This window comes from Rhododendron vialii, chromosome 1a (genome assembly GCF_030253575.1).
Source record: "Rhododendron vialii isolate Sample 1 chromosome 1a, ASM3025357v1".
Lineage (NCBI taxonomy): Eukaryota > Viridiplantae > Streptophyta > Magnoliopsida > Ericales > Ericaceae > Rhododendron > Rhododendron vialii.
This window is the reverse complement of record NC_080557.1, coordinates 8613469-8757647: the sequence shown is the minus strand read 5'-3', so window position 1 is coordinate 8757647 and position 144179 is coordinate 8613469. Positions and strand designations below refer to the sequence as shown.

The window sequence follows — 144179 nt, the reverse complement described above, 5'->3', positions numbered from 1 at the left end:
GTCCTATCCTTTTGTAAAAGCTCCATCATTCCATAAGCATCTTTATCAGTGGTAATTGGTACAAGCCCATTATCCAAATTGCATTTGGGCTCCTTACAGTAAAAGATCACAGGAGGGGCATACCCAAACTTCTAGGCCATGGCTTCCAATTCAAGCATGGAAATGTAATCTGGATCTAGTCCATATATTGTGTTTATTTTACACCCAATATACACTTTCATGGGCCCACAAGTAAAAGTACCACCATGATGCTCTTCAAGGACAAAGTCAGTTGGTCTTGCAAAACCACCTACAGTCAAAACAGAGAATAGGACCACACAAACCACCATTTATGTATAAGAAAACAAAAGAGAAAGCAACAATGCCCAGGGAAAAAAAAATACTTTGACCCTTTATCAAAACAAAGATTCTTTTATGCCCTAAAAAGTCCAACCAACCTATGACAAAACAATGCATGCATACGGGTATGTATACAAACATACATACATATATATATATATATATATGAGTGTGTGTGTGTGTGTAGGGACACAGATTTTCACGCACATTCATTTACTAAACCATTAATAGCCAAACCAACTACACTCAAGCCTGAAAACTTTTTGATTCAGGCCTCAAAATTTTTTGATTCAGACCAGATTCGTACCTCTTATTGCTGCATTTCACTCCTCAAGATCCATTGGAACTTCGATTGAAAGAGTCTCTTCCTCTCTGGTCCAATGGGGTTTTCTTTTTGCTTCTGATAGAGTACGAGGATGGTGGGCCAAAATATCTTTCCGCGCACGTGATAGGAGCTGGTGAAATACCATGGTTGCCCCTCAATTTGATGGAAAAGTGGAACGGTGTGAGGCCTGGGGACCTTTTAAACTCAAATTTCAAACGTTGAGGACTAAATCTGCGCAATTGATATTTGGGGGACGACAACGGAACCGATTAAATACTTTGGGACCAAAAATGTCAAAGCCTAGAAGAAACCTTATCTTTTCCAAAGGCCAATTCCAATAGGTCCACTATTATTGTTCTTGGGCTCACTTATAATTCTCTAATTTCCAGCAAATAATTGATTGGGCCACAATTAAGTAGGTTTTGATCCACGCCATATATATACCCACCAATTGCCGCTTCAAACTTCGATTAATTTGACGACTTTGTTTTGACACGAAATAAAATCCGACTTTGCGTTTTAGCTCCAAATGTTATCCATGTGCTCTGAGAGTTCTGAAACGCAATTAACAAGTGTCGTACCCCAATTAGCACGTTAAATGGACATAATAAGCCTTAAGTTAGGGGGCGTAAGTAGGTCTATGCACCCATTAGATACGATTTATACGTGTATCTTAATTCGATACATATCCGAGGTGGAGAACAAGCGGTCACCGGCATGTCTGGAAACAACGGCAACAAGGGCCATCCTTTTTATTGTACCCGTGCTTTTATCGTGCCAATGCTTTTTTCGTGCTTTTTTGTGTCTGTGCTTTTTTGTGCCCGTGCTTTTTCTGTGCCGTTGTCGTGCCCGTGACACGCTTTTCAAAATAACATATCAACCATACCCACCTGAAAGTGAACCCAAAAATTTCCCAAAAAGATAAATAAATAGTTTAGATTTACTTTGATGTGATTTGGGACATTTGGGGATTAACTTTTCGGGCTACCTAGCATTGCTCAGATTATTAATTAATAACCCACATCTCTCAGCTCCACCATTTCCACCAAACTAAAAATATTGTTTTTCCTCATTTTCTAGCCTTACCTTCTCTGACTGTCTGTAGAGACCTCAAAAGCTTAATGATCTCCGCACCATTCCCATCACCCACTCTCTTCACACCACCGGAGGCTCTTGGTTTACCACCGCCGTTGCCATTCCTGCCACCGGAGCTGGACATGCTGATCACCGCTATATTTATGAGAACATAGATGATGACAATTTTCTGAAGGAGGAACCTTATGGACTATGGAGTAACTCATGAAAGAGGTTAAACACAAATGGACTAAAAACACAAATCAACCACTATAACAAACTAAGATTAGCATATGATCATCAATTCTTTAACATCAACGAGTTCTAAACTGAGCAACTTTCATAATCCTCGAATACCAAAGAAGAAACAGAGCAACTAATAACTGCAAGTAATCAATACTATTAAATAAAGATACAGACTGAAAGAATAACAGCCCCTGCAGCACTATTGACCTCCCTCTTCAAACCGGCCAATATCGGTTGATCTCCAAAACCAGCCCCATCTGCCAAATAATATACAAGAAAATTACATTTTGTTTTCATAGTAATGGTGAATGATCATAGCCGATCGAGAAAAAAAAAAGTGTTGATGAAGAAGAATTCATTTTGAAACCCCCTAACACACATTGCAACAACATTATGAGCCCATCCCTAGAGTTGAACAAGAGTCAACATGCATACTGTATATTCCCCCTGGTGCTTGTCCATATTAATATTCCGATAGAGACACTAAATTCGGACATGGTTATATGTCGTTTTTTCAGTTGCTCAATAGAAAAAAAGGATTCATGTAGCCGATCCCAGGTGATTGGGACATAAAGCTCGGTGAGGTTTGTGGTTTGTTTGTATTGGTTCACAAGGTAAGTGAGTAATAAAGTGGAGTAGATAAATACAACAATTTTCTATGTCATAATTCTTTTCCTAGCAAAGTGAGACTTCACTTTCTTTCTTTTTTTTGGGAAAAAAGGAAAATATGTCTTCTTAATTTCCTAGCAAACTGTTGAAAGAAAATTTTATAAATAAGATCGTCGCTCTCCACAATTCAATATTGCAATCCAAATTTAAAAGTAAGTTTGGGGAAAATGACTAAACTCATATGTGCACAAATCACTTGAGATTTGACGGACTTAATTTATTGGCTAATGGTTTGGTTGTGGTTCTTTATCATTGTATTCGAATGGAAATCTCTGTAAGTGGTGGAATGACTTTTTATGAGTTCAAAATAAAATGATGACACCATTAAGAATATGTATGACCCCAATCCATGAGGCAAACACCACCTAATAATTTTTCCTCTAGAATGCATACACATTTCATCATTCGTGAACTCTCTCTCCACTTGGGATCTGCACAGGAGCACATGATACGTAAGAAGTAATAACTTTAAACAGGCTAGGTGCTGTTTGTGGATTACATTTGGAAAGAATCGACTGTAAATATCCTAATATGAGAAAACCATGATTTGGGGCAATATTTGTTTAGGATTGCATTCAATAAAAATCAAGGGTTTAGGGTGTCTAGTAGAATACATGGTTTGGAAACTACATGCTACTCATTCGTCTAATTGTTTGCTTCATACGAAAACTTGCTTCACTTAATTTGGGTGTTTTTGGTGCTGTTTGGTTTCTAGCTGTAGGTTTCAGGGTTTTTTGGTTCGGTTGGCTTCTTGCCTTCTTTTGACTTTGGTTCTCAGATGGCGTTTTGCCTGTGTGCCCGAGATACTTTTAATCTTTGTTCTTTAAAGAGTAATAAAATCTTTTTGCTTAGAAAAAAAAACTCGTGTCATTTTGATCTTGAAAAAAACGTTCTTTGAAAAATAATTTTGAACTTTTTGCAACATTTGTAAGAAATAGTCTTTTGCAAAAGAATTAGGGGTTCCAAGAACAACCAATTATTACACAAATCAAATTAAAACCAAGTGGAAACAAACCACGACAAAGAGATTGAGGATTGTATTTAGAAAGCCATAATTCTTACAAGATGATGAATTCAAACCTGTTGAATCCATAATTTTTACAAGGTGCCATGGCTTTAGGCTCTAAAAATGGCAGATTTTTAGGGCCCAAAATGTGTAGTAGTCCAAGTATCCACGTAAAAAAAAGCCCATCCAAAGATAAAATGAAGGTCCAACATGCATCCAATCCATCAACGCCCAAAAATACTCAATAGCATACTTGTAAATTAGAGAACTAAAGGGTTCAGTTTTATCAGAAAAATCATTTTACTAATTAGAAACAAGCTATCCACAATAAAGACAAATTGACCAACGAAGTTTAATTTTCGTGCCCTTGTCGTGCTTTTTCCGTGCTTTTTTTGTACTCATACTTCTTTTGTGCCCGTTGTAATGACTTGAATTTTTTTTTTTCCATTTATTTGTCAATTTCTATTTGTTTTAAAAAAAAGAAATAATAATAATAATAATATACACACACACACATGTTCACAAAAAAAGAAAGAAAGAAAATATTCATGCATCTATCTATCTATCTATCTATCTCTCTCTCTCTCTCTCTCTCTCTCTCTCTCTCTCTCTACCATGCTGCCACCTCTTGGTTCCCCTAACCTGCTCAGTCATCAACCTTTGCTCTCACCCAAAGGCCAAATTCATCCACCTCTTTGGAATATGAAATTCTCTTCCTACCTCCAACCCCCAAGCATCAACACCATCACGCCACCTCCTGCTTACCCTAATGACCCCTACCCTGGCCCCTACAACCCTAATCTGACCCTTGGAAAGCTTATAACAATACCACCATTAATACCACCTTATCACCTCCTCATCAAAATTCCCTATAAATACAAACCCCCACTCACCCTCGGACACACTCACCTCCTCTCCATCTCCCAACTCTACTGAACCTCGAAGGAAATCAGAAAAGAAAGCCTAAAATTCAATGAATATCTAGAGAGAGAAAGTGAGAGCATAAGAAGTGGGTTTCGTACCTACACTCGACCGAAACCCAAATTTATCATTCCAATTACTCCCTACAACCCCAAGGATCACCAAACAATCCACAATTCCAACCCAAGGTTCCCCAATCAATGAAACCGAAGTGATCTTCCTAAATTGTCAAAGTTTCGATTTGTACTCAATTCGACAAAATCAAGGTATGATAATCCTTCCCATCCATTCTCTAAGTATACTTATTCATTTTAGGCCTAACTATAGCTTTCCCAAGGTCCCATGCATCAAAAACCATGAGAAAAACAAAACAAAAAATTCAAAACTGTCTTACACCTGCGGGCCGCAAGAATCAGTTCAAGTTTGCGGCTAGATGATTCACCGCAAGGTTGACCCAGTCAAACCTTGTGGCCACACCCCCCACTGCAAACTCCTCTCGGTTTGATTAAAAATAGTTCGAAACGATTTTGCAACCTTCCAAACACCATTTTTGACACCCGGGCTATTTAGACTCCTCGTATCTCAAAAAATGATATCTTGTTAATATAAATATTTTTTTTATTACCTAATTGACTAATTATTTCACAAGGTTTTCAATAAAAAATAACTTTGCGACTTTATAACTTATGTTATTTTTACTGAATAATTTTTATTAGACTCTCTATCATCCTAAGATCAAATCTTTTTAAAATCAACATATATTATTTATTAGATTATTTATTGCCTAAATATTTTAGTATCAATAGTTTTTGATAATATCTTTATTTAGAATAATCCCGCGACCCTCTGGACCCACTTTTTGATAATCGAACATATTACATAGGACCGCTAGGGCTCTTGCTAAAGTCAAAATTTTCATTATAACAGTTTAATGTATTTGTTGTATTTTATTCAAATAAATTGTTTAATTATAGATCAAATCAAGTGTTACCATTAAATCATATAGATGCTTTACGTAAGTATTTCTCTAATTAAATTCTGATGCATAATTATCATTTCAATATTACAATCTGTTAGCTCAAAAATCTAGACATTAAGGGCAACGGCCCAGCTTCATAAAATGCTAGGCGATTGATATTATTTTATATTACCAAGCTTAATCTTCCGACGGAAGCATGCATGTTACTTGACAAACTCACTGTTCGTAACTATGTTATGTGTGGGGCTCCGTTTTGGGTGGTTCGTCCTTTTTGAATGGTGGTTCGGAGTTAGCTCCTGTCTCCTTTACTCAGTCCTGCAAAATGAAGCACGACTAAGAGACCACACCGGAGGTTCTCCGGGATGGCCCTCCGGTGTACGAGTCAGTTTGCTTGCAAGGAAAAGTTAGAGATTGGGAGCTAGGGTTTGGTTTGAGCGTACCTCTTCCAAGAAGGCATAATGGGATATTTATAGGAAACCCTTCGCTTGATCTCCAAGATTGCACCAACGCTTGACACGCGTCGGCTGATGTCACTGTTGCATCACGTTTAGGGTTTTGCAACCGTTTTTATGATGAGCTGGCACCTTCACGTGCCACCATCATTGTCCTCATAACCGTTCGGATGATGTCACGACCATCATCATAGCCATGGTTGCTGTTCTGATGCGGATGAGCTGGATCGTCGGCCAAGCCATGCTCGGCATCGAGCATGTTGTGAGACCTTCGGCAGCTATCCAAACGAATGTTTCCTCCACCCCGAGCAGGTATAGGGAATGGAGTATTAAAGGAGGTGTAATTAGAGGAAACCTCGGTGACAGGGGCCTTCGGCTACGGTTGCTGATCCGAACGTCTAAAGAGAGATGTCTTGGAGTTGAAAGTAATGCTAGATCACGCTCGGAATGGCCGAGCCATTTTGCTCGGCCTGCTACAATAGCCCCTCAACCCATGCCGAAGCTTTTCACTCGGTATGGGTTGATTTAAGATTTGGCCGAGCTTGAACCTTCGGCAGATTAATCCGAGCCCCACATAAGGTAACAGCTGTCGAGTATTCGAACGGGTGTGTCAGTTGAAAGGACATCTAGGCAAACGAGGAGACGGCTGGCATGGGCAAGGGCTTCAGTCGCCACGTGTCACGTAAAGGTTGGCGAGGGGTTCGGCGGTGAAATGTGGGCGGGAAATTCGAAAAGGCCCGCTTCGCTTATAAATAGTGGTGAGGGAGGAGAGAGAAAGTTCTTCTGCACTTTCTCTCTCTAGCGCTTGGAGCTTCTCTCTCTACATTTCCGTTCCAGAACTCAGCTTGAATCTAGATATTCAACTTCAAGCCCCAAATCAACTGAAATCTTCAGGTATGTCATCGATTCTTATCGATTTACTCTTTCTCTTGCTCTTCATGCTCATTTTTTGGGTTTTTGGGATGATTTTTGGGTTTTTTGTACTGTATGAACAGTAGATTTCTGGGGAGAACGATGATGTTCATCCCTGAACTCAACCTGTTCTTCCGAGCCCCCATAGGATGTCTGGGGCTTCGCCGAACAATTTATTTGTTGGGGGTAAATTACCGAACATTCCCCAACTCTCTTATTTTGCCGAACGTAGGTTATCTTTATAGAAGTACCGAGCCCACTATAGGTTAGCATGTGACTCGTGAGCCGATAAGATGAACCGAACTTCCAAACGATCTTCTTTGCCGACGCAGATTTCACTAGCTTAATACCCCTTTGTTCTTTTCCTAGGTCTGGCTCACGAGGTCATCGACGTGTCATCAGACTCTGATTGCTCGGAAACCGAATCCGATCGTCAATTCCTCAGCGAACTTATCGAGTGGCGTAGGTTGAGGAATAGCCGAGCGGTTGTATCTTCTTCAACAAGGATGTCGGCAACTTCTCCAGTGACAGACGACTCTAACGCCGAGCGCGACTTCGAGTATGCTGCAGACGGATTTATTACAGAGCCGGAGATTAGTTTTTCTTCTGACACCCCGTCTGAGACCGAGCCACGGGTGGGTCAAGAAGCCAAATCGAGGCTGATGTCAGGGGCCGAAGCTTCAACGTCAGCGCCGAGCGATGCTGATCTTTTCGATAAGGGACTGCTATGCCCTTATGCTCATTACTTTAGTGGCGACCCGGGAGAGTACGCAGCGTTCCGTACGAAGTACGACATTCCCGAGGATGTTCTGATTCATAGAGTCAAGAGCATCGATATTAAAGACCACAGGGATCACCGTCCCGAGCATATAACCGTGCCCCTAATGGCCATCTGCGAGGCCGGGCTTCGGTTCCCCCTTCATCCCTTCCTTAGGGAAATTCTTTGGAAGTTTAGTTTGGCACCTCATCAATTGGCGATCAACAGTTACCGAATCATCATGTCGGTAATTGCCCTGATAGAGAGCCAAAATCTGGACTTCAAGCCGACGGACCTCTTCTTCACATACACAATGTCTCGTCATGGTAAATCTGGCCGTCGGTACCTTTCAACCCGGCCTAAGAAGAGCCCTTTGATCCAGGGATTATCCGACACGGACAAATGGGCCGATTTTTACCTTGAAGTTCACGGAAACTACGAGTTTGGCGACGGTTTGCGTCGGTACGCAGTCCTTAAGGTTAAGGATACGAGAGGTATCATCGAACCGCTACTTTCTTATTTTAGTAGAATTTTGCTCGGCTTATTCTTTCGTTGCTTAACGCTTGCATTCTTGTTTTCTTTTGTTTGCAGAGCTCGGTCCTATATCGAAGGGACTCAATACGAATTCCCGAGAGAAAGCTTGCGATACGCTCCTTGCCCAAGTTTGCCGACACGCTCCAACCCTTCTCGACTACAAACCTTCATACAAGGGTGTGCTGAGAAGGAAAGAGAAGAGTAAAGAAGCCGAAGCCGAACCAGGGAAGAAAAAAGCAGGTGCCCCCAAGACAAACGGAGCATCTAAAAAGGGGGGTGCTTCAAACGTCGAAGGCGTTCGGGAGAAGCGGCTACAGGGAGTGCGATTGCCGAAGATCGGATATACCGCCAAGGAGTGGCTCACTCCGCTTGGATCCGATATTCTAACCGACCCCGCTGTCGAAGATATGTCGAGGAGGAATATCCCTAGGCCCGTCATCCCGACGAAGTCAGCTAACCCTGCTCGCAGTCGTGGCTCTTCCGACCAGCAGCAACAGCAGAAGGAAAAAAGACAGAAGACATCCGAGGATGTTTTGCCACTGAACGTTTCTCAGTCTGTCCCATCGAGCGTTGCCCGAGCCTCTCCTCCCAAGGAACAAAAGAATCTTTCCGAGCCTCACATCGACCTTACCGACCCTAAAACCGAGGCTGCTATCCGACGGCATTTCAGTCCTTCGTACACAATGTCTGACGGAAGGGTCTTGCAATTGAGTGATTCCGTTAAGGAAGAACCAAACCTTGCAGTGACGCTCCTCAGGGGTCTAGCTCTTCCAAGAGACTATGATCAAGTTCCGACCGACCTGATCCCAGGGCTCGGGGAAATGTGCTCGCATCTTGTGCAGGTATTACTTGTGCTTAGTTTTTGTACTTGTGATTTTTCCTTTGTACTTGCCTTGTGGTAATCTTTATCTCCTTGTTTTTGACAGGCTGGACAGGCTGCCCTGAAAGCCTATGACAAGGCCACCAAAGTGTCTGCCGAGCGCGAACGATACAGGTTTGACCGAGATTCCTACCGAACCAAGTGGAGGATCTCAGATCAGCAATCAAAGGATGCGGAAGCAGAGGTGGAGAGGCTGAGGAAGGAGCTTGCCGACGTTAAGGCTGCTGCCGAGGCCAATGTTGAAAGGATGAGGGCAGAAGAAAAAGAGAAGCTCAAAGCTGTTGACGCCAAGGGCTATGAGGCCGGAATAAACCGAGCTGCACTAGAGTATACCCAGATAGCACATAAGATGGTGAATGACGAGCTTGAGGCTCGGCTTCCAGATTTCTTTAGGCTAGGTTATACTGCTGGTGCCGAGGCTATGGCTGCGGTAATGGCAATTCAAGCCGATTCTGGCTACTTGAAGCAGCTTCCTGAGCCGACCGTGCCGGATCTTGAGCTTCCTTACTCCGAAGAGGAGTGCCAACCCCTTCCTCCTGAGGATGAAGATGAAGAAATGGCCGAAGCGCCTGTGGCCGATCAACAGGAAAAACCTGGAGATGATGAGAGCCATCCCGAGGCTCAAGACAAAGTTGCCGAAGATGCCCAAGTTTAGGATTCTCTTTAAGTTTTATTTTGTTTTGTTTCTGAATATTTTTGAACTTTGCTTTTGAATTGGATGGCTCCGAACGTTTAGGATTTGCCACGCCAGATGTAATAGTTATAAGGGGGTCGGCATCGAACGTTTTACCAAGCCGAGCCCTCTTGGTAGGAGATTCTGAATTTCAAGTTTGTGTTTAAATGACTTAGAAAAAATTCTCAACTTTGTTATTGTACTGAATATTTCTTCATGCCTTAGAAATATTTTCTGAGTTTGCTCGCCGAAGGTCAAGCAGCCTTGGCTTGTTTCCAGATTTATTTACTTGTAACAGCCCCTGCGTTGGTATAAGGCTCGGCTTCAAATGCTAGTCTTGTGCCAACGTAATATGTTAAGTAAATGTCTTAAGTGGCAATTTGTTCAAGTCAAAGTATGAACATAGCCGAACCAATATGTTTAATCGAGTTGTGGCTGGAAATCAAATTGTCCGAGCCATAACATGTTTGCACTAAAGAAATCCGAACACAGCTGTAATTGTCAGAATACCGAGCTTATAGCGATTGATGTTTGAATCATTGTAATCAAATATAGAGAACACTGATGCTTCAGAAGTAGGAAAGGCTTTTCATTAAATAAAAGATGGTCAAAATAAGTACAGCATTGTGGTAGGAGAAAAGTACTAGTCTTGAGGGCTTTTGTGATAGATTGAGACCAATGAGAGACTTCAAAGGTAGGCCTTCCTGAGGTTCAGAGCGTTCCAGGGGTTCTCAATTTCCCTTCCCTCTTTGTCTTCTAACTTGTACGAGCCGTTGCCAACCTCTTTAAGCACCCTATAGGGTCCTTCCCAATTCGGTTTGAATTTTGTCTTTTGGTTGGCTCGGACAACCTTCCGCCAAACCCAGTCGTCGGCTCTGAACTTCTTGAGCCTTACGCTTCTATTGTAGCCCTGAGCGACTTCCTGCTGATAGTTGGCTAACTTGAGCTGAGCATCGTCTCGCTTTTCTTCGGCTAAGATAAGCTCGGTTGCAACTGCATCATTGTTGGATTCTAGATCAAAAGTTTCGGTACGCAGGGTCGGGAACCTTGATTCCAGTGGGATGACGGCCTCCATGCCGAAGGCCATTGCAAAGGGAGTTTGGCCAGTGGAGCGTCTGGGAGTGGAGCGATAGGCTCAAAGGACCCTAGGCAGTTCCTCGGCCCATTTTCCTCGTTTTGAGTCAAGCCGACGTTTGATGCCAGCGCAAACAATCTTGTTTGTGGCTTCGGCCTGGCCGTTGCCCTGGGGGTAGGATGGGGTTGAATTGAAGAATCTAATTCCGAACTCAGCACAGAGTCCAGTTAACTCTTTTCCGACGAATTGGGAGCCATTATCAGACACAATTGCATAAGGCACCCCGAACCTTGTGACGATGTTCTTCCAAACGAATCGCCGAACATCTGTTTCAGTTGTTGTGACTAACGGCTCGGCTTCCACCCACTTTGAAAAGTAATCCGTTGCAGTGATCAAAAACTTGAAGCCCCCAGGGGCTGTTGGAAGTTTGCCTACTATATCCAAGCCCCACTGAGCAAAGGGCCATGGACTAGTGATAGGTTTGAGAGATTGAGCGGGTTGCCTTGGTATGGGGGAGAAAAGTTGGCAAGGCTTACACTTTTTGACCACTTCTTCACAATCTTTCTTCATTCCTTTCCAGAAGTATCCCTGGCTGGGAGCTCTTTGACATAGGGAACGGCCGCCAGAGTGACAACCGCAGCTGCCAGAGTGGAGCTCAGTTAAAATAATTGGGACCTCGGTTGGGTGAACGACTCGAAGATATGGCCCGGTGAAGCTTTTCCTGTATAGTTGGCCGAGCTCAGAGATCCAGTAGTAGGCTGCTTTGCTGCGTACACGGTGGGCCTCCTTTTTGTCAGAGGGAAGAGTATCATCTTTAAGGAACGAGATGATTTCATCCATCCAACTTGGGCCGAGGGAAATGTTGTATACTTCTTCCGATACTTCAAAGTTCGGCTGGTGAATCTTGCCGAGGCTGATGTGTCGGTATTCAGATGCTTTGCTCGCCGAGGCCAAACTTGCAAGAGCATCGGCATGAGCGTTGTTCTCTCTGTTGATCTGTTCGATTTGGAATCCTTTGAACCCTCGGATTAGCTCTAGAGCGGTAGCTTGATACTTAATCATTCTTGGGTCCCGAGCTTCATAATCACCTGTTATTTGATTGACGATCAGCTGAGAGTCGCAGAACACTTGTAGATCTTCAACTTGTAAACTTGCCACGGCTCGGAGGCCAGCAAGCAGAGCTTCATATTCGGCTTCGTTGTTTGTGGCTTGGAAGTTGATTGTGATAGCACTTTCATGAAGGACGCCACAAGGGTTTACAAGAACAACCCCTGCACCCGAGCCGTTGCTGTTTGATGCCCCGTCAACGTGCAATTTCCAAACGTCTCCGCTAAATAAGTTCCAAACTTTCCGAGCCTCTTGTTGTTCTAGCATCCCATAATTAGGCTTGACCAATGTTTCCTCGTCCGGGCTTCCAGGGGTGAACTCAGCAATAAAGTCTGCCAATACTTGTGCCTTGATTGCAGTTCGAGGCTCAAAGTGGATATCAAAGTTTGCTAATTCGACCGCCCACTGAGATACTCTGCTTGATAGATCAGCCTTCCTCAAGAGATTTTTAAGTGGAAACTCCGTGAGAACTATGATGGGGTGCTCTTGAAAATAAGGGAGCAATTTCCGAGCTGCTGTCACCAATGCTAGAAGAAGCTTCTCCAGTGGCAGATATCTAGTCTGTGTTGGGAGCAAGGTTCGGCTAGAAAAGTAGATTGGTTGGTCCTCAAGGCCTTCCCGTCGGACAAGCGCCGAGCTCACGGCGTGTGGAGAGACAGCTAGATAGAGATGAAGAGTTTCGAAAGCTACTGGTTTGACAAGAAGAGGGGCCGAACTGAGATAAGATTTCAGCTCGGCGAGGGCTGCATCACAATCTTCCGTCCACTTGAAACTTCGTCGGCTTTGTTTCTTAAGTGTTTGGAAGAAGATATGGCATTTATCCGATGAGCGGCTAATAAACCTGTTGAGAGCCGCTGCCATCCCAGTTAGCTTTTGAATTTCCCGAGGAGTGGATGGTGGTTTTAATTGCTGAATAGCTAAGATCTGGTTCGGATCTGCCTCGATTCCCCGCCGAGTAACCAAGTAACCGAGGAACTTCCCTGAGCTAACTCCGAAGGCGCACTTGTCGGCGTTAAGCCGTAGCTTGTGCTTTTTCAAGATTGCAAAGACTTCGGCAAGATGAGAGAGGTGATTCTCGGCCTTGAGACTTTTCACCACCATATCGTCGATATAAGCCTCCATGATTTCTCCAAGGAGAATTCCGAACAACAGGTATACCATTCTTTGGAATGTGGCACCAGCATTCTTAAGGCCGAACGGCATAACCAGGTAGCAGAAGAGGCCTCTGGGTGTGATGAATGCTGTCTTTTCCATATCGTCGGGATCCATTGCTATATGGTGATAGCCTCGGTAAGCATCCAAGAAACTCAGCCGAGCATGACCCGCCGTTGCATCTACCAATTGATCAATCTTTGGAAGGGGAAGACAGTCTTTCGGACAAGCATCATTCAAGTTGGTGTAGTCCACGCAAACTCTCCATTTTCCATTCTTCTTTTTCACCACCACAGGGTTTGCGAGCCAAGTGGGGTATTGTACTTCTTTGATGGCGCCAGCCTCGAGGAGTCTGCCAACTTCCTCATTAACTGCGTCGGCGTGAATGCTGGCTGACCGCCGAGGCTTCTGAATTACAGGCTTTGCTGATTTTGAAACTTTGAGGGAGTGCTGGATGAGCTTTGGGTCAATGCCTGGCATCTCATACGGCGTCCATGCAAAAACTTCGATGTTGCTTTTGAGGAACTGCAAGGTTTCTTCACTCTCGGCTTGGGATAAACCAGCGCCGAGCATGAAATAACGTGATGCATCCTCGTTAAGTGGGAATTTGATAAGATCCTCAATTGATTTCTCTTCAGGAAGAGATCCGACGTCTTCGAGAACTGGTTTGTCAGGGACTTCAACCCAATGTACTCTTTTGGTGCTTGATGACTTTCCGATGGCCGAGACGTAACACTGTCTGGCTTGTAACTGATCTCCAAATAGGTCTTCTTGTTTGCCGTTAGCGCCGATGTACCTGACCACTTGATGGTAGGTTGAGGCGACGACCTTGATTGAATGGAGCTAATTTCGTCCAAGGATTGCGTTGTATGGGCTCGGTGCATCTACAACGACGAATTCTTGATTAGAAGCAACCGAGCCCGTAACAACGGGGAGGGTAATCCTTCCGAGAGGCCAAACTGGAGTGCCACTGAAACCAATTAAAGGGACTTCTGCTGGTAATAGGCACGACTGTGGGATTTTGAGCTCGTTGAAGAGAGATAAATACATCACTTCTGCCGAGCTTCCTTGATCAATAAGCACCCTTTTGACCGAGTGAGTTGAGATTTGGAGTGTGACCACCAGAGCGTCGCAATGGGGGGTTTGGATGCGTTGAAGATCTTGCTCGGTGAAGGAGATTGACCAGGGACGCTCGAGCATTTTGACTCTTTTTGGAGCACGATCGATGGAAAAAACTTGGGTAACATTCTCAGCTTTGACAAGCTCTTGACGAAGCTGTTTTGCTGCCTCCTTTGTTGTTGACCCATGAATAACGTTGATTACTCCGACTGGACGCGGAATAAGGTTTTGTGCACCAACGTTCGGCTGTCTCCTCGGCGTCTTTGTCCAGTCGATATGATCATCGAGAAGTCCTTGTGCCGCTAAATTTTCCAAAAGTGCCTTATAGGGAGCGCAAGCCGTGGTGTAATGCCCGAGCTCATTATGGTACGAGCATCTCTTCCGATTGTTGTTATTGCCTTCTTCTGTGTTCAATTTGGGAGGGTTCGGCCAAACAAAGAACGGTTCCCTCTCTATCGTACGGAGGAGGAAATAAATTGGCTCTTTGAAAACTGTGGTTTCAGCTATATAGTCATGAGCTTTCGGCCCCTTTTTGTCTGCCACCTTGACTGTGTTGACCTGCTTCTTCGGCTGGACTGCGACCACAGGCTTCGGTGGTGCGATTTGGGGCGTAGGGACATGAAGGCTTTGAGGTACGATTGAGTTTTGTCCTCTTTGGAGTTCTCGCTCGGCGAGGAACTCTTCGTAGGAGCAGAACTGTTCTACCGTCCTCATTAGCTCGTTCATTCCATGTGGAGCCCTTATTGCCAGCTCATCCAGGATCTTGCTTCCTGTTTCCAACCCATTCTTGAAGTTTCTTGCTGCCCAGTATTGATCAACACCGGGTATCTCGTTAAACAGTTGCCAGTAACGTTCGGCATACTTCCGAAGCGTCTCGCCGAGCCTCTTTCTCATCTGTGCCAAGGCATCTTCTTCCTTGGCTTGCTTGTTGCTAGTGATGAACCGATAGTTAAAAGCTCTTTCAAGCTCTTTGAAACTATGGATCGATCCAGCCTCTAATTGATTGAACCAAAGCAAGCCGAGGCGCCCAAGACTTGAGGGGAATGCTTTGCACATGATGGCATCGTCGTCGGTGACGCAAGAGATGGTGCTTCTGTAACTGATGAGATGGGTGTACGCCTCGGTCGTACTGGGATCGAACTTCTGGAATTTGGGTAGATGTAGACCTAGCTTTGGCAACGTCGCTTGGATCTTGGCCGAGAAGGGTGATTCTGTCAGCTTTTTCAATTGGTACTCGTGGGTTGGCCGAGGGGGAAGACCTTCCCGAGCGTTTCGAGACTTCTTTGATGCTTGGAATTCTTGTTCCCTTTGTTTGCCTTCGTTCTCATCCTGCCGACGTTGAATTCCCCTCTCCTTCTTCTCTATGGGGACCTTTCTGTACTCTTCTTCCGGAAGATTTTCGGTATGGTAAACCCTTCGTTGGCTAGGGCGATCGTCTTGCCGAACGACGACACTTACACTTCTTTCACGGTTCAGCCTCCGAGCGCTTACCGAATTTCTTGCTCGTCCTTCGTAGGCTTTTTCCTGAGGGACTTCATCATTATCGATCCGATGGCTCTGAGGACCTTTCCCGTTTCTTCTCGGCGTTCGGCTTCTTTGCCGTTCGGTTTTGTACGGGATGAGAGCCTGATCGTTGTCTTGAAATTCCACGGTAACGTAGCTTTAGGAGCCCTGGGAGTATTCTTCTCCAGCCGATGAACTTGAGAAAAAAGTATACGGGCTCCCCTCTCGTCGTCCTTCTCTGCCTCTATGTCCCGCACCATTGCCGAGACGTTTATGAACTGGTGAGAGCTGCTGCCTAAGGCGAGCGCTGTCTCCAGTTAGATGGTCTGTCAATGGTGGGTCCAGGCGGTCATGGACTGAGATTCTTTTTGGCTGCGCATCAACACCCAAAGGAGGAGGGGGTGGCAGATTTCCTCTCCGGCGCCGACCCTGAGATCCGGAGTGGGATGCCGATGGAAATTCTTTGGCCTTAATTTTTTCGATTTCCATTCGTAGGAGGGCTACATCAGCGTTGGTCTGTTCTTGTTGCTGTTCTAGCATTTGTACATATGCTAGAGCATCTTCACTCAGGCCGACTGGACGTTGGATGGAAGAGCTCACGCCTGGAGGAGTAAATCCAGGAGGGTGAGATGGGGAGGCGGCGTTGATACCAGTTTCAGAGGTGATGTGCAAAGAGGAACTGAGGGGTTGAAAGAGAGGAGGTGGTGGTGGTGCTCCGCCCATTGTTCTTTGGAGGAGACTGGTGGAGATCTCGAGGGGTGAGGTTTTTTTTTTTTTTTAGGTACGAACGTGGCGGTCGAGGTGGAGGAGCCGCCGTGGATCTGAGAATCAATTTCACGTCGGGTTCACCAAATTGTGGGGCTCCGTTTTGGGTGGTTCGTCCTTTTTGAATGGTGGTTCGGAGTTAGCTCCTGTCTCCTTTACTCAGTCCTGCAAAATGAAGCACGACTAAGAGACCACACCGGAGGTTCTCCGGGATGGCCCTCCGGTGCAAGAGTCAGTTTGCTTGCAAGGAAAAGTTAGAGATTGGGAGCTAGGGTTTGGTTTGAGCGTACCTCTTCCAAGAAGGCATAATGGGATATTTATAGGAAACCCTTCGCTTGATCTCCAAGATTGCACCAACGCTTGACACGCGTCGGCTGATGTCACTGTTGCATCACGTTTAGGGTTTTGCAACCGTTTTTATGATGAGCTGGCACCTTCACGTGCCACCATCATTGTCCTCATAACCGTTCGGATGATGTCACGACCATCATCATAGCCATGGTTGCTGTTCTGATGCGGATGAGCTGGATCGTCGGCCAAGCCATGCTCGGCATCAAGCATGTTGTGAGACCTTCGGCAGCTATCCAAACGAATGTTTCCTCCACCCCGAGCAGGTATAGGGAATGGAGTATTAAAGGAGGTGTAATTAGAGGAAACCTCGGTGACAGGGGCCTTCGGCTACGGTTGCTGATCCGAACGTCTAAAGAGAGATGTCTTGGAGTTGAAAGTAATGCTAGATCACGCTCGGAATGGCCGAGCCATTTTGCTCGGCCTGCTACATTATGTTCGATTGAATGCTGGGGTTGGTTTTCCGAATAGAAATTATAGATTGTGACAGGTGAAGAACAAAAGAAATGATAAGTATGGGCTAAGGATCGGATGTGAGTTTTGGGCAAGCGGAGATTGCCCGGGTATAGGATGTTGGGAACGGTAAGATTCTCAGGATACAGTATAGTACCCAGTGTGTGGTTAGAGGTACGGTAAAGTACCTGGTAGTGAAAATGGGAGACGATAAAGGATCCCAGTTAAGTCGGACCCTAATGCTGAGTTGTCATGGTAAACTATTCCCTTATTATGATTATAAACGACACAGGCTAGATACGTAATTTAGTTATTTCATTTAGGATCCCGGTGCAGGACAAATAAAGAAATAGTTACTCCATGGGACGGTCAAAGTTAAAGGAAATGGGAAGAAAGGATCTTGTGGATAAAATCTTAGGGAAAATGTAAGATTAATGAATAGTAAGAAAAGACAAATGTATGATTTCTCTTGATTGTTTTGTTTCTAACTATTCTTGTTCTGTTTGTTATCTATTACCGCATCATGATATTATCTGTTTGTAATTATAAGTAAGGGGGTGGAAGGATATGATTATTCTACTGGGTGAATCTCATAACTCACGGTACAGAGTACCCGGCCTCGTGCTAGATTTTGCAGAAACTCAAGAGGAAACGCAGAACTCCAAAGGCGAGCAGTATTATTCAGAAGAGAATCCAGTTATGGAGACCGAGCCAGAGTTTGCTTGGGATCCATACCAAAACTAGAAGTTGACTCTGCGCTTTGTCAAATCAAGACTTGTTATTTTATTGACAGACTTAGTATTTAAATTTGGATTTGTAATAAATAAAACTCCTGATTGGATTTATCCGTTAAATCATATGTAATGAATAAAAGAGTTTATTTTCGATAAATAGTAATTAATGCCTCCAAAATTTCACTACAAACCCGTGCTTTTTTTGTGCATGTACTTTTTCCGTGAATTTGGTGAGAATCGACTATAAATATCCTAATTTCAGAAAACCATGATTTGGGGCGATAATATTTGTTTAGGATTGCATTCAATAAAAATCAATGATTTATGATGTCAAGTAAAATACATGGTTGGGAAACTACATGCTACTCATTTGTCTCATTTTGTTTGCTTCCAACCACTCGTGGAGCATATTTCAGAGATTCAATGGGAATGCTGACATGATCGCCATCCTTGTGGAGGGGAAGTTTGGGGGTGGCACAGATTGGGCATTCAAAGAGAGTTTTTGTGGGGTGAATCGCTTTGCACACTTTCAAGGGTAAGTAGTGTGTGCTTTCCTTGCAATACATGATAAATTTGTGGGTGCAGGATTTCCAGATTATTTTGTAGTAAGCAAATAATAGTGCGAAGAACAGGGAAAATACCAAGAAGTTGATCGGGGATGATCTATGGAAACAAACAAACACAACTTGTACACCAGAAGATGCAAACTGTGAAACTGCTTCCAAAAACCTTAGCAAGTCCAGAATGCCAATGTGTAGCTTCATCTTTTTCATCCATAGAAACTCTCCGACGGCAAATGCGATCGCTACCACAGCGCACCAGAACCCGCCCAAAATATACACCAGCCAATTCTCGGCCACTTGCTCTAATGCAGCACGTACGCATTCACAAATCACGTTGAGAATGGTAAACACCATATCGACCTTCAACCCTGTCAAAAAATTGATAACCCCAAGAAAAATACTGGTCGAAGTGTGATTGAAGAGTAGCACCATGGCTAGAGAGAGAGAGAGGTGGGTATGTGAATGAGGGTTATGAGAGGGAGAGAGAGGGGTGGGAACTTGAGAGTTAATAAATTGTTTTGCTTGCAACAAAGACGGTGTACTTGAGTGGTTAGGTAGAATTCCTAACAGTGGAAATGGAGTGTAAAACATGTTGTCCAAAAATTATTTTCCTAATTAGAATTAGAACTAGGCTTTCCACAATAAGGACAAATTGACCAGCGAGGTTTAATTTTCGTGCCCTTGTCGTGCTTTTCTGTGCTTTTTTTTTTTTTTGCTCGTACTTTTTTGGTGTCCGTACTTTTTCCATACCGGTACTTTTTCCGTGCATTTGGTGAGAATCAACTATAAATATCCTAATTTCAGAAAACCATGATTTGGGGCAATAATATTCGTTTAGGATTGCATTCAATAAAAATCAATGATTTATGGTGTCAAGTAAAATAATGGTTTGGAAACTACATGCTACTCATTTGTCTCATTTTGTTTGCTTCCAACCTCTCGTGGAGCATATTTCAGAGATTCAATGGGAATACTTGTTGAATTTAGGAGAGCGAAAATTGAGAAAATATTTATGTATTTCTTAAATGAATCCTTTACAAAGATACGAAGCTCTTTATATACATACAGAGAAGCTAAACTAGGAAAGAAGTTAAACTAAGAAAGAATAAATATACAATATTCCTATGCTACAATCAAGGATCTTTAGTCAATCAATTAGGCAACCAATCAACCGGATTTTCCTCTAACACTCCCCTCAAGTTGGAGAGTGAATATCATGAAGTCCCAACTTGCCACTTAAATATTAAAATTGTTCTTTTCCCAAAGGTCTGGTGAAGATGTCTGCAAGTTGAGATTTTGATTGAACATAGGATGGGGCAATTACTCCAACTTGCATTTTTTTTCGAACAATGTGGCAATCAATCTCTATATGTTTCGTGCGTTCGTGAAAAATGGGATTTTTGGCAATGTGGAGAGCTGTCTGGTTGTCACAAAATAAAGATACTGGCTGGCTTTGTGGAACTTTGAGATCTTCCAAAATGTGCCATATCCATGTAATTTCTAAACATGTTGCAGCCATGGCTTGATATTCGGCTTCAGCGGAAGAACGAGCCACATTGGTTTGCTTATTTGATTTCCAAGAAATCAAAGAATTTCCCAAAAATACACAGAATCCTGTAATTGAACGTCGAGTTGTCTCACAACCCGCCCAATCTGAATCATAATAAGCCTTTAACATAGGATCATTCAATGAAGGAAAGAATAATCCTTGACCAGGATTCCCTTTAATGAAACGTAAAACTAGTAGAGCAACTTCCCAATGTGGTTTCCGAGAATCTTGCATAAATTGACTTAGGATTTGCACAGAGTATACTAAGTCTGGCCTTGTTACTGTTAAGTAAATCAATCTCCAAACCAATCTTCTGTATTTGGTTGGATCATGTAATGGATCGCCATCATCAGGATTCAATTTCAAATATGCCTCCATTGGGAAAGAATTAGGACGAGATCATAATAATTCCACATCATTTAGAATATCCAATGCATATTTCCTTTGAAAAATGAAAATTCCCTTTTTGGAGCGGGAGACTTCAATATCAAGGAAATATTTGAGATTGCCAAGATCTTTGATGTGAAATTGTTGCAAGAGGAAGTCTTTGAGAGACTTGACTGCCTGATTATTGCCGGTGACAATAATGTCGTCCACATGAATAAGTACTGCAGTAAATGTGTTACTTTCAGACTTGGTAAATAGAGAATAGTCGACCTTTGATTGAGTGAAACCTGCCTTTTGAATAGCACAAGAAAATTTGGCAAATCAATTACGGGAAGCTTGCTTCAAACCATATAATGACTTATTGAGCCGACATACCATATTCTCCCCCTGTCAACGAAGACCAGAGTGAAGGTCCATATAGACAACCTCATTAAGATCGCCTTCCAAAAAGGCGTTATGAACATCCATTTGGTGGAGGATCCAATTGCGCTAAGAGACATCGCATAGTGGTCAGCTTTACAGTGGGAGAGAAAGTTTCTAAATAATCAACTCCTTCAATTTAAGTGTAACCTTTAGCAACGAGGCGGGCCTTGTAACGTTTCAATAAACCCATCTGAATTATACTTGATCTTGTTGACCCATTTGCAGCCAATGGGCTTATGACCAACAAGTAGAGGAACAAGAGACCAAGTATTATTGCGAGCATGGGCATCAAGTTCAGCTTGCATAGCATCCCTCCATTTTAGGTCAAAAATTGTCTGATCATAGTTAGTGTGCTCATGAAGACCAGAAATAGAAGCAAGAAAAGAATAATGGGAAGGAGAAATACGTGAATACGAGAGAGTTAGAAAAAGGGTGCCTTGTATCTCGAGTTGGACATGGCGATGGAATGGATGATTATGGGGAAGCAGTATGGGCAAAGGGCATTTGATAGTCGACATGCCATGCAGGTCGGGCGCGAGGTCGGTTGAGTGACGAGGAGCATTAGGTGATGTGGAAGTAACAATGGAAGGTAGTGGGTTTGGTAGAATCGATTGAGTGATTGGCGGTGGAATGTGGGTAGACTGATCAGTTGAGGAATTGGTTGGTGGATCGGTGGGGTTGGGTGGAGTAACTGGAGTAGTTGAATTGGTTGGTATATCGTGGGTAAGTGGGGTAGTAGAATTGGGTAAAGGTGTGGTGTAGTTGAGGTCGGGTGCAGGTGTAGGAACGGGGTGAAAATCAGGAGAAAATATCCCTTTATAGGGAAAGATACGCTCATGAAAACGGACATCCCTATTTACCAAAAATTTGTGGAAATTTAAATCTAACAATTTGTAACCTTTTTGGCCTTTAGGATAGCCCAAAAAAACACAACGCCTAGCACAATGACCAAATTTAGAAACAGGTTTGACAATAGTAGCATAACATAAACTTCCAAAAACACGAAGGTGGTCATAAGTGGGTGGATGACTGTACAAGCGCTCAAAAGTTGTACTATTATAAAGGAGTTAAGTAGGCAATCAATTGATTAAATAAGCAACGGTGGTAACACACTCACCCCAAAAACGAATGGGCATATTAGATTGAAAGGGGAGAGCACAAGCAACTCGCAATATATGACCATGCTTACATTTGACAACTCTATTTTGTTGTGGAGTGGACACACGAGGTCTGAAATTCAACACCTTTCGTTATAAAAAATGATTGTAGAGAAAGAAATTCACTCTCATTGTCACTTCGAAAGATTTTAATATGTGCGTTAAATTGGTTATGAACGAAAGTAAAAAAAGATTGAAGTAAGGAAGAAGTATCATATTTATGAGACATAAGAAACAAGCATGTACAATGAGTAAAGTCATCCACAATGGTTAAAAAATAACGAGCAGCAGAATAGGTTTGATGTCTATGTAGACCCCAAATATCACAATTGATTAATTGAAAAGGCAAGGTAGAAGAAATAAAACTCGACGAAAATGGTAATCTAGTTTGTTTGGCCAAACGACAAACATTACAAAAAATTTCAAAAGGAACAGTAATAGAAGAATTGGACTTAGAGATGAGGCATAGATAGACATGTGATGGGTGGCCAAGGCGCTGGTGTCAGGTAGCATTGGGATGGGTAGTATGGCAAGCAGTTGGTAAGGTTCAATCCAGTGACATGTAATAGAGGCCGCCACTTTGCTTACCCCATCCAATTATCTTTCCCATAGCCAAGTCCTACAAAACACAAAAATCAAGAAACAAAATCACACAACAGTTTAAGGATTGAGCAATCTTACTGGCAGACAAAAGATTTAATCGAAAGGAAGGCACATGGAGAACATCTTTTAAAATAACATCTTTGTTGAAGAGAAGTGTGCCAGTAGAGTTAATGGGTACGGTGGAACTAGTGCGTAAATTAACACAAGGTGTGTGGGGCGAATGAGAGTGAACGAATAAACAAGAATCAGAAGCAATATGGTCTGTGGCACCACTATCTAAAATCCAGCAATTCGGGAGATAGAATAAACAGAGGGATGATTACACAAACCTGTGACATTTGCAAAAACATCATTATTACCCGTCGAGAATTGTGGCGCATTTGCCATGGTAGTGGTCAATTATTGAAACTGCTCAGCAGAAAGTCCTAAGAGAGGCGGAGTGGCACCGTTGGGCGATGCGGCATGTGCAGCAGCAGGATTGGAGCGGGCACCATGTTGTTGATTTTGGTGTCCTAGACGGTAGCTTTATGGTTTAAAATTGGATCATGCCGTGGGTGCCCAAGTGAAAATCCATACAATTTATAGCAGTTTTCAATGGTATGTGTTTCCTTTTTGCAATATCTACAAAATAATCCTTCAGTATTGAAATTGGAAGGTGAAAAAGACGAGTTACCAAAGTACTTGTTTTGATTTGTTTTGATTGGAGCTTTTAGAAAACCGTACAGCCACTGCAACTGAGAAATTGTCTGCAGGTGAACTATTCCCAATTTCTTGTTGTTTCTCGTCCTGGGTCACCATATTGTAAGCTTCCCGAATATCGGGTACTGGCTTTAGAAGTAGTATTTGGCCTCATATTGAATTGTAAGTATCGTTAAGCCGCACGAGAAATTGCATGAGACGATCCTCATTATGATGTGCATGTCGCTTACTCCTTTCACCTCATTGACAACAATTGCATGTGGAAAGAGGGCGGTAAGAATCTAACTCATCCCAAAATCCACGCTGCTTCGTGTAATAGTTTGCTATTGACATAGCGCCCTGAATATGTGAACCAATGAAACTTTGGATTTGAAATATTTACGGCAAATTACCTTGAATGAAGCGGGCTTGAAAATCCTCCCAAACGTGTTGGGCTGTAGGAGCAAAAAGCACACTTGGAACTAGATTTGGTGAAACTGAATGAGAAAACTATGAGATCAACCTATGGTTGGCTCTTTCCCATAGGTCAAACTCATCGGGATCAATAGACTTGGAGGGTTTCTTGAACTTTCTAGTAACAAAACCTAATTTGTTCTTAACGGAAAGAGAAATTTCAACGGATCTATTCCATGTTGCCCAATTTTTGCCATTCAGTAGTTGTGAGCAAAGCTTGGTGGCGGAAGTATCTGAGTAATGGAAATAATAACGACTTGACGGGTCAAGCCCTAGTTTGAGACTAGAAGAAGTACTGTTATCTCCCATGATAGGTTGATAGAGAAAATGAAAGGCTTCAGAAAAATCAAAACTTGGATCCAGTTTTGATGGAGAAAAATAACTACAGTGGGGAGAGAAAAAGAAAAAGAAAATGCTAGGTATAGAATCCTAACTCTGATACCATGTTGAATTTAGGAAAGCGAAAATTGAGAGAATATTTTTGTATTTTTTGAATGAATCCTTTACAAAGATACAAAGCTCTTTATATACATACAGAGAAGCTAAACTAGGAAAGAAGTTAAGCTAGGAAATAATAAATATACAATATTCCTATGCTACAATCAAGGATCGTCAGTCAATCAATTAGGCAACCAATCAACTGGATTTTCCTCTAACAATACTCACTTGATCACCATCCTTGTGGAAGAAAAGTTTGGGGTTGGCACAGATTGGGCATTCAAAGAGAGTTTTTGTGGGGTGAATCTCCTTGCACACTTTCAAGGGTTAGTAGTGTGTGCTTTCTTTGCAATACGTGATAAATTTGTGGGTGGGGGATTTTCAGATTATTTTCTAGTAAGCAAATAATAGTGCGAAGATCAGGGAAAATACCTAGAAGTTGATCGGGGATGATCTATGGAAACAAACAAACACAACTTGTACCCCAGAAGATGCAAACTGTGAAACTGTTTCCAAAAACGTCAGCAAGTCTAGAATGCCAATGTGTAGCTTCATCTTCGTATAAACCAATCCAAAACTTGTTGTTTTAGTTCGATCTATGATGTTTCGTATTGCTACAATCGTGTTTATATCGCATATTACGTTTGGCCATTTTTGCTAGTGACGACCCTGCACACCGATGATCACATGCCTCCAGGACTCAAAGAGAAACAAACAATCCAAGATTGGCAAGATGCCAACCAAGATAAAAATACCCATAAAAAGCACCCTAAACTAACTCCTCAAACCAGAAAACAATAATCCGAAGCAAACATGGCTCTATAACGCTCCTCATCAATTTCCTCCATTTGAGCAATCCTTCTGATCACTTCCTCCTCCTCACCATAATAGTCAACGTACACCTAGTGTCTTCTCAAAGTCCCAAACTGCTCAAGCCTCATCGAGAGCCCAAACTACTTGAGCCTCATCAAGAATAATTCTATTCCTATTATTAATTCCATCACATGATAATGTAGCTGTTGCTACTGCCGACTTGAACAGAACACATTTTTGCTTCTTCATGCCGCCTCTTATCTTGGATTTTGGGATGCCCAACATATCTTCAACACCACCACATGGCGGTGCCTAGAAGCACTCGTGTCTAATTCATACTTTGTGTAGTGAGTTTGTTTGTATGGTTATTGATGAGATAGTGTACTAATTAGTCCATTGGTGGTAGTAATTACAAGTCACAACACTACAAGAAAAATGAAAATTAGTGACGAAAAAGTGGCGACGAAATTTAATTTTGTCACTAAATAAGTATATTTGGCGACGAAAAAATAAATTCGTCACTATTTTGATAACTTTCGTGACGAAATAATTTCGTCACCAATTATGCCTGTTTAGCGACGAAAAAAATATTTTCATCACTAAAGGTACCCATTTGGCGATAAAATACATTTTTCGTCGCCGAAAGCTTAAAAAAGGTGACAAAATTATTTTTTGTCGCCAAAGATAATCATTTGGTGACAAAAAATATATTTCGTCGCCAAATGTGAGCAATTTAGTAACGAAATATTTTTTTCGTCACCAAATGCTTAACTTTGGTGACGAAAAATAATTTCGTCACCATTTTAACGCTTTCAGCGACAAAAAATATATTTCGTTGTCAAATGGGTACCTTTCGTGACGAAATTTATGAATTGCGCTTTGTCACTAAATGTATTTCGGACATAACTCTTTACTAAAATCTCCGATTGAGATAATTCAAATTGGGTTTGAACAATAACTCAATTGCCTACAACTTTCATGTTTATCAAAATTGTTAATTTTAATGTTTAAAGGTCCAAAATTACATTTGAAATATATTTTCATGTTAAACATATGTGTTATATATTAGATATTTCAAATATTTATTGAAAAGTGTGTGTAGTGCAGTTGGTTGGAGCTTGCGCGAAAAACTCAAGTGACTCGGGTTCGAAACCCTCCCAGCAGGAGCAAGAAAGATGGATTTCTTTTCCCATATGAAAACATCTTTCGCAACGAAAAATTTCGTCACCGATTTCTTATATTAGTGACAAAAAATTTTGTCACCAATGTGACCCATCGGTGACGAATTTTTTCGTCGTCAAAAAGCACAATAAGTGAGGAAAAAAATTTCGTCACCAATTATTCACTTTTTGGTGATGAAATATTTCGTCATCAAAAGGCACTATAGGTGACGAAAAAAAGATTTCGTCACCAGGTATGAATCCTCGACAACCTTTAGTCGACAAATTTTTTTTCGTCACCTATATTATTTGTGACGAAAAACATGCAATTTGTGACGATTTTCATTCGTCACCCAATTGAATTTTTCTTGTAGTGCAAGAACAGATCTTTCAACATTGACATTGAAGAATCCCAAGAAGCAAAATTGAGTAATACTGCTCTAGGATCCAACGAGGATATATATGGCCAAAGCTTTCCACAATACATATAGCACCAAAGACGCAAAAGGAAACATAACCTCAGCGTATCTGATAAATCACTTAATTCCTTAATTGATTCTCATAATTTGGGAAAAATTAAAAAAGAGCTTTGCTATTCATACATATGTAAAATCTGCACCTTCAAGTACAGATTCGATTTGAGCCCATTTCACGTCCTAAAAAAATGACCCAAGCAGCTCAATTTATTTAAAATATTATGTTTAGGGTCCTCGTAAAAAATTAGCTCAATAGAATAATGGTAAAGGCGTTTACGAAACATCCAATTTTGTCATAGAATTCAAGTCTGAATTTTAAAGCAAAGTTGGATGTATCATAAACGCTCTTATCGATATTCAATTGAATTGATTTTTTACAAAAATCATAAACAAAATATTTTAAACAAAATAAGCAGTTCAGATCATTTTCTTAGGACCCGACATGGGCCCAAATCGAATCTGTACAAGCTGGTACAGATTTTCAATATGTGTGGATATCCTTGTTTATTAAAAAATACTACGTACCTAGAAGAAAAAAGGTGTTCTTGTTGGGTGGAGGAGTATTGATCACACACTTATAATGTATGAAACTCACAAGAGAATTGCACAAACACACTCACATATATTGAACTCATTCAATCTGAAAATAACATACAAAGAGGAGGAATTTCTCTCTCTGTAACTCTCTTATTCTCTTACTCCACTCACATTTTTTTCTCTCAATACAACCTGTATTTTATAGAGGAACTCATACAATTGTTCATAGCCATGCGAGGCTTCCAAGTCTTCAAGCGTGGGCTGCCAATTCCACGAATTCGGCTGAGCCAAGTCTTCAAGCGTGGGCTGCCAATTCCACGAATTCGGCTGAGCCTCATCCATTCCACAAAGTCCACAAAGGATGCCAATTCCACAAACCCAATCAAGCTTACTGTTTATTTCAACATCCCCCCTTAAGCTTGATTCTCAGAGATTCTTCATTCCAAGCATTGTCTTCATTTTGACGAAAGCTTCATGTTTGAGGGGCTTCGTAAAGATATCTGCTGCTTGATCATATGTCCTGCAAGAAACTAACTCCACTTCCTTTGCTTTTACATGCTCTCTGATGAAGTGGTAGCGGGTATCGATGTGCTTGCTTCTTTCATGATGAGTCGGGTTCTTTGCAAGCGCAACTGCAGAGCGGTTGTCGACATAAATCTCTGTGGGCAATTTTTGCAGAAAGCCCAAGTGCTTCAGCACATTCCTTAACCATATAGCATGACAGACAGCTGAGTTAGCGGCAACATACTCAGCTTCACAAGATGACAATGTCACAATCGCTTGCTTCTTGGATGTCCAAGTGAAGGCAGTATCTCCAATGAAGAAAACGAACCCTGTTGTGCTCTTCCTTTCATCCAAGTCTCTTCCCCAATCGCTATCTGAATAGCCGGAAAGATTCAGGTCACCGCCTGACTGATAGAATAGTCCGTCATTATGAGTTCCTTTGATGTAGCGGAGAATCCGCTTTGCTGCGAACAAGTGTAACTGATCTGGCGTCTCCATGTATCGACTGACTAGCCCAACACCATAGAGTATGTCTGGCCTAGTACAGGTTAGATATCGCAGACTTCCAACCAAGCTTTTGAAATAGGTTGGATCAACATTCCCAGTATCACTTTTCTTCAGTTCCAGTCCACTGTAGACTGGAGTCGTCACAGGATTGCATGTCTCCATCCCGTACTTCTTCAGTATCTCCATGGCATACCTGCTTTGGGAGATAAAAATTCCTTCGTCACTTTGCGTCACTTCAATGCCTAGGAAGTGAGCCATAAGTCCGATGTCCGTCATTTCGAACTCTTGAAACATTGTCTTCTTGAATGCTTCAAACATGGCTGGATTGTTGCCTGTAAAAATCAAGTCATCAACGTAGAGGCATACATACAGCTGGCTTCCATCAGTCTCCTTCTTCATATAGAGTGCATGTTCATAGGGGCACTTCTCGAATCCATTCTCCTGGAAGTACTTATCAATTCTGGTATTCCATGCACGAGGCGCTTGCTTCAGCCCGTATAGCGCCTTCGTCAATTTGTACACTTTGTCTTCATGACCTTTCTTCACATATCCAAATGGCTGCTCAATATAGATTTCTTCTTCTAGAAATCCATTCAGGAATGCTGTCTTGACATCCAACTGGTAGATCTTCCATCTTTTCTGAGCAGCTAATGAGATTATTAGCCTGATTGTCTCCATCCTGGCAACAGGGGCGAATACTTCGCCATAGTCGATGCCTTCTCTTTGCTTGTATCCTTTTGCTACAAGCCTTGCCTTGTATCTCTGAACCTCTCCTTGAGCGTTCTTCTTAGCTTTGTAGATCCACTTTACTCCAATTGCCTTGTGACCTTTTGGGAGGCAGGTTAGCTCCCAAGTCTTGTTCTTCTCTATGGACTGAATCTCTTCATCCATAGCCTTCCTCCATTTTCCTTCTTGGGTAGCTTCCTCGAAACTAACTGGATCACAACTGATTTGCAGACAGAACATGGTAAAATCTGCATCCATCTGATCTGTATTCTGATACAGATCATTCAAGTTCCGAATTCCTCTGGGCCTCATGTCTGAAATTTCTCGTTCAACTGGTGAGGATGGTTCACCTTGTTGTGGTGAAGAGAAACCACGGGAAGATGCTGGTTGATCTTCTGGTCTACCAGGTACATCTCTGGTTTGTACCTGTTCTTCATCTTCAAGTGTTAGCTCCATATTCTTGGTAGCTTCTATTTGACCCCAGCTCCAGGATTCATTTTCCTCGAAAATGACATCTCTGCTGAAAATCACTTTCTGAGTGATGGGATTATACAACCTGTATCCCATCGTTCTGTCACCATATCCAACAAGGATACACTTAACTCCTTTGTCTTCGAGTTTGGTTCTGTTAGCCTCCGGAACTTTAGCATAGGCAATACAACCAAACACTCTGAGATGACCCACACCTGGCTTGTGAGTGGACCATGCTTCTTGTGGTGTCTTCGACTGCACATTCTTCGTAGGACACCTGTTCAGTAGATAAACTGCACACTGAACTGCTTCGGCCCAAAATCTCTTGGGCATGTCTTTATCTTTCAACATGCTTCTAGCCATGTTGAGAATGGTGCGATTCTTCCTCTCAGCTACACCGTTTAGTTGAGGAGTATAGGCAGGTGTGCACTGGTGTCTGATTCCTTGTTGCCTAAGGAATCCCTCAAATTGATCTCCAGTGTACTCTCCTCCTTGGTCTGACCGCAATGTCTTAATGTGGTAGCCGCTTCCTTTCTCAACAAGAGCTTTGAACTCTTTAAACTTTTCAAATACTTCTGACTTCAATTTCAGAAAGTATACCCACGTCTTTCTGCTATAGTCGTCGATAAACGTGAGGAAGTATCTGTTCTGACCGTTTGAGATTGGCTTTAATGGACCACAAACATCTGTGTGTACTAGCTCGAGAGGCATAGATGCTTTCCAATCAACTTGCTTTCCAAAGTTATTGCGGTGTTGTTTGCCAAGAATGCAGCTTTCGCATACCTCATTTGGACGTTGAATATGAGGTAAGCCCTTAACCATCTTCCTATTCGCCAACAGCTTCAAGCTTTCAAAGTTGAGGTGCCCATATCTGAGATGCCATATCCAATCTTTGTCATTGATAATGGCATTGAGGCACTTTGGCGTGTCATGAAGAACAGTTAGCGGAAACATCCTGTTCTTCGCCATCATTACTCGAGTTATCAGCTTCCCTCGAGCATCCGCAACCGTCAGCTGCATATCCTTCAGGCTAATTTGATAGCCTTTCTCAAGGAATTGTCCAAGACTAAGAATATTAGTCTTCATGTCTGGAACATAGTAGACGTTAGAGATGAATGCATGATCTCCATTTTTCCTTTTGATTATAATATCACCTCTCCCTCGAACTGGTACTTTAGAGAGGTCACCAAAAGAAATATCTCCCTGAACCTTTTCATCAAGTTCAGTAAAAAGCTGCCTTGAGCCAGTCATATGATTACTGGCTCCAGAATCAAGAAACCATGTACCTTGATCCTGCTCGATTGGGTTGTGTGCCATGAGACTCATTGAATCTCCTCCTGATGGCTCCTTGTCTGCATAGTTGGCTATTTCGCCAACTTGATCTGATGCTGATCTTCCCCGGCACTCGTTGCTATAGTGGCCATACTTTTCGCAATTGTAACACTGAACGTTACTTTTGTCAACGTTCGAACGATTGTTGTAACTGCCTCTTCTGCCTTGTCCTCCTCCTCGTGGATTATGACCTTGTTGTCCTCGTCCACCTCCTCTTGGAGCATAATTTTGTTGTCCTCGACCACCTCCTCTTGGAGCATGATTTTGATTCCCTCCTCTGGAGAATCCTCTGCCACCTCTGCCTCTGGAATTTGAATTTCTAGAGCCTCTTCCATGGGAACCATAGCCTCGTCCCCTCTGAGATGTCCCCCCTTGCTCGTACCTTCCTTCGTTGAGGGATAACTTCATTTGTAGAGCTTGTTCCGGGGCTCTATCATCGTCTCTGTGCAACTTCTGTTCGTGGGCTTGCAGCGAACCCACGAGCTCTTCAATAGACATGGTTGAAACGTCTTTAAGTTCTTCTAACGTAACAACGATGAAGTCGAATCTGCGATCCAAAGATCGCAAGATCTTTTCTATAACTCTCGTGTCGGTGAGAGTTTCGCCATTTCTCCTCATTTGATTTGAAACCACCATAATTCGAGCATAATACTCAGAAATAGATTCTGAGGATTTCATTCGTAAAGACTCGAATTCACCTCGTAGTGTTTGAAGGCGAATCCTCTTTACTTTGTCAGCACCTCTGTAGGTCTTCTGCAGCTTCTCCCAAATTTCTTTGGAAGTTTTGGCGGAAGCGATGATCTCGAATGTGGCTTCGTCAAGTCCTTGATAGATGATGGACTTGGCTTTGCAATCCTTCTTTCGCTCGGCACGAAGTGTGGTCTTCTGTTCCTCCTTTAAAGCTGTTTCAGCTTCTTTTGAGGCGGGTTCATCGTAACCTTCTTCTACCATCTCCATAACATCTTGAGCACCCAGCAGTGCTCTCATTTGGATGGACCAATTATCATAATTGTCCTTGGTGAGCTTTGGAATAACAGCTTGGGATGTTCCATTAGCCATCGAAACTAGAAATGATGGAATCTAGTTTACTGGGGTCAAAGTGAAATCTTTGCAACTTTTGAACTTTGACTAGATAACTTCAAAAGTACAGGAGTTAGACTGCAATTGAACCTTCGGTGGACCAGCTTTTATGGAAAGTAGCTCGGTAGGAGTAATGGGATCAGACAACCAACTACCTCTTTGGTTTGTAATAATTGAGATCCCAATCAACCACCTCTTTTTCCCTTTATCACTTTTCTGTTTCTTCCGTCTTCTTCTCAAGAAAAAAAACAGAGACGCGTGTTTGCCGCAATTCCGTCGAACGGCAATTGCAACCTCTGTACACCTCCGTTCAAGATGGGTCTTGCACAAATCTCTTCGTATCGTCGAGATGCACGAGACTCAGGTATCAATTTGAGTCTTGGATAAGATTTTTGTTTCTGCAATTTTGGATAACAGCTCTTCGAGCAGCGCGTGAGGGCCACACCGGAATTTTTTTCGGCGACGGAAAAATCCCTGGTGAACTTCTGAGTCCAAAGAACTCGTTTATGTGTCAAAACAAGTTTTCGATTAATTCGAAATTTTGGCCTTCAACCCAGTGGTTGTTTCGACTGGACAAGAGGCGGCTCGTTTTTGTTGCTGGATTTTATGGCGACCGACTGGTGTGGCTGAGACGATCTTGAACTCAAAAATATGATTTTGAGTGAATTGCTTTCTGGGCGGGCTACACAAGCAGTAGAATACCGAAGGTATTTTCTTTTGTGAGAGATTTTTTTTTTTACGGATGAGCCTGGGGCTCTGATACCACTTTGTTGGGTGGAGGAGTATTGATCACACACTTATAATGTATGAAACTCACAAGAGAATTGCACAAACACACTCACATATATTGAACTCATTCAATCTGAAAATAACATACAAAGAGGAGGAATTTCTCTCTCTGTAACTCTCTTATTCTCTTACTCCACTCACATTTTTTTCTCTCAATACAACCTGTATTTTATAGAGGAACTCATACAATTGTTCATAGCCATGCGAGGCTTCCAAGTCTTCAAGCGTGGGCTGCCAATTCCACGAATTCGGCTGAGCCAAGTCTTCAAGCGTGGGCTGCCAATTCCACGAATTCGGCTGAGCCTCATCCATTCCACAAAGTCCACAAAGGCTGCCAATTCCACAAACCCAATCAAGCTTACTGTTTATTTCAACAGTTCTCACATGCTAATTACTTGTAATAAAATCTATTTTCTCTGCAAATTAAAAGGCTAGAACTAATACTTTCACGTTGCGGTCCCTAAAAATTACCAATATCAATATGAGCTTGCATTCTGTTTACCCATCAACAGGGGGCCAGTAGATGAATATATATAGTGTTGTCGCGTGATCTCACGGGAATTCCCAAAACCCAATCTTAACATGAGCCTTGCATTCAGCCGGTCCACCAACCAATCTGCCAACCACACCACCATTGTTGCCGTAAAATCCCACCATCACGTTGTTACAAGAAACAGTCATGTCGTGCCAGTCTTCCCTAAATGGTCTCAATTTAAGCCAACGTACTGTACCATTCACAGCCACGGTGAAGTTCACGGTCCCGTACTTCGAAGCGTCGTAGTAAATGTTACTTGTAACGACGTTGTTATCAACGGGCAATGTAGCCATGCTCGCTCCCACCACCCCCTCTTCTTCCATATGTAGATCATGGAAAGGAGACACGGACACGGATGAGATAGGAACCCCGCGGTAGAGAAGTGAAACCTCAAATTGACCATAAGAGGCCGGGGTCGGGTTCCATCCGGTTGGATATCGGACGAGAAAATTGATTTTCCAATCAGAATCAAAGAGAGAGGAGGGGAAGGAGGAGGTGTTCAAGGGGGAAACCGAGAAGGAGGAGATTTGAATCTTGGGTGAAGAATATCTTCTTCCCATGAAATATAGCTTGCAAGTACTGAGTACTACAACTACACAAACAAAGAGCAGGCCCCAGAGGCAGTAGTCCACAATGCGACAGATACGAGCATCGTTAACTGGTTGGTCGACAGGCCAGGAAGAAGAGTTGGTCGTGCTTGAGACGGCGGCTTGTGATTCTCTTGGATTTGCCATTGTCTTGAGGTCACTAAGATCGATCGATCAATCGAAGAACAGCAAGAGAATTTTAAGCGAATCTATGGAGTAGTACACCAGAGAAGGTAGTGAGTACTGCTTCGTGCTCCTCCAGAAGTTATTCCTTTATATATAAGTTGTGGATTCACATACGTTAAACAGCCCAGTTTCCTTTTTTTTATTTTGTAAAGGAGAAAATCTTATTTCCAGAGATGCTGTAAACACTTGTTTATGGTGTTTAAAGCACTCAATCGTGACCATTCAAAAGTATTTTGGGTAGTCAGGATGCTAATGAAATTTTTCCGGGGAAGAGTTAAATTTTCCTCCATTAAAATTCGGACCATCCAGAACACTTTTGGACGGCTTCGATTAGTCTCCGCAAATAAGTATTTCTCTTTAGAAGACTTGAAAAGTGAAAAAAGAGAGAAAGAAAGGAAAGTAGGAACATGCATGTCCATCAAATAAGGAGATTATCGTATTCTATCTGTAAATAGAAATATTTTAAAGGAAGTTTTGGAAAAAGAAGAAAGAAACGGAAAAAGGAAACAAATTTTAATATAGGCAGAGAAAGTTAAAATTCCCTCTCTTCGTTCTTCGATTTTCCACTTGGCAAGCTTGTCAGTGTTGGGAAACGAACCAACCGGACTCGGATCCCGTCCATTTGGTATTGACCAGTTCGGTCTATTTAGTGCATCCGGGCCGTCCAAATTTTAAGGGGTGTTTTAGAAAGAATTTTTTTCTAAAACACCATCAAGCACTTTTGGACGGTCCAGATACACCAAATTAACCAAACTGGTCGGTAGGCAAATGGACAGGATCAGCCCCCGAACCAAACATCTAGACACACAATAGCATGAAGAATATCCGGTAAAAACATACTATTTTACACGGTTTAGCAAGATTTCCGAATACCAATTCATCACTATTGTATTAGCAAACTTATGTACTTCTAGGGTTTTAAAATCACCAGGGTTGCCGGAATACTCTTGATTAATTCCTACGAAAATCACCAGAGTTGGATTGGCGAAATTGTGGGGCTTAAGCGAGTACTAATCAGGCTTCATAGACCCAATAGTAGGGAGCCGGGTTGTGTTCGGATTATTATAAAGTTAAGTTCATAAATTTAACGAACACAAAAAAAAAAAACCGAACACATGTAACATGTGATTAAAAAACACAAATGACGTGAGTAGCTTGGTTTGTCTTGCACGTTTTACCGTCGCCAAATGCTCTCAACCAAAGAATTATAACAACTATATTCAACCAAACCAATAGAACTAATTCAACCGATGCTAACATGGCTCTATAACGCTCAAATGGAGGAAATACATACGTAGTAAAAAAAAGGTGAACACGTGCTAATTAATTACTTATTATAAAATCTACTTTCTCTGCAAAAATTAAAAGGCTAGAACTAATACTTTCACGTTGCGGTACCTAAAAATTGCATTCCGTACGTTTACCAATCAACAGGCCAGCATATTAATAATGTTGCATATCACGGGAATTCCCAAAATCCAATCTTAACATGAGCCTTGCATTCGGCCGACCCGCCGCCAACCAGTGCGCCGCCATTGTTGCCATAATATTCCACCATCACGTTGTAACAAGAAACCGTCATGTCGTGCCAGTCTCCCCTCCATGGCCTGGATTTAAGCCAATGTACTGTACCATTCACAGCCACAGTGAAGTTCACGGCCCCATCCTTCAAATCGTCGTTAATGTTACCTATAACGACGTTGTTATCAACGGGCAATATTGTAGCCATGCTCGCTGCCACCAACCCCTTGTCTTCCTTACGTAGATGGAAAGGAGACACGGACGTGGATGAGATAGAAACTCCGTGGTAGAGCAGCGAAACCTCAAGTTGACCGTAAGAGGTCTGGTCCCATCGGGTGGGATTTCGGACGAGAAAAGTGATTTTCCAATCAGAATGATCAAGGAGGAGAGAGGAGGTGTTGAAGCCGGGAGAAACCGAGAAGGAGGAGATTTGAAACTTGGGTGAAGAATATCTTCCGATGAAATATTGCGCACAACTGAATGCTAGAACACAGCAAACCAAGAGCAGCCCCCAGAAGAAGCAGTAGTTCACATTAATGCGACAGATCATACCCTCCTTAACTGGTTGGCCGACGGGCCAGGAAGAAGAGTTTGTCGTGCTTGAGAAGGCGGCTTGTGATTCTCTTGGATTTGCCATTGTTGAGATCACTAAGATCGATCGATCGAAGGACAGCAAGCAAGAGAATTTTAAGCGATCTATGGAGGAGTAGAATCGCCAGAAGTTCCTTTATATATAAGTTGTGGATCCATGCACGTTTAAACAGGTTAATTTCCTTTTTTGGGTTATGCCGTTTTGGGAAGTGTACTAAACTCATCCTAGGAGACTTGAAAATTAAAAGCAAGAAAGAAAATTAAAAGCAAGTTTTTACCAAAAAAAAATTAAAAGCAAGAAAGAAAGGTAAGTAAAGAACATGCCCAACACACACGGGGTTGCCCGGGAGGCAAGAGCGAGTGCCAGATTGAGGTAGTAAAATCCCCTTGGTCCAGGGTTCGATTTTTCATCGGGCGAATACCCTGGTGTTTAAGTGGGGGGCCACGGTTGGTGTGTTGTAGCCAGGAATGGAGCCAGTAGGGACTTTCTATGAAAGTACATAGGCTCGCCCTCCTCTAGTATTTTGGGAAAAAAATTCGTAACATATGAAATATAAAGATACCAACATCAATTGCTAAAGGCTAAAGGTTAAAATGTAGCAAAACCTAAAATTTGAGGATTAACATTGTGGATATTCAATTAATAAAACTCCCAATTTCACCCACAAAAATCCCCCATCATTAAGATTTTGATCGAAGGCAGTTACGAGAAAATAGGAACATGGGAGAAGAGATTTTTGGGAACCATAAGTAATCTTGATGAAATCTAAGGTGTATGTATATTTTTTCCCAAATGTTTTACTAAATAGACTGAGGTAAGTCGTTACATTTTTTGCAATCTGTTATTATTATTGTTATTTTGAATAGAGCAATCTGTTAATTTATGAAAAACATAATTAGGTATGAAGTATTGCTATTTTTTATTTTTTTTAGTTAGTTTACCATTCTTGGAACTGACGACCCTCCACACCAATGATCAAATGCCACCGGGACCCAAAGAAAAAATTGTTGGAGAATGCTTTGAATTTGTCGCGAGAGCGATAGCAGCAGAAGAAACTAAAATCGAAAGATTCTGGTTTTCTGGTCCAGACCAGCGGGATAGTTTTGCACGCAGGACATTCTGAATTTTTGGTCCGGACCAGAGTCACGGTTGTCCGGACCAATGGGACAGATTTTCTGCATTTTGTTATTTTGTTCCAGGTTTTGTGACCTATTATAAATAGGGGTCTTGGGAGCTGCTATGGTTTAATGGTTCTTTTGTTCAAGGGCTTAGATATTAACGTTTTGGTCATCGGGTTCCACCAAGGGTTTGTGTCTCCCTTTTGGGTTCCACCAGAGATTTATCCCTATATAGATGTTGGGTGCTTCAAATAGAGTTACGGGTATAGCCGACTCTTTGTTTCTTTCCCCATTTTTAGTGAAACCTCTTGCTTTATTTTCCCATGGGGTATGTTCTTGTTTTGTGCCTGAGCAGAACCACGTATATCTTTGTGTTCTTGTTTTCGCTTATAAATTTGTTATATTCTCAATTTCATTTTCGGCACAACAAAAATAAAATCCTGAGATTGGCTTGATGCAAAACAAGATAAAATACCCATAAAAAAGCACCCACAAAAAGCATCCTAAACTACCTCCTCAAAATAGAAAACATTAATACGAAGCTAACATGGCTCTATAATGCTCCCCATCTATGTCCTCCATTTGTTCAATCCTTCTAATCACTTCCTCCTCCTCACTATCATAGCCAAAACCTAGTTTCGTCTCGAATTCTTAAACTGCTCAAGCCTCATCAAGAGCCCAAACTGCTTGAGCCTCATCAAGAATGATTCTACTTCTATTGTTAAGTTCTTCAAATTTTTTTTTTATGAAACGGCAAAAATAATTTATTAATTTTGAAATTGTTACAAGACTAATAGGAGCAAGGAAACAGCATCATGTTCAAACAAATAGTTCTGCCCAATCACCCAAAACCTACGATTGGCAAGAAACCAATCAAAGGATACCCATATTGAATTTTCATCTGCCTCTCTTTCACTCGAGGAGCCAATGGTAATTTACGCTCACCGGATCAGCATATATATTTTCCGATAACGCATGGTGTCCGAACCATCTAACACACTTATTCATGAATTGACCCCGCAAGAGTTCATCGTCATATAAGTTTGTTTGCCACTCTGGCCTAGTTATTAAAGATTAAAGATTTGCATTGTTGTGCTGTTTGGATGCTTAATGGGAATCAAATATATTAAACCAACTCAGACAAACTTTTTTTTTTTTTTCCAATGAAATTACAAGTCACAAGAACGTACGGATCTTTGAGATTGACATTAAGAATCACAAGAAGAAAAATTGAGTAATACTACTCTAGGATCCAGTGAGGATATATATGGCCAAAGCTTTCCACAATATATATATATATAGCACCAAAGACACAAAAGGAAACATAATCTCATCGTATCTAATAAATCACTTAATTCCTTAATTGATTCTCATAATTTGGGAAAAATTAAAAAATACGTACCTAGAAGAAAAAAGGTGTTCTCACATGCCAATTAACTTGTAATAAAATCTACTTTCTCTCTCTGCAAATTAAAATCTACTTTCTCTATCTGCAAATTAAAATGCTAGAACTAATACTTTCACGTTGCGGTCCCTAAAAATTACCAATGTCAATATGAGCTTGCATTCTGTTTACCCATCAACAGGGGCCAGTAGATGAATATAGTGTTGTCACGTGATCTCACGGGCATTCCCAAAACTCAATCTCAACATCAGCCTTGCATTCAGCGGGTCCGCCAACCAGTGCACCGCCCTTGTTGCCGTAAAAGCCCACCATCACGTTGTTACAAGAAACAGTCATGTCGTGCCAATCTCCCCTAAATGGTCTCGATTTAAGCCAACGTACTGTACCATTCACAGCCACGGTGAAGCTCACGGTCCCATCCTTCGAAGCGTCATGGTAAATGTTACTTATAACAACGTTGTTATCAACGAGCAACGTAGCCATGCTCGCTCCCACCAGCCCCTCTTCTTCCATATGTAGATCATGGAAAGGAGACACGGACGCGGATGAGATAGGAACCCCGCGGTAGAGAAGCGAAACATCAATTTGACCGTAAGAGGTCAACGGCTTCCATCCGGTGGGATTTCGGACGAGAAAAGTGATTTTCCAATCAGAATCAAGGAGAGAGGAGGGGAAGGAGGAGGTGTTGAAGGGGGAAACCGAGAAGGAGGAGATTTGAAACTTGGGTGAAGAAAATCTTCCCATGAAATATAGCTTGCAAGTACTGAGTACTACAACCCAACAAACAAAACGCAGCCCCCAGAGGCAGTAGTCCCCAATGCGACAGATACGAGCATCGTTAACTGGTTGGTCGACAGGCTGGGAAGAAGAGTTGGTTGTGCTTGAGACGGCGGCTTGTGATTCTCTTGGATTTGCCATTGTTGAGATCACTAAGATCGATCGGTCAATCGAAAAACAGCAAGAGAATTTTAAGCGAATCTATGGAGTAGCACACCAGACAAGGTAGTGATTACTGCTTCGTGCTCCTCCAGAAGTTATTCCTTTATATATGAGTTGTGGATCCACATACGTTAAACAGGCCAGTTTCCTTTTTCTGATTTTGGAAAGGAGAAAATCTTATTTCCGGAGGTGCTGTAAACACTTGTTTACAGTGTTTACAGCACTCAATCGTGGTAAGGATGTTAATGAAACTTTTTCGAGGAAGAGTTAAATTTTTTCTTAAAAAAATTTCATTAAAACCCGGATCGTTCATATCATTTTTGGACGGCTGCGATTGATTGATACTGTTTATAGCACCTCCGCAAATAAGTACTGTATTTCTCTTGGGAAAGTGTACTAAACTCATCCTAGCCTAGGAGACTTGAAAAGTGAAAAAAGAAAGAAAGAAAGGTAAGTAGGAACATGCATGCCCATCAAATAAGGAGATTCTCGAATTCTATCTGTAAATAGAAACATTTTAAAGAAAGTTTTGGAAAAAGTAGAAAGAAACGGAAAAAGGAAACAAATTTTAATATAGGCAGAGAAAGTTATAAAATTCCCTCTCTTCGCTCGTTGATTTTCCACTTGGCAGGTTTGTCTGTGTTGGGGAACGAACCAACCGGACTCAGATCCCGTCCATTTGGTACCAACTAGTTCGGTCCATTTGGTGTATCCGGACTGTTCATAGGAGTGTTTTAGAAAGAAATTTTTTCTAAGACACCCTCTAGCACTTTTGGATGGCCCAGATACACTAAATGGACCGAACTAGTCGGTAGGCAAATGTACGGGATCAGCCCCCGAACCAAACATCTAGACACACAATAGCATGAAGAATATCCGGCAAAAACACAATTTACACGGTTAAGCGAGATTTCCGAATACCAGTTCATCACTACATTTTGAGTCAGGAATAAGTTGCGAAGTGTGTGCTATAGTATTAGCAAACTTATATACTTCTAGGGTTTTTAAATCACCAGAGTTGCCGGAATACTCTTAATTAATTCCTACGAAAATCACCAGAGTTGGATTGGCGAAATTGCGAGGCTTAAGCGAGTACTAATCAGGCTTCGTAGACCCAACAGTAGGGAGCCAGGTTGCGTTCGGATTATCATAAAGTTAAGTTCATAAATTTAACGAACACAAAAAAAAAAAAAACAAAAATCAGAACACGTGTAACATGTGGTTAAAAAACACAGACGGCGTTGAATAGCTTGGTTTGTCTTGCACGTTTTATCATCGCCAAATGCTCTCAACCAAAGAATTATAACAACTATATTCAACCAAACCAATAGAACTAATTCAACCGATGCTAACATGGCTCTAAAACGCTCAAATGGAGGAAATACATACCTAGTGGAAAAAAGGTGAACACATGCTAATTAATTACTTATAATAAAATCTACTTTCTCTGCAAAAATTAAAAGGCTAGAACTAATACTTTCGCGTTGCGGTCCCTAAAAATTGCATTCCGGACGTTTACCAATCAACAGGCCAGTATATTAATTAATAATGTTGCATATCACGGGAATTCCCAAAATCCAATCTTAACATGAGTCTTGCATTCGGCCGACCCGCCGCCAACCAGTGTGCCGCCATTGTTGCCGTAAAATCCCACCATCACATTGTAACAAGAAACCGTCATGTCGTGCCAGTCTCCCCTCCATGGCCTGGATTTAACCCAACGTACTCTACCATTCACAGCCACGGCGAAGTTCACGGCCCCGTCCTTCAAACCGTCATAAATGTTACCTATAACGACGTCGTTATCAACAAGCAATATTGTAGCCATGCTCGCTGCCACCAACCCCTTGTCTTCCTTACGTAGACGGAAAGGAGACACGGACGTGGATGAGATAGAAACTCCGTGGTAGAGCAGCGAAACCTCAAGTTGACCGTAAGAGGTCGGGTCCCATCGGGTGGGATTTCGGACGAGAAAAGTGATTTTCCAGTGAGAATCAAGAAGGAGAGAGGAGGGGGAGGAGGTGTTGAAGCCGGGAGAAACCGAGAAGGAGGAGATTTGAAACTTGGGTGAAGAATATCTGCCGATGAAATATTGGGCGCAAGTGAATACTACAACACAGCAAACCAAGAGCAGCCCCCAGAAGAAGCAGTAGTTCACATTAATGCGACAGGTCGTACTCTCGTTAACTGGTTGGCCGACAGGCCGGGAAGAGTTGGTTCTGCTTGAGACGGCGGCTTGTGATTCTCTTGGATTTGCCATTGTTCAGATCACTAAGATCGATTGATCAATCGAAGAACAGCAAGCAAGGGAATTTTAAGGGATCTATGGAGGAGTAGAATCGGAGAAGGTAGGTGACTGCAACTGCAGCTTCGTGCTCCTCCAGAAGTTCCTTTATACTATGTAAGTTGTGGAACCATGCACGATTAAATAGGATTCCTTTTTTTGGTTTTGGAAAGTGTACTAAACTCATCCTAGGAGACTTCAAAACTAAAAGCAAGAAATAAAGGTAAGTTAAAAGAGAATAAATCCCGCTCTTTGTATTGGTTAATTAGGAGTTCAATCCGACTCCTTCGCCATTGGTCCAACCCCAGCGTTAAAAGGCCTTCCATGAGCAATGGGCCTAGCGAACCAAATTTCGGTAGCCCATGTATTGGGCAATTTTTTTTTTTTTTTAAGTTTTAGTCCAACTGCTCTAGCAAGGGTTCCAATTTTGCGAACCTTGACTAATTCTCTCTTCGGTCCGGTCAAAGGCTCCCTATCAATTTTCTCCATTTGAGCAATCCTTCTGATCAGTGATCACTTCCTCCTCCTCGCCATCAAAAGCCAACACCAAGTACCTTTTCAAAGTCCCAAGCTGCTCGAGCCTCATCAAGAGCCCAAATTGCTTGAGCTTCATTGAGAATGATTCTCATCCTAGCTATTATTAATTCCTTCAGATGATAATGCAGCTGCTCAAGCCTCATTAATTGAGAGCCCAAATTGCTTGAGCCTCATCGAGAATGATTCTAATCCTAGCTATTATTAATTCCTTCAGATGATAATGCGGCTGCTACTACTGCCGACTTGAACAGAACACATTTTTGCTTCTTCATGCCACCTCTTTTCTTGGATTTCAGAATGCCCAACATAGCTTCAACACCTCCACGTGGCGGTGCCTAGGACACTAAATAATTTTCATGTCTAATTCATACTTTGTGCAGTGAGTTTGTTTGTATGGTTATTGATGAGATAGTGTACTTAGTCCATTTGGTGGCAGTAATTTTTTAGTAACATGATTGTCATAAGATAAAATAAAAAATAAAAAAAACCCCATATATTTCCCTTCTTTTCCCTAACTTCACACAAAATATTTTTTTTTTTTTTACTGAAATTACACGTCACAAGAACGGATTTCTGACATTGACATTGAAAATCACAAGAAGCAAAATTTTGTAGTACTACTCTCCATCCAGTGAGGACATGGCCAAAGCTTTCCACAATATATATAGCCACCAAAGACAAAAAGGAAACATAATCTGAGCGTATCTAATAAATCACTTCCTTAATTGATTCTCATAATTTGGGAAAAATTAAAAATAGGTTGGACACATGCTAATTACTTATAATAAAATCTACTTTCGCTGCAAAAATTAAAAGGCTAGAACTAATACTTTCACGTTGCGGCCCCTAAAAATCAATATCAATATGAGCTTAATTGCATTCCGTTTACCCCTCAACAAGGCCATTAAATTAATATAATGTTGTCACGTGATATCACGGTAAAGCCCAAAAGAAAATCTTAACATGAGCCTTGCATTCAGCCGACCCGCCAACGAGTGCACCGCCGTTGTCGCCGTAAAAACCCACCGTCACGTTGTTGCAAGAAATCGTCATGCACCTGGATTTGAGCCAACGCACTGTACCAATGTACCATTCACAGCCACGGTGAAGTTCACGGCCCCACCGTCCTTCAAATCGTCATAAATGTCACTAACGACGTTATTATCAACGGGCAATATTGTAGCCATGCTCGCTGCCACCAACCCCCTTGTCTTCCTTATGTAGATGGAAAGGAGACACGGACGCGGATGAGATAGAAACTCCGTGGTAGAGCAGCGAAACCTCAAGTTGACCGTAAGAGGTCGGGTCCCATAGGGTGGGGTTTCAGACGAGAAAAGTGATTTTCCAATCAGAATCAAGAAGGAGGAGATTTGAAACTTGGGCGAAGAATATCTTCCGATGAGCATCTCGCAACAGAATACAACCCACCAAACTAACGACAGCCCGCAGTAGCAGTATTTCACAATGCGACAGATACGGTCGTTAACTGGTTCACGGTCAGGGGAAGAAGAGTTGGTTGTGCTCGAGACGGGTGATTCTCTTGTATTTGCCATTAATGTTGATCACTAAGATCGATCGATCGATGAACGTACAGCAAGAGAATTTTAAGTTAGCGATCTATGGAGTAGGAAGTGAGTACAGCTTCGTGCACCTCCAAAAGTTCTCCTTTATATAAGTTGTCGATCCACGAATGTTAAACAAGGCATAACCAGAACCATAACAAGGCAAAACTTGGTTGGTTTTGGTTATGCCTTGGTTAGTTTTTGGACATGTCTTGGTTATGCCTTGTTATAGTTTTATTATGCTTGTAATGGATTTTAGTTATGCTCATAATTATTTTGTTATGCCAAAAGTTATGATGTCTTGGGAGACACCGAAGTATTTCCCAAAAAAGAAAGGTAAGTAAGAACATGCCCATCAAATAAGGAGATTTCTCGTGTATAATTCTGTAAATAGAAACATAGAAGGAAGTTACTGGAAAAGTAGAAAGAAACGGATCAAAAAGAAAACAAAATACAGGGAGAGAAAGTTATAATTCGATCCAGGATGCACTTCTTGTAGTGCACCCTGCACAGCAAATCCAAATTGTTCATATCGGTAATAAATGATTCATATATGTTTGTTAATTTTGATCGGTAATAATTATCTTTGATCAGTAAAAGATACTTAACAAACATACATGAACCATTGATTGTCGAGATGGACAGTTCTGATCTGCCCTGCAGCGTGCACTATAGGAGAGTGCCCTGTAGGATTTCCAATTCCACCAGGACTCTCCTTGTCCTATTTTCCACTTGGCAGGCTTGTCGGTGTTGGGAATCGAACCAAACACATAGACGCACAATAGCATGAAGAATATCCAGCAAAACCACAATTTAGATGAGGTTTGAGAATGAATCTTTAAGTCTCCCATTTTGATTCAGGAATAAGTTGTGAAGTGGGTGCGAGTATGCATTCCTACAAAAATCAGCAGAGTTGGATTGGCGAAATTGCAGGGCTTAAGCGAGTACTAATCAAGCTTCATAGACCCAACAGTAGGGAGTCGGGTTGTGTTCAGATTATTATGAAGTTAAGTTCATAAATTTAACGAGTATAAAAAAAAAAAACGAACGCGTGTAACATGTGCTTCAAAAACGAAAATGATGTTGAGTAGCTTGGTTTGTCTTGCACGTTTTACAGTCACCAAATGCAAACCGGAGAGGACCAGAGAGGCTCTCTACAGGGAGAGGAGCGAACACTTGAATGCTAACAATGTAACAATGTTCTGGATTGTCTGATTCAATGATGCAATCCCTTCCACCCCTCATAGCCTCCATTGAGCAAGCCACGCGAGGAGCCAACTAGCCAACGAGCAGATAGCTGGATGTATTCTTCGATAACGCATGGTGTGCGAACCAGCTGACACACACCTCAACTTATTCATGGAGGACCAATCAACTGTCTAGGAGTGCAGATTAGAGCCGAAGTAAAATCCCATATGAACGGACCCCACGAGAGTTGATCATCATATGAGTTTGTATGCCACTCTGGCAGAGTTATTTTGAAGATAAAAGATTTGCATTATTGTGCTGTTTGGATGCCGAATGCAATGGGAATCAAATAATCAAATATATAAAACTATGTCCTGGTTTTGGGAAAATAATGATGCGAGGAAACCAAATCTGATACGAAGTAATAGAAAACACAGTTTTCCTAATCATGAAGATGTCGCAGTGAGAGAGGAAAAGATTCGTCTTTCAAATGAAATGCTCTAGATCAAGGTAAAAATAAACATCATTATCAAAGATAATTACACGGACATTAGCGCTCCGAAAGTAACCATAAGAATCGGAACAATTAGATGTTATGACTTTCCGAAGCTGACACTTTCATACCTTGAATGAAGTTCTGCTTATGCACAATTGAAAATAAACAACAGCAGGAGGAGAAGATGAAACACTTGTGAGTACGAATAAATGTTAGAGCTCGCCCCCATTACTTGCAGAAGTAAACAACCAGCAGCACTATTTGCGCATCATGACAATATCAAACGGAGGATATCTCCTGAGAACTTGAATGACTTCTCCGTTTCTTCCAAACAATGGTTCTTTTCCTCTCTAGTCCAGCTCTGATGGAAACACAGGGTTTTTGTGAGAAACCAGAAAGATGTACAACGTAAGTGCACACAAAAAATCATTAAGCTCTGTTTGTTTCGCCAGAAATGGTTTTCCTATAAATAAAAAAAAATTGAGAAAATTTTCCACGGAAAACTGGTTTATTGTATTTGGTTGCATGGAAATAATGGTGCTAATGGCTATGAGAGAGATGGTCTTGGTGGTGGCAGAGGCTGTGGAGGTGGGTGGCAGGGCGCTGGTTGGGGTAGAATGATAGTGAAGTGGTATACCAATCATCTGGTAAATGTTACTACGATTTTGCCAAAATCAACTCATTTTTCTTTGACCACACTAACATTTACTGTTGACGATCGTTTTCCATCGCACCAAACGTCATAAAATACATTCCTTGGAACATAGTTTCCACCAAAACAAACAGTGTGCTACATCAAAACATTCAAGGTAATTAAAAGCAGCAGTAAGAGAACTACCTCAGCAACTCTATTCAGCTTATCCCTCACATTTTGCAACAGTTGGGAAAGGTCACCATTCCACTTGTAGAATTCCAGTTCCTTCTTGTTTAGTATCTTTTCAGCTACCTAAAAGAGGGCAAACAAAACTGCTCCATCAGAAACTTGACAATTCAATTGAACTTTCTTCGTTTACGGTAAGTAAAACTAGATTGTCAAAGGAATCGTTGCTGTGATCCGATGAAAACGGGCAAGCATGCGTGAATGACCAGATAGCATCAAGGATCAAACTTCGTTTCAGTGCTTCAATTCAGCAAAGGTAGTAATGGAAAAAGTACAGGAAACTTTTAAGTTTAAACAGAACAAAAAGAAGGGAATTGAAAATAGATAAAATGTTTAGAAACATTAATTAGAAGTTATCTAGGTGACTGGGTGCATGCGGCCTAATAACTGATATTCAAGCACACTTTAGATAAACAAAATGATCCAGTATTGTGTAAAAGTGAAAATGTATGAAATAAAAAGGGAAATGGTATCATGAAAAGAAATTGTCATGTACTGTCAGTGACACTTCAAATTCATGTTGACACACTATTGTGCTATTTGTTTTGCTGTATTCTGTTGTCTTACATTGGATAAACTAAAATATAGTTATTCCACTAGTATTTTCAGTTCATCCCTCGAGAAATTGAAAACTAATCCTTAAATAGCATCCTAATATAGTAGCAAGGGTCAAGGATCCCAAACAAACGGGGTTAATAAGCTGCACCACAAATTTGTTCTCAAGCAAACAGTCAAACAACATATTCTAAATGTTACAGATGCTGCGAAACAGGTTCAGTTACAGGAGCAGATATAAATCTTCAGATTTTACAATCAACACTAGAGCCTTACCTTTTTTTTTCTCCTCTCTTCTTTTCTTTTCTTTTTTTGTTTTGACATGCTCTAGAGCCTTACTTCACTTGCTTTATGTAATGGTAATTCTTAGGATTTTCAAGTCTCAGGAAATGAGGAGACTATGGAAACCACTTCACCTTTCACAAAATGCCCATATGACTGTTTTAATTGCATAACACATATAATGATCCAATAATCCACTCCTATGCTTTATAAAAGGCTAAAAGAGGTCAAGAAATTATAAGGAAAACAGCCCAGGATGAGTTGTTTAGAGTATACTGTTCGCATAACAAATTAACAATCTGTGTTCAATATAATTCCCCAAGTTAATTACATACCTTTTTCCCGATCATTCGACCACCAGCGGTGTGGGCAAAGTAAATATTGTAGAAGTGACAGATGAATGCTTGGGGATCCTTCTCCGATAATTCCCGAAGGTAATTAGCATAGGTAACACCAGGAGATGACGGTTCAGGAATAGTATGACCTTGCTCTTTAAACCATTCCAAATCTTTTGCCAGACTTTCTGACCTTTCTAGTCCAGTGTTCCTGAACTCAGCATCTGTGACAAAAGCAACAAGATAGTCTAAGGCAAAGAAGGCAGATAATTTTAAGCAACCTCAGTGAAGGAGAGGAACCAAATTAGAACATTAACAAGAACAAGATACCATCCTGATAGATGACAGAACGAAAAGAAACAAGCAAGAAGTTTGTAATAAGTGCCCCTTTATACTTTTTCCATTGAAGTACATCCTCAGTTGCACGAAGAGGGGGCGGGAGCGGACTTCCATCGACTGACAATCGGGCCCATCGTTCTTGGAATTTACCATTTGATTGATTTCATTATTGTAGTGGGTTTGTATCTACATTCGGCCTTCTTTACACACCTGAGAGCCTTCCTGACTCTAGGCCCTTCTATCCCAACATTGAGGTAGCCCAGCTAACTTAATTGTAGATGTACACAAGGATCCCAAATCCCAATCAAGAAAAATCTATTACATCTTCCCTCCATCTTATACTCAAGTTTCACAAATCACAAGCCACCTATAGTTCTTGAAATCGGACACTAATCCCCTTTAATTTGAAATCCACAAGTTTCCAGTAGGAGCCTGAGGATCCATTTGAATACTTACAGATTTCAATCAAGGGATTTGACGTTCAACTTTGACAAAAATATAAGAGCTTTACTTTTTGGTAGCTCTTGAAATTGAAGTAAAACACATGGATTGGAAGTAGAAGAGAGTAATTTGCTGGGATCATTGTATACCTCCAATCCCTGGCATGAAGGACTTCAAATTATTCTTCGTATGTAGTTATCTAGAATCCAATCTAACGGAGCCCTCAAATTCAGTTTTGAAACCCCTATGCAAATGATGAAATTCGAATTTGAGCTATTCTTAAGCACCAAACATGTCAAATCCCTTGCTATCAAATATAAGCCTATCCAAACACACCGTAAGGGTAATTTCACAAAAGGTCTGGATTCTCTCTAGTAAGTGTCTAGACTCTAGACAACGCAACAGTTTTCACAAAATGCACGCTCCTACCGGTATGAATTTTTTGCCGAATCCTTGTGAGATAGCTCCAGCAAATACGGGACAGATACCGGGGAGGATCCTTTTCCTTTACAAAAAATAGAGACTAGTCAAGTGACACCCTACAAGTAAGCAGAACAACAACATAACCTAACCAAATCCAGAAAGGCAGAAATAACCACCAAAAACACATCAAAACAGAATACCCATTAAAAAAACCACCCAGTTCGTGCTAAACTAAATGGACTACGACTAACGACAATAGTCAAGTTGTTTCCTCTAATGGCACTACCTGACCTGCCAAGAAATCCATGAAAACATGGCCTACCGGCTCAAGTTGTTTCTTCTAAATGGTACTACTACTACTTGCCCAGAAATCCGTAAAAACATGAGCTTTAGTCCTTTTAGTTTAAATGGAATGCACCGGTCAAAATCACAAAAACCCGTTAATCATATAACCAAAACCTCAATAATCAAAAACTCAAACCCTTACATTCAGGAAAAGCAGGTCTTTCCACAATCCCCTCAAGCGTCTCAAACACCAACTTACTGTCCACAAGAAACCTCAAGTACCCATCAACACTGGGCTCCCACTTCGCCATCGGCGGGCCCTCAGCCTCCTTTTCCCCCTCCTTGGCTTGATCCCTCGTGTGCAATTTCATCGCCACAAACCTCATCTCCTCAACAAACCCCTTCGCCTCGCCCGGGTACCGCTTCTTCGCCGCCGTCGCCGCCGCCGCTGCCTTCACCACCACCGCCGTATTCATCTTCGCCCTCGTCGCCGAAGGGCCGCCAACGGAGGAAGATTTGGCGGCAGGATTGGGGTTCGGGAAGACCATGATGGGGGTGCTGGGGGGTTTTCTGAGTTGGGTTTTGGTGAAGAGGGGTTGGGATTGAGAGATGGGTGTGAGAGAAGACATAGTTGGTTATAAGGAAGAGTGTTTTGACTTTGTTGGGTTTATTGGAGTGAGAAGAGGGACAGGACAGCGGAAGGGTGTTGGGTGGGAGAAGAGAAGAGTGACGGAGAGAGAGAGAGAGGATGGCTTGGGATGGCTGTTCACGTACCCTTGAAGCCAAAGCGAGGGGTACAGTATCTAGGAATTTTTATGGGAATCATCTTTGAGACGGGGGACAGTATGCGTATTGATCCATCCGGGCCGTCCATATTTGATAATGGACGGCACAGATTTCAACTCGGCAATGCTAAGGACACATCAGGTGTGGCACACTTTAGTTACACCCCTCTCACATACAGGTAGGGCCCGCTCCCGATGTGCCTCTAGCATTTTTGAAAATAGATAGATGGAATAAATTTCATTTCGACAATGAATAGATAAACGATTGAGATCTGTTCAATTGAGACAAAATCTGAACTATCTATTATTGAATATGGACAACCCAGATGGGCCAACACGTATGATGTCCCCGAATTCCATTTATGATGACTATATACGGATCAATTTACTGTAATTTAAGAATTCTAATTAATAGATTTCTTAGGTTAAAGACGGCACAAACCATGAGTACGATCCCAAAAAAGTTGATAGAACTTGAAATTGGAATAAGACTTGAAAGAAGCAATCCCTATTAGACATTGACCACTTGGCCAACCATTTAGTTAGTTATCGAAATTATTCATATCGTGGAGTTCGTAGAAGATTGAAATCTAGTTTAAAAAAATATGTTTATCTAGGTATGGATTGAAATTTTTTAAAACATAGGAGTAGTATTTATTAAGAGAATGAGTATTCATAATTTTTGTTATTGTAATGAGATTTGATTCAGTATTGCACTTTTTATTTTTCTTCATAACGTGGACAGATAAGATATCGGTCGATGTACGATAATTATGATTTTTTCGACGTTATTGACCGTTTAGAGAGTTCTAAAGTATGAACAATTTTGCTTATCAAAATGAGTCCTAAAAGGATTTAAAAAGAATCCAATAATACGACTCCATTATTGAAACACCGATTGCCTGTTTTTTATTTCTCTGTGTATCCTATAGAGTATTGTGTATTTAATAGTCCTATACATCCAGATATACGTATGTACGGGCTTGAATGTATCTGTCTGAGTTCTGTGTATTGAATTCGATGAACTTCATTTCTTCAATGGATGGATAACTTTCTTTATTCATTTTGGAGTAAATTAGGTAGACGCTCCTCGTCTATTAGCATTTATCAGTTAACCCCCTGTACTTTAAAACCTTAAAACATACCCCCTTAACTTCTACTCCAACTGGCATCCTCTAAACCCCTATCTGTTTGGCATTGGTTGATAATCTTATCAAAAAGTAGCTAACTACTGGAAATTATGTTTGCTTCTGCACAAAATTAAAATTCTTGCTTATAGGGTTTCTAAGCGTTTTGGTGACTAGTCAAGCGAGCAAGTTTTTCATTTTGCCCAATTATTGTACTCCTATGTGATTCCGCTTTGTATATCTGTCCATATATGCATGCACGCATTTCATTGAGAAGATAGGAGCAAGCCAGAGGCAATGAAGCTTGATGTTGTGATCAAGGCTTTACTTTACGGCTCCATATTTTCTACAGTATTGGTTACAGAGAGATTAATAAGCAAACTTTAAGGTTTTGTTTCTTTAGTGAAACTTTGGACTGCCTACTTATGTAGGGTGGTTTAAGCCTACACAACTAAAAGTCGAGTTGTTGTATCCTAAGGATGTCACGACCTGCAATCCCTAGACCCCTTATAAGGGAATCATGGCCCGTGACCAGTCAACAAGGCTTTCTTACATAACCAAATAGGTTCAAGAAAAAGTGCTCTAAATAAAAAAAAATTTAATCAAACATTTGCCGAAGTGATTAAGAAAACTTCACTTAAATTTATGGGGTCTATTAATAAAAGTAACCATAAACAAGTTTAAGCAAAATGAGCACAACCCATTTGGTCTAGAGCATCCATACATTGATAACTTTCATGATATCATAATTACATTAGCATGCACATCCATAGCCTTCTCTAAATTACATAGCTTATGTACATCACTTTGCAAAAATTATATACATCCTTGATCGTAAGGAAACAAGTACAAAACATGCCCAAAAATTCAAGTCTTCTTTCTACTTCCTTTCTATATGCAAAACGATTCCATGAAGCCCAAACTTGCACAAAACATTGCACTTATAAGCTATCGTACTTCATCACCTGAAATTGGTAATTAAACCGTCAGCTGAAAACTCAGTAAGTAAAGCTCATACTCTAATTTGGATTTTGAATATTCAACACATATATAGCACACTAGTTACAAACATTTAAAAAAAATATGAAAGATATTTTACATGAAAGCATAAAGTACTCGAACACATTTACATAGCCAATACCGCCAAGCTTATCACACACATACATACTTGACACATATCAAGATCCTGACCGATTATTGGTACCCATCGGCAAGGGCACATACCTGGATATTATGGAATCCTCCAGGAAGGCACATACCTGGATATTATAGAACCCTCCAGGGAGGCACATAATGCTAGCTATTATGGAACCCACTAGCGGGCACATACGGTATAACGCAAGGGCATGGCGTACACACTTCATAGACTAAGACTTGTAACATCTTAAAAAGCACATTGAGAACCATTCCACATTATAACATAACACTCAAATCACGTAGACATATTACTTCATGGCATAGGAAAACCAAACCACACTTCATAGAAAAAGAAGTTCACAAAATTTCCCATTTCAAAGTATGAGGTTACTCACCTTCTTTTGCACTTCAACTAAACATCACCTTGTATCACTTGTATCCTTCGCTTGATCACCAAATCCTAAGTATTGTATATGCACATATATTATTTACACAAAGAATTTCTGAAAACAAAAATGCATATACATGATACCTAAAATTACAACTCAATGTACTTTCACTTAAAGAATTCTTGAGAATAAACCATACAGAACTAGGTCCTAATACTTTTACCACATAAAGATCACTTATGTGCATATGCTATCAAAATTAGTCAAGAATTAACAAGATCAAGAACTATGCCCTTGAATTAAAAGAACAAAGACTAAGACTGCAGAATTCAGCACTGTTCGAAACAGAACGCAGCTTAGTAAACGAATTGATTAAAATTATTCTCTTTGAGTTTTACTCTAATTTATGGACACAATATACTACACACATATGGGTACCTCACATAAAAATTATAGAAAATAACGTGATGGAAAACTAGGTCAAACTCATCAAAAACCGAAGGCCAAAACAGAGGTTCAGCAGTAGCAGTAAAACAGAGTGCAGTCTAGTGCGAGATTTTTTTAGACTCCGTTTTAAGGAATATTAATCCCAAATTTTTACACGACATTGTAGACTCATTGAGGGACATCCCATAAAAATTTCATAATTTTTGAGGATGATTTACTATGTCTAAAAATTCGTGGCTTAGGGTACAAAACCCAGTAAATTTCTGACAGATTTTTCACAAACCCTCTTTCTTCAAAACTAGGGTTTATTTCTCTTCTTTACCAACTAAAACTTAAAAAATACATCCAGCAACCATTGTTCTATCATGATTGAAGCAAAATACCTTGATCTCAAAGATGTATACACAATTTTACATATATATATATATATATATATATATATGCACATTCATAAAGAATTAAGTCAATACATGAAAACTCAACAAATTCTAGGTTTATATCATGGCTTGAGAGATTCCAATACTTGGCTAAGAGATGAATTTAAGACTTAATCTTGCTCTTGCTCTTGGTACTTGATTTCTCCTTAGATTGAAGCCCTAGAAGTGTATGACATGGAGGTTTCTAGAGTTCTTGAAAGAGAGAGAGAGAGAGAAAGAGAAAAAGAGATATGCCGTATATGGGAAGAGAAAAGGGGCTGATTTTTTTATCTCACTTTTAGGGTAAAATAATCCTATGAGGTGTGGTGTACAATACTCCATGTGTCACATTATATAACTTTGTGTAATTACAATTATTTCTCACATGAAATTTCTAGTCACATAAATGCACATAACTCATAAATAATATACATGACATAATGCGAACATTATTTGTGTATCACATAGCACATAGAGGACACGTAAGCTCTTAGTACGACATAACTTAACACCTAAGATTAACTTATCTTTAATAAAATATGATTAGCGTAATTAAACACCTTGGGTGTTACAAAGGAGATAGGCCATATGAGGAGTTCTACTGTATCAGTGGTTGGTCAAGCTTTTATTAACTATAGAGGGCTTGAATATCTTTTAAAAAGGCAAGATATCCGTGCCTCAATCCAATATTTATGTAATCTATTATTTAGGATAATGTTTGTAATGTCAACTAGTATAATTTACTTGAAGTAAGTAGATATAATTAATCATTGAGATTTATTGATGACGATGAATGGGGCTACCGTGGTGTAGGCAAATTTGGCAAAAATGTCACTTGACAGATACATGGGGTCCCAAAATCGTAAATACAAACTCCTTTGAAGCTTTAAATGGATGTGTAATTTTTTTTTTTTTTTTTTGGGGCAAAAGCAAGAACGTTTTTTCGTCACGGCACCGTTTTTGGTGGTCAATACTATGGCACCGCTTGGATTTGGTCTTGGTTTGAGGAGAGATTATTCAGTGCCCTTGGGGCACAACGTGACAGTGCACCAAGGCTCTTCTCAAGCATATTGTTGTATGGCCATTACACTTAATCTTTCTTCTGTTTTTTTTTAGATAACATTACACTTAATCTCAAATCTCAAATAAATGTTTGGTTGAGGAGAGGCCTGGAACACCACTTGGCGGTGCCCTTGGACATTGAGTAATTTTTCGAGTATGAGTGTTGAAGAGAGGCCTGGAACACCACTTGTCGGTGCCCCAATGACATTGAGTAATTTTTCTGATTTGAGTGTTGAAGAGAGACCTAGAACACCACTTGACGGTATCCGAGGACATTAAGTAATTTTTCTGGTTTGAGTGACTTGTGCAGTGTGAAGGCTGGGGTGGCACTCTTGGTACCATAACTTTTGGAAGTTCAAAATATAACAAAATTCGATGAACTCCTTTCTTCAATGGATGGATAACTTTCTTTATTCGTTTCTTTTAGAGTAAATTAGATAGATGCCCCTCATCTATTAGCGTTTCTCACTTAACCCCCCTTTATTGTAAAACCTTCAAACATGGGTTTAGCTCACCTCTACACTCTTATCCACCAAACCCCTCCAAACTCCTTTCTTTTTTGCTCTAAAATTGGTCTACAGCGGTGATCTAAATCGTTGATCCCGTACTTCTCGATGAAAATAACGCATGTAAATAAAATAGCTTGGTCATAAAACAATTATATATGACAGTTTGTATAAACTAGATAGTTCACATGATTTTAAACACGAATTGACTGTTTTATACAACTTGTTTATGTACTTATTAATGTAAGCAAACCAAGCAGCTTGCGAGTTCAGCTAGTTCGAAAAAAGCTCGACTCGTTATAAGAGGCTCAGCTTGATTAAAGAGACTCGTTTAGTAAATGACTAAACTTGACTCGTTAAGGGCTTGACTCGTTAAGGCTTGAGCGAGCTTGAGTTTTTGGCTTGTTTACTAAATATGCTGAACTCGAACTCAACAAAACTCGGCTCGGCTTATTTACAACTCTACTAATCAATGACCGATCAAGCCTAACATATGTTGTAGCCAAATAGAAGTATGGGATGAATTGTTCGCGCAGATCATTGTTGTGGGCAAATAATGGGGCTCGAAAAAATGGAGTTTGGAGGGGTTCGATAAGGGTATGGAGGTGAGTTGATCTGTTCAAACAGACCGCCTCAACTTTTAATTAGTATTCTCTAACTCGAGAATAATTTTGTTCACCCTCATTTAAAAAGGGCGAACATTACCCTCCATGTGATTGGTGGAAATTATGTGGGTCCCTCCACAAACTAACTTGTTGCTCCTTCCGTCCCATTTTTATTGTCCATTATTCATTTTGTCTCTTTTGTGTCTATTGCCTATATCTTTAAATCGATAATGTTTTTCATGATTTCGATGACTTTATATTAAAATCTATCAAATAAGATTCATATTATATATTTTTCGAAATTCACATTGAAAGATATAGACAATAAACATTATAAAAAAAAAGGGAATAATGAACAATAGAACTGAAACGAATGGAGTATTATCAAAAAGTGTATTTAAACCCCACACAGAGGAGGTTGTTCTAGCTCGTGGTTTCTTCCGGGGGGAGGAAAAGTAAGAACATTTCGTCACGGCACGGCACTGTCATTGGTGGTCTAGGTACGAGGCCGTCCAATTTGGTCTTGGGTTGAGTGACTTGTGTACCGTAAATGCTGGGCTGGAATTCTTGGTACCATGACTTTTGGGAATTTAAAAAATAAAAAATAAAAGATAAAAGATTGGATAAAAGTTGCGAGAGATGTTAGTGATAGAGTGGTTGTGACAATTAGGGCTGCAAACGAACCAAGCTGCTCGCGAGCGGCTCGTGACTCGGCTCGCTAACGGCTCGTTCGAGCTCGGTTCATCAAGCAAATGAACGAGTTCGAGCGAACATTTTCAGCTCGTTTCATGAACGAGCCGAGCTCGAGCCACTTGATGCTCGGCTCGTCGAGCTCGCGAGCTGCAATATACAGTACATACATATACCAAACGAACCATTCGAGCCGAGCTCAAGCTTACATATACATATATATATATATATATATACACACATACATATACCAATACCCATACATGTACCGAACGAGCCATTCGAGCCGAGCCGAGCTCGAGCTTTTGAATATATATTCGAGCCGAGTTCGAGCTCACATATTTCAGCTCGATTCGAGCTCGAGCCGAGCTCGAGCTGAGGAAAACTAAGGCAAGCCGAGCTCGAGCAAGGCAAAACTCGGCTCGTTTGCAGCCCTAGTGACAATTAGCCCCTTATTTTTTTTATTTAGAAAATGTTTTCGACGAGTTCTAAAACGAATATAAAGATTTAAACGAGGTTGAACCCTTTGTTTAGAGTAGGCTAAATTGAATCAACGTATCGACCCCGATCAATTAGGGACTCACCCGACTCCGAATGTTCAAACTTAATCCATAACTGACTTTGCTGGAGATAAAATATTGATGCATTATCAGACACCAAGTCATGTCTATCACCAGATTCCGCCGAAGTGCAAGTTAAATTGGGATCCCCCTTCTAAGCGTCTGGTCCCGGAGGGAGAGGACTGCTCTAACCACTTGAACTACCACCTCAGTTCGAGGTGAAAATATAACCGACAAACCCGACCCAGCCAAAAAAACTAACCGGAATTTTTCAGTTTTCGGTCAGTTTTGGAACATTAAAAATGGAATTTTTCGATTCGGTCTCAGTCGCTTGACTTTTTAACCGAAACCCAACCCAACCCAACCCAAAAAACAAAAAGGGACCAAACCGAATCGAAAGGGTAGACCGAACTGAGCCGGGAGACTTTGTACATTTTTACTCATGATGAATAAAGAAAACCCATGAATTTGGCCCAACTAGGCCCAATAAAAATGTATGTCTGTTTTCTGCGCGTAATCATATACCTTTGGAGTTGAAATTACGCCCAATAAACTTGGCCCAACAAAGTAATAGGGAGTTTTTTATTTGGCCCGATAGGGCCATTTCAGCCAACCCGATATCCTTGAAAATTCCCGACCAGACCGACCCCATCCCTAACCGTTACCAGTCCCTTTATAAAACCGATTGGGATCGGTGCTATAAATGCATCCTAACCGTTACCAGTCCCTTTATAAAACCGATTGGGATCGGTGCTATAAATGCATGCCCCGAACCGAATCGGCCCTGAAAAAACTAAAAACATCAACAGTTTTGAGTAAGAGATTCAAGATCACATCGAATTTATGCTTTTATAATTATTGTTATTTGGACGAAATATTATGCATTATACATGCTCGATAAAGGCACGAGTCGAAATAACAAAAAACAGCAACAGAAATATATCAAAGATACATACATAATCTATGTATTTAATTTCTAATTTCCCTCCACAAAATCTGACTGTTATTTGGCTGCTTGTTCAAGAACAGGAATCTTATTCCACGAATCCTCCAACCCGCTAATCTGCAGCGGCGGCAATGAAAACACGCTCACCGTCGAACTTTTGCCCCGAATCTCTTTCAAACCCTTCAACGCCGTGATGGTGCTCTTCATATACAAGCTCTCCATGTACTCTATCTCTGCCAGTCCCTTTGGACCTCCACCAAGGATAGAGCCGTCGTTCTTGGCAGCGCCGGAAGTTGATGTTTCATCCCCGTGAATGGTTGCTGTGCCGGTTGAAGTTGGGGTTTCGTTTATGGGGAAGAGGCGGTCGAGGAGTGTCTCGCACTCTTTCACGAGTTTGTAAAGCAGATCGGTGGTGAAAAAGGGCTGTTGGAGGACATTTTGAATGAAAGGCGAGCGGAGGAGGGCGCCGGTTCTTTTGTCGTACTTTTTGAGTATCTTCACCAATCCTGTTAAGATCAGCACATGAATGTTAAAATGAATCAGCCCGAAGGTGTACTGATGGTGAGATCAGTCTTGAATTTCTCCACACCAGTCTCACAAGTCACAATATACTCATGAAGCACAAGATAACCATACGACAATTTCTAGCACAAGTCAAACTAGATTTTTCGCCTACACAAGTGCTCGGGCGAAAACTATGGGCTGCCCACAATCAAATCGGTGTTCTGGCCGCTGGTTTCATCTAGTTCGGTCAGCTCAGAAAGAAACACAGCGCCCACGTTTTTCTCCTCTAGTCAATACTCCTCATTTGCCATATTTTCTTCGCATTTTCAGTGTTCCTCTATGGTCGTATTGTTATATATTAACATCTCCATCGTCTGATTGAGAATCGAATGGTTACCAGAAAGGAAAACAAAATGAAAGTTATACCGGTGTAGTTAAGTGCACTATAATTCTCCAACAAAACCATCTCTCCATGGAAGTCCACAATCTCCTTCCGTATCTTTATCATCTCTTCGCTCCAATCTTTCGCCTTTGCAACTCTATCGCGCAGATCCTGTGTCATAACCACCACAAAAAAAGGTCAGCTCAGTTGAAACTTGAACATATGCCTCCAAACTGAAAATATCTCAGATCCTATGATTTATGAGGCTCACAAGACGCGATAAAATCTTAGCTATGCATAACCACAAAGGTGACTTTATGTTTACTCCACAGCATGAAAAAACGCAGTGATCCCAAAACACTGTAATCGAGCTTGAACATGTTTTGGTAAATGGCAGAGAAATGATAAATGGAACACACATACTCTGTTGAGTAAAACACGAGCCAAAACACCCTAATCAAGTCCTAACCCAAATTTCACAGTCCCCGCTGGAGTATATGGCAGCCAAAACAATTTAGAAGATATGGAAACTAACAAGATGTTGAAGCTGCAATGGCAACTAGCAACATACAAGAACGAATTACATTTGACTACGACCTGCGATGATGGTCCTCTGATCCAAACCCAATCCTGGGTCACAGAGGTAAAGGCAAATATTTTGGGTTACACATCAATGAAAAAGGCCAATTACATGATTTTTGTACTGAAAAAGCAACAAAGGACAATTAGATATGCATATCACATAAAATCAAAGGAACCATCTTTGTTGCATTATGGGAACCTTCATAAAACAGGAAGGTCAACCAAAGAATACACCTTAGACTCGCCTAGGAAAAGATTCCCTATGGTCCTTTTTCAGGTTTGTCACGTTTTGTGGTGGTCTTTTATTTGCAGGAAGTACCACATGGCAATGCCACATGGTACTCCGAACGTATCCAATAATTTAGGGTGCCAATTCTTAATATGAGTTGTAGCAGATCTAACTTTGATATTGAACTCTGTCAGCTTAAACTACATCAAACAATTGCAATTTTGTAGCACAGATTTACTGTCAGTTTGACCCAATTTGAAATCCAAATCATAATTAAATCCATCTCATTTTTCAATGAGCTTTGCTATGTACACACCATTTCAAACAGTCCCACAACATATTTCCAAAATCCAAGTCGTTCATTTGGTAGCTTTAGGCATCAGAAAATTAGATTCATAATATCGACAAGTGTTTGAATCAAATCAGTTGAATAACAGGAAGAATTTTAAAAGGCTGGTTTATCTCAAGGAAAATGTAAAGTCTTAAGATTGCTACCAATGTCCGATCAACCTGATTTTGTGATTTTGTCGAAATGTGTTGTGAACTCCCCCTATTCTGGTGGTGTGTAAGTAGAATTACCCTTTTCAAATACAACTATACAAGTAATAAGTTGGCTCAAATGAGGACTGAGGGACTGTGCTGCGCAGCGTGCTATGCAGGGCAAATCGTCTCCACTCCGATGATCGGAAACATTTACTTCGTAGAGCTCCTCGAGTAGAACAAGTGTATCAAAAATAAGCTCGATCGGATATCATTAAGTGCCTAATCCGAACATTATTATCTTGAAACGAATGGATCAAAAACACTAGATTAAAATCCACTGTTTTTTTTGGAACACTTAATAATTTCAAGATAATAATGTTCGGATTAGGCACTTAATGATATCCGATCAAGTTGATTTTTGGTAAATTTGTTCTATTCGACGAGCTTTATGCAATGAACGTTTTAGATCATTAGAGCGAGACCAGAGCAACGACAATTTGTCCCGCACAGCACGGTACGCAGCACGGGGCTGCGCAGCACAATCCCTTGGTCCCTCAAATGATGTGGCAAATTTTGGAGAAAAAAAAATTGCTTTCTAATTTAACACCAAAATGAGTTTGGTATCTTTAATAGTAATCAATTGACATAAATTAGCTGAAAAATCTTCCAGTTTCATACATGGCACGAGATTCTCCGCAATCACGATATAATGTTTTGCTGACCATGTCTGAGTACCACATTTTGGATGCCACCATGGCATTAGCACATTCTACCAATATAGAGGTGACAAATCAAATGATACCCAAAATGTGATACTCAAACATGATTACCATATCATTGTTCATTATTGTGTATTTTGAGAACGCCGCCGCGTGGTGCCGGCCCCCTCCCACCACAATTGGTGTGGAACACATATATTTAGTCTAAGGTTCCATTTCAACTTGTGGAGGTGGAAGGACCAGAAACAAGAGGTCCTCGTTCCATGGATATTTATTCTGTTTTATTATACACGGACCACATTCTTCGAATATTCCTTACTGTAGAACGTGTCAATTCCCAACGTTGACATCAACAATAAACGGAAAAAAAAAAAAAAAAAACTTCATTTTTATTTATCTTTCTGAAATATAACGGGAGCCACAGAACCAGAGATCCACTAATTATGACTATAAAACAGCTTAATTGATACTACGGTGATCACATTTGGCGACCACAACTGGGGTAGACACATCTGGGATACCCATTTGGGTACCACATCTGAAATACCCGTTATAACTATAAAACAGCTTTAACGGAAGATTAATAGGAGTGCTATGGTGATCAGTGCATCGGTAGAATGTGTTATAACCATATAAAACAGCTTAGCCGAAGATTAAGAGCAATGCTACGGTGATCACATTTGGTGACCACGAATAATTTGGCGACAAGTGTGTCGCAGTCACCAAATGTTGTTGCCGTAGCATTACGGAAGATTTAAGATTTAATTGGTGAATAAGTGAAGTACCTTTAATCTGATAATATACTCCTCCTCCTTCTCGACAAAGAACCAGTTGAACTTCTCGAGCTCCGCCTCCAACAGCTCCATGAAATCACTCTCCTCCAAGGTCATCTCCCCCGCCGCCGCCTCTCTGCCGCCTTCGATACAATCGAGCCGGGGCCGCTTGGGGGCCCGAATCTCCACGGCGCCGCCAGCGGCTTTCGGCTCGATCAGCTTGAGGCGCTTCTTGAGGTCCTTGTACGACAAGAACTTGTCCCTCCATTCGGGTAGTGTCTCCTCGATCTGGTTGCTCAGACTCTTTCCAAACTTCATCGCTCGTTATTATGTTAATTGTTATACTTAGAATCTTTTGGACAGGGAAGTGGGTGAGAGAAAGTGAGGGGAAAATTGGTGTGAAAATGTATAGGGTGGAGAAAGAGTGAGGGAGGGGGTGATATAATGTGTGAGGGGGGTGGAGAGAATATCCGAGTGGGTTAGTATGCGAATATTCGTTGTTCTTGCAAAGGGTATATCTCTTGGTTTTATTCCTTTCAGGAGAGAGAGAGAGAGAGAGGGGGGGACAGGATCAATTATTTTGCAGTTTTTTAAAAAAAAAAAAACTGGAGTATTGACTGTTATTGATTGGGAGTTTATGTGGGACCTGGGGATCCGGCAAGGCTCCTGTAAGGCAAATCTCAACCGTACGAGAGTGTTTTCAAAAGTTCAGATTTAAATGAAACTTTTTCAAAAATTAAACTTTTTTATAGAAAAATTTCATTCAAATTCGGATAGTTGTAAACACTCAAGGACGGATGTGATGCACCTTACACGTCATGTAATGCACCCTGTCCTACAGGTTTCCGGATTCGTTTATATGTGGGTTGGAAAAGCCACGTGGAAGAGGAGTGGCTTCCACGTGGCGTTGGGAGGAGAGGAGAGGGAGCTGGTTGGATAAGAGGGGGACAGCAAGTGGGACTGTGGAACCACTCATGACATTTTCCAGTATGCATTTGAGGGGTCTTTGCCCGGGGGTGGGGGGGTTTACTAGGTTAGCCTAGCGGATAGGGAGATTTTGTCAAGCAGAGATGTTGTCTGGCTGGTTGTGCAATCTAGGGATGACAACAAATCAATCTGGTTTGATTTTAGTATGATTTTTATAGTGGTTATTATGTCGCCAGCGCGTTTTGGGATGGATTTTTTACGCATTAAGGGGATTTCGGCTACGATTTTGGGCTTAACCTAACTGGTCGTGTAATTGAGGGATGATTACAAATCGATCTAGTTTTTGATTTTATAATACATACTCCGTACAACATTTTTTCTCAACAAACAGATTTTCAAACCGAATCTTCGACGCATTAAGGAGATTTCGGCCATGATTTTGGTTTTAACCTACTGGTTGAGTAATTTAGGGATGACAATTACGAATCAATTTGGTTTGAATTTAATAATTCTTACAACGTTTTTTCTCTACAAACACATCTCGGACCAGATTTTCTACGCTTTAAGGGGACATCGGCCATGATTGTAGGTTTAACCTAAATGATCATGTAATTTTGGCATGACAATAGATTGATTTGGTTTTTGAATTTTATAGGGCCTACAACGTTTTTTCTCAACAAACACATCTCGGGCCGGATTTCTAGGAGTTAAGGGGACTTCGGCCATAATTTTAAGTTTACCTAACTGGTTGTGTAATTTAGTGATGACAACGAAACGATTTGGTTTTTGAGTTTTATAATGCCTACAACGTTTTTTTCTCAACAAACACATCTCGGGCCGGATTTTCTACGTGTTAAGAGGACGTCGACCTTGATTATGGGTTTAGCCTAACTGGTTGTATAATTTAGGGATGACAACAAAACGATTTGGTTTGAATTTTATAATATTCCTACAATGGTTTTGTCAAAAACCATGGGCCGGATTGGCTAACCTAAGGTGTTATATCCAAAACTTCAAGAGGTTAATTGCAATCAAATTTGAACCTATACCCCTGAATAGAGCTTTTATTCGAATTATACCACACGACCTTAGTAGTTTTTATTAACGAACAGATGAAGAAAAAGAGGAAAAAAAAAAAATTTACCCTACCAAACCTCTATGTTGATACATTTTCTTTGCCGACCAATAAGGTCAAATGCAAGGGTAAATTGGGAATATAAATTGGACCAATTAGTGGCGAGTCTTGAAATTTAACAAAGGTGGAGGGACTTGGTGGTAAATTCTGGATGTCGTTTATTTTGCTTCATTGTTTGTTTATTTTGTGTTTGAATCTAAACCCAATAATTATCTCCATATTCATAGACGAGACTAAACAAATAAAGTATTGCAAACAAGCCGTCAATAACTACTCCAAGAATTTTGCTCACAACATATTAGCGTGGGATCCATTTTTTTTTTTTAGCGAGAAAGGTCTTGGAGTGTTATTTTAGGCGCACTAAACAATTTTTCGAATGCGGTGGCAAGTGCCTGACCCTACGGAGTGCAAAAAGGTACTACTTAGAATATGTGTAACTTTTTCTTGCTTCTAATATTTGACCCGAAATAGGAATGAATCATCTTACGTACCCCATTAGTTTTGCGATATTTGCCTTTATACTTGTCAAATGTGACTCATCGCAATCACTACGTACAATGTCACGAGTTGGAATTTAAGTATTGACTCACTAACAATAAATCTAGGTTACGTAAATCTTGGCTTCGTACTTGTCTAAATCAAATCAGATAAATTAATTTCAGAAAGGGCCATAAAGAATTCATGGAGGCATATGTTTACATGAGATTTCTTATAAACTTCAAACTATTTTTCTTGCCAATATTTTTTTAAGCTTTACAGTACTATTTGGCCAAATTTTAGTTAAGTACTTTCTCCAATGGTGTCCAACTATTTTTTCGCAATCATCTTTCTCAAACAGAACAATGACAACCATTGGATGAGGGAAATGATATTGACACTCCAAAAATTGATGCATGCACTCCAAAATCAGTGTAACACCAAAGCCACTTTCCTTTGTTTTTTGGAGTGTCTGCATCAATTTTTGGAGTGCCAATATCATTTCCCGATGATTATCGTCAAGTAGAAGAATGCATGCCAAGATCGGTTGATGCACAACATTAGTAGATTGTTGCACACAAACATAACAGCAGATTTTTGCACAAACTAGTAGATTGATGCACACAGTTTGATGTGTCATAAATTATAGCAGACATTTCCTCAACCTAATTTGGCCATAAAAATTGCTGAGTAATTTTTTGTATGGCTAATGAAATGGCTTGGCATTGAAAGGGCTAAAAATATCCTTCAAGCCAATTTTTTTGGTTTCGTTGGGCGTTGGACATGTTCTCACTTTCTAAAATTACGTCCGTTCAATAATATTTTAGCGCTGCTATGTCAATTTCTATATTAAAAAAAAAATGTTAGCTACGAACACAAACTAAAGTGTATATCAGACTATCACAGACACATTTATGTTTGAATCTGTGCACTTTAGTCTGTACTGTTTGTAGCATTGCTCTTTCAGTGACCCCTAACGTTATTAATATTCTCCGCATGTTGCATGTAAATAAGGAACACATTTTTGAACGGTGTTTGACCTCTTTTAGAAATGATTCGGATCAATTCGTGGTATATGCTGGAAATTGAGGTTTGAAATGTTACATGGGGAAGCAGATTCTTTTCATTTTTCCCTGACTTTTTCTTCCTTGCCTGCCCCTACGTCTTGGGAATTCTCCTAAAGCTTCCCATTTTTGATGGATCAAATCTAGTGGGACCATTACTTCACCTGTCATGCACTTTTCACGAAGAGTCCTGCTATACACACAGCAAATCTATGCACAGATTATGCACATATTTTATTGTGGGGTCTACCACGGGTCTTACACAAATCATCTGAGTCGTTCATTAAATGTAAAATATTTTTTCAAGGGTCCCCATAAAAAATAATCTTAATCCGATACCTATAGGTGCTTCATCCAACTATCTAACTTTTCATTCAGATTTCCAGATAATGAAAAGTTATATGGTTGGATCGAGCATCTATAGGCATCGGATTGAGCTTATTTTTTACGGGAACCCTTGAAAAAATGTTTTACATTTAATGAACGGCTCGGATGATTTGTGTGCGACCCATGATGGGCCCCATAATAAAATCTATGCACAATCTGTGCATAGATCTGCTATGTGTGTAGACTTTCTGTTTCATGAACCCCATTTAAGATCTACTCTCATCAGTGTACCCTCTCCGTTCTAACAAGATTGTTCGATTCCCAAAACGAAAATTTAAAAGAGAATGTTTTTGCCAAAAAATAAAATAAAATTTTATTCTGTAAAATAACAGAATTGATTGATATTTAGTAATTCGCTGGAAACAATTTAGATTTTTCTTAACAAAAAAATAAACTTACATGCTAATGTCACTTGGAACTCGTTTCAAATTAGAGACTGCCACTTGGATCTGGAACCTCCATGCTGATGCCCACTATTTTGATAGCCGTTAATCGCTCTAAAAGTTTCTATCCAATGAAATACCACTTGAATTTTAAGTTTCTCGTCAAAATTCGCTCTTTTGAAAATCATGTCCATCAATTTTATCTTTTTTGTAGAGGTTATATGCTGATTTCTTTATCCCTATATACGAAGGGAACCAGAGATCTACCAAGTAGGTGTAGAACAGTTGATTCGTTTGTTCATTTTGGCACAAACGGCTCAGATCAAATATGTGTGCATATAAATTATATACAAATCTGAATCATTCATTGTTTAGTTAAGATTCAAATCATCAATTGCTGAGACGTCCGGCTGCTTTGCACCGCTGTAAAGGGTTAGCATCTCCCATTCCTTTATGAATATGAATGCTTTTTCCATACGTTACACAAGTACATAAGCAATACTACCTTTTTGACCATTTGGCCTCTCCAAGAAATGATTCGGATCCATTTGTGGTATATGCCGGAAGTGGTTTTGAATGCGAGGACACGGGGAAGAAGATCCATTTTTCTATTTCCCTGACATTTCTTCTCTGCCCCCTATGTCTTGGAAAATATCCTAAAGCTCCCCACATCTGGTAGATCAGATCTAGTGGGACCTTTGCCTCATCCATTTTTTTTAAATTTTTTTGCCTCATCTATCTCTTCTCAATGTTCTCTCATACTCCTACTTTCTACTTTTCACCATTTTCATTGATCCCCTTTCTTGTATTTTAGTAGTAGTACTTTCCTTCCTAAAGTTTCAAGTCTTATTGCAATGGATAGAAAAGTTAGGAAATTGAAGTGATTCTCTCATTTAGTTTGGGTTTCAAGGGGGGTCAAAAGATTTATAAACTCAATGCGTTTTAAATTTATGTGCTTTCTATGTTTTTCTACTCTATAAATAAATAAGAATTTGGAAAAACGGTGTCTTGAATTGTTTTCCTTTTTCGTAGGAATATTTTTGGTATGTCACATATAATAGAAGAGTACATATTTATACATATTTGGTTAAATGTGGACTAGATTTCAACGCTGGCACACGTGCTAAGTAATTTGAAAAAAAAATCTAATATTTGTGACTCAAACTTTAAGGATGTAGTTGAGCTAGGTAAGCAACATAGGTTACAACAAAAACATATAGCGTGTGGAATAATATACATGGCCTTTCAATTTCAAATTTTCAAATGTGTGCCATGATCTCATATCATAGAAATAAGGAAAAATACTACATATATGTAGATGTTGACACATATTTGTATATTTGGGTGGAGTACATTGGCATCTCATCTCGAGATCCAAGAATAATAAATACAAGAATAATTACATATAATGTACAGGTTGAGGCTTCCACAAGTTAAGAAGAGTGGCAAGAAAAGTCTGGCATATTCCAAATGGGGTTCTTTTGTGCTCCTACCACATAGGCACATAGCTTTAGCCACACTTAAAAATGTGTGGTCCACCTCCTTTATTCTTCATGTATCACACTAATGTCAACCTTTCCAAGCTACTATCTTCTTTGTGTCATTGTCACCCTCCCCATGCCAATTAGTTTAACCATTAAGTCGCCCATCTCTCTCTCTCACTCTCTCTCATATTAAAGGGTGGTGCTGTGCATCATTCAGACCATTCTTTTCGAAAATTAATGGTTCGAATTTTAATATAAACTCTTTTTTGGAATAGTTATGTTAAAATCTGAACCATCCAAAATACTATTGATCGGTTGAGATTGCACAGCGCCGGCCCCAGGTTCCTCTCTCTCCTATTCATTGTGCTTGGGTTTTTCTTTTTTGTAATATCAAATACTAAAAAAATCTTATTTACTTGACTTGTGGGGAAGGCCGCAGGTCACATCCATAAACAAGTCCAACCTTGAAATATCAGTCATGGTACTATCATATTGTATTTAATATTTTGCGTTAACGATTATGTCTCGGGCATTGTCTTGATTGATTTTTCAATGCATAGGTGTAGTCTTTCATCCTATTATCAGGCAACAATCATGACATAAACTCTAGTTCTTAAAAAAAGGATTGGAAAAGAGAGTCGGTCATCTCAGAGAGCATATGCTGCGGGGAAATGCTAAACATGATTAAAAGATTTAAATGAGATAGGAGTTACAACACGCTAAACCTGATTAAAAGATTCTTTTTCTAGATGCTTCTTCTACACTGTTGTCTATGGAGAGCATATGTTGGGGTAAACTGCGTCCATCGAAAATTATGTTTTGTTATCATTTTCCTAAACTGGTAACTAGAAGAACAAAATACTTTTGAAAATTTTATTCATGTTTTCACCAATATCTAGAGTTTATGTGGGCCTTGAGCCCAAACGAAACCCTTTTTTTTGTTGTTGGTAGGCTTGGGCCCCTCCCAGATGGCCTGGAATTTATAGGTAAATGGGAGCCCAGCCTCCTAATATTAGTCTGGGCCATCTATGCCTTTCTTTCTCTGGCTGGAGTGCTGGACAGTCAAAACTGTCGGTGGGCCAAAAAGTGAAATTAATAAAGCAACAAGGACTTCTATGCAAAATCAGTTCCACACTTCCACCTCTTAACTCTCAGAAGGGGTGTTTGTGTCACAATACTGTGTAGGATTAGTAGTAACAGACAGGAAACATTGGCCTGTTTGGTTCGTCTCTAAGTCACATAATGCGTGTACGTGTGCGTTTTTCAAAATTATTCCGAACTATTAAAATTCGGGAGAGTGAGGATTGATAGCGGGAGCGGAGAATCGTATTGAAATATTATGTGACTAAGGTTCGTCTCCATTATTCAACGTTGGTCCTTTGTTCAAGGCCAGCCCAGTATATACGTCCATAACGTTTTTTTTTTTTTTAATAATAATAACACCAATAAGAAAAAACCCAAACAGCCCATTTTACAGGCTTAAGTTAAGCCGCTTAACTTAACTTAACTTACTTATACACAGAGAAAAAAACAAAAAGTTGACGGACTTCCCATGACCCTTGTAAAATAATTAGGTGTGGTGGATTAGGGATGTTGTAGAGTGGTTGATTCGGCTGTCAATTTTAGCAATGGATGACTCGGAATGAACGGTTCAAATGAATAAGAACTCAAATTAAATTTGAGTCATTCGCGTCAAAATAGACGACCGAATCGACCGCCCTACCGTCCCTGTAGTGCAGATTGTACTACAGAATTTCCAAATTCGTGGTGGGTCCATCCATTAGTTGGATAGATCCTTTCCATCCTTAACAAGAAACGGGATGTACAAAACCTCATCTCCTCAGATAAAAAAACAAAAGAACCTACGTCTCTTTTTTTTTTTTTTTTGGGCCGAAGAGGAAAGAAAGGGGAAGAGCACTTATCTTGTAATATTCGGTATATTTTTTTGGGGTTATTTTCGTGTTGAATACATGCATTGGTTCTTGAAATTTCATTTATCTACTTTATATTTTCATTTTGTAAAAATTTATTAGGGGCCATATTTTCGAAGTTTGTTTTCCGCGATCATACTGGCTCGGCCGGGTGTTGGTGAAATTTATTAGGGGCCGTATAGTTTGGTTTGATAGAAATGGGAGACCCGATTTGATATGACCACACGAACTTTAGGAAAACTGTTTTGGTACATTTTAAGAGTTGAAGATTGATTAATATATAAACTTACGACTGAAAGCCCGGAAAAAGGAATTAAGGAGCTGAGGTATCTTTTTTGTTTTTTTTAATCCATGACATTTTATTGGAATTCATCTCCTAATATGAAATGTTATGATTTAGGATCATTTCCTGTAATTAATCTCCTCGAGCAAGGAGAAAAATGATCCACATTTTCCCATTATAATTCAAGCTCTTTATTTTGTACTTCTCAATGGGCAAATTGATGCGGATCAAAAAAAGAAGTTCAAATCGATGCAAAAATTTGATGAATCATACGTTATTAAATTACATGGTCGAATCGTAGTTGCAAGAAAAATCGACAGTCCAAATCGAAATGGACCTTTAGAAATTTTGTACTCCCTCCATCTCTATTCTTTTGTTCCTCGTTCTATTTTAACCAGATAAAAAATTGATTATAACTTTTAATTGATAAAACTATTTATATGCAACATGGATCTTGTTTGATAAATTTCAACAAACTCTTTGAAACAAAAATTTCAAAATCACCTAAAATATTATAGCTTGAAACATATAATCAATTGAAAAGTGACACGAACTTCCAAAAGAGACTAAAGAATTGAGACGGAAGGAGTAAAAAAAAAATTGTCCAGTCCTGTAATAAATTAATGGGCCTAAACAACTGGTTATAAAAAAATAATAAAAAGCATGCACTAGTTGATCAAAATGAGTTTGGTCACAATTATCAATCTACTTGATGATTTGTAACGACTTGAATCCTCAAGCACCACGATATTAAAAAGACCATAATCTGTCTTATATTCCAAAAACTATATAATTTACAACTATCGATCTCTATAGCAAATTAACAACAACCCACTCTCGCAGCAACTTGGACAAGTCCGCACCACCGGCACGCTCCTGGCCCACTAACCAATATGAAAGTTGGAATCCAAAGGACTCCAGGAGTGTGTGAGACATAATAACGTGTACAATATCAATACTACAATAATTGCACCACCATAACCACCACGTATTAACACCAACCATGAATATAACCCGTTCCACATAAAAGGAACCACATATCCGGTCCTCCTCGGTATATGACGGATGACGTACCACCTCACTAGCCTCACCATAGCCCATTGGCCAACTTGTCTTTTGGCATCGCTTATTAGCCTAGTCACCCCGCCACATACCAAACAGTTCCACGACATACAGTCACCGCACATAGCACAACCAACAAGAACTTAACATTAATGTTGTACAAGAAACATGTGTCTCACACTCACCCTTAAACCGCCTTGTTATCAGATATAGTTGCACCTTATATTCCTCTTCAAAGAACAACGTACAAGATCTCATCACTATCAAAATTGAACCCACTGTTCATAACTTTGCTCTATGAATGACTATTATTTTTTTTAGTTTCCTACCACCATAATGATTCAAGCCTTCAAGTTCACTTATATAGTAACTGATGATTAGTCATCAATTCAAATCACCAAGTTCACCTTATGAGCTCCACTTCCAGCTTAATTCTTAAGTTCAGCACGTGCCCACACAAAATGCTCTACACATTGCACAAGACACCGATTGCCTTTTCTTTTGTTTTGTTCTCTATTATTTTCCAAACACACAACTAAAGTAAAGTTACTTTTAAGACAAATACGGGTATTACATGATTCTTCTTGAAAATTGAAGAAAAATGAGTTTGGTCATTGGCTTGGATCACTCGATCTCTAACAAATACTGATGAAGCTCTTGGGGTCACCTCACCCCACGTATAAGCTTGCATGTGAGTCTAATATACTTAATTATATGAAACCTGTAAAGAATCGGCATATTGTTGTAGTTCTTGATAATTTTTTAGTCTAAATATCAAATATACTTTAACTCATTAAGGCGGTTGATATAGTCCGATTTTATTCACTTACCTAAGGAGTGGGTGAACATTACCGAGTTCTTTATTATTGAGATACGCACTAGATAGATACATTAGATCATCCGCAGTGGAATAACCAAAACTATAAGGTTGTTAAAATTAGCAATGTTCTCTCAAAAAAGTACTTGTAATGACATAACCAAACTTAACAATCTCTTAACAACTTATCAAATTTTGGCTCTTGGATAATCAAAACTAACAACTTTTTGCCAATAACCAACCCCCCTCTCTCTCAACAAGGTTTCTAAGAAAAAAATATTTTTAAAAGAAGTTTTTTTTTTTTTTAACAAAAACAATTAAACCATTTTTCAAAAACTATTTTTTAAAAACTGAACTATTTTTTTTTAAATTTTTTTTTATTTGGCGAATTTTTTTAATAGATTTTTATAGGTTGAAAAAGTGATGTGACAAATTTTGATTATTCAATGTTCGATTATGCTACTGTGGATATCTGCATTACTAATCTTAACAACCCTTTAAATAGATAATCAAAAGGCGATGTGGCAACTTTTGATTATCCAATTTTGATTAGTCCACTGTGGATACTCTTATGTCGTTATATTACTTGCTTTTTATCTTAACCAATGTTACTAATTATAGTAAGTTGTTAATCGAAAATAAAACTAAAATATTGATTTACTTTTGAGATCGTGAGTTCTAAATCCTAACTAAATACAATGTGAAAACAACAACGTCAATATTCAGGCGCCTATTTTGCACAGTAGGGTGCTAGTCCAACCTAATGAGCATCATCCCGAGCCACAAAAATATTATCTGAAGCGTTCATTTTTAAAGCGTAAGACTTTACAATGATCCTAAAAATCCCAAGTCAATCAACTAACAGTAATTTGGTGAGAAAATCACATTTGTACATAGCTATTACCGATGTGACAAAAAACTAAGCCGGAAAATGTGATTCGTTCACAAGGGTTACCAATGTCCGATTGTCTTGATTTTTACAACATCATTCTATGCATTGATAGCTACAAAGTAAACAATTCAAACTACATTTTTAAATTATGAAAGATTCGCATTTAGTGGGGACAATAGCTTGATGTGTCGTAGGGACTGTTCACGAATTAAGCTTCCTTCCGGTATGTCTAGTCCAATTTGACCCTTTGTGGTCCTCTATTTCGCCCACAACAATGATTTAGAATCGTTCACTTTCTAGAACTCATCGAGTAAGATATGAAAGCAAAAAATTAGTTTGATCGGACATCAATAACTACATCTACATTAATAAAACAGATTTATAGATAAATAAGAAATATATCAAATCATATTTTATTTGGCCATTTTGCATAACACAAATTCTATTTTGTTCATGTATCTATTGATCTCCGATCAAACTAATATCTTACATGCATATTCTGCTTAATGAACTCTACAAAGCGAGTAATTTCGATAATTTTTGTAGGTATGCCAAATAGTGGTCTACAAAGGCCCAAACACTAGACTGGATTGCACTGGACGATATATATAGGTTCCATATACGAGAATAACTTATTCATGGAGGAGCTGTGGAGGTGGCAAATCTCACCCGTCCGTTTCGATAATTAATGGTCCAAATATTAAAAAACTCTTTATTAAAAGAGTTCTTTCAAAATTCGAACTGTCTAAAATATTTTTGTACTCACTCGATTCGATTCAGCTCCGTAAAAGCATATTTAAGGAAACCTTCTTAAGAAGTTATACTGGATCGGAGCGTGTCAAGGTTCCCACGTAGGCCAACCAACCATTCAACCAATAACTACCATTCTTCTCAAAAAAACTAAGTTCGCGCGCATAGAGATAGAGAGAGAGACAGAGTGAAAACAGAGTCATGAACCTCAAACACCAACAAACCTTCGCCTCTCAACCCTTTCCATGGAACCACAAAAACCCATCATCACCCCACTCCCTTGACACTCCCAATGATGCTCAAAGGCAAGATCAAGCTCCCCGAAAAAGCCCGCCGGGCATTTCCCGACGTGCTCGGTAGCTTAGTCGCCGGATTCGACGAAAAGGACGAGGAGAACGGGGGATTACCCGATCGGGTCATCGGAGAGGAGCTCGAGACGTTAGAGCCCATTGGGTTCGCGTCGGATCGAGAAATCGATGAGTATGGGAGAGATGATGAGGAGAAGTACCCTGATGGTGAATTGGTTAGGGAAAAGCATGAGAAAGATGTGGGGGTTTCGGTTTCGGTGGAGGAGATTATTGCCAAGGATGAGAAAAGGTCGGATCTTGAGTACGAGGTGAGTGATTTTGGAGTTTGTATGATATGACTTATGAGTATTCTAGGGTTTGTTTAGTTTGATGTTACATTAGGGTTTTTTGGGTTTTTACCCTCTGTTTGGATAATGAGGAAATAGAGAAACTAGGGTTTTTGTTTTTGGGGGTAAGGGCATTTGGGTTATTTTAGTTTTTGTAAATATTCTTGTAATTATGAAAATTCATGGTTGAGTTGATTTTAGGTTACTGCATTTCTATGTTTTTATGCTGTTTTTGCTATTTTACCCACCGTTTGGATAAGGAGAAAATTGATGATATGGGAACCGGAAAAAATGATAAACACGTAGTATTTATTTTTAGGCTCAAGTGTGGGATAAAAGTGATAAAAAAAAATCTAGGGTTTGTTTTTGGGGCTTTAGTACATTTGTGCTGTGTTTATAGGAATTTTTGTGAGTTCGTCCCTTGAAATTATGAAAATTCCGGGTTGTGTTAAAGTAGAGCATTTTTATGTTTTATTTATTTATTTTATTTTTGATCATCAACTATGTTCTTCATTTGTTTGGGATTTTACCCTGTCTAGATAAATGAATAAATTGAGGAAAAGAAAACCCGAAAAGTGGAAAACCCATGTTTGTGTTTAGGTTATACTCAAGTTTCTGGGTTTCAACTTCCCATAAAAAAGTTTCTGGGTTTCAAAGTTATGAAAAAATCTAGGGTCTTCGTTTTGTCGATTTTACGGCATTTGGATTTCAGTTTCATTTCCATTGCTGCAGTCTTGTAGTGTTCTTCTTTTCTTGTCTACTTTTTAAAATTGTTTCTTGCAAATGTTGCATTGAGTAGCTTTCTCAAAAGGAGATAAATTTGGAAAAGCTTCAAAGAATTGCTAGTTCAGGGCTTCCAGACGGAGGAAGTGTGAGGGCAACAGCTTGGAAGGTTAGGGTTCTTTCCTGAATCAACTTTGTAGTCTAATTTGTTTTACCAATTTGTTGTTGGCCACTTTGATTGCCAGTCTATCTTCTAAGCTGGAAATGTTTTGTCCTCAGAATGTGGTGGAAAGCACGTAGTTACATGCACCGCGGTTCCCATTTTCATTTTCCTTAATTTCGAATGAAAGTTGATCATTCTTGGTTTCATCGTGAAACCAGTTTCCTTCACATAGGCAATGCATTGCATTAAGTTCAACACTATTGATGCTTGAACCTTTTGATCCTTCAGAAAGTTCCTAGAATTCATGTTGAAATAGCCAGTATTCAACTTTGGTTGCTTGCCAGTATTCATGTTGAAATAGCCAGTATCTCTCACTTGTTGGGCAATCTGAGTAGCAAACGATATGTAATGAATACAACTGAACTAAATTCTCAATCAACCAAATCTAAAGCAAGAACCACTTCTAAGTAGCAAGTTATCAGCTGCATTCAGTCCAATTGTTAAACAGATCAATCACCAAAGATGAGAGGCACAACGCACAAGGATGTTATGAAAGCTACATGACCTACTCCAGAAATTGAAGCGCTATTAACAATACCGGTTACAAGAGATCTTACAACCCAATATGAATCCATGCTTAGAGACAAACACGACAACCTTTGTTTGAATGCCTCTGCCTGGACTCCATGAGCCTGCCTTCAAAATCGTCTGTAGGACATCAATCATGCTGCCTAGAGTCCGCAAGCACATCTCATGGTTTGGAGATCTCCAATAGTCCTTTAAGCTGCCATATAACTAAGACTTAAGAGTGCGATATAACTAAGCTAAATCTCCAAGCACAACGATGGATTCTATCTCAAGGTTACTTTCCTCTACGACGATATGAGATTTTTTTTTTGCAAACTAAGAGAGAATATGGTGCTCATTAAGGCTCAAAATGATGAAAAAACATGTAAATAGGGAGCTGCGTAAGTGACGTTCAGTCTAGCGAGCTCATGGAAGTGCCGTGATACATGTGCTCGCGAGGGTTTTGGCATAGAAAATGCCCAAAATGGAAAATTTTTTTTTTGAACGGCACCCAAAATGGAATTTTACAACAAAGAACTACTACAACATGACAAGGGAAATTTATTATAATTCGAGAAGTGTTAACCAAACAGGATTCCTAACTCAAGTGAGAGAGACTCAAGATCACAAGCATTAGGATCAACTTTCATTTGAAACTCAAGTTGGTTGATGCCACACCCACACACAGTGGGCTGTCAACAAGCTAAGAAAATAACAAAAAAAAGCACATTCCAATGCAATTTTTACACTTTTCAATATACTTACACGCTTCTCTACACTTTTCACTCATTTCAATACTCTTTTTCAACCTTAACAACAACTCAATGGGCAATTTTTAGCATTTTCCTATCTTATTTACATCAGTACTTTTGTCTGAGATTAGTAGGGAAGTGATAGGTTTTCAGAATACCTTTGGCACGCGTACTTCTTTCACGACAAGGGGAACACGTCCCCATCAGTCGAAGTGAACATATTTTGTGCACTTAAGGTGAGGGCCTGAATTCCATGGCAAAGCACCAGGGTAGTTGATGGTGGAGCTTAAATTCAAACCTGAGACCTCTGAGCCGGCTTTTAAGTCCCCTAATAATGCTCTCTTTTTTCCCAAGAAACTCAACTCTGAATAAGTATGTTTTCATGGATCTTCGAATAGTTCAGACACAATAATCTGGAAAATTTATACTCTTTGCATATACACATACACAAATATGTGTATGTGGGTGTGGCATTATCCAACTTGTTTTCTTTGTTAAATAGCCATTATCCTCCTTGCTTGACTCAAGAAACTAAACGCATTTACTACCGTTCATCTGTTTCACTCTTGCAGCTGCTCCTGGGTTATTTACCTGCTTCTCGTGACTTATGGGAGAAAGAACTAGGTGAAAATCGATCAAAATATGCAAAGCTAAAAGAGGAGCTTCTCTTGAGTCCTGTAAGATGATTTGCAGATGACATTTTCACGGAGTGGATGTAACTATAATTCCGTTGCTGCTGAATTTTTTCGCTAACACTCACTAAATAAAATATCAGTATTTCTAGTTGCATTAACCTAATTTTTCAATCTAGACAGTCCGAGTTCTCAAGGAGAAACAATGACGGGCCATATTCGAATGAGCAGTGTGTTGACATGGGTGTTGAAGGGCCGCTTGAGAGACAGAAAGTTTCAAATGAGGATCACCCTTTGAACAATGGTAAGGCAAGCGTTTGGCACCAGTTTTTTCAGGTAAAGAAATTCCCATCTTAAAATGGAAAAATTGTTTTCTTGTGTTAATACTAGATAAATGCTCTTCATAATAACATATTTCTTTCCAGTTCACAGAGATTGCAGAACAGATTGATCGTGATTTGCAACGCACACACCCAGATATGAAATTCTTCTCGGGGGAGTCATCGTTGAGTAGGAAGAAGAGGGTATACCTTTTCTCCTTTTTCTGTTTGTGTGATCGTGACGTTTCTTGGGCTTTGTTTGGATTTATGAAAGGATTTGTTGACAGGAAGAGATGGAACGGGAAAAGAATTTTAAACATATCCAATTTTCCCCTTTCAGTTCCATTTCACTTTTCGAATCCCTTCACAAATCCAAGGTCCAAATCACAGCCTTAGGGTTGTATATTTTGGCAAAGTCACAATGTTTCAGTGGTACCCCTATTGTTTATTTTCCCGTTTCTTTACATATTGTAATGATTCTCATTGGCTGGATCATTTCTATGAACAGGAGGCAATGAGAAATATTCTTCTCCTGTTTGCGAAACTAAATCCTGAAATCCGTTATGTCCAAGGCATGAACGAGGTTTTGGCGCCACTATACTACGTTTTTAGCACCGACACTGATGAACAAAATGGTGTAAGAATGTATCCAAACAAAATGTTTTTAATTTTGTACCGTTTCTCTGTGCCTTAGCCATGTACGTTTAGCCGTTTAGGACATCCATGAAATGTTTTGGATTAGGAGAAGGTGGTTCATTCATTTCAGGCCTTAATGGTAGAAATTTTGCCACTTTGGTAGTAATAACTAAAGCAGCTTAATTATTTAGTCTAGACTAAAATGGGTAGTTTTCACGGCTAGTCTAAACAGAATCGCGTATTTTGTTCCATTTCATGCAGGCACATGCAGAAGCGGATAGTTTTTCCTGTTTCGTTCGACTACTAAGTGATTCAGTGGATCACTTCTGTCAACATCTGGATAATAGTGCAGTGGGTATCCATTCTACCCTTGCTCGCTTGTCAGAGTTATTGAAAGCCAATGACGAGGAGCTGTGGCGGCATCTTGAGTACACAACCAAGGTGCGATAACAGCAGATATGAATCTTCGCATCTCCATATCTCTCTCTCACTCACTCACTCACATACACGAGCGCACGCACACATACACATGCCCAAAAGTTGGCATGCTGTTACTGGCCAAGAAAAGATTGAAATGACTGTCATGGGTTTGTGCTACTTTAGACTATGAGAAGCTTATGTTCTCTGTCGTAAGAGCATTCCCTACCCTTTTCCAATTTTGTTGTGAAAGTATAATGTAGCTAGATCTGTAAAAGGTGCATCTCCTAAGGATTTGGCTCAAGCCAATTTCTGTATCTATCTGCGCATGATTGGGCAAAGTCTCTCTCTCTCTCACCATTTCAAATAGAAAAATTGCCATAAATATTTGCATTTTGGCTCTGTAGCAAGCCAAAAAATGACTTTGACATGGTTGTATGGACTCTAACCACTGGAGATGCCACTATGAGCAGGTCAACCCCCAATTCTATGCATTCCGGTGGATCACACTGCTACTTACCCAGGAATTCGATTTTCCTTCCGTCTTAAGGATTTGGGATACCATTTTGAGCAATCCCTTTGGAGTGCAGGTTCTCTCTCTCTCTCTCTCTCTCTCTCTCTCTCTCTCTCTCCCAGTAAGATTTGATTCAGGAAATAGCACCAGTTTGAATGATGCCCCATCTATTTGGGCCTGTTTGTGCAGGAAATGCTTTTGAGGGTTTGCTGTGCAATGCTACTTTGTGTGAAAAGCAGGTTGCTGAGTGGTGATTTCATAGCCAACTTGAAGCTTTTGCAGCACTACCCTATAACCAACATCGAACACATACTTCAGGTAGCCAACGACATCAGCCCCGACATGTCTTCCTTTCTCTTGCCAATGTAAATTCATCAATTGACACAACCGTATGATCTTTTTCCGTGTTAAATTGGGGGGAAATAGCGCTTTTATGCAAAATGTCTCCCTTGACATTGTCCAACAGCTAAATACAGTTTTGTTTTTGGTCAAAAAACACAAGCTAGCTAACAGCCTTTTTGTGGAGTATTGGAAAGCTAACTCTCTCTCTCTCTCTCATTGCACCTAACTAATGAAGTTGAAAACCACTACGTTGCACCATTTGTTATGTCGTATATGGTGCACCAAACAAGTGGATCGTGTGAAGTAGCCTTTTGTTTTGTTTTGTTTTTTTTTGGGTCAATCGGCATGCAATCATTTATTGATCATTAGAAGGAAAATCCAAAGAAGCCTCCAAACCCGTCCAAGTTACGATTCCTTCTTTTTTATTTTTTTTTCCCTCCGTCTTTTGATCAATACGATTACTTGAATTTGCATACAATCAATAAGCACAAGCAACCTGGAGCTTGTTCACACCAATTCTTTTTTTTGATAAGGGACGGATGTAGAATTTAAGTGTTGGGTGGATGAATATTACAGAAAAATTTAGAAAATATAAAAGACGATGTCAATTACACCAATATAAATTGCAAAACTACTAGTATAAAAAACATTATCTACATACATCTAAGACATGCCTTTGGGCACGGGCATGCGCTAGTCATACATCTAAGACATAAGATCCAATATTTTCATTTCAAAAGCAAAATATAGAACCTAATGTTAGGAAATAAAGCTCTGAAATTGTGTTTGATGCTCCTTCATGATGCAAATTACATTCATATGATAAAAACTTGTTGGCGGGTGTTATATTTTAAAAGAAAACGTTGGGCGGGCGAGCCTATATTGCTTTAAATTTTTGTAACGAAAACACTGCCACAGTTTATGTGCATTTTCACCCAAAAAGAAGTTTATGTGCATATGTCTTCTCTCCTCTCCTACTCTGCCTTTGAAATCATGCGTTGTGCTATTAAAATCTGCAAACATGCCGATTAGATTACCCACGGGCAAGTAAATATATTGAATTAGCAAACCGAATCCGACGATTGAACATATGCAAGAATTCAAGTAACATATAAAAATGCTGCTTCTACTGGACCAATGGCTTTACGATGCAGTAAAATCCTTGTGCATGAGCATTTTCACGCTGTGATGTAATTGCATTTTCATAACGAATTCACATAGGTAACTCGGAAACTAGTTCGCAGTGTATCCAAAGCAATATTGACATTTGCAGACGTGTAGAAGTATATGAACTATTTCCTCTAACACAAGATTTTGATGGAAAGAAGTATGAAAGCAAACCGTCAAACATGACAGCTGGGATCCTTGCTCATTTTTCACCACCTCAAGTTATATGTATCGACAAGAATAGCGTGTCTATCCATATTTGCACTTTTAATGCATGAATGTTGTACCTTTAGCGAAAAGAAAAATGAAGCAGCAAAATGAGAACTCTAAATTTTGCGAATAAGTACGAGAAAATAAATGTGAAATGAAAGCGACAAAAAACTAAAGAAATCTTTGTTATATAAGCTGCCTCATCTTCTATACTAGATGCTAACCACCATCAGATTTGCTCTCCTACATTGTTATCACATGTTTCTTTGGTATATAAGCTGCCTCTTCTGCTATACTATACTTTATGTTTTACTCTATCAGAAACAATACATTCTATGGTCATAATTTGTGAGTCGCACTGGTTTCTTGCAAGCAGCCGCACTGCTTGCCAATTATTGAATCAACATTGTGTACAAGCTGAATAAAGCTTCATTAACGCTGTGTTTATATTTGAACTTCATGGGTGATTCAGGGAGTGAAAGAATAAGACCAAGGAAAAGATTGAGTGAAAGGATAACGCTCCCGGATTTCTCCACTATTTTTGTTTACCTTGATGAATCCTTCCACAAAGCTATGATCTAAACACAGCTTAACACCAAAATCATCACACACAAAAAAATTAGAAGGGAGAAAAAACAATTGCCTGTTTTCTAGATCCCAATCTGAAACAGACGAGTATCCTATATTTTGAATGTATTTCTTGATACCAAAGCTGGACACGAAGTATAGAAGTGAGTATTGTAGGCCTTGATCTTTGGCATAGTTTTGGAGGGTTGCTTCAAATTTTTTTTTCTCTCTTCTATGATCTGTTAGACGTACCATTCACTGTATCACAGCTTTCTCATATCCTTCCCCTCTGTTCCATTAACCACCTAACAAACACTGTTTAGAGTGGTATAACAGATGCTGAATGGTACGAGCAAACCGTGGAATCCATAGCCTACTTAAACGGCAGAATTAATAAGACTTAAGACAGGATTATCATAGCATGCCATAGTCTTATTAAAGTACATTTATTCAAGGAAGTTGCAAACTGAGACAAACTAAAAACGATAAAGAAGCTGAACTGAAAATTACAGTCTATAACAAACAGCAGAAGCACTATGAAGCATCACGTAGCTATAGCGTCAAGAAGTGTCTTCAACACCAACTACACCTCAGAAACCTAGGACAAGAACAAATTGATGATTAGATCACACAAATGTTGACCGGAATATGATGAAAAGCGTAAAAACGGACACATAGTTAAGAAGCTATAGGACATTTGAAATTAGTTTTCTTGGGACTTCATCTCTTAAGTGACTCAGAAAAAGTTGAATGAATGACCGACAAAGCATTCCTTTCATTTATAACCCCAAATGTCATCTGTCTTGAACATAATTCGTCTCCTTCTGCTGTAGCTTATGCTAGCATAGATAACTCCTTTTTTTCAAACATAGTTAGTTGTGACCACCTAGGTCAAGTAGAACAGTTGTGCTAGGCCTTATGTATTTAAGCATCTACAGTGAAGAAATCTGATGGTTTCATTGCAAAATGCATGATTTTTCTTGAGTGAGTAAGAAAGTGTGGCCCCTACCTACTCATGATCACACTGCAATACAAGATCTTCTACCTCCATGTATTCCACTTCCAAGAAGAATGTTCTTGATATTATGCAAATCAGTGACAACCTGATTGATGTCTGGTCGATCTGTCGGTTGTTCTTCTGAACAGGTGATTCCAACTTGAAGTAGTGAAATCAAGCACACGTGAATTTTGTGACTGCTAAGAGAGCTCTGATTCCGAACGCTGCTGATACTTGTGCTTGCCTCCCCCATTTGTCCTTGTGGAATCAATGTTTGGTCAATAATGCTCTCCACTGGTTCAGGCAGGGCTGTCTTAGCAAAGTTGTGCAGAGTAAGACTACCGGTAAACATGCTATCGGTCGGTCTCTTCCCAGTGACCATCTCCAACAGAAGGATGCCATAGCTATACACATCACCAGATGTTGACACATCATTTCCCGTGCCATACTCTACCGTACGTGAACCATAATTAGTAAATAAACTTGCAACGATGCGTGGTTAGAAATATATCAGAGCATAGTAATGTGCCTTGTGCAGACAACAATTTACAGTAGTTTCAATGGTATGTGTCATAATGACATTAGCTTCTCGTGGTCATATAATTCGAAAGGGTTATTAGAAATCATCTTAAGGAATTCTTAGCAATACATGTTGAATCAAAATGTTGATGGTTCTATATGTTCGTAACTACTCGAAGCTACGGTTCATGAATTCTACTTCAACTGATTGATTTACACAAAAAAGACATTGAAAACTCCATTTCCCACATTGCTCAACAGCCATCCTGGATCAGAGGCCATTACTGATCCATTTGGGTGCATTAAAATTCCACCTTTATTAACAGGGTATTGACAATATACCGACTTAATTACGAGAAATGACCATTGGTAAAAAAAAAAAAAAAAGAGTTCATTTTTTTTCATCTCTCTAACTCTTCCTATTACTACAGCCAAAGGAGATTAACAAAAGCTCCCAATTGCAACACTATAACTAAGATGGCTATACGTTGGTACGTCTTCCCATATGGGGCAAAAATAAGATCTCTGTGCCTTGTATTGTGCTGCAATTTTGTCCTGAAAGGCATATTGGAAATTGTGCCTTTGAGAGCCAATTGATGTTGTAAGGAGATAAACAAGCAAACAATCATCTTTATTTAAGTAATTGATGTACCAGATTAAGACGAGATGCCTATCTGCCCTAAATAGTGTTGGAAGTGGTTTTGCAAAGAAAAAAAGAGAAGTCCTAAAGAGGTCTATTTACCTGGAGCAGCATAACCCACAGACCCTCTCATGCCAATGGAGCTTGATTGATTTGCAGAGGACTCATGGGTGGCTTTGAGAAGGAATCTTGCAAAACCAAAATCAGCTAGACGTGCAGTCATTTCATTGTCCAGAAGAATATTGCTCGGCTTCAAGTCACAGTGAACTATAGGATCCCAGCAATGATGGTGAAGATAATCAAGAGCAGAAGCAACATCGATTGCAATATGAATCCTTTGTAGCACGTTTAAACTCCTTAGCTCCTTGTGTACACCGTCGCCATTCCCATTTCGATGCAACCACTCCTCTAGGCTCCCATTGACCATGAACTCATACACCAGAGCTTTGAAATCGTTACCTTGATAGTCGATACTCGAACATGCTGTAAGAATTCTTACAAGATTTCTATGTTTGATGCCCTTCATGGCTTTACACTCAGCTATGAAACTCTTTGAGGCACCATGGAATTGAAGGTTTAGAACCTTCACTGCAACAACTTTTCCACTTTGATCAAGAATTCCTTTATAAATTGAACCAAAACTGCCCACTCCAATTAAGTTGGATAGAGAGAACCCATCAGTAGCTCTATGCAGACTTTGGTAGGACAATTGTGGAAATGAGTTTCCTAATATTCGGAATGAGGGTACTTTTGTTGTCTTCCTAGACCAACAAAGATACAGAACAACCAACATCACAAGTAGTCCTAGAAGCCCAAATGATACCGAGAGTATTAGTTTCCCAATTATAGTGAATCCTTTCCTTCTACCCTTTTTAGAGTTGCAATTGCGTAGCTGCAATTTAGGTATGCCCCCACAGAGCTTGTTGTTTCCTTCAACAGAAATGGCAGTTGCATTCTTAAATACACCTTTTTCCGGTATTGCACCCTCAAAATCATTGAATGACAAGTCTAATGTGTTTAAAAAGATGACCATCCAAGTACTCTGAGATTTGTCCTGAGAAATTATTGTTAGAGAGATTTAATTCTTCCATACCTCTCAAATTAGCTAAGGCTGCTGGAAGGTTTCCCCAGAATTTGTTGCCACCAAGATTTAGAAATCTTAGTTTTACACAGCTACTGAGAGTGCTTGGAATTCTATCGGACAGTGTGTTCTTAGAAGCAACAAATTCTTCTAGATTTTTAAAATTTCCTATATCTATTGGAAGCTTACCAGACAAATTATTGTTAGATAGATCTAGAGCCAACAACGATGAGATGCTGATAAGTTCTTTGGGTATGATACCACTAAGGTTATTTTGATAAAGATATAGTACCCGCAATAATTGACATTTCCCGAGACTTGAAGGGATACTGCCTTGGAGATTATTTTGAGACAAAACAAGTTGGCTTAAAGAAGTTAAATTTGCAAGACATGATGGGATCTCCCCGTAGAATTTGTTACCACCCAGAGACAACACCTGTAGCTTTTGAAGCTTCCCAATATCAGCAGGAAGGTTACCGCTTAAATGGTTGTTGGATATGGAAAGACCCTCCAAATTGATAAGATTCCCTATCCCGGTTGGGATGCTCCCGCCTATTTTATTATTATACAAACCTAGTCTACTAAGATGAGTGGAAAAGTTGCTAATTGATTCAGGCAACACTCCTCCAAAGTTATTGTCGCCCATAATCAGATCGTGCAACTTGGTAGCATTTGTCAATGAGTTTAGAAAGCTCAGGTCATCCACTTCCCCTGTTCCTAGATGATTATGTGCTAATTGTATCCTCTCAAGATCACGCAGCTTTTCTAAAAGAGGGACTTTTCCTTTAAAGCTGTTTCCTCCCAGGTAAAGGCCATATAATTTGGTGGCATTGGATACTGAAATAGGAATATAACCAGTAAACAAGTTTTCAGCAAGAACTAGGCGTTGAAGATTAAGAAGAGTGATTCCTAGGTCTGAGGGAAGGCAGCCTTCGATTTGGTTATACGGTAAATAGAGTTCTCTAATAGAAGAGAGATTATAGATTGAGAAAGAAAAGGTACCGACCAACTTGTTCACCCCTAAACTGAGAATTTCCAATTTCTTACATCCACCAAGAGTATCTGGTATATTCCCAGTAATACTATTCGAATGAGCAAAAAGATATGTAAGAGATGATAGATTCCCAAGAGTAGAAGGGAGACCTCCACTTACGTTGTTTCTTTCAATGAACAATCTCTCGCGCTTAATCAAAGAACCGAGCTCCAAAGGAATTTTCCCGGCCAGCTTATTGCCAGAGAGTTCAAGGGCAACAAGGTTAGAGCAACCAGATATACTGGACGGAATTTCACCAGTAATTGAATTATTGGCTACGGTCAATATTTTTAGTCTTCGCAAGCGTCCGAGTTCTGGTGGAATGTCAAGACTCAAGCGTGTTTGGAAGTTTTAACTTGACCTGTGTAGCACAGCATTTCCTTTGTTCATGGCTTTAACACTGATGAGATGTCACACTTTTGTAGTGGAGAAGGAAGAGGATCTCTAATTAATTCAACTGGAAGATGATTATGAGTTGGACCGACTGAAAAGTTTAATGAGTAGGCCCCAAGCACCACGGTTCGACCCGTGTGGGTAGGATGCTAGCCCGTGACCAACAATCCCCCCGGGTGGTGGTAAAGGCGCAACTTTATTTCCTTATACCAAAGCATAGTAGGCCCCAAGCGCCACGGTTCTACCCGCGTGGGTAGGATGTTGGCCCGCGACCAACTCTCTCCTTTCTACAATTCACACTCTGCCTTTGAAATCATGCATTGTGATCTTAAAATCTGCAAAAATGCTGATGAGATTCCCCACAGGCAAGGAAAAATACCGAATTAGCAAATCAGCACCTAATTTAACTTGTGTATAAAAATGCTACTGCAAACCAAATTCCAACAATTGAACATATGTCAAAATTGAAGTAACACAAACAAATACTAAATCTATGGGACCGACGACTTTTCGATACAGCAAAAACCTTGTGCTTGAGCATTTGTGTGCTGTGTAAATCTGGGATTTATTTGCATTTTCCTAATGAATTCACGTAGGCCACTCAGAAACTAATCCACTACGGTGTATCCAAAGCGATGCTAACACCAAACGTTGATGGATAGAAGTGCAGATACAAAAGCAAACCGTAAAACTTGACAGGGATCCTTGCTCAATTTTCACCACCTCAAGTCAATTGCTTGCTTTTAAGGATAGAACATTGGAACTTGTTTTGGGTTCCGGTCATATGAATCTAATAAGATATCGCGTCAAACCGCATTTGCACTTTCCACAAATATTCTACCTTTGGCGAAATGAAAAATGAAGCAAGGAAAATGTGAACTCTAAATTCTGTGAATAAGTAAAAGATACGTAGTAATATATGTGGAATGAGAATGCTGAAAAACTTAACGAATCTTTTCTATATAAGCTGCCTCATCTGCTATGCTATATGCTAACAACCATCAGCTAGCTTTCCTCTCCTACATTGTTATCCCATGTTTCTTTGGTACATAAGCTGCCTCATCTGTACTACACTACACTTCCTGTTTTACTCTATCAAAAACAACACTTTCTATAGGCATAACCTGTGAGTCGCGCTAGGTTTCTGGCAAGCAGTCGCACTGCTTCCCAATTATCAATTTAATGTGTAGAAGCTGAGAAATGCTTCACTAACGCTGTGTTTGGTTGTAAACTTCATGGGTTATTGATTCCGAATTTCTCCACTGTTTTTGTTTACCTTGATAAATCCTTCCACAAAGCTATGATCTAAACACAGCTTAACACCAAAATCATCAAAAAATATGAGGAAAAAAACAGCTGACTGTTTTCGAAATCCCAATCTGAAACAGATGAGCATCCCAGATTCTGAGTGTATTTCTTGATCCCGAAGGACATATTGCTGGATGCGACGTATAAAAGTACTCAAGTAAGTAATGTAGGCCTTGATCTTTGGCATAGTTTTTGGGGTTTGCTGCAATTCTTTTCCTCCCTTCTATAATCTGTTTGACCTACCATTCGCCGTAGCACAGCTTGCTCAGTATCCTTTCCCTTTGTTCCATAAACCACCTAACGGAAAGACTACATGCAGTACCACATTAAGATAACCCTATTTAGAGTAGCATAACATATGCTGAATATATGGTATGAGAAAACCGTGCAATCCATATCGCACTCAAACTACAGAACTTGTAAGAGTTAAGAATGGATCTTCACAGCCAGCCATAGCCTTATTAAGGTACATTTATTCTGGAAAGTTGCAAACTTAGACAAACTAAAAACCTAAAAGAAGCAGAACGGGAAATTACAGCGTACTATACTGCAATAAGGTCCATAGCAAAAAGCAGAAGCAATATGAAGCATCACATAACTGTTGCGTCAAGAAGCATCTTCAATACCGATTACACCTGAGAAACCTAGGACAAGAAGATAGTAATAATTAGATCACACAAATGGTGGATGTAATATGATCAAAAGCAAAAAACCGTTAACCGGACACATAGTTAAGAAGCTATAGAACATCCGAAGTTAGTTTTCTTGGTACTTCATCAAATAAGAGACTCATGATGCAAGGAAAAGGAACGAATGAAAAAAAGGTTGAATGAATGCCTGATAAAGCATTCCTTTCATTTATAACCGCAAATGTCAGCAGTCTTGAACATAATTTGTCTCCTTCTGTAGCACCTTCTTCTTTTTTTTCAAATATCGTAGATAGTGACCACCTAGGTCAAGTAGAATAGTTGTGTTAACCCTTACATACTTAAGCACCTATGGAGAAAATCAAGCCAGACTAGTGAAGAAATCTGATGTTTTCATTGCAAAACGTATGGTTTTTCTTAAGTGGGTAAGAAAGTGTGGCCCTACGTACTCGTTATCACACTGCAATTCTAGATCTTCTATCTCCACTTACTTAAGTTCCAAGAAGAATGTTCTTTGTCTTATGCAAACCAGTGAGAACCTTGTTGATGTCCGGCCGATCTATTGCTTGTTCTTGTGAACAGGCGATTCCAACTTGAAGTAGTGAAATCAAGCACTCTCGCATTTTGTGACTGCTAAGAGAGCTATGATTCCGAACGTTGCTGATACTTGTGCTTGCCTCCCCCATTTGATCTTGTGGAATCAATGTTTGGTCGAAAATGTTGTCCACTGGTTCAGGCAGGGCTGTCTTAGCAAAGTTGTGGAGGGTCAGACTACCGGTAAACATGCTATCGGTCGGTCTCTTCCCAGTGACCATCTCCAACAAAAGGATGCCATAGCTATACACATCTCCGGACGTTGATACCTCATTTCCCACGCCATACTCTACAGTACGTTAGTAAATAATCTTATAATGATGCTTGGTCAGAAATGTATCAGAGCATAGTACTGTGCCTTGTGTGGACAACAGTTGAAAGTTATGTCAACAGATGTGTCACAAGACTCGTAACAACATTAGCTTATCGAGGTTAAATGTCACGTCCTCGAATTTTTAACATAATTATAAATGATTTTCATAAAAAAAATACTCACAAATATCCGTACGGTACCCAAAAGGTCACTGTGTTCCCATTCCCTCAATTAAACTTCCAAGTCCATAAGGTTCCAAAATATTACAACATTGGCTCGATGGCCCCAAATTATCATAAGTAGCGAAGTTCAAAAAAAAAAAAAAATTAGTGGTTACAATATTCTGAGTCAAAAGAATTACAATTTTAGTTACAAATACATCTTTCAAAATAAATTTACAAAGATGAATAGGTAACTCCTTCGGTTAACTTTCAAAAAATAATGTCCACACTCCAAGCATGCCAAGCAATGCAAGCTATGGTTCCGGGTTAGCACCTGAAAATAATATAAGGCTTGAGCTACACTAGCCCAGTAGAAAAGTCTACGCAAACTCTATATGCAAATGAGATGAAAGATGCCGATGAAACATGGACTTTCGGATAACAAAGGAGCATGGATAAGACACAAGTACTATATTAGAAATTTAGAACGTAAACGAACACTTCACTCTTGTCAATTAACCTATCTTTGTCCTTTGAATTCATTTTTACTCATCTTTTGATCTTCACACATCCACCTCATATGGTTACGTTCCAACTGCTTAGTATCTCAGAAGTTCCCTATGGATCCTTGATGGGCACGCAAGAAATCTTTCACATCGTCACATTATGATATCAATCAAAAGACATTCCGGGCATTAGGACCCCGTATACCCAATTTACATTCCGGGTGATCATGACCCCGTACATCCAATTCTCATTCCGGGTTCTCGGGACCCCGTACATCCGATTCTCATCCCGTACATCCGATTCTCATTCCGGGTTCTCGGGACCCCGTACATCCGATTCTCATTCCGGGTTTTTAAGACCCCGTACATCTGATTCTCATGTTTTATTCTCAGCTTCAGGTTTCAAAGATATCAACATTCACAATACGTGCTTCACGTTACATCGAATAGCTATCTTTTATATCATTGTGTTCTTCACATGTTCGTAAACCGTCATTAATTCCCCTTTAAGCAATCTACTAACCTTTTACTTCAAGTTAAACCCATGACCCACGCATCAACTACTCACTGCGATTTTCGGTTTATTTTATGCGGTAACATATCACATTTTATCCGTAATCCATTAACGTCAATCCGTCGATCCTAGTTTCTGTGATAATTAACCCATTAAGTTCATTCAAGTCCATCGGGTACGTTTTTAGGTATGAAATATGTATTATTCTCCAAACACTAGAAATGGTGCGTAAACGAACCCAATAGAGTCGATGAAAGGCTCCAAAAAGTGGTTTGGAAGAACGTATGAGAAGCTGCTGAAAGACACTGTAGCAGCTCAACCACCTACCGGTAGGTACTTGAATCCTACCGGTAGAAGAGAAGGATTCGACACTTGACCTACCGGTAGGTAAAGAAATCCTACCGGTAGAAACTGCAATCAGAAGGGCCAACATTTTGAACGAAACGACTTTGTACTTGGCCTACCGGTAGGCAAACAAGTTCTACCGGTAGGTGGATGAATACGTTGAGCACCTTGAGCAGCTTGACCTACCGGTAGGTAGGAAGTTCCTACCGGTAGAAACTTGATACGTTGAGCAGCTTTTGAGCTGCTGCAGTACGTTTGAGCTGGTTGAGGGAAAAAGTTTTTACTTGTCCTACCGGTAGGCAAGAAGTTCCTACCGGTAGGGAGAGTGTTTTTCCGGCGATTTTGACAGGATTTTTCAGATTTCGATCCGATCTCGATAACAATCAATACAAGCTCAACGATGGTACAATAACACTCAAATAACATATAAAGAGAGGTAGAATTCCCTACCTCGAGTATCCAAGCCGAAACCAAAGAGATTAAGCAAGCCCTAGCTTCCGGAATCCCAACCGAGCTAAACACACCGAACCGAGCTCTATCCAACGCGATACGAGCCCGATTACACAAGTAGAAAATGGAGTTGAGGTTGGTAGTTTTGGGTTTTGAGTTTGGAGGTGAGTTTTTGGGTGAGAGAGTGAGAGAGATGAAGAGAGCCGGGAGAGGCGAGAGAACCGAGAGATGGAGAGGGAGGAGAGAAATGAATTTTCTCTCCTGGCACACACACATATACACACATGCACTATATTACACTAACACTCACATTTTTCATACTCTTGCACATTAACCCGCAACCACAAATTCCACACTAAACCATCACTTATCCCTTTATAAAATATTAAAATTAAAATAAGGAAATTTACGGGTCTCTACATTCTACCCTCCTTAAAGAAATTTCGTCCCGAAATTTGCCAAACCAGGTCCAACGCTACCAAGTATCATATTGATACGCAAAATCACAACAACTTACATATACAACGGTTCAATAATCATGAAAGTGCTATGTCATACTCACATCAATCAACTAAAACGAAGGTGGATATCTCCTTCGAACTTCGTCCCCCTTTCCCCATGTAAACTCATATTAATCGTATCGTATTGCCTCTCAAAACTTGGCTACACAAATCTAGGATACGTGTCGGATTCTCACCTTAGGACACGTCGGCTTTTAACTCAACTTCGGACCTCTCTAACACATGCAACGGATTCGTTTCATACAGATTCGTTTCATACTTCCTCAATACCTATGTATTAAAATGCATCAAGAATACCTGATAGTCCAATTGACTTCCCGAGACTTCCATCTGGAATGGGCGGTGATCAATCGCCTCTTCCAACTGGATTTCGTCAGTTGTCGCCTGGGTATCCGAAAGACACGCACCGTATCCGATACATAACGTATTCTTCAAACTATAAAAGCTCCTCCTTTTTCTGCCTCAACGAAACTAACCTCAACGCGGCAATAATTTACGAAATACGTCCTCCCACTTCGAATGACAAAGGGGTATCAACAACGGTCAACATCATCCTTCGGTTATCTCAAACGAAACAATGAGCTTCAAGACTCAGACAACACTGATCAAGGACTCAAAGAATGGAGACGAGGCATCCGGAATCCAAGGAACACATGAAATCTTTAAATTCGCTAAACACCCAACTCAACGTACCGAGGAACATAGAAATAACCGATCATAACCTTTTTATTGCTCTACAAGCCAAATGAGTTTATGAACAATCTCTTGCAAATGATAGATTTCAATACTGGGGACAAGCACATAGCAACAGGACAGCTCATTAAGTAAACAAACTGAGGCAAGATTGACAATGTGTTTAATACCAAGGACAAGCAAAACTTCTAACAGAGTGAAATTGAGCAATATAGAATGAGTTTTATGCTTTCAGAGTCGAGGGACTACCACGAAGGCTACAAGTTTGAACATCACAGAGACCAACTACAACAAGTGAATTTGAATCGAACAACAACTATAAATCAATATTAACCAATAAATAGGTCACCAAAAAAAAAATTTGTCTCCAATAAGTGAGTGTTAAGACACAAGAACTTGAATAGAGTAGCAGTTTTCAATAAATAGACCAGAGGCTGCAATGACGGAATTTAGACCAATCGATAAAGTCTAAATGAGCAAGCCGATATGAAGCAAAAGTAAGTTCAAATCTCGTAACTTCAACGTTGAGGAGTCACAACAAATTGTGATGCTAAAGTAGGCAAAAATGGCAAGTCCGCATCTAACGGCACCAATGAATTTGTATTATATGGAAGATGGGAAATCTTTAAAGCGGCCACAAACTCAATGCACCAACTCATAACAAACCCAAGAATCTAGGAAAAGTAACTTCATCTGCCCCACTAGTCCACGAGTCTAGGAAACGAGTACATATGCCTTGGCAAATGAGTATCCTGATACCAATGATGAGCACAATATGAAAGATAGCGCCAAAACTAACGAATGATGCGCAACCATACTTAGACTAATACCGAAAGGTGCATAACTCTTGATAATCTAGAACGAAATAGTATAGAACAAACTATGTACCTCCAAGGCTGAGGACTATATCAGATTTTTTTTTTTAAACGCCCGAGAGAGGCCACAATCACAACAAGATTTGAATTTGACAACACAAAAGGATGCGATGTCGTTGAAGACATCACTACTAACTTAGCTTTAATAGATAGGGGCTGTAACAACAGAGATCAAGTGAATAGCTACTGCAAACTAAGAAACTTGTAACCATAGCAATAGAATTTCAATTCGACTAACGAGATTTTATACCATGAATCGTAACATAAGGGGTAGAATGAGAATAATAGACGAGAAGTACTCATAGATTTCAACAATAGTTACTTCAAAATCAATAGTAGGTACACCACATGGTACTTCATGACAAGGATTCGTGTAGCACAGAGTAGCACTTGAAAGGATCGTGTGGTAATAGATGCAGATGTCAAAATCTATTCAAGCTAATGAACAAACGACTTCATGGATAGCAAGCCCAGATACAATTTTCAATCAAGGTTCAACTAAACCATAGAGAGAAGAGCGGGAAAAGAAAAACTCGGATGAAGACACGCTCGACATATAGCAAGCAATCACTGGCATAGCCAATCTTTTCTCAAGACAAGACCAAACCTCACCTCACGTAAGACACTGAGATCACAGACAAAATGACAACCTGAAACAACCAACTCATAGTCTCGGCTAATACTATCTGGAGGTGTTACTCAACAAATGAGAATGGTCTTGGAATCCTCGGTGTTCAAATTCAAGTCAAAGAAAAGATGCAAACCACGGAAAGATGATATGTTCCCAAATTGAAAGAATCCTAGCAAAGGATTAAACGAGAGAGGGGAAATTACCCCACACATCTGGTGTCTCTAGAGTTTGAGAAATGGTAAGACTTAATCCTCGCTCAACCCGTGACCCTTGACCCGAAGTAGACTGGAATTGGGAGTGATGTCGAACTAGACTCTGCCCTGGTCTCACTGAACTAGGCCCACTATGCTCTCCTACTTTTTGAGGGCATCTTCTCGCAAGATGATCAGGTGCACCGCAAATGAAACATGTCTTCTGTTGTTGTGAACACTGAGCACGAAAGTGACCTAACTGACCACACCGATGGCACACTATTTGCGGTTTGATAGAAACTCCATGACTTCCCAATGAAGTAAGTGGTCCAAAACCCTGCTGAACGTGAAATGATTGAGGTGGTTCCCGTTGTCTCTTCCTCCCTTGGCTCCCAGAACTTCTCGAAGGTAAACTTGCACTAGCGGTCAGTTGCTTAGGTTCCCACACTTTCAATTCTCCTTGCGCACCCACTGGATTCTCAACACTCCTTGCACATTCGACAATCTCAGAAAACCTTCTAATGCGCTGGCTCACCACCAACAACTTAATGGATGGGTGTAATCCCTTCTCAAAACGCCTACATTTCCTTTCCTCTGATGCCACTAATTCTGGCGCAAATCGGGACAAAGACTGAAATTTCGTAGCATATTCGGAGACGGCCATATTACCTTGTTCTAGTTTCTCAAATTGTTCTCTAAGTTGCTCGCGATACGTTTCTGGAAAATGTTGATTCTCGAAGAGTTCTTCAAACTCAGCCCAAGTCAGGTTCTCTACATCAGGTTCATTTATTCGATTAACCGCCCTTGCCATTCTCCTAGCGTCTCTTCTTGCTCCTAAAACCGATTCCCACCACTCATTCGCCTCGCCAGTAAGTTGAATGGCCACAATACTCACTCGTAGGTCATCTTCAGTAATCCTAAGAGCGTTAAAGATTTTACGAACTTGTGCAAGCCAATGGTCAGCCACAAGAGGATCGCTACTCTCCCCATCAAACTCTGGTGGTTTCATACGATGGAATGCCCTCATTGCTTCCATGGCACGTTCATTCGTGTTAGCCCTAAGTGCTGGGTTCAGAAGATTCGACTCTGCGAGTGCCGCTATAATCTCCCTAGCAAGGTTATTCTCACGTCTCGGAGGCATCGCGCTACAAGGATTGAAAACATAACACAATCAACGACAACAACTATCAACAATAACAACCACGACTCCACCGTGTGACTAAACGTCCGACTTTCCCAACACAAGCCAACCATGCTTTGACAATCTACATTATCGTAAATGCAATGTGATGCCAATGTACTGACTCCTTAATGCAAGCACACATATCATGTAAAAATTTTGCTATGATTTTGAACCCATGAGACTAAAGTCTCCCCACGGTCTCAAAGTATTCAAACCTAGACGCTCTGATACCAAGTTGTCACGTCCTCGAATTTTTAACATAATTATAAATGATTTTCATAAAAAAAATACTCACAAATATCCGTACGGTACCCAAAAGGTCACTGTGTTCCCATTCCCTCAATTAAACTTCCAAGTCCATAAGGTTCCAAAATATTACAACATTGGCTCGATGGCCCCAAATTATCATAAGTAGCGAAGTTCAAAAAAAAAAAAAAATTAGTGGTTACAATATTCTGAGTCAAAAGAATTACAATTTTAGTTACAAATACATCTTTCAAAATAAATTTACAAAGATGAATAGGTAACTCCTTCGGTTAACTTTCAAAAAATAATGTCCACACTCCAAGCATGCCAAGCAATGCAAGCTATAGTTCCGGGTTAGCACCTGAAAATAATATAAGGCTTGAGCTACACTAGCCCAGTAGAAAAGTCTACGCAAACTCTATATGCAAATGAGATGAAAGATGCCGATGAAACATGGACTTTCGGATAACAAAGGAGCATGGATAAGACACAAGTACTATATTAGAAATTTAGAACGTAAACGAACACTTCACTCTTGTCAATTAACCTATCTTTGTCCTTTGAATTCATTTTTACTCATCTTTTGATCTTCACACATCCACCTCATATGGTTACGTTCCAACTGCTTAGTATCTCAGAAGTTCCCTATGGATCCTTGATGGGCACGCAAGAAATCTTTCACATCGTCACATTATGATATCAATCAAAAGACATTCCGGGCATTAGGACCCCGTATACCCAATTTACATTCCGGGTGATCATGACCCCGTACATCCAATTCTCATTCCGGGTTCTCGGGACCCCGTACATCCGATTCTCATCCCGTACATCCGATTCTCATTCCGGGTTCTCGGGACCCCGTACATCCGATTCTCATTCCGGGTTTTTAAGACCCCGTACATCTGATTCTCATGTTTTATTCTCAGCTTCAGGTTTCAAAGATATCAACATTCACAATACGTGCTTCACGTTACATCGAATAGCTATCTTTTATATCATTGTGTTCTTCACATGTTCGTAAACCGTCATTAATTCCCCTTTAAGCAATCTACTAACCTTTTACTTCAAGTTAAACCCATGACCCACGCATCAACTACTCACTGCGATTTTCGGTTTATTTTATGCGGTAACATATCACATTTTATCCGTAATCCATTAACGTCAATCCGTCGATCCTAGTTTCTGTGATAATTAACCCATTAAGTTCATTCAAGTCCATCGGGTACGTTTTTAGGTATGAAATATGTATTATTCTCCAAACACTAGAAATGGTGCGTAAACGAACCCAATAGAGTCGATGAAAGGCTCCAAAAAGTGGTTTGGAAGAACGTATGAGAAGCTGCTGAAAGACACTGTAGCAGCTCAACCACCTACCGGTAGGTACTTGAATCCTACCGGTAGAAGAGAAGGATTCGACACTTGACCTACCGGTAGGTAAAGAAATCCTACCGGTAGAAACTGCAATCAGAAGGGCCAACATTTTGAACGAAACGACTTTGTACTTGGCCTACCGGTAGGCAAACAAGTTCTACCGGTAGGTGGATGAATACGTTGAGCACCTTGAGCAGCTTGACCTACCGGTAGGTAGGAAGTTCCTACCGGTAGAAACTTGATACGTTGAGCAGCTTTTGAGCTGCTGCAGTACGTTTGAGCTGGTTGAGGGAAAAAGTTTTTACTTGTCCTACCGGTAGGCAAGAAGTTCCTACCGGTAGGGAGAGTGTTTTTCCGGCGATTTTGACAGGATTTTTCAGATTTCGATCCGATCTCGATAACAATCAATACAAGCTCAACGATGGTACAATAACACTCAAATAACATATAAAGAGAGGTAGAATTCCCTACCTCGAGTATCCAAGCCGAAACCAAAGAGATTAAGCAAGCCCTAGCTTCCGGAATCCCAACCGAGCTAAACACACCGAACCGAGCTCTATCCAACGCGATACGAGCCCGATTACACAAGTAGAAAATGGAGTTGAGGTTGGTAGTTTTGGGTTTTGAGTTTGGAGGTGAGTTTTTGGGTGAGAGAGTGAGAGAGATGAAGAGAGCCGGGAGAGGCGAGAGAACCGAGAGATGGAGAGGGAGGAGAGAAATGAATTTTCTCTCCTGGCACACACACATATACACACATGCACTATATTACACTAACACTCACATTTTTCATACTCTTGCACATTAACCCGCAACCACAAATTCCACACTAAACCATCACTTATCCCTTTATAAAATATTAAAATTAAAATAAGGAAATTTACGGGTCTCTACATTAAATAACTCGAAAGGGTAACTAGAACTCCATCTTATGGAATTCTTAGCAATATATGTTGAATCGAAATGTTGATGGTTCAAAATGTTCATAACAAGCCGAAGCAATGGTTCACCAATTTTCTTCAACGGATTGATTTACAATATAAAGACATTGAAAACTGTCTACTTTCCTAATTCTAGTGGGAATAGCATACTTTATATTTAGCATATTGACAATATACCGACTTGATAACAAGCAATGACCATTGGTAAAAACAAAAATTTATTTTCTTATATTCTCGCTAACTCTTGCTATGACTAGCTACAGCCAAAGGAGACAAACAAAAGCTCCATATTGCTTTGTTAACACTAAGATGCCTATATAGTGCGGCACTTTTGTTCTAAGTGAAATATTGGAAATTTCCGTTGATTCTGAGCTGAGAGCCAAATGAAAGGTAAGGAGAAAAACAAAGAAAAAACAACCAGCTTTATCAAAGTGATTGACGAACTAGATTAAAACCAGTTGTCTATCACCCCTAATGAGTGTAGGCAGTGGTTTTGCAAAGGAAAAATGAAAAGTCTTAAGAGATATATTTACCTGGAGGAGCATAACCAACAGATCCTCTCATGCCAATGGAACTTGATTGATTTGCAGAAGACTCATTGGTGGCTTTGAGAAGGAACCTAGCTAAACCAAAATCAGCTACACGCGCAGTCATTTTATTGTCCAAAAGAACATTGCTCGGCTTCAAATCACAGTGAACTATTGGTTCCCAGCAATGATGGTGGAGATAATCAAGAGCAGAAGCAACATCAATTGCAATATGAAGCCTCTGTAGCAGGTTTAAACTCCTTAGCTCCTCGTGCACATCATCTTCATTCCCATTTGGATGCAACCACTCGTGTAGGCTCCCATTGACCATGAACTCATAAACCAGAGCTTTGAAATCATTACCTTGATAGTCGATACTCGAACATATTGTAAGAATTCCTACGAGATTTCGATGTTTGATGGTCTTCATGGCTTTACACTCGGCTATGAAACTCTTTGAGGCACCACGGAATTGAAGGTTCAGAACCTTCACTGCAACAACTTTTCCACTTTGATCAAGAATTCCTTTATAAACTGAACCAAAACTACCCACTCCAATTAAGTTGGTTAGAGAGAACCCATCAGTAGCTCTAAGCAGACTTTGGTAGGACAATTGCGGAAGTGAATTTCCTACTATTCGGAATGAGGGTACTTTTGTTGTCTTCTTAGACCAACAAAGATACAGAACACCCAACATCACAAGTAGTCCTAAAAGCCCAAAGGATACCGAGAGTATTAATTTCCCAATTGTGAATCCTTTCCTTCTACCCTTTATAGAGTTGCAACTGCGCAGCTGCAATTCAGCTACGCCCCCACAGAGCTTGTTGTTTCCTTCAACAAAAATGGCACTTGCATTCTTAAATACACCTCTTTCTGGTACTGCACCCTCAAAATCATTGAATGACAAGTCTAATGTGTTTAAAAAGATGAATCCATCCAAGTACTTTGGGATTTGTCCTGAGAAATTGTTGTTAGAGAGATTTAATACTTCCACACCTCTCAAATTAGCTAAGGTTGCAGGAAGGTTTCCCCATAATTTGTTGCCATCAAGGTATAGTAATCTTAGTTTGACACAGCTACCGAGAGTGCTTGGAATTCCGCTGGACAGTTTGTTCTCAGAAGCATAAAATTCTTCTAGATTTTTTAGATTTCCTACTTCTGCTGGAAGGTTGCCAGCCAAATTGTTGGAAGATAGATCTAGGGACAACAAAGATGAAATGCTGATAACTTCTTTGGGTATGATACCACTTAGGTTATTATGACCCAGATTTAGTTCCTGCATCCGTTGACATTTCCCCAGACTTGAAGGGATGCTGCTTTGGAGATTATTTTTAGACAAAGTAAGTTCGCTTAAAGAAGTTAAATTTGAAAGACATGATGGAATCTCCCCATAGAAATTGTTAACATCGAGATACAAATACTCTAGCTTTCGAAGCTTCCCAATATCAACAGGAATGTTACCGCTTAAATGGTTGTTTTCTATACCAAGAATCTGCAAATTGACAAGATTCCCTATTCCTGTGGGGATGCTCCCGACTATGTAATTGTCATACAAACTTAGTTTACGAAGACGAGTGGAAAAGTTGCTAATTGATTTAGGCAACACCCCTCCAAAGTTATTGTCACCCAGTCCCAGATCGCTAAACTTGGTAGCATTTGTCAATGAGTTTAGAAAGCTCAAGTCATCCACTTCACCTATTCCAAGATGATTTTCACTTAACACTAATAACTCAAGATCACACAACTTTTCTAATGGAGGGACTTTTCCTTCAAATCTATTTTTTGCCAGGTTAATGTAATGTAGTTTGGTGGCATTGGATATTGAAATAGGTAAGTAACCAGTAAACAAATTGTTGCTAAGAGCTAGGCGTATTAGATTAGGAAGAGTGATTCCAGGGTTTGAAGGAAGGTTGCCTTCAATTTGGTTATACGATACTCGCAAGTCTCTCATAGAAGATAGATTATAGATTGAGAAAGGAAGGGTACCGAACAGCTTGTTCCCCCCTAATCTGAGAACTTCCAATTTTTTGCATCCACCAAGAGTTTCTGGTATATTACCAGTAATACTATTGTTATAAGCAGTAAGATTCGTAAGAGAAGATAGATTCCCAAGAGTAGAAGGCAGACCTCCTGTTATGTTGTTTCTTTCAATCAGTAGTCTCTCGAGCTTAGTCAAAGAACCGAGCTCCGAAGGAATTTTTCCGGCCAGCTTATTGCCAGAGAGTTCAAGGGCAGCAAGGTAAGAACAACTAGATATATTGGACGGAATTTCACCAGTAATCGAATTATTGACCATTGTCAATATTCGTAGTCTTCGCAAGCGGCCGAGTTCTGGTGAAATTTCATGACTGAAGCTATTTTTACGCAGCCATAGTTCCCTGAGAAAGCTCAAGTTTCCAACGTGAGGGGAAACAGACCCAGTGAGCTCCTGATGTTCAAGCCGCAACACGATGACCCTCTGGTGGCGGCGGCCACATGTCACGCCATTCCATTGACAAAAGTGGATGGATTCATTCCACGAGTTCAGAGCTCCGAAGGGATCACTAGTTACTGCAGCCTTGAATGCAAGCAAGGCAAGACGGTCGGTCTCGTTCCCGCCTTGCACAAAGCCGGCCACAAGAGGAGAGCCAGAATAATGCAAGGACAACAGGAAAACGACATGTATGAAAAGGAAGAATGGCTTTAACAGTGCCATATCAAAGTGGTGAATGGAATGTTAATGCTGAATTTGCTGCTTGCTGCTTTCTTAAATAGAGTATTGGTTTACTTGCTTGACTGTACGTTGTAGATTTAAATCCCAGTAACTCAAAAATGGAGTGGGGCCGCCCTTCCGAAAAATGAAAAAGATAACGGAGTGGGACCTACGGGGAATGGGTAGTTGTTTCCATGGTTTAGGCCTTGTTTGGCTTCTCTTAGAGGGTCATCTTTTTCGTTAAGAAGACCCAAAAATTTACAACAAATAAACACCACATGTAAAAGTTCGCCAAAAATAAAATCATAAGGTCTAAGGTTCGTTCACGATCAATAAGTTTTTGCTAATATCCCTTGCATTAGGCCAGAGAAGCTATGTTTATACTTTTATGTTATGGACTTGTAAAGACTTTTGAAGAAATTTACCGTACGAATAATTACTATAGTGGCCTTGGGGCTTCTTTTGTTTTTTTCTTCTTCTTCTTCTGTTTCTTGTGTGGTCGTTACATCAACAATGGGTCAATGCCACAATCAAATAGGAGTATCAGTTTCACATGTCAACAATCTGTTTACACCCATTTTTTGGCCAAAATTCAGAAAATCAATTTATTGGTTAAAAGAAGGCCTTGAATGATGGTTTCAGGCCTTGAGAATCCTTATAAATCGGTCACCTTCAGAATTGGGCCTTTGGAAGAATTTAAAGTGGCCACAATTAGGCCAAATTAAGTTTGGAAAGGCAAGAGAGAGTTTGAAAATTGATTAGGCCACATTAATATTTGGAGCATGGCCTAATTAGTCAAGGCCCAAATTGATTTTTAGATCTAGGCCCATTTTCAAGCCTCAGCCCAACTAATCAAAACCCAGACTAGTTTTTCAGGCCTATCTAGCCCAATAAGGCCAAGATTCGTTTTTCAAGTCTAGGCCCAATTTTTCGGATTTATTTAGGCCTAAAACTGACCAAGTCAAGAAGGCCATAAGCTGCTTAGTCATGCTTGGTAAGCAAGCTGCTCACAAGCAGCTCAAAGGCCTAGAAGCTTCTCCCTAGCAAGCTGCTCAAGCAGCTCAACCAGGCCTGCGTTTTTGGCCTTGGTGGGCCCCAATATCCTTTTTTTATAAGCATCCATGCAGGCAAGCAACTCAACCAGACCAAGGACACGTGGCGGCCATGCATGGAGACATCCCAAGCAGCTCATAAGCAGCTCAAAGGCCTAGAATGTTCTTGCTGGGCAGACCTGGGTAAGCTGCTTGCAAGCAGCTCAAAGTCTGAGTTGACCCCATCCTTCAGCATAAAGCAAGACCAAGGACAGGTGGAGTACATGCAGCCCCTTGGAGCTGTTGGTAACTGATTCATGCAGACCTAAGCAAGTTGCTCACAAGCAGCTCACCCAGATCTGGCTGAGCCTTTGTTTCTCGATTCTTCTTCCATAAGGGGTCAAGATTAGAGGATTTAAGGGCCCACAAGGGATGCAAGGACCAATAAAATGGTGGGAAGGCTTGAAGAAGCCTTGGTCTTCAGCATTGGTGGGCCCAAAAGACGTCCAGTCAAGCAGTAGCTGCTCACAAGCAGCTCAAAGGCATGGATGCTGAAGTTCCTTTTACTATTTTACAAAGTTTTATGCAGAAAAGAAGGGCTTTTCAGGCCTTTACCATTTCCTTGGAGTAAAGGGCACGTTTTTATCAAAGAATAGCCTCTCATTGGAGCATTTTGAAGCAGCTCAAAAGGGACACTTGGCAGCCATGCATGAAGGCCTGTGGAAGCAGCTTGAACAGCTCAAGACCTGGAACATCTGCCTATAAATACCAGAGTTGAAGGCCTTGGCAAAGGTCTACGACCATCAAAGCCCATGGCTTATCCAAATTACATTTCAATTATCTTTTAACTATTTTTATCTTTCGGTCCCCGACCAAACAAGCGCACGGCTTATCGTTCAATTACTTTTACTTTCTAGAATAGTTTGTACTCAATCTAGCCAAGCCTAGATTTTATTTCATTTCCTTGTAATCAGACTTTGTTAAACCGTTAATAAAGTCCATTTATTTCTGTTTTAGGCCTTGCTCTACCTTTCTGTCCATTTTTCACACGATTAGGAAATTTTAAGTCCTTAGCCCGCAAAGGCAAACCACGAACCTCCTCACGGTCTCCACCCTTAGGCCGTGCACTTTCGTCCAATTAGAAGTCAGATTAAGGCTTCCAGGCCTTGATACAAATTTGGGCAGCAATCCTGCCCTGGCACGCCCGCATCAGGCCTAGAACTGCACTACTCGCCGTTCCTAAGCCAATTGTTACTTTTTGGAAACAAACACAATCACAAGGAGTTTGCTCAGGTGGGCATAATAAAGCAACAAACAAGTTTGTTTTCCAAGAGGCCGCATGTTAAATTATTATCATGGCCAAACATTCCAAACTTTGAGACTACTTGAGGTTTGCCTGCTCCTTCACTTCAATATCCGATAATTAGTGGAGGTGTAAGCAAGTTGACATGGACATTCGGTTATTAAAAAAAAAAATACATTTGAACCATCTTGAGGTCCCCAAAGTCCATTGATGCACATGGGTGTTTCCACTGAGAAAAAATTTGGAGAAATTTTTTTGTTGTTGAAAAGTTGTAAGTTGTTTCCGATAGTAAATAAGCTATTGAGAAATGTCAAGTTGTTTCCACTAATGAATAAATTGTTGATGGGTATGTGAGTGAAAAAGTAGTCGAGAAAAAATTTGGAGAAATTTTTTTGTTAGTGTGAACGAGATGGTAAAATATTGAAGCTTGTTGATTAATGTAAACGAAAGCAAAAAAAGGCCCAAAGTTTTTACCTTTTTTTGCTAGTGGAAGCATGGGCTAATTTTCCAGCTGTCCTTGCACAATTGCCGTGTAGAAAGAGTCCTTCGTAGTAGTATGAAAACAAGAGCGCGTTCACAATTGGCGTGTAAAAAGAGTCCATTCCAATGTGGTTCTCACAAATTCCCTTTTGGACTAGAAAACTTTAATTGACTTGTTTTAGTCGATGTATAACACAAGGGAGAAATAAATTAAAGAGGGCAATGATTTTGGTACTCTACTTTTTAATAATCTCACTTTAATATTTGTTTTTTAGTGTTCTTGTGACTTGTCATGTGTGTATTACACACTAAAAACGAGTTCACTACTATGAAGAAATGAAAACCTCGAGCTAGAGGACGTAGTCATCTGATAAAAAGACCTATTACAATATAAAGACAAATATTGGAATGGGATTATCAAAAAGTGGAGTGCCAAAATCAATTACCAAACAAAGATGGCAATAATTAGTTAATGGGTCCGGTTAGAGCATCCCAAACGCCATTCTGAATTGTGTGTTATAATATGAGTTAAGGTGTGAATTAGGAAAAGAATGGATCCCACATAAGGACAACAATTTTTACATTCAATTACCAAAAATATTTAATTGTTATTGCGGATAAAAAATTCGGATTTGGGAAATACTTTCAATTGCGGAATTGTTCATTTAGCCAAAGGCCAAGTCGATATTTTGCTTCTTCTCTCCGACCTATTTTCATGTGAGAGCCCATCTTAGGCAAAGTTCCAGATCGGTGAGATGTGGTGATGGTTATGATATATGATGAGTCACGAAGGGTTACTATATAATGCAAGATTAATCTTTCGAGCCAGGTGGTTTGCCTAAGGGTTAGAAAGTCAGCTGCGGGTTTCTTGTCAAACTCTGCATCATAAAGTGGGGAGATTGTGAGAGCTCGAGATTAACCTTTTCGAGACATATGGTTAAGCTAAGGATTAGCAAGTCAGCTGGCGCGAGTCGTACCCGCTTTAATCTCCGCCCCAAATGGCTAGGGTATTCAGGGACTTCTTGTAGGTATCTAGGATGATTTCTAAAAATATTCGGGTAACGGATAGGGGTAGATATGTGTCTGTCCCCGCCCCGCTCCGCCCTAAAATCCCCTGTGAGGGTAGAGTTTTAAGACGAGATGGAAGTAAGGTTAAAAAAAATGGATAAAGGGGTAACGCTCACCACCCAAGGATTTAACTGGGGATACAGGGCGTATGGATCGCTCACCACTCTTAAGGAATCCACCTAAGAGATACAAAAACGAAATAAGAAGATAAACTTCTCACTAGCCAAAGGCTATATTAATTCATCACTCAAAACTACTATTTCATTCAATAGATCAACTATTTATAAGCTTACAAAGATGACTCTTCAAGACTAAGAATAAATATTTGACAAGACTTTGACTCCAAACTACTAGGAAGACTCCTAGAGAAAATAAAAGACAACTAGATTCATAGAAAATGATAGAAAGACTCATAAAAGAAATACCAAACAACTAGACTTTTGACTAGAAGCTAGAAAGACACTTCAACATGAATTTTACGTCATTTTCAATAACCATTAACATGCTCCTGCATCATTCTCCCCCGGTTGAGAAAACTCGACCTCGAGTTTGTGCGACTTCTTGGTGACGACACGGCAGAGGCACTTCCTTTTTTTTTTTTTTTTGGATGGAACAACTTTTTCTGCAATGACTAAAAGTTTCTCCCTCTTCAAGTTCTTCACTCTTGGGAACAATTTGATGGAAACGCTATTCATCTTCAATTCATAAACATTCTTTCTCCCTTGATAAATAACGTCTCTATCCCACTGCCATGGACGGCCCAACAAGACATCATAAGATTCCATTGGCAAGACATTACACCAAATCTTGTCCCAGTACTGTCTACCAATTGAAAACTCCACCAAACAACGCTTAATTACGGGTATTTGTGAACCTTGATTCACCCAACTGACATGATAAGGCTTGGAAAGATATTCAGTCGGTAGATTTAAGAATGAGACCAATTTCTGAGAAACATAGTTGCCTTGACTCCCTGAATCCATAATGAAGAGGCACTCAAATCCATGAATGATGCCATAAGTTTCAAAAAGTTTGGTGCACTGTTTATAGACGGACTCGTCTATCCAGTTTGAATCATCAGATTTGCGTTTGTTTGAAACCCAAGTTGGACTTTGTTGGATGTCGTGAATCGGCAACACAAAGGTTAGCTTTCCCAATGCAATATCCTCATCTTCGGGGTCTTCATCATAGATAGTAGGCTCGGACCAATCAGTCTTGGCTACCATAGTTGTAGTTTTGCACCATTTGCCGCCATCATAAGTATTAACAGTATTGAAATTAGGAAGACATTGCTCATAACCCCACTGACCTGAATGTTGATGTCTTTGGACGATTAGGAATCCTTCTTCATTGTACTCATCATAGATTGGAGGCAAATCCCAATCCACCAATGGTTGTGAAATTGTAAAATCTTCATCGAAAAAATTCCTTCCCACGCATGATCTTTCCTTGGTCTTTCACTCACACGCAACATTTTATCTCAAAATGCCACGGGATGAAAACTCAGCAGGGCAGGATCACCGCTCTGATACCAAACTGACGGCGGAGTTTTAAGACGAGACGGAAGTAAGGTTAAAAAAAATGGATAAAGGGATAACGCTCACCACCCAAGTTAGGAACCAAACGGGATATAGATATCACCACCTGAGGATTTAACTAGGGATACAAGGCGTATGGATCGCTCACCACTCTTAAGGAATCCACCTAAGAGATATAGAAACGAAATAAGAAGATAAACTTCTCACTAGCCAAAGGCTATATTAATTCTACACTCAAAACTACTATTTCATTCATTAGATCAACTATTTATAAGCTTCCAAAGATGACTCTTCAAGACTAAGAATAAATATTTGACAAGACTTTGACTCCAAACTACTAGGAAGACTCCTAGAGAAAATAAAAGACAACTAGATTCATAGAAAATGATAAAAAAACTCATAAAAGAAATACCAAACAACTAGACTTCTGACTAGAAGCTAGAAAGACACTTCAACATGAATTTTACGTCATTTTCAATAACCATTAACATGCTCCTGCATCACCCTGTATATATATACGAGTATACTAGTGTTAAGATTTTAGGTTGAATCTTGTGTGGACTTCTTGCAATCCTGTAGCGGCATATTTGAAATTACCATGGCATGCCAAAAATAGGTGATAACAATTCGATGCCCTTGAATGAATTTGTTATTGAACACACCGCACCTGCCTTGACATGCACTCCTTCCCACAACCCTCTTCCTCCGATACGAAGTTGCACTATTCGCATCCTCTTTTACTCTCTCGAATCAGCTAATCATCACTAAACTCCATCCCACAACCCTCTTCCTCCCGTACGAAATTGCATTCTTCTTAACACAAACCATTGATACACCAGATCCCACAACCGTTGAGGACGCTCTAATCATCACTAAACTACACCCACACTTCTTTTTTGGACACTTGAACACACAACACCCTTTAATTTACGCCCACCTTGACTGAAAATGTTGTCAAAATATTGTTCCAATCAGTATTTTTGTTCCCCTCTAATTATACTAAGTATAGAAAGTAAATAATGTCGATCGGCCTGATCTTTGGCATAGTTTTGGGGGTTGCCTCAATTTTTTTCCTCCCTTCTACATTCTGTTCAACAAACCATTCGCTATACCACAGCTTGCTCAGTATCCTTTCCCTCTGTTACATAAACCACCTAACAGAAAAAATACATGCAGTACCGCATTAAGATAAGCACTATTTAGAGTAGTGCAACAAATGCTGAAATGGTACAAGCAAACCTTGGAATCAATAGCGTACTTAAACTACATAATTTATAAGAGGAAAGACAGGATCATCGTAGCAAACCATAGATTTATTCACAAGTACATTTATTCAGGAAAGTTGAAAACTGAGACTACACAGAAAAAGTAGCATGGGAAATAATATTACAGCATACTATACTGCGATGAGTCTATAACAAACAGCAGAAGCAATTGAAGCATCACGTAGCTATTCCGTCAAGAAGTGTCTTCAACACCAACTACACCTCAGAAACCTAGGACAAAAAAAGTAATAATTGGATCACACATATGTTGGACAGAATATGATGGAAGCGTAAAAATGGACACAGTTAAGAAGCTATAGGCTAGGACATTTGAAATTAGTTTTCTAGGGGCTTATATCAAATAAGCGACTCATGATGCAAGGCAAAGGAATAAACGAAGAAAAAGTTGAATGAATGACCGATAAAGCATTCGTTTCATTTATAACGTCAAATGTCAGCTGTCTTGAACAGAATTCGTCTCCTTGTGCTGTAGCTAATGCTAGCATGTTTTTTTACTAAGTGTAATGCTAGCATAGATAACACCTCTTTTCAAATTTATATATTGTAACTGTGACCACCCATGTTAAGTAGAATTGTTATGTTAGGCATTATGTATTTAAGCATCTGCAGAGAAAACCAATGTTAGCTGGACCAGTGAAGAAATTTGATGTTTTCAGAGCAAAACGTATGATTTTTCTTAAGTGAATAAGAAAGTGTGGCCCTGCGTACTCATGAGTGATCACACTGCAATTCTAGATCTTCTACCTCGACTTACTCAAATTCCAAGAAGAATGTTCTTTGGCTTGCATACTCAAATTCCAAGAAGAATGTTCTTTGTCTTATGCATGCCAGTGAGAACCTCGTTGATGCCAGGCCGATCTGTTGCCTGTTCTCGTGAACAAGCGATTCCAACTTGAAGTAGTGAAATCAAGCACTCGTGAACTTTGTGACTGGTAAGAGAGATCTGATTCCGATTGCTGCGGATACTTGTGCTTGCCTCCCCCAATTGTCCTTGTGGAATCAATGTTTGGTCGAAAATGCTCACCACTGGTTCAGGCAGGGCTGTCTTAGCAGAGTTGTGGAGAGTCAGACTACCGATAAACATGCTATCGGTAGGTCTCTTTCCAATAACCATCTCCAATAAAAGGATGCCATAGCTATACACATCTCCAGACGTTAATACCTCATTTCCCATGCCATACTCTACAATACGTTAATTACTAAATAAACTTACGAGAGATGCATGCTTGGTCAGAAATATATCAAACCATAGTGATGTGCCTTGTGTAGACATCAGTTTACAAGTTATGTCAGTAGATGTTTAAGACTCGTAACAATATTAGGTTCTTGTGGTTATAAAATTCGAAAGGGTAACTAGAAACCATCTAAAGAAAATGTTAGCAATATATGTTGAATCGAAATGTTGATGGTTCTAAATTTTTATAACTAGCCGAAGCTAAATGGTTCACAAATTTTACTTCAACTGATTGATTGACACAATGAAGACATTGAAAACCATCAAATTTTCTAATTCTAGTGGGAATTAGCATAACTCACTAAGCGAAACTGCATTTCACACATTGCTTGGCAGCCATCATAGGCCATCACTAATCCAGTTGGTTGCATAAATGGATTCGACCTTTATATTTAGGGTATTGACAATATACTGACTTCATAACAAGCAAAGACTATTGGTAAAAACAAAAAAGTAATCATTTTCTTCTACTCTCGCTAACTCTTGCTATGACTATAGCCAAAGGAGCAAACAGAAGCTCCCTATTGCAATTCTAAAACTAAGATGTCTATATGTTGGTACATCTTCCCATATGGGGAAGAAATAAGAACATTATGCCATGAGTGGTGCTTCACTTTTGTATTAAGTGACATATTTGAAATTTACCTTAATTCTCAGCTGAGAGCCAAATGATATGGTAAGGAGAAAAACAAAGAAAAAACAATTAGCTTTATTAAAGTGATTGACGAACCAGAATAAAACCAGATGTCTGTCAACCCTAAAGAGTGTTGGCAATGGTTTTGCAAAGGAAAAATGAAACGTTTTAAGAGGTATATTTACCTGGAGGAGCATAACCAACAGATCCTCTCATGTCAATGGAACTTGATTGATTTGCAGAAGACTCAATGGTGGCTTTGAGAAGGAATCATGCTAAACCAAAATCAGCTACACGTGCAGTCATTTCATTGTCCAAAAAAACATTGCTTGGCTTCAAATCACAGTGAACTATTGGTTCCCAGCAATGATGGTGAAGATAATCAAGTGCAGAAGCAACATCAATTGCAATATGAAGCCTCTGTAACAGGTTTAAACTCCTTAGCTCCTTTTGGACACCGTCTCTGTTCCCATTTGGATGCAACCACTCGTGTAGGCTCCCATTGACCATGAACTCATAAACAAGGGCTTTGAAATCATTACCTTGATAGTCGATACTCGAACATGCTGTAAGTATCCTTACAAGATTTTGATGTTTGATGCTCTTCATGGCTTTACACTCGGCTATGAAACTCTTTGAGGCCTCACGGAATTGAAGGTTTAGAACCTTCACTGCAACAACTTTTCCACTTTGATCAAGAATTCCTTTATAAACGGAACCAAAACTACCCGCTCCAATTAAGTTGGATAGGGAGAACCCATCGGTAGCTCGAAGCAGACTTTGGTAAGACAATTGCGGAAATGAGTTCCCTAAAATTCGGAATGGGGGAACTTTTGTTGACTTTCTAGACCAACAAAGATAAAGAACACCCAACAGCACAAGTAGTCCTAGAAGCCCAAATGATACCGAGATTATTAATTTCCCAATTGGATTGAATACTTTCCCTCTACTGTTTTTAGAGTTGCAACTGCGCAGATGCAATTCAGTCATGCCCCCACAGAGCTTGTTATTTCCTTCAACAGAAATGGCAGTTGCATTCTTAAATACACCTCTTTCTGGTACTGCACCCTTAAAATCATTGAATGACAAGTCTAAAGTGTTTAAAAAGATGAAGCCATCAAAGTATTGTGGGATTTGTCCTGAGAAGATGTTGTGAGAAAGATTTAATTCTTCCAAACCTCTCAAATTAGCTAAGGTTGCAGGAAGGTTTCCCCAGAATTTGTTGCCATCAAGGTATAGTAATCTTAGTGTTACATAGCTACTGAGAGTGCTTGGAATTTTATCGGACAGTGTGTTATGAGAAGCATCAAATTCTTCTAGAGTTTTTAGGTTTCCTACTTCTGATGGAAGGTTACCTGTGAAATTGTTGGAAGATAGAACTAGATATAACAAAGATGAGATGCTGATAACTTCTTTGGGTATGGTACCACTAAGGTTGTTATGGTCAAGATGTAGTAGCTGCAACAATTGACATTTCCCCAGACTTGAAGGGATGCTGCTTTGGAGATTATTTTTAGACAAAGCAAGTTCAAAATAAAGAAGTTAAATTTGCAAGAGATGATGGGATCTCCCCATAGAAATTGTTATTATGGAGATACAAATAGTGTAGCTTTTGAAGCTTCCCAATATCAACAGGAATGTTACCGCTTAAATGGTTGTAGTCTATATTAAGACCCTGCAAATTGATAAGATTCCCTATCCCGGTTGGCATGCTCTCCCACCTAGGTTATTGTCAGACATATCTAGTATACTAAGTTGAGCGGATAAGTTGCTAATTGATTCAGGCAACACCCCTCCAAAGTTATCGTCACTCAGGTCCAGACCCCACAACTTGGTAGCATTCTTCAATGAGTTTATAAAGCTCAACTCATCCACTTCCCCTATTCCTAGATGATTTTCATTTAACGCTAATATCTCAAGATCACACAACTTTTCTAATGGAGGGACTTTTCCTTCAAATCTATTTGTTGCCAGGTGAATGTAATTTAGTTTGGTGGCATTGGATATTGAAATAGGTAAGTAACCAGTAAACAAATTGTTGCTAAGAGCTAGGCTTTTTAGATTTGGTAGAGTGAGTACTCCAGGGTCAGAAGGAAGGCTGCCTTCAATTTGGTTATACTAGTAAGTGTCTCATAGAAGAGAGATTATAGATTGAGAAAGGAAGGGTACCCACCAGCTTGTTCACCCCTAATCTGAGAACTTCCAATTTTTTGCATCCTCCAAGAGTATCTGGTATATTCCCAGTAATAATATTGGAATGAGCAGTAAGATTCGTAAGAGAAGATAGATTTCCAAGAGTAGAAGGCAGACCTCCTGTTATGTTGTTTCTTTCAATCAGCAGACTCTCGAGCTTAGTTAAAGAACCAAGCTCCGAAGGAATTTTTCCAGCCAGCTTATTGCCAGAGAGTTCAAGGGCAGCAAGGTATGAGCAACCAGATATATTGGACGGAATTTCACCAGTAATTGAATTATTGACCATTGTCAATATTCGCAGTCTTCGCAAGCGGCCGAGTTCTGGTGGAATTTTATGACTCAAGCTATTGTTACACAGCCATAGTTCCCTGAGAATGCTCCAGTTTCCAACGTGAGGGGAAACAGACCCAGTGAGCTCCTGATGTTCGAGCCTCAACATGATGACCCTCTCGTGTCAGCGGCCACATGTCACACCATCCCATTGACAAAAGTGGATGGATTCATTCCAAGAGCTCAGAGCTCCGAAGGGAGAAGTGGTTATTGCAGCCTTAAATGCAAGCAAGGCTACACGATCGGTCTCGTTCCCCCCTTGCACGAAGCAGGCTACAAGAGGAGAACGAGAATGCAACGACAACAGAACAACGTGCATGACGAAGAATGTATTTAACAGTGCCATACCCATGTTGTGATTTTGGAATGTTAATGCTGAGTTTGTTGCGGGCGGATAACTTTGCTTTAATAGAGTGTTGGTGTACTTTTGTAGATTTAAATCCCAGTAATTCAAAAAAGGAGTGGGGCTTGCAAAAAATAAAATAAAATTTTGTATAATTTTGTGCATAATTTCATATTTCTTTCATGTTGTCTAGATTTTTTCAGTCAGCCAGAGTAAATGACAACTCACCTATATTTGTGAATAAGTAGATCATATAGCTCAACAAATAAAATAAATAAGACCTCATAAGTTTTCAAGCTAATAAATATCGTTATTTTTGTTTAGGAAATGGTACAATAAATATATATATGAGTTGGATTGGCTGAAGTTTTTAATGAGTCAAGACTTGGATGGGAAGAGGAGTGCTATGACTGTAAACCACCCAAGTGCGCGCAGGTCATCGCGTAATAGTAATACTCGGTAAATAAAGTCCGATTGATGTCGATTCACAAGAAAAGAGTAAATAAATTGAAGGTGAAATTTGGGATAGAACTCAAGGGTTTTTTTTTTGTCTTTCTCGAGCTAGGAGAGATCATTTACATCGCGTATGAATTATGAATTACAAACTTCGTGACACTACATCAATGGGAGAATCCATGAAATTAACCAAGCCCAAAAATTTTACCGAATTAACAAAAAATGAGCCCATCGTGAGAGCGAAAAGCGCAAATCTTTTTGAAGAAAATTATGTGACTAAGGTGCTAGCGCACGAACTTGGTGCTGCGCTCTAGCTAGCACCATAAGCACTGCCTACTGGTGGACTTAAATTCCACCCCACCATATCAGCAGCAATTCCAAACAATAATGATTCCACACTTACGACGAATGGAAAGGTGTTAAAACCATAGTGATTCCAAACAATAATAATTTCCCCTTTTCACATTTTAACCATGTTGAGGACCCCAAAGTCCATTGATGAGCAGAATCACTAATTTTCCACCCCCTTTTTATTTTTTAATATAATTTCCCATTGTGCACTGCAATTTCTGTTTTTTAAAATTCCAGCTGTCCTTCACAATTGGCGTGTAAAAAGAGTCCATTCCGTTGTGGTTTTCCCAATTCCCCCTATTGGTCTAACGAAACTTTAATTACCTCCTTTTCTTCAACGTATAACACAAGGGAGAAAAAAAACATGGCAATTATTATTTATTGTTTTCGGTTAGTGCATCCCCAATGGTCTTCTAAATTTAAAATGTGCATTATTAGGAAGAAAAAATTAAGAAAAGACGGTCCCAGTATTGATGCAAGGACCGCCAGTTTCAGATGCATTATATATAAATTGCACAATTCCCAACCAAACCAAATCAAGCTTTATGTCTCAATCACTTAGGGTCGTCTACATGAATCCTTAATTTTTTTTTTTATCAATTATAGAAAATCTTTCTTTGTTATTTCCGTAGAAAAATTCAGATTTGGAAAAATACTTTTATTTTATCACATTTAAATATACACACGAAGCATGCCTTACTTTTATCTTTCATTGTGTGTGCCAAGAGTTCTATGCGAGGGAGTGGAATTTGTAAGTGAGAATTCTCTCCTCCTGGCTTCTCTGGATCTCTTCTTGAGGATAGAAGCCCGAACTCAAATAATTATTTATTGTTTTCGGTTAGTGCATCCCCAATGGTCTTCTAAATTTAAAATGTGCATTATTAGGAAGAAGAAAGAAAAGAAGGTCCCAATATTGATGCAAGGACCGCAAGTTTCAGATGCAGTATATATAAATTGCACAATTTCAAACCAAACCAAGCCGAGCCTTATGTCTCAATCATTTAGGATTGGCTACATGAATCCTTTTATTTTAATTATCAATTACAGAAAATCTTTCATTGTTATTTCTGTAGAAAAATTCGGATTTGGAAAAATACTTTTATTTTATCACCTTTATGTGTACACACGAAGCATGCCTTAGACACGTACTCCTTCCCACAACCCTCTTCCTCCAATACGAAATTGCACTCTTCTTAACAAACACCACTAATACACTTAGATACCACACCAATTGATGAGGATGCTCTGATCATATATTATCATTAGTAGCTAAACTATGCCCACTATTCATATTTGGATAACATATTTGGATAACGATATTGAATTAGAGAGGTCGGGAGGCCCCGGCCCAATGCAAATCGTTTGGCCATGGGACAACAAAGAACAAGTGAGATCCCAATCCCAAAGCTATTGCTCAAGAAGTGTCTTCAATGCCAGCTAAACCTCAGAATCCTAGGACAGGAAAAAGTGATAACTAGATTCCAAAAATGTTGGACAGAATATGATGAGAAGCGTACAGGAAAAACGACACATAGTTAAGAAGCTATTGGGCATTTGAAATTAGTATTCTCGAGACATTATCAAATAAGTGACTCATGATGCAATGCAACGGAATAAACGAAGAAAAAATTGAATGAAAGACCCTTAAACATAATACGTCTCCTTCTGTTGTAGCTAATGCTAGCATGATTTGAACATAGTAAATATTGACCAGCAACATCTAGTAGAATTGTTGTGTTAGGCCATTTAAGTATCTATACAGAAACCCAATGTTAGCTGGACTAGTGAAGAAATCTGATGGTTTCAATGCAAAATGCTTGATTTTTGTTAACTGAGTAAGAAAGTGTTGCCCTACCTACTCCTTGATCACACTGGAATTCTAGATCTTCAACCTCCATGTACTCCATTTCCAAGAAGAATGTTCTTGATCTTATGCAAATCAGTAACAACACTGTTGCATGTTCTTCTGAACAGGTGATTCCAACTTGAAGTAGTGAAATCAAGCACTCGTCAATTTTGTGACTGTTGAGAGAGCTATGATTCCGAACACTGCAGATCATAGTTTTAAATTGCGGTATCGGTCGCCGTCGCGGTATTGGTCGCGGTATATCGGTATCGGGACGTATCGGTGATACGTCGCAGGAATCGGGTGTCGCGGTCGTGAATTTTTAAAAATCATCAGCAACATGTATAAAACTTGAAAAATATACTTTTGCCCCCAACATTGGCTTAAATTCTCACATTTTAATTAATTTAAGACATGTAATAGCCCATTCTCTTCATGTGAAATATCCGATAATTTATCAAAACCCGCAAGTCAATAAGATTTTACAAATATGAGAAAAATGCAACATTATGAGTAGTTTTGATATAATTGACATAAATAACAAAAATAAGATGAAAACATTAAAATAAACACACCATGGAGGTTTTACATTACATAATCACTAGCCACATTATGTTTTTTTTTGTGTTTTTTTTTTTTTGCCGAACCGATACGAACCGGCCGAACCGGTCCACAAATCGGTTACATACCGATACGTATCGGGAATCGGCCGGTTCATCTGTGAATTTCAGTCTCCCCGTTATACCGGCCTATATCCGAACCGGAAGTCTTAAATACCGGTATGAACCGGCCGATACGAACCGTATCGGCCGATATTTAAAACTATGCTGCAAATACATTTGCTTGCCTCGCCAATTTGTCCTCGTGGAATCAATGTTGAGTCGAAAATGCTCTCCATTGATTCGGGTGGAGCCATCTGAGCAAATTTGTGGAGTGTTAGACTATTGTTGAACATGCCATTTGTTGGTCTTTTCCCGGTGAACATTGAACGGTTCGGATCATAAAAATTTGATCGGAAACAATGAGATCAAGATTTTGGGTGTTTTTTTAGGTATTTGATTGATTGTCTGCGGAACCACCCGGGAAATTTTATATATATATGAGTCCGGTTCAAATGAGGGAGTTAAAATGCGAACCTCCTCATTTCATCAATTTTCCGATCGAATTTCGATGATCCGACTGCTCTATGTTATATTTATATATATATATATATATATATATATATATATATATATATATGAGTCATCTTCTCCTAAGGACCACCTTAACTTAATAAAAAAAGGACCTCTCTTTCCCAATAGAATTTCGATGATCCAAGCCATTCAATGTGTTCAGAACGTGATTTTAAGGGTACCCGCGAGAAATCAGCAAAAAAAAAAAAAACCAGAAAGGCTTCATCCGAGCAATTTTTGTTTGTTTTTTATTGAACGGTTCAAATAAAAACTGCTCGGATGAAGCCCTTACCGGTCATTTTTTTTCCTGATTCCTCGCGAGTACTCTTAAAATCACGTTCTGAACACATTGAGCGGCTCGAATCATCGAAATTCGAACGGAAAATGGGAGGAATGTGGAGGTCCTTATTTTAGTTAAAATAAGGACCTCCTTATTTGAAAATGACTGATATATATATATATATATATAGAGTCCCCTTCTTATAAGGACTACCTTATTTTAATAAAATGCGGACCTCCATTTCCCAATCAAATTTTGATGATCCGAGCCGCTCAATGTGTTCAGAACGTGATTTTTAGGGTACCCGCGAGAAATCAGCAAAAAAAAAGACCGGGAAGGGCTTCATCCGAGCAGTTTTTATTTGTTTTTTTTCTAACGGTTCAAATAAAAACTACTCAAATCAAGCCCTTTCCGGTCATTTGTTTTGCCAATTTCTCGCGGGTACCCTTAAAATCACGTTCTGATCACATTGAGCGGCTCGGATCATCGATATCAAATCGGGAAAGGCGAGAAATGGGAGGTCCGCATATAAGGTCCTTATTTTAAGGTCCTTACTTGAAGATTTTTGTATGTATATATATATATATATATATATATATATATATATATATATATATATATATATATATATTATAAGGCAGGAAAACACTTGCCTATTTTCGAAATCCCATTCTGAAATAGACAAGTATCCTAGATTCTGAGTGTATTTCTCGATACCAAAGGACATACTGCGGGACACAAAGTATAGAAGTGAGTAATATAGGTCTTGATCTTTGGCATAGTTTTTGGGGGTTGGTTCATTTTTTTTCTTCTCTTCTATGATCTACTAGACGTACCATTCGCTGTATCACGGCTTTCTCATATCCTTTCCCTCTGTTCCATAAGCCACCTAACAAACACTGTACGTTTAGAGTGGTATAATAGATGCTGAATGGTACGAGCAAACCGTGGAATCCATAGCCTAGCTACTTAAACTGCAGAATTAATAAGAATTAGTACAAGATCATCATAGCAAACCCTGCCTTATTGAAGTACATTTATTCAAGAAGGTTGCAAACTAAAAACGATAAAGGAGCTGAACGGGAAATTACAGCACAGTATACTGCGATATGTCTGTAACAAACAGCAGAAGCAATATGAAGCATCATGTAGCTATTGCGTCAAGAAGTGTCTTCAACCCCAACTACACCTCAGATACCTAGGACAAGAACAAATTGATAATTAGATCACACAAATGTTGGAAGGAATATGATGAAAAGTGTAAAAACAGACACATAGTTAAGAACCTATTGGACATTTGAAATTAGTTTTCTTGGGACTTCTTCAAATAAGTGACTCATGATGCAAGGAACCTATAGGACATTTGAAATTAGTTTTCTTGGGACTTCTTCAAATAAGTGACTCATGATGCAAGGCAACGGAAGAAATGAAAGAAAAAGTTGAATGAAAGACCGATGACCCATTCTTTCCTTTTTAACCACAAATGTCAGCTGCCTTAAACATTTTTTGTCACCTTCTGCTGAACATAATAAATTGTGACCACCTAGGTCTAGTAGAATTGTTGTGTTAGGCCATTTAAGTATCTACAGAGAAAACCAATGTTAGCTGGACTAGTGAAGAAATCTGCTGGTTTCAATGCAAAATGCATGATTTTTCTAAGCCGAGTGCGAAAGTGTTGTCCTACCTACTCATTGATCACATAGGAATTCTAGATCTTCAACCTCCATGTACTCTACTTCCAAGAAGAATGTTCTTGATCTTATGCAAATCAGTGACAACCTCATTGATGTCCGGTCGATCTGTTGCTACCTTTGAACAGGCGATTCCAACTTGAAGTAGTGAAGTCAAGCACTCGTGAATTTTGTGACTGTTGAGAGAGCTCTGATTCTTAATGCTGTTGATACTTGTGCTTGCTTCGCCAATTTGTCCTTGCGGAATCAATGTTCGGTCGAAAATGCTCTCCACTGATTCGGGTGGAGCCATCTTAGCAAATTTGTGGAGTGTTAGATTATCTGTAAACATGCCATCTGTAGGTCTCTTCCCGGTGAACATCTCCAACAAAAGTATGCCATAGCTATATACGTCGCCAGATGTTGAGGCCTCATTTCCCATGCCGTACTCTACAATATGTGAACCATGAATTATTAAATGAACTTATGAAGATGCTAATATATCAGAGCATGGTAATGTGCCTTGTGCCGACAATAATTTACAGTGATACAACATTTTCCTTTTGCTGTGATATATTGGATTGAGGTGTTGATGGTTCTAAATCTTCATAAGAAGTTGAACTACAATTCACGAATTTTACTTCGACTAATTGATACAAAATAAAGAAATTGAAACTGTCTACTTTCCTCATTCAAGTGGGAAAAGCATAACTTGCTACGCCAAACTCCATTCCCCGAATTGCTTCACAGATAGAGCAGATCGATCCTAGTGTATCGACAATATAACTTGAAAGTGAGAAATGGCCATTGCTAAAAAAGGAGTTCATTTTATTCTGTTCTCTCTAACTTTTCCTATTTATGACTACAGCCAAAGGAGACAAACTAAAGGTCCCTATTGCAACGCTAAAACTAAGATGGTACATCTTCCCATATGGGCCAAAAATAAGCCCCGTGTGCCAAGAAAAATCCTGCACTTTTTTTAAAGTGGCATTGGAGAATGCCCTTGATTCTCAGGCCTTTTGAGAGCCAAATGATTTTTGAATGGTGAAATCAAACAAACTATCAGCTTTATTCAAGTGATTGACGCACCAGATTAAGAAGAGATGTCTATCAGCCCTAAATAGCATTCGAAGTGGTTTGAAAAAGAATAATCAAAAGTGCTATATAAGAGGTATATTTACCTGGAGCGGCATAACCAATAGACCCTCTCATGCCAATGGAGCTTGATTGAATTTCAGAAGACTCATGCGTGGCTTTGAGAAGGAATCTTGCTAAACCAAAATCAGCTACACGTGCAGTCATTTCACTGTCCAGAAGAATATTGCTTGGCTTCAAGTCACAGTGAACTATAGGTTCCCAACAATGATGGTGAAGATAATCAAGAGCAGAAGCAACATCAATTGCAATATGAAGCCTTTGTAGCAGGTTTAAACTCCTTAGCTCCTCGTGTACACCCTCTCCATTCCCATTTGGATGCAACCACTCGTGTAGGCTCCCATTGACCATGAACTCATAAACCAAGGCTTTGAAATGATTACCATGATAGTCGATACTCGAACATGCTGTAAGAATTCCTACGAGATTTCGATGTTTGATGCTCTTCATGGCTTTACACTCGGCTTTGAAACTCTTTGAGGCACAACGGAATTGAAGGTTTAGAACCTTCACTGCAACAATTTTTCCACTTTGATCAAGAATTCCTTTATAAACTGAACCAAAACTACCCACTCCAATTAAGTTGGATGGAGAGAACCCATCGGTTGCTCTAAGTAGACTTTGGTAGGATAATTGCGGAAATGAGTTTCCTAATTCTCGGATTGAGGGTACTTTTGTTGTCCTCCTAGACCAACAAAGATACAGAACACCCAACATCACAAGTAGTCCTAGAAGCCCAAATGATACCAAGATTATTAGTTTTCCAATTGGATTTAATCCTTTCCTTCTACTGTTTTTAGAGTTGCAACTATGTAGCTGCAATTCAGCTATGCCCCCACAGAGCTTGTTGTTTCCTTCAACAGAAATGGCGGTTGCATTCTTAAAAACACCTCTTTCCGGTACTACACCCTCAAAATCATTGAATGACAAGTCTAATGTATTTAAAAAGATGAAGCCATCCAAGTACTCTGGGATTTGTCCTGAGAAATTGTTGTGAGAAAGATTTAATTCTTCCACACCTCTCAAATTAGCTAAGGTTGCAGGAATGTTTCCCCAGAATTTGTTGGCACCAAGTATTAGAAATCTTAGTTTTACAGAGCTACCGAGAGTGCTTGGAATTCTACCAGACAATGTGTTCTCAGAAGCATCAAATTCTTCTAGATTTTTTAAATTACCTACATCTATTGGAAGGTTACCAGACAAATTGTTGTCAGATAGATCTAGAGCCAATAACAATGAGATGCTGATCATAACTTCTTTGGGTATGATACCACTAAGGTTATTTCGATAAAGATATAGTACCTGCAATAACTGACACTCCCCCAGACTTGAAGGGATGCTGCCTTGGAGATTATTTTCAGACAAAACAAGTTGGCTTAAAGAAGTTAAATTTGCAAGACATGTTGGGATCTCCCCATAGAATTTGTTACCATTGAGAGACAACAACTGTAGCTTTTGAAGCTTCCCAATATCAGCAATAATGTTACCGCTTAAATGGTTGTCGAACATTAAAAGAACTTGCAAATTGATAAGATTCCCTATCCCGGTTGGGATGCTCCCACCTATGTTGTTGCCACCCAACTCTAGTACCATAAGATGAGTGGAAAAGTTGCTTATTGATTCAGGCAACACCCCTCCGAAGTTATTCTCGCTCAAGGACAGAAAACGCAACTTGGTAGCATTTGTCAGTGAGTTTAGAAAGCTCAAGTCATCCACTTCCCCTGTTCCTAGATGATTTTGGTGTAACAGTAACACCTCAAGATCACGCATCTTTTCTAAAAGAGGAACTTTTCCTTTAAATCTATTTTCCCCCAGGGAAAGGTCATATAGTTTGGTGGCATTGAATATTGAAATAGGTATATAACCAGTAAACAAGTTGGCACCAAGAACCAGGCGTTGAATATTAGGAAGAGTGATTCCTAGGTCAGAGGGTAGGCTGCCTTCAATTTGGTTATACGGTACTATTAAGTTTCTCATGGAAGAGATATTGTAGATTGAGGAAGGAAAGGTACCGACAAACTTGTTCAACGCTAATCTGAGAACTTCCAATTTTTTACATGCACCAAGAGTATCTGGTATATTCCCAGTAATACTATTGTAATAAGCAGTAAGATTCGTAAGAGCAGATAGATTCCCAAGAGTAGAAGGCAGACCTCCTGTTATGTTGTTGCTTCCGATCAGCAATCTCTCCAGCTTAGTCAAAGAACCGAGCTCCGTAGGAATTTTCCCGACCAGTCGATTACGAGAGAGTTCAAGAGCAACAAGGTTAAAGCAACCAGATATATTGGTCGGAATTTCACCCGTAATCGAATTATTGACCATCGTCAATATTCGTAGTCTCCTCAAGCAGCTGAGTTCTGGTGGAATCTTATGACTCAAGCTATTGTTACCCAGCCACAGTTCCCTGAGAAAGCTCAAGTTCCCGACATGAGGCGAAACAGACCCAGTGAGCTCATGATGTTCAAGCCTCAACACGATGACCCTCTGGTGTTGGCGGGCACATGTAACGCCAACCCAATGACAAAAGTGGATGGATTCATTCCATGAGTTCAGAGCTCCGAAGGGATCACTGGTTATTGCAGCCTTGAATGCAAGCAAGGCTAGATGGTCGGTCTTGTTCCTGCCTTGGACAAAGCCGGCTACTAGAGGAGAGCCAGAATGCAAGGACAACAACAGAAAAACGACGTGTATGAAAAGGGAAAATGGGTTTAACACTGCCATACCAATGTGGTGATGGGAATGTTAATGCTGAATTTGCTGCTTGCTGATAACCTTGCTTAAATAGAGTGCTGGTATACTTGCTTGACTTGTGAAGACTTGTGAAGATAGTACTCTATTATCACTAATTAGAGGCCCCACATCATTTCCCATGTCGTGGATTTTTGTTTTTTTAAGATTCCTACTGTCCCTCACAATTGCCGTGGGGACGTGTACAAAGATTCGGTCAAATTTGCGTGGAGAAAAAGGGGGAACAAAACCCTCTCCCCTTTTGACTAAGAGGAGATAATGAGACCAGTCTTAACGCAACCCAAGTTAATTTTTGTGCTTAATCTAAAAAAAAAAACCCTCATAAACTAAAGAACTGAAAACCATGACCCCTTAAACCATCAAGCGGGATCCTTTTCACCCCAACCGTTTTTTTTTTCCAATATTACCCTTACCTGTTTTGCTCAAGGAGAAAAAAATGACATTGGTGTGTTATATGTTTGTGTACATATTGTACACATTTTATTCTAGATCCATTTCATCCAAATGAAAAAATTAACATGGCACTAATTTTTTTTTTCCCTATGGAGTCATGCGTACTCAACCCATCTCAAATTGCTTATCCTCTAAAAAAAAATTTGCAACAAGTCAAAATGTTCTTTTTTTTTTATAAGCAACACAATTTTATTTAGAACTCGACAATGGCAACAAGAAGAAATGTTCGTAACAAGTCGAAGCAACGGCTCATGAATATTACTTCAACTGATTGATTTACACAATAAAGACATTGAAAACTGTCCACTTTCCTAACTCTAGTGGCCGGTGGGAAATTTACGATACGAATAAGTACTATACTTGCTTTATTATTATTAATTATTATTTTTTTTGTTTGTCTTTTTTTTTCCCTTCTCTATGTGGTCGTTATGTCAAGAATGAGTCAATGACAATCAAATAGGACTAGCAATTTCACATTTGAACTATGTGGGCATAGGGGTAGGAATTTCCAACACGGCACAAGAATACGATACGAATCCGAACGGAGTGCAGATTAGGGTTAGCCATTTTTGATATGGAACAAGAATGTGACATGACATGATAATACAAAAGGCTAAATAGGTCGGTTTAGGATTAAGAGAATTCTGACACGAATACGACAAGACACAACACGACGTGGGGGAGGAATTTATGAAAAATGACACAATAACACGGCACGAACCCGACACAAAATTAGCGGGTTAGGATCGGCTATTTTTTACATGGAACACGGAAATGACATGACACGATAACACGAAAAGCTAAATAGGTTGGGTTAGAGTTGAGAAAATTCTGATACGAATACGATATAACACAACACAAACACGACATGCACCGTGCCCACCCCAAACTGGTCCATGTTCAGGACCCCAAAGTCTATTGATGCCCACCCAGACATCACTAATTTTTTACCCCCGTTTCAGACGGAAAACTGACTCTGGGGGGTCGAGAAGCACCCAAATCATTTTCCATGTTGTGCAGTACTACACTTTTTGTTTTTCCAATATTCCCCCTGGAGTTCACATTTGCCGTGTTAAAAAAGAAGAAAGAAGAAAGATTCCTTTACAACAGCAGTGCAGAAAGAGTCCATTCCGGCCAGTTGTTCTCCCCAATTTCACTTGAATTGCCTTTGTTTTCTTCAATGCTAATATTAGAAATTTCATTACACGATCAAATATTCTACTATTATTTGGTGCAATAGTTGTAGTATTTGTTAAATTTTGTGTATACTATTGTCCCCCTTTACTGAAATTTCTAATGTTTTTGTCATAAATTTTTACTTTCCAAAAAAATAAAATATTTGCACCAGTTCAAACAATTGAAAATTGGACCACAGATTGAAAATTGGAGCACGTGCTCTAATTTTCAATCCGTGCTCCACCAGTGTGAGAATCTTATTTTTCTCTAATCATATTATGCTAAAAGGTCATAATTAATTTTTGTCTCGATTGACTATTATAATCAAGTTTTTGCTCTACAGGGTCTCAAATAAAAAGTAGATACTCAATTTTACCCGATCTATCAGAAACAACACTTTCTATTGGCGTAACTTGTGAGTCGCACTGCTTCCCTATTATCTAATCAAGTTAATAATGTGCATGTAGAAGCTGAAAAAACCTTAACTAACGCTATGTTTGGTTCTAAACTTCATGGGTTATTCAGGGAGTGATGGTATAAGTTGAAGGAAAAGGTTCACTGAAAGCTATAATGATTCCTAATTTCTCCACTATTTTGTTTACCTTGAAAAATCCCTCCAAAAATTAAGCTATGATCTGAACACAGCTTAACACCAAAATCATCAAAAAATAGGAGGGGGAAAAAAAAAAAAGCTTACTGTTTTCGAAATCCAAATCTGAAACAGATGGACATTGATCCCGAAGGGCATTGCTGGACACAAAGTATAGAAGTAACTCAAGTTAGTATTGTAGGCCTTGATCTTTGGCAAAGTTTTTCGGGTTTGCTACAATTTTTTTTCCTCCCTTCCATAATCTGTTTGACATACCATTCGCTGTATCACAGCTTGCTCAGCATTGATCCTTTCCCTCTGTTCCATAAACCACCTTACGGAAAGACTACATGCAGTACCACATTAAGATAACACTATTTAGAGTAGCGTAACATATACTGAATGGTACTTAAACTACAAAATTAAAAAGAGTTAAGACTGGACATTCACAGCTAGCCATAGCCTTAATAAAGTACATTTATTCTGGAAAGTTGCAAACTTAGACAAACTAAAAACGTGCAAGATGCAGAACGGGAAATTACAGTGTACTATACTGCGATAAGTCCATAACATAAAGCAGAAGCAATATGACGCATCACATTGCTGTTGCGTCAAGAAGTATCTTCAAAACCGATTACACTTGAGAAGCCTAGGACAAGAAAATAGTAATAATTAGATCACACAAATGCTGGATGTAATATGATGAAAAGCGCTAAACTGTTAACTTGACACACAGTTAAGAAGCTGTGGAACATCTGAAGTTAGTTTTCTTGGTACTTCAACAAATAAGTGACTCATGATGCAAGGAAAAGGAATGAATGAAGAAAAAGTTGAATGAATGCCCGATGACGCATTCCATTCATTTATAACGGCAAATGTCAGCTATCTTGAACAGAATTCGTATCCTTCTCTTGTAGATAATGCTGGCATAGATAACACCTTCTTATTCTTTTTTTTTTTTCAAATATCGTAAATAGTGGCCACCTAGGTCAAGTAGAATAGTTGTGTTAACCCTTACGTACTTAAAGCATCTATAGAGAAAATCAATGTTAGCCAGACTAGAGAAGAAATGTGATGTTTTCATAGCAAAACGTACGATATTTCTTAAGTGAGTAAGAAAGTGTGGCCCTACGTACTCGTGATCACACTGCAATTCTAGATCTTCTACCTCCACTTACTTAAGTTACAAAAAGAATGTTCTTTGTCTTATGCAAACCAGTGAGAATCGAACCTCGTTGATGTCCAGCCGATCTGTTGCTTGTTCTTGTGAACAGGCGATTCCAACTTGAAGTAGTGAAATCAAGCACTCTTGAATTTTGTGACTGCTAAGAGAGCTCTGATTCCGAACGCTGCTGATACTTGTGCTTGCCTCCCCCATTTGATCTTGTGGAATCAATGTTTGGTCGAAAATGCTCTCCACTGGTTCAGGCAGAGCTGTCTTAGCAAAGTCGTGGAGAGTCAGACTACCGGTAAACATGCTATCGGTCGGTCTCTTCCTAGTCACCATCTCCAACAAAAGGATGCCATAACTATACACATCTCCGGACGTTGATACCTCATTTCCCATGCCATATTCTACAGTACGTTAGTTAGTAAATAAACTTATGACGATGCTTGGTCAGAAATACATCACAGCATAGTAATGTGCCTTGTGCGTGCAGACAAAAGTTTAAAGTTATGTCAATAGAAGTGTCTCAAGATTCGTAACAACATAAGCTTCTTGTGATTATATAACTAGAAAGGCCAGGGTAACAAGAACTCCATCTTAAGGAATTCTTTGCAATATATGTTGAATACAACTGTTGATGGATCAAAATGTTCATAACAAGTCGAAGCTACGGTTCACCAATTTGACTTCAACGGAGTGATTTACAGTTTTACACTATAATGACATTGAAAACTGTCTACTTCCCTAATACTAGTGGGAATAGCATACTTTATATTTAGCATATTGACAATATACCGACTTGATAACAAGCAATGACCATTGGTAAAAACAAAAACTCATTTTCTTCTGTTCTCGCTAACTCTTGCTATGACTACTGCCAAAGGAGACAAACAAAAGCTCCCTATTGCTTTTCTAACACTAAGATGCCTATATATATGTTGGTACATCTTCCCCTATAGGGAAGGGATGAGAACTTTGTGCCATGTATATAGTGTTGCATTTTTGTTTTAAGTGAAATATTGGAAATTTCCATTGATTCTCAGCTGAGAGAGCCAAATGATATCGTAAGGATAAAAACAAAGGAAAAACAACCAGCATTATTAAAGTGATTGACAAATCCGATTAAAACCAAATGTCTATCAGCCCTAAAGAGTGTTGGCAGTGGTTTTGCAAAGGAAAAATGAAAAGTCTTAAGATGTATATTTACCTGGAGGAGCATAACCAACAGATCCTCTCAAGCCAATGGTAATTGATTGATTTGCAGAAGACTCATGGGTGGCTGTGGGAAGGAATCTTGCTAAACCAAAATTAGCTACACGCGCAGTCATTTCATTGTCCAAAAGAACATTGCTCGGCTTCAAATCACAGTGAACTATTGGTTCCCAGCAATGATGATGAAGATAATCAAGAGCAGAAGCAACATCGATTGCAATATGAAGCCTCTGAAGCAGGTTTAAACTCCTTTGCTCCTCATGTACACCCTCTCCATTTCCAATTGGATGCAACCACTCGTGTAGACTCCCATTGACCTTGAACTCATAAACCAGAGCTTTGAAATCATTACCTTGATAGTCGATACTCGAACATGCTGTGAGAATTCCTACGAGATTTCGATGTTTGATGCTTTTCATGGCTTTACATTCAGCTATGAAACTCTTCGAGGCACCACAGAATTGAAGGTTTAGTACCTTCACTGCAACAACTTTCCCACTTTGATCAAGAATTCCTTTATAAATTGAACCAAAACTACCCACTCCGATTAAGTTGGATAGAGAGAACCCATCAGTAGCTTGAAGCAGACTTTGGTAGGACAATTGTGGAAATGAATTTCCTAAAATCCGGAAGGGGGGTACTTTTGTTGTTTTCCTAGACCAACAAAAATAAAGAACACCCAACATGACAAATAGTCCTAGAAGCCCAAATGATATCGAGAGTATTAGTTTCCCAACTACAGTGAGTCCTTTCCTTTTACCCTTTTTTGAGTTGCAACTGTGCAACTGCAATTCAGCTATGCCCCCACAGAGCTTGTTGTTTCCTTCAACAGAAATGACGGTTGCATTCTTAAATACTCCTCTTTCCGGTACTGTGCCTTCAAAATCATTGAACGACAGGTCTAATTTGTTTAGAAAAATGAAGCCATCCAAGTACTCCGGGATTCGCCCAGAGAAATTGTTGTGAGAAAGATTTAATTCTTCCACACCTCTCAAATTAGCTAAGGTTGCAGGAAGGTTTCCCCAGAATTTGTTGCCATCAAGGTTTAGGAATCTTAGTGTTACACAGCTACCAAGTGTGCTTGGAATTCTACCGGATAGTGTGTTCTTAGAAGCATGAAATTCTTCTAGATTTTTTAAATTTCCTACTTCTGCAGGAAGTTCACCAGCCAAATTGTTGTAAGATAGATCTAGATAAAACAACGATGAGCTACTGAAAACTTCTTTGGGTATGGTACCGCTAAGGTTATTTTGAGCAAGAGATACTTGCTGCAATAGTTGACATTTCCCCAGACTTGAAGGGATGTTGCCTTGGAGACTATTTTGAAACAAAGCGAGTTGGAAAAAAGAAGTTGAATTTGAAAGACATGATGGGATCTCCCCATAGAGTTTGTTACCATAGAGTAGCAACACCCGTAGCTTTTGAAGATTCCCAATATCGACAGGAATGTTACCGCTTAAACGGTTGTCACTCATGGTAAGAGCCTGCAAATTGATTAAACTCCCTATCCCGGTTGGGATGCTCCCATCTATGATATTCCCATCCAAAACTAGTGCAAGAAGAGAAGAGGAAAAGTTGCTAATTGATTGAGGCAACACCCCTCCAAAGTTATTGTCGCTCAGAACCAGAAATTGCAACTTGGTAGCATTTGTCAATGAGTTTAGAAAGCTCAAGTCATCCACTTCCCCTGTTCCTAGCTAGAAGATTATGAGATAAATATAACACGTCAAGATCACGCAACTTTTCTAAAGGAGGGACTTTTCCCTTAAATCTATTTGCTTTCAGGATAAGGTAATTTAGTTTGGTGGCATTGGATACTGAAATAGTATATAACCAGTAAACAAATTGTCACCAAGATCTAGGCGTTGAAGATTAGGAAGAGTGATTCCTAGGTCAGAAGGAAGGCTTGTAGAGATTCGTATTTTTTTTTTCCTTTATTATTGAAATGTTGATTAAATGTTTAATTGAGAAATTGTGTTTTATTTGGTGTCTAATTGATTGGGGATTGAAATAAAAGAATGAAAATTGGAGGGAGTGAAAGTGTAATAAAAAGATATAGGGGTTTAAAAGGGGTGGGTGTTAATGTAGGAGATCATTTTTCATCTCCTCTCTCTCACATCCGTTCTCTCTCACCCTCCTGGCCGAACTTTTCTCTCTCTCCTCTCCTCACTCAAAAACTCACTCAATCTTGCAAAACCTTCAAGGATTGACCACCCTCCGACCTTCCGATCGTGTTTTGAAGCTTGAATCGAAGATTAGGAGCTCGAGAAAGCTAGGGCTTGTTCGAATTTCGAAGATCTTTGTTATCGTCTTGAGGTAGGGACTTTTTTTTACCTCTTTTGTGTGTATATATGTTGAAATGGTGTAGAAATCATGCTTGGATGGTCCATTTTTGGTGTTTTGAATGTCTGTCAAAACTGCAGAAAATCGCCTCGAAACAGCGGGGTATTGATACCCAAATATGGGGTATCGATACCCCATCCTTCTCTAGATTTCCAGCTGACTAGGTATTGATACCTGATTTTGGGGTATCAATACCCCTTGTTGTTCTGGACAGCTTTGATGCTATTTGTGTTTTCTTCGATCGTTTCAACCCCAATCGATTCTAAACCCTTTTGGATACCTTCTAATCCATCTTTTGCTTATCTAATTGACGTCCTATGATTAATTGATGTTATTCGTGATCCTTAGGCCTTCCATTGGTAGGAAATGACAAAGGCTTGATTGATTAAAACTTGTTAATTCGCATATTATTGATCGGTCGAATGTTTATGAACGTTTGTGACATATTTATGATATGGTTGGCATGTCGTAACATATTTCATGTTTGATTGTGGTTTTGGGAAGGTTATAGCTTGTATATCGAGTAAGAGAATAGTTGTTTGTGTCGGGAATTGATTTAGGAAGTCTCGTAACGCAAGGGGTGGTAATACGAAGACTTAGACAGTCTCGTAACGCAAGGGGTGGTAATACGGTGACCCAAGTTGTAGGGATCACTGTGACGCAAGGGGTGGTAACACGGTAATCCTCGTGGTGTTATCCGGTAACGCAAGGGGTGGAAATACCGATGAAGGGGATTTTGGGCAATGGTGAATCGTATCGAGGTTATTGAGTCGGTTGACATTGAGTGAACTTAGTGACATTTCAAGCTATATGCATGTGATAGAATGATCATGTTGAACGTTGGGAATATCCTTAAATCACTTGTTTTCATTGTTTGAGCTGTACCTCTTGCTTTCATTTCACCTGCACATTTCATCATGTTTACATATAGAACTGGTAAAGGTTTTCCTACTGGGCTAGTGCAGCTCAACCTAATCTTTCTTTTCAGGACAAAATGCTGAACAATAGCTCGCATGCTTTGTATGCTTGGGAATGAAAGACTTTTTGGAAGTTAATCTCACGTAGTTACTTAGCATCTTTGTATTAACTTTATTTTGACAAAGATGTAACTGTAACTCATTATCTTAATCCTTTTGACTAAATGTTTGTAATTTAAGACATGTGGGAACTTTTTTGGGTAATATGTATGATAGGCGAGGCTCTTTATTTAAAATGTATTACTTAATTATGTTGAAAATCGAGGGCGTGATAAGACTGCCTTCAATTTGGTTATTCGATACTTCTAAGTATCTCATAAAAGTGAGGTTAAAGATTGAGAAAGGAAAGGTACCGACCAACTTGTTCACCCCTAATCTGAGAACTTCCAATTTTTTGCATCCACCAAGACTATCTGGTATATTTCCAATTTTCCAGTAATACTATTGAAAGCAGCAGTAAGATTTGTAAGAGAAGATAGATTCCCAAGAGTAGAAGGCAGACCTCCTGTTATGTCGTTTCTGTCAATCAGCAGTCTCTCCAGCTTAGTCAAAGAACCGAGCTCTGTAGGAATTATCCCGGTCAGCATATTGCCAGAGAGTTCAAGGGCAACAAGATTAGAACAACCAGATATATTGGATGGAATTTCACCGGTAACCGAATTGTTGACCACTGTCAATATTTGTAGTCTTCGCAAGCGGGCAAGTTCTGGTGGAATTTTATGACTCAAGCTATTGTTACCCAGCCATAGTTCCCTGAGAAAGCTCAAGTTTCCGACATGAGGGGAAACAGACCCACTGAGCTGCTGACGTTCAAGCCTCAACACGATGGCCCGATGCTGTCGGCGGTCACATGTCACGCCAGCCCATTGACAAAAGTAGATTGATTCATTCCACAAGTTGAGAGCTCCAAAGGGATCACTGGTTATTGCAGCCTTGAATGCGAGCAAGGCTAGACGGTCGGTCGATCTCCTTCCCGCCTTGCACAAAGCCGGCTACAAGAGGAGAGCCAGAATAATGCAAACACAACAGAAAAACAACATGTATGAAAAGGAAGAATGACTTTAACACTGCCATATCAATGCGGTGAACGGAATGTTAAATGCTAAGTTTTTTGCGTGCTGATAACCTTGCTTAAATAGAGTGTCGGTGTACTTCTTTAGATTTAAATCCCGGTAATTGAAAAAAGGAGTGGGGCCACCTTCCCCTAAAATGACCAATGGGCAATGGCTACTCCATGGTTAAGGCGTTGTTTGGCTTCACCTTCACCTTTTCGTTGAAACCTCTTTCGCTAGGACGACAAAAAAATTTACTACTACTACAAAACGGCTTTGGATCCTCTGTCCAGATTATCTGTCACACTTCCCTGTGCGACACTTCACGTGTTGACAAGTGTCCACCAATTAAACTTTCCTTTAACTCCGTTGAAATCACTACGGTTCTTCCTTCAAGCCCATTTTTGTGCTCGGTGATTCGCTACACAAATTGAGGAAAATAGTGATTTACTTAATCCCAATGGAAATACTATTTTCCTCATTCAAAAAATAAGTACTCCTCTGTTATTCACACAAGCATTCAGCTAATTTCTTCACCGTCACTGCTCATTAGTGATCGATTAGACTTAGTTTTAATTGGCTTTTACTGAGTGGTGACTGGTGACCGATGTCGCAGTTTAGTAGTGGATTTGCATCTAATTCCATTAGGTTTATAGTCGGGGCCAGACATATTCAATGGGAAGATGATTATGAGTTGGACTGGCTGAAAATTCTAATGAGTCAAGACTTGGTGACAAACTTGGTGCTGCTCTAGCAGACTAGCACCATAAACACTGCCTGATTAATGGCCTTATGCCAGTCCATTCCGGGTCTCACAAAAATTTAGAAAAATATTCATAAATTTTGAATATTATTTTATGGAACCCTATAAAACTATCAGCTTCAACAGACAGCGGGAAGTATTACTTTTGGATTCATAGGGGCGAATTGAGCAGTTTCAACCCTATAAAATAATATTCTAAAATTTATGAATATTTTTCTAGATTTTTGTGAGATCCAGAATAGGCCCAAACGCGTTTTTCCTTGTGTAATTCCCTGCAAATCTTTCTTGCGATTAGAATTTCTATTTTAGTTATATATGTGGTCCACGTTCAGGACCCCAAAGTCCATTGATGCCCAGAATATGTTGTATTGTAATTTTCTAACCCCCTTCATACGGGAAAGAAAAAGACAACAATTGACTTTGAGGGTTATGTTTTTGTTTTCTTGTTCACTTGAATTGACTTGTTTTTTTCAACGTATAACACAAGGGAGAAAAAAATCTGGCAATAATAAGTTAATGGGCCCTGTTAGAGCATCCTCAATTCCTTTCTAGATCGCGGACTCGGGGTGCTGTGATGCACCCCCGCACTATGGTCAAGCCGGCTGTCCATTTCGGCGATGGACAGCTTGAATTTTCATCTGAATAATGGACGGTTAAGATTTGTAGATGCTTGGATTAAATGCAAGCCGTCCGTGCTGAGATGGACGGCCGGATCGGCCGCACTGCAGCCCCTCCCATTCCCTAAATCGCACAAATTTTTTTTTGCCAAACTATAACAGATGATATTATAACTCCAACGAAAGATTACATCAAGATGAAAACTCGTCTTTAGACAAAGGACCAAGTAACCAAGACGGCGGGGATTCATCCCACAAACTATATCCCAAATGAACTAAACTTTTTCCTGCGGAAACAAGAAACAACCCAACTGGGAGAAACTCAGTTGAGAGAAAGGCTCACGGCAAGAAACCGGATTATTGAGACATAATTCGTCTCCTTTCAATTTTGGTGGAAACTTATAAGTCATGCTTTACCTAGTGCATTTTAGTCAACAACTGATCTGCCTCTTTTTTTGGTTGGTAAGGTATCATTGTCAAGTTTCAACAGTAGTCAACATGTAAAAACAAGGGAAAAGGAATATCAGAGAAGATGTTAGAATCTCAATTTGCAAAAGTATTACTAATTGTGTATTTTATCTAACTTAGCTTGGAAAATTGGAGAGGAACGTCGGAAGCTACAAAGAAGTACCCGGCCCCATGCATAACGAGGAAATTCAACACCAATGATATAGGTACCGACGGCCGGGTGATAGGCGCGTAAATGTTCACATAAGCGCCCCTTAATTTATCCTCGCCAAGTCCATTTATATTATTACTTGAAATTTTATGCTTTTACTTTTGTGTTTTAGGTGTTTGGAGGCTTACCATTCTAATGAACTTAATTATTGCAAAATTGGGTCGACCGGTCATCTCCATTGGGGTGATATATGGCAGACCAGGCCAGCACGTGGAATTGGGCTTGCAATCATATGTAAGTTGGCTGGACTAAAAAAGAAAAGAAAAAGAATTCCACCGAAGCCAATTCTCGGCAACTAGGATGGCCCACAGCCTTAAGGAAAAAGAAAGAAAATAGGGTTGTCCCTTGGCAGCTTATAAAAGGATCATCACCTGCACTCAGAAGGGGACTTTTTGGACGCATCAGTGGAGAAAAAGAAAGAAAAACACGCGATCGGAGAACGGAAAGCGGAGACCAAGAGCCGATCAGAACTGTTTCTTCGACAGACGGTGGAAAACATAAGCAATATCGCGATGAGTTCCACCCCGATGTCCGGCTAAACTCTCTTCTAGGGTATAGATGAAACTCGATCTCTGAGTAATAATGTTTATATTTTGATTTAGTGTTTTATTATTCGAATCGTGGTTGTATGGTATAAGAATTTATTTGCGGTATTAATTTTCTCTATCAAATCTTGTGTATAATTTTCTAGATTTTTATGCACGTTCATGCAACAGTTTTTAATTGTTCTGTGATAGCTGGGTAAGATGGGTTATGCTCCGTAAGACGCGTCGTGCTATTAGACGATCCGTGCCATAGAGACGGATCATACTAGTAAGACGGTTCGTGCTAGGCGGCGATACCTCATGCTATTCGGTGATTCATAGAAATCTTTTGGCGATACCGTGAGGGCCCGCGAACCCTAACGATATCTGGATTGATTCGAATAATAGACCTTTATCATCGTATAGAGATTGTTACAACGGGTCGAGTAGATTCGAAACCCTAGATCTTTTCTCTCATAAACTCTCACTTTTTATTGCTTGTTTTTATTCAGTTTTAAATATTTTAGAAATCAACAAACAAATCTCTTTTCGAATTAAGTTAGAAATCAATTAAAGCAATCGCAATTTAGCCTTCATAATCCCTGAGGATGATACTCGGAGCGCTATCTTTTAGGTAGTAATAATTATTCTGTTTTATTAATTATTTTTGATATGGAAAAGAAACGATCACCGGGAGGGAAATCATACCGACCGGCCGCGCCAGGCCATCTCCGACCACCGGACGGCCAATCCGAGCCGTCCAAAAATTTTAAAATAAAAAACCGAGGGTCTATAGCGGGAATCAACGGCATCCGAGGTGTGTAGGGTGCTTGATCTGAGCACCCATTTTTCGTGTATATATGTATATACGTGTATATACACGAAAAATGGGTGTTCAGATCAAGCACCCTACACACCTCGGATGCCGTTGATTCCCGCGGTAGGCCCCTCGTTTTTTTTTTTTTTGAATTTTTGGACGGCTTGGATCGGCCATCCGGTGGCCGAAGACGGCCCGCCGGCGGCCGTCAGTACGATTTCTCTCCCCTCCCTGTCGGTACATATAGCATCACTTGAAATTCAATACAGAAATATACAAGAGAGTATTTCTCATCTATAATAGAAATTGCTAGGTAAATGCTCGCCGTTGACGACTTAAATAGTAAGTTCCTCAATATTGTTGGGGTTTTTTTTGGGAGAATTCTATAATTTTTTTTTTATCAGTAAAAAAAAATTATTAATCACCGAATTTGAAAATAATAGGACTAAAAGGATAATGGCACCAAAAAATTAAAATTACATAATATCCATAGGTAGCCAAGACTCAAACACTGGTTAAAGACCAACAAAACCCTAAAACACCTCTAAGCCCGGAAAACCATCAAACCCAACAATCGGAATTCCGAAGCTCTGTAGCCGCCGCTGTCTTGAGGAACGCCGTGAACCTGCCGTGTGTCGCCGACCCCGCCACAACAACCTCGCAGCCCCACCTCCTTTGGCCTGCTGCCACGATGGTTCGCCTCTGTCGCACTGCTGCTGCCATGCACCGCCACAATCAGTCACCTAGCTTCCAAATCTTCACTGCCGCCGCCCTCAACCACCATGAACACCACCTCACAACCCCCAAATCGCCTGCAATTGCTACCCAAAAAACCGGATCAGCCGGCCTACTGATAACCCATCCTCCTTCGCCGTGAAAACCCCCTGCAACCACCACATGCCTGCTTATACCTTACACTTTTCACTCTGCTTTTCCCCCCCTTCCCCTAACCGTCATTTTGAGGCTGACATGTATGCTATTGGCAGTTTACATTTGACAAACAAGAGAAGCTACAACGAATTAGCATGGAAATCAATTAAAAATGTTGGTTTGAATTCATTGCCTAACTAAGGCTGGTTGATTTTGGATTTCCTTTGATATGCTTGGGATGGATTTACTTAGAAAGTTATTATGGTAGATATATTATATTCATAAAACTTCAAGTACGTGTGAAGAAATTATTCATAAATAAAATCACAATTTAGAGCCAAATGGTCGGAAGTTTCTCTATTCAATTCTTTTCAGTCATTCTTGCCGCTGGATTAATTTCCTGTTGTCGATCATAACATCTTGAGTTTGTGTTTACACCCATTTTTGGCCAGAAATTGGGAAATGGATTTACGAGTTAAAAGGGTGGCCTTAAGGGTCGAGGCTCTAGCCTTGAAAGGCCTCACGACCAGTAGCCCACGAATTTGGGCTGGTTCTTGAGAAATGTTTGGCCCAAATGGCCCAAGGCTAGAATTTGTCCACTAGGCTTGTGTATCTCGTCCAGGCCTGACCCAAATTCCTAGAAGTAACAAGGCCTACGAAATAGGCCCAAAACATTAAAAGCCTTGGTTTGTTTTCACCGGGCTTAGGCTTAGAAGGCTTACAATGAACAAAGGCCCATAAATTACCACAGGATCAGGCCCAATTGATGGATAGGCCCGCTACTTTTAAAGCCTCAATAAAGGCCTGTAATTGGGAGGAAAAGGCCTGAAACTGCTCACAAGCAGCTCAAAGGCCTAGAATGTTCCTGTTAGACAGGTCTGGGTAAGCTGCTCACAAGCAGCTCAAGGTCTGAAGCCGGTGGGACCTCACTCTACAACATGAAGCAAGGCCAGCAACAGGTGGCGTACATGCAGCCCTGGGAGTTGCAGGCAAGTGACTCATGCAAACCTCAACAAGCTGCTCACAAGCAGCTCACCCAGGCCTGATTGAGCCTTTGTTTCTGGATCCTTCTTCCGTGGAAAGTCAACCTCAAAGGAGTTAGAGGGCCCACAAAAGATGCAAGGTCCAATAAAATGGTAGGAAGGCCTGGTGAAGTATGGGATGTCAGCTGTGGTGGGCCCAGAGGAAGACCATTCAAGCAATAGCTTGAGTATGAAAGCAGCTCAAATGGCCTGGATGCTGCAGGGACTGAAAATCCTTTTGCCCTTTTGCCAAATTTTATGCAAGGAGAGAGGGGTTTTCAAGCTTTGGCCATGTCTCTTGGAGTAAAGAGCACGTTTTGATCAAAAGAAAGGCCTCTCATTGGAGCATTTGGAAGCAGCTCCAAAGGGGCCACTTGGCAGCCATGCAGTAGAGCATTTTGAAGCAGCTCAAGGCCTGTAGCTCATATAAATCACAATTCTTGAGGCCTTGGCAAAGGTCCCCGACCTTCAAGCCCACGGCTTATGCAAATTTATTTTTCAATTATCTTCTATCTTTCGGTCCCCGACCATACAAGCCCAGCGCTTATGCAAATTATCTTTACTTTCCCGCAAAGTATTTTATCTTTCAGCCCAATCTAGCCTAGCCTAGATTTTATTTCCTTTCATTTCGTTGTACCTAAACTTCGTTAAACCGTTAATGAAGTTCATTTACCTTATCATTCAGTCCTGTTTTCTTTTTCTTTCCATTTTTCACACGGTTAGGAAATACTAAGTCCTTATCCCGACAAGGCAAACTACGAACCACATACGGCCTCACCCCTTAGGTCGTACGCAATCGCTCAATACGAAGTCAGATCTGAGGCATTCAGGCTTTAGCACGAATTTGGACTGCAATCCAGTCCTGGTATGAGGCATCCAGGCCTTGATATGAATTTGGACTGCAATCCAGTCCTGGCACGCTCGCATCAGGCCTAGAACTGCCCTACTCGCTGTTCCTAGGCCAATTTTTACATTTTCAGAAGAAACAGTTTGAAATGTGAGGTGTTAACAGCCTAGCCTCATCTATCAGTGTACTTTTGGTGGGTTTTTATTTTTCAAGCAATCTCAACTGATTCTTGTGAGCTCTGGTGGTGTTTGTGGTGAAAATGATGCATGATTGCTGTGCTATTAGCTTGAATTATCTTGAGAATTTGATCGCTCTCGTTAGTGCATGTATTGGGTTCTGGAGGTTGTAGTGCGATCTGAAATGGGGCTTTGGGTTTAGTGGGAGTTGGTTAATTTCCTGAATTTTATGTGACGATGATCTGGGTAGTTCATAGTTGATTTTGTTATAGAAAAACTAGAAGGGCTTCATGCATGATATTGTTGGGCTTTCAATTTTCATGCAATTTCAGCCGATTCTTGTGTGCTATGTTGTTGTTTGTCGTGCAAATGTTGCCTCATTTCTGTTATTGTTTTGCTATCAGTTTGATTCATTTCAGAAATCTCAGGGAAGTCCCTGCTTTTGTCAAACACGGTAGGAGGAGACTAACTCTTAAAAGTAATGTATTGTCATCAGATTAGGAATTCTTTTTGATATTCCTGTTGTGAGAGCATTTTACTTTGTGTAATGTAGATTGATGATCTCTAGGCCTTGAATCCAAATTGGTTATATTCTTTGACCACTCTTGTTGCAAGAGCGTTTGAGTGTGTGCAGTGTTGAATACATTCATTTAATCCTTTGCTCCCGATTCCAAGTTTGTTCTCTTCATCCAGCATCACATATTGCATTTAAGTCACCGTGAAGGAAACGCATGTAAAAAGCATCGCGTATGGGAAAGTCTTTTCCTACGCTTAAAATGGATGTATTGTGTATGGAAAAGTCTTGCATTTCGTTACATTGAATGTCAATGGATGGTTTGTCAACTCGCTTGAAAGAATTATAAGGAATTGTTCGACATGAAGGTGTATATATAAAAGAAAGGATTTGGTGGTGCACCATATCATGAGATTAGACATGTAAATACCTCCCAACTAACTGGATACCTACAGTCTATACATCTTGCTCGAGTTGTACAAGAAAACAAATTAGGATGGTCACGTTTCTAGCAATTCATATGATCATCTTTCTTCGCTACTTTCTACAATTTCTATAGTTTCATGAATTGGGGTACTGGTTTCTGTTGTAGAAAGCCCTTCATCGTGTGAGAAAATCCATTCAGCAAGCTGAGAATCACTTGTTGCTGGACTTTGTGGACAATCAGCTGTTATTGTTGCAGGTACTGCCATACCTTCGCCTGTAGCGGGTTTTCTCTTGGATGCATCAGATGAATTGTCTTTTATCTTCATGGAAAGTTTTAGCCATTGCTATAAGCTTTTCCCTTATTGACGAGTCATGAGAGGCTAAGGTTTCCCAATTCTCGTACAGGAAGATTGACAAGAATAAGATGAGAGCAGAAAACGAAGCTACGGCGGCCACTATGAAAAGACCCTTGAAACTATCAAGCATGAGACTGTCGGAGATGACCTTTGCACCATCTTGCTCCTCACAAGTAGCTCCTTCCCCCAACCATTTTTCTTTGATTCTTGTCATTACATCTTGCCCTATTACATTTAAGACTGCTCTTGATACGTCAAGTACTAGGGGAGATCCCTTAGGAAATGCCTGCAAGTAGATCCACACATTACATGTTTTAGAAGATAATATAGAGCTGGCGGCCTGACAATATGATATTGCATGATAACACTATTTAAATAAAACTTTGATGTACAAATCCGAATGGGGTGGACTTGCATGTTGCTTTCATTCCAAACCATAACGTCCACCATTGTCAACAATACAGGAAAGGCTTTTATTCTGTGTTTTGAATTGTTTTCAAAATCCGCAGGGTATATTTGATGCTGCCCTAGTCAACCCGCATGGGGGGAGAGAGAGAGAGAGAGAGAGAGAGAGAGAGAGAGAGAGAGAGAGAGAGAGAGAGAGAGTCACAAATCCCAAGCCTGCAGTATTGAAGATAGGTCCTACAATGTTGTACTTAGCACAATATTTGGGATTGGAAAGGAAGAGCTTTACGTGAGGGAGCCCCTGGAAAATTGCAGCAACTCTTCCATTCTTACTTCCTTTGGAAAGGGCTTCATCAAACTGTTCCAACGTGCTATAATTCTTCAACTTAGAGGTATCAAAAGCCTTATTCTTCAGTAGCCCCTCAACAAAAGAACCATCCGGGTAGCCAACATACTCCTTACGTTGTATGAGGTCTCTTACATCTCTGATAGAAGACTTTAGCTTTTGCACTGTCAACATTGACGTTAAGCTCGCAGTGTAACTTGATGTGAGTACCAGAACCACAAAAACCCACACGATTACAACAAATCTAGATAAGTTGCTGGTCAACTTCTCCTCTGCGAATCAAACAAAAAACCAAGTTCCTTATTGCGTGAGAAAATTTTGTCAACAAATACTATGATGATGTTTGCAGTGCTACTCAATAATGCATTAAGCATATTAAATGAGAATAAGCATGTTATTTTCATCACACTTTAAGAAGATTCAAACTTCACAGAAAGAGAACTGAAAAGAGAGAAGACATATGAAACTAAATATCCTTCAGATTATCTATTCGCAATGGAGCATGTTTTAAATAGTGGTATCAGGACACAAATCTTTATCGATACAAATTGTGAATCGGGCCAGTCAAAAGGGGTTTTATATGCAGGGCCATATAGGTATCTTGGGACTAACAAATTTGATATTCTGGCTGTTTATGTGCTTTAATATGGCACGAGAAGGTGATGATGGACTTACTGTGGGCAAAAACAAGTGTGGAGAAGGAGAACCAAAATATCGTTCCAACTTGCTTGCCCGGTGGGCCACGGAATTCTTCGTTTACACGATGCTCAACAACCCAAACCACGAATCCAGTGAAGACGAAGAAACCCCGTTGTGAACCACAAATCCATTTTTAGGGGTTTCATGAAAATCCATGCATTCTTCCTGTCATCATCTTCGAATGGAACGATCATTACCACACCGGCCTTCGTGTATGGCAATGTAAAATCAACAAATCTAGATCTGTTTGATAGAATGGTTACATCACCCACAACAGCATCGTAATTCTGGAGATGGACACAAAACTTTAGCTACTTAAAAAATAAAGAACAAAAATTAAAACATTTCAAATTCAAGTTGCAAATTTGATTACCCCAAGAAAGATCTGATACAAAAGATCATTGTAACTTCCAGCGCTCTTGCCATTAGGAGTTTCGAAGGGAAACTCGTAGGGGACAGCATATGGCAAATGGTCCATGACTTCTTTGAACACACCTATGTAGAAACCAGTGGCAATCACGGCATTAGTTTGAGGATCCCTTCTCACCGAGACAAATTCTTTAAAGTTAGTTTTGACAGGAACCCCAATCCTCAACTTTGCTTCACCTATCGGCATCTCCCAACCTCTAGGCACAACATTTGATTCACCAGGCCATATGATAGCTCCAAGAACATCTTTGTCGGTTGAGTAATTATTCTTACTAATGGGCAAGCGCAGATTTTTTGATATGCGATATTTTCGTGTCCAAAATCCAATTTCCCTATCCCCTTTTCCAATTACATTGACTCTCTGAAAGGATGATGGTTGTAACTGTCCATTAAGTAGATGGAATTTACCACTCAAGCCATTGAATTCAATGTTCTGGAGTGATTAAAGAAGCCTTGGTCCCATTTTTGAGATTCCAATTGCTGCTAAATCTGTCAAGTTCTCTTTAGCAACTAGTTTTTTAAACTTTGATGCATCAATACCAGATCTCCCTACTGCCATTGCTAATGCTGTGACACTATCATATGCCCATAGCCCGAACACATTCATTTCAAATATATCCATGTCTGGATTCTCTTGACGAAATCTCTTTTTCCACCTCACTTTGAAGTTTTCAAGCTGATTGGTTTTTGGAACATAAGGTTTCACACCTATCACCCCTTGCATAGAATTTATAACTGTAGGATCCATAGAATCCAAGAGAGATGTAAGTCCATCTGTAATGATCCAGGCATATCCTGTGTTCATCATTTCAGCTTGTTTCACTTTTGTGAAAAAGCGTGAAGCCATAAATGGTAACATATGCACCACGAAAACCCTGGTTTGCATTGTCATGAGCTTGTAGAGTTCTTCAAGGATATGATCATCTGAGGTTGAAAGAGACAAAACACTCTGATACCTGACTTGAGTACTGATCCCAATGAAAGAATTAGTTAAAAAAGGCACTACGCCCCTCCCATAGTTGGTGTCTTCATAAATCAACACTACCTCCCTCCAACCAAAGGCCTGAACTATAGCGGTAAGGGATTCAACCTGAGAAGAGCCATTCTGTGCCCCTCGAATGACGTACGGGTTGTCCACAGGTGAGAGAGAAGGGCTCGTCACTTGAGAAATGATAGGAACTTGCGTTTTGTTCCCAATGTCGATCACAAATTCTGCTTCTGAGGATCTTTGTGGACCTAGTATTGCCTGTACTTCGACATTTTTCAGCAAGTTTATGTCTGCAAATGGAAGTTCAATAGAGGTGAGATCTCTATAGTTGATTAAACTCCTATAAACCATATCAAGCAGGGAGCTGATGACTAGTAGAAAGAAAATGGTAAATCGTTTTTGAACTTGCGATTTCCCTGAAAACCTGATTCAACCATTGATTATTATTGTCTAGATTTTTTTTTCTCATTTGCTTAAAAATATTAAAGATGATGAATGTGAATTAATACTATATATGCCGCATGTTTTATTGTTTGGCAGATCAGGTAAGAGTAAGACAGTAGAACTGGCCTATGATGAATACACTAAATTATGACCACAACCACAACCATGACCAGGGGAAAAGTACGAAAAAAGATTAAACCAAAGTGACTGTTAGATGGCTAATCTCAACATGAGATTTACGAAATTCTCAAAAAAAGACACAAATTTTTGCATATAAGTATATTTGGATGTAGGACACCTATCTATGATAAATAGTAGAGGTGGCAAATGGGCGGGTTGAAACGGGTCACGGGTCAAATATGGGTCAAATAGTAAGCGGTTTGAAACGGGTCGGGTCAAATATGGGTCAAGGCAAACCCAAACCCTCCCGACCCGGCGCGTTTTCTTTTCTTTTCTTTTTTTTAAAAAAACCCTTGAATTTCATCTTTCTTCAAAAAATTATAAGTTTTAATCATTATTTTTACTTTTTCTATTCCTCTCAACAAGACTAATAAAAAAGTTACAAAAGTTGGATGCATAATTAACAAATGCGAATATTTTGTCTTTCAAAGCGTATGGCTGTGTGGTTGTAAAGGTTTGGCGCCTCTTGGGGATGAATGTTTACGGAAATCAAACCCTAATCATGTGCATAGAGTATAAGATAGATACTAACTGCACTACACCCTACTTGCGTGGTTTGTAAAGGTTTGCCTTTTGGACTTCTAAAAAGTCAAAAAAAAAAAAAAAACGATTGAAACCCATTTTTATAATAAAGACAAAAATAAGCGGCTTCTTTTTGTCTTTATTAACAAAAAATTGTGTTTCAATGTTAAAAGATCGACGCAAAATTAACAAATGTAAAAAAAAATTGAATTAAGGACAAAAAATAATCCATTTGGATTATTTCACCAAAATTCGATTCATCGACGAGATGAACAATTAACCCCAAGATTACGACTAAAAGCTAAATAAAAAGTTACGAAAAGTAAAAAAATACCGAAATAATTTCTAGCCTATAAGTTATGAAAAGCAAAATAAATTGAGCAGCAGAAATCGGCACTAAAAATTTTCCCCAGGACCAGACGTGGAAAAAAGCAAAAAACAAGAAAAGGGAGACACAGAGAGAGAGAGAGAGAGAGAGAGAGAGAGAGAAGAAGGGGGGGACGAAGACGCGCGTTCGATTTTGTTTTGTTAAAAGGAGAAACGGTAAAGTCTAGGGGAATGGTCATGTCACGTGAATTAAGTAGGAGAATTTGTTGTTTGGGTCTTTTGCATTCCAATTCATATTGAACGCATTTTTAACCCATTTAAATTCATATAAATATGGGTTTATATGGGTCCATTATAAAATATGGAAAGGGTGGGTTGGGTTATAAGTGAACGGATTGAGCGGGTTAAAAAAATATGAGTTGAAATTGCCACCTCTAATAAATAGTCACACGCAAGGGAGCATAAAAAAAGATCAACAAGCTATACAGCCAACGACAGTATTCACAACTTTCTTTCAGATCAGTGTACGGTGAGTAATTCTTCCTTATCAGCTCACTCATGATGTGCAGGTTTAATATTTATTCTTGAATCCTCAAGGCAAGGTTTTAGTTTTACAAACCCAAGCTCCAATGCAAATTGGATTTTCTTTGCATGATAGACGATGGCCAACAATTGCATAAGAGCTTAACCTTTAATAATGAGAACAAGGAAGCTATATATATGTGCAGTCACTAAAACCAGTTACAAATGAGAGCCGGATGCAATCCAACTTATTATTCAATTTATTTCTATTTTGTCATCAATCAATTGATTAAAACCTATCGTGTCCTTAAACTTTTCAAGCTGATATCCACTTAGACTAATTTTTGATTTCCAGTTTACTAAAAAAATGTTTTAGTGCAGAACTATCGGAACAAAGCAAATACTCCTAATTAATTAACGTACCGGCAGATGCTGCCTCCACAACATCACTCTTGGAATCCCTTTTGTGAAGTACAATCCTCGTTGTACTGCGATTTTGATTTAATGCATAGAAATCTTCAAGGGCCATAGATATGCAAGTTTGGCTAACCTTTCCAACCATATGATCATCCACGTCCAGAATCACCCCAACATCAACTTCTATTAAGCCATTGCATTTTTACCCAATATTGGCACAACATAAAGCATATAATGAAGATTACTAGTAACACAAGCAGCTGGGAACAGTATCTTCGATGCTCCTGCATGTCTACGAGAGAGAGAGAGAGAGAGAGAGAGAGAGAGAGAGAGAGAGAGATTACAGTACTATTAAGTTTTTGAGGAATGATTGTTAACGTTGTTTCATCTCCTTTTAATGTGTGCATAAAATGAAAATTTGATTATTGAGACAATTCATTTCACATTTTGGTGGACTTCGTCAGGCTTTACCAAGTGCATTTTAGTCAAGGTGGTTTGGTCATGTCTACCGTAGACCCGTTGACGCAGTAGTTAGAAGAAGTGATATGCTTTCCGTAGGTGATAACACTAAGGGGAGTGGTCCACCGAAATTGACATTAGATGCAGTAGTGCGCAAAGATCTAGGTTCATTTGATATTACGGAACACGAAGCCCTCGATAGAGCTAAATGGAAAATACAAATTTATGTCGTCGACCCCAATTGATTGGGTCTTAAGGTTTGGTTTGGTATTTTATAACTCAACATGTTAGAACAAACTTATATGCATCATCCCTATTAATTTTGAAGGATAATTCACATTCTTCATTAGAGACGATAAAGTGATCGGGGCAAAGACCCACGTAGACTAACCTCACAAAACTGATAGTGTATAGCACCTAAGAAATTTCATTCTATATAATACCTAAAATAGAGCAAATTTCTAAGTCCCGATAATATTTATATAGTTGTTAGTAAGGAATGGTATTAAATCATTGACCTTGGCAACAATCAACTTAACGGGGATGGGATGATGCCGTGTAGAATTGTTTTCAAGAATTTGAATTTCTTCTTGGGTCGGTTTTTGACCAAGACAA

At 39.8% G+C, this 144179-nt stretch overlaps 6 protein-coding genes and 2 pseudogenes across 9 annotated transcripts; 1 reads left to right on the top strand and 7 right to left on the bottom strand.

Moving 5' to 3' along the window:
• Positions 1 to 45610: 45610 nt before the first annotated feature.
• Positions 45611 to 49988, bottom strand: LOC131316261 (heme oxygenase 1, chloroplastic). Its single transcript, XM_058345576.1, has 4 exons — positions 49383 to 49988; positions 47693 to 47916; positions 46479 to 46586; positions 45611 to 46001 (listed from the first exon to the last, which is right to left on the bottom strand). The coding sequence occupies exons 1-4, from the start codon at positions 49807 to 49809 to the stop codon at positions 45909 to 45911; spliced, it is 852 nt and encodes a 283-aa protein (XP_058201559.1). The 5' UTR covers positions 49810 to 49988; the 3' UTR covers positions 45611 to 45908.
• A 7746-nt stretch (positions 49989 to 57734) lies between these two features.
• LOC131316252 (SPX domain-containing protein 1-like) lies at positions 57735 to 62016 on the bottom strand. Its single transcript, XM_058345563.1, has 3 exons — positions 61535 to 62016; positions 58781 to 58907; positions 57735 to 58356 (listed from the first exon to the last, which is right to left on the bottom strand). Exons 1-3 carry the CDS (start codon positions 61838 to 61840, stop codon positions 57908 to 57910), a joined length of 882 nt encoding a protein of 293 aa, XP_058201546.1. The 5' UTR covers positions 61841 to 62016; the 3' UTR covers positions 57735 to 57907.
• An 11250-nt stretch (positions 62017 to 73266) lies between these two features.
• LOC131316241 (uncharacterized) lies at positions 73267 to 79071 on the top strand. Of its 2 annotated transcripts, XM_058345544.1 has the most exons (9): positions 73267 to 73730; positions 74548 to 74640; positions 76526 to 76630; positions 76769 to 76921; positions 77011 to 77109; positions 77414 to 77542; positions 77803 to 77982; positions 78432 to 78548; positions 78662 to 79071. In XM_058345544.1, the coding sequence occupies exons 1-9, from the start codon at positions 73407 to 73409 to the stop codon at positions 78839 to 78841; spliced, it is 1380 nt and encodes a 459-aa protein (XP_058201527.1). In that variant the 5' UTR covers positions 73267 to 73406; the 3' UTR covers positions 78842 to 79071. The 2 variants fall into 2 exon arrangements, with proteins under 2 accessions (XP_058201527.1, XP_058201536.1); XM_058345553.1 differs by lacking the exon at positions 77414 to 77542.
• Positions 79072 to 81021: 1950 nt separating this feature from the next.
• LOC131327496 (uncharacterized) lies at positions 81022 to 100135 on the bottom strand. Its single transcript, XM_058360661.1, has 11 exons — positions 97442 to 100135; positions 87871 to 88259; positions 87642 to 87725; positions 87365 to 87373; positions 87266 to 87276; positions 86973 to 87038; positions 86783 to 86859; positions 84084 to 85342; positions 83017 to 83986; positions 81768 to 82205; positions 81022 to 81356 (listed from the first exon to the last, which is right to left on the bottom strand). The coding sequence occupies exons 1-10, from the start codon at positions 100128 to 100130 to the stop codon at positions 81778 to 81780; spliced, it is 5982 nt and encodes a 1993-aa protein (XP_058216644.1). The 5' UTR covers positions 100131 to 100135; the 3' UTR covers positions 81022 to 81356; positions 81768 to 81777.
• Positions 100136 to 106711: 6576 nt separating this feature from the next.
• Positions 106712 to 110353, bottom strand: LOC131316173 (probable LRR receptor-like serine/threonine-protein kinase At3g47570; annotated as a pseudogene).
• A 6254-nt stretch (positions 110354 to 116607) lies between these two features.
• LOC131316101 (probable LRR receptor-like serine/threonine-protein kinase At3g47570) lies at positions 116608 to 121295 on the bottom strand. The gene is made up of 3 exons (XM_058345380.1): positions 118524 to 121295; positions 117357 to 117792; positions 116608 to 116870 (listed from the first exon to the last, which is right to left on the bottom strand). The coding sequence occupies exons 1-2, from the start codon at positions 121216 to 121218 to the stop codon at positions 117389 to 117391; spliced, it is 3099 nt and encodes a 1032-aa protein (XP_058201363.1). The 5' UTR covers positions 121219 to 121295; the 3' UTR covers positions 116608 to 116870; positions 117357 to 117388.
• Positions 121296 to 123651: 2356 nt separating this feature from the next.
• On the bottom strand, positions 123652 to 127744 carry LOC131316154 (probable LRR receptor-like serine/threonine-protein kinase At3g47570). Of its 3 annotated transcripts, none has more exons than XM_058345446.1 (3): positions 125839 to 127744; positions 124600 to 125038; positions 123652 to 124112 (listed from the first exon to the last, which is right to left on the bottom strand). In XM_058345446.1, the coding sequence occupies exons 1-2, from the start codon at positions 127316 to 127318 to the stop codon at positions 124647 to 124649; spliced, it is 1872 nt and encodes a 623-aa protein (XP_058201429.1). In that variant the 5' UTR covers positions 127319 to 127744; the 3' UTR covers positions 123652 to 124112; positions 124600 to 124646. The 3 variants fall into 3 exon arrangements, with proteins under 3 accessions (XP_058201429.1, XP_058201422.1, XP_058201417.1); XM_058345439.1 differs by having other exon boundaries at positions 123653 to 124112; positions 124642 to 125038; XM_058345434.1 differs by lacking the exon at positions 123652 to 124112 and having other exon boundaries at positions 124165 to 125038.
• An 8952-nt stretch (positions 127745 to 136696) lies between these two features.
• On the bottom strand, positions 136697 to 143217 carry LOC131327489 (glutamate receptor 2.7-like; annotated as a pseudogene).
• Positions 143218 to 144179: the final 962 nt, after the last annotated feature.

Coding starts and splice junctions, on each gene's coding strand:
- LOC131316261 (XM_058345576.1), bottom strand. CDS start 49,809: ATGTCTTCTCTCACACCCATCTCTCAATCCCAACCCCTCTTCACCAAA. Junction 46,587..47,692: donor GTCGAATGATCGGGAAAAAG/GTATGTAATTAA, acceptor GCCCTCTTTTAG/GTAGCTGAAAAGATACTAAA. Junction 46,002..46,478: donor AGCTGAATAGAGTTGCTGAG/GTAGTTCTCTTA, acceptor TGTTTCCATCAG/AGCTGGACTAGAGAGGAAAA.
- LOC131316252 (XM_058345563.1), bottom strand. CDS start 61,840: ATGAAGTTTGGAAAGAGTCTGAGCAACCAGATCGAGGAGACACTACCC. Junction 58,908..61,534: donor AGTATATTATCAGATTAAAG/GTACTTCACTTA, acceptor GTTATGACACAG/GATCTGCGCGATAGAGTTGC. Junction 58,357..58,780: donor TAGTGCACTTAACTACACCG/GTATAACTTTCA, acceptor TGATCTTAACAG/GATTGGTGAAGATACTCAAA.
- LOC131316241 (XM_058345544.1), top strand. CDS start 73,407: ATGATGCTCAAAGGCAAGATCAAGCTCCCCGAAAAAGCCCGCCGGGCA. Junction 76,922..77,010: donor TTTGGCACCAGTTTTTTCAG/GTAAAGAAATTC, acceptor ATTTCTTTCCAG/TTCACAGAGATTGCAGAACA. Junction 77,110..77,413: donor CGTTGAGTAGGAAGAAGAGG/GTATACCTTTTC, acceptor TTCTATGAACAG/GAGGCAATGAGAAATATTCT.
- LOC131327496 (XM_058360661.1), bottom strand. CDS start 100,130: ATGGCACTGTTAAAGCCATTCTTCCTTTTCATACATGTCGTTTTCCTG. Junction 83,987..84,083: donor CAAGCACTCTCAGTAGCTGT/GTAAAACTAAGA, acceptor AATTAAATCTCT/CTAACAATAATTTCTCAGGA. Junction 82,206..83,016: donor TGTGGGTTATGCTGCTCCAG/GTAAATAGACCT, acceptor CACGTACGGTAG/AGTATGGCACGGGAAATGAT.
- LOC131316101 (XM_058345380.1), bottom strand. CDS start 121,218: ATGGCAGTGTTAAACCCATTTTCCCTTTTCATACACGTCGTTTTTCTG. Junction 117,793..118,523: donor TATTGGTTATGCCGCTCCAG/GTAAATATACCT, acceptor CACATATTGTAG/AGTACGGCATGGGAAATGAG.
- LOC131316154 (XM_058345446.1), bottom strand. CDS start 127,318: ATGAGTGACAACCGTTTAAGCGGTAACATTCCTGTCGATATTGGGAAT. Junction 125,039..125,838: donor TGTTGGTTATGCTCCTCCAG/GTAAATATACAT, acceptor AACGTACTGTAG/AATATGGCATGGGAAATGAG.